General features: G+C 37.2%; 7 protein-coding genes across 9 annotated transcripts; 2 read left to right on the forward strand and 5 right to left on the reverse strand.

Annotated features, from left to right (window-relative positions):
- Positions 1–13,937: 13,937 nt before the first annotated feature.
- LOC126808890 (uncharacterized) lies at positions 13,938–21,730 on the forward strand. The gene is made up of 6 exons (XM_050533937.2): positions 13,938–14,043; positions 15,056–17,413; positions 17,761–17,960; positions 18,423–19,245; positions 20,957–21,085; positions 21,463–21,730. Exons 2-5 carry the CDS (start codon positions 15,060–15,062, stop codon positions 21,000–21,002), a joined length of 3,423 nt encoding a protein of 1,140 aa, XP_050389894.2. The 5' UTR covers positions 13,938–14,043; positions 15,056–15,059; the 3' UTR covers positions 21,003–21,085; positions 21,463–21,730.
- Positions 21,731–25,186: 3,456 nt separating this feature from the next.
- On the reverse strand, positions 25,187–56,789 carry LOC126808899 (uncharacterized). 3 transcript variants are annotated; one of them, XM_050533954.2, is made up of 15 exons: positions 56,686–56,789; positions 56,505–56,591; positions 52,360–52,547; positions 44,104–44,197; positions 43,479–43,581; positions 41,072–41,162; positions 39,302–39,586; positions 37,423–37,608; positions 35,261–35,458; positions 34,335–34,427; positions 32,076–32,183; positions 30,554–30,670; positions 29,022–29,135; positions 28,196–28,294; positions 25,187–27,292 (listed from the first exon to the last, which is right to left on the reverse strand). In XM_050533954.2, the coding sequence occupies exons 4-15, from the start codon at positions 44,180–44,182 to the stop codon at positions 27,086–27,088; spliced, it is 1,680 nt and encodes a 559-aa protein (XP_050389911.1). In that variant the 5' UTR covers positions 44,183–44,197; positions 52,360–52,547; positions 56,505–56,591; positions 56,686–56,789; the 3' UTR covers positions 25,187–27,085. The 3 variants fall into 3 exon arrangements, with proteins under 3 accessions (XP_050389911.1, XP_050389913.1, XP_050389914.1); XM_050533956.2 differs by lacking the exon at positions 52,360–52,547; XM_050533957.1 differs by lacking the exons at positions 52,360–52,547; positions 56,505–56,591 and having other exon boundaries at positions 56,686–56,765.
- Positions 56,790–58,645: 1,856 nt separating this feature from the next.
- Positions 58,646–64,619, reverse strand: LOC126808919 (protein phosphatase inhibitor 2). Its single transcript, XM_050534008.1, has one exon. It carries the CDS (start codon positions 64,454–64,456, stop codon positions 63,863–63,865), a length of 594 nt encoding a protein of 197 aa, XP_050389965.1. The 5' UTR covers positions 64,457–64,619; the 3' UTR covers positions 58,646–63,862.
- Positions 64,620–68,945: 4,326 nt separating this feature from the next.
- Positions 68,946–79,736, forward strand: LOC126808905 (tubulin alpha-1C chain). Its single transcript, XM_050533966.2, has 3 exons — positions 68,946–69,149; positions 73,709–73,931; positions 75,036–79,736. The coding sequence occupies exons 1-3, from the start codon at positions 69,147–69,149 to the stop codon at positions 76,172–76,174; spliced, it is 1,365 nt and encodes a 454-aa protein (XP_050389923.1). The 5' UTR covers positions 68,946–69,146; the 3' UTR covers positions 76,175–79,736.
- A 2,970-nt stretch (positions 79,737–82,706) lies between these two features.
- LOC126808908 (tubulin alpha-1 chain) lies at positions 82,707–87,643 on the reverse strand. Its single transcript, XM_050533971.1, has 3 exons — positions 87,526–87,643; positions 86,196–86,418; positions 82,707–84,186 (listed from the first exon to the last, which is right to left on the reverse strand). Exons 1-3 carry the CDS (start codon positions 87,526–87,528, stop codon positions 83,060–83,062), a joined length of 1,353 nt encoding a protein of 450 aa, XP_050389928.1. The 5' UTR covers positions 87,529–87,643; the 3' UTR covers positions 82,707–83,059.
- Positions 87,644–90,305: 2,662 nt separating this feature from the next.
- On the reverse strand, positions 90,306–95,891 carry LOC130010234 (tubulin alpha-1 chain-like). Its single transcript, XM_050533970.1, has 3 exons — positions 95,777–95,891; positions 92,119–92,341; positions 90,306–91,754 (listed from the first exon to the last, which is right to left on the reverse strand). Exons 1-3 carry the CDS (start codon positions 95,777–95,779, stop codon positions 90,628–90,630), a joined length of 1,353 nt encoding a protein of 450 aa, XP_050389927.1. The 5' UTR covers positions 95,780–95,891; the 3' UTR covers positions 90,306–90,627.
- A 3,135-nt stretch (positions 95,892–99,026) lies between these two features.
- On the reverse strand, positions 99,027–103,215 carry LOC126808909 (tubulin alpha-1 chain-like). The gene is made up of 3 exons (XM_050533975.1): positions 103,104–103,215; positions 102,103–102,325; positions 99,027–100,721 (listed from the first exon to the last, which is right to left on the reverse strand). The coding sequence occupies exons 1-3, from the start codon at positions 103,104–103,106 to the stop codon at positions 99,595–99,597; spliced, it is 1,353 nt and encodes a 450-aa protein (XP_050389932.1). The 5' UTR covers positions 103,107–103,215; the 3' UTR covers positions 99,027–99,594.
- Between the last annotated feature and the right edge of the window lie 311 nt (positions 103,216–103,526).

Raw genomic sequence — 103,526 nt, forward strand, 5'->3', positions numbered from 1 at the left:
TGCACTGCTGTTTTTATTAGAGGTAACCAGTGTATGTTAATAAGAGGCCAATTGCCTACACATGAACATAAACAGTTCATATAGGCGGCTTATCTGACGGCCCCATTTCACTCGCAAAGAGATACACTGTCAAAAGTGAAAATGGACGTTTTTGATTTTTGTCTTAATAATGAGTAATTGCTCCACCAATCCTCAGACATTCAGCATTTCGTCGTGGCATGCTCCTAATCAACCGTCCAATCACGATTTGAGGCAATCTGGCCCACTCCTCTTGCAGTCCCACAAAAAAAACCTTTCTTAAATAGGTTGTAGTGTGAATGAATATTGTTTAACTAAAACCAGATGTATAGTATATGAATTGTCGCTTGACAATAATATTATCATCAGTTTGTCTACATTGATTCACCGAGTGATTTATCCAAAGTTTTATTTCAGGAGAACCCACTTGAAAATGTCAAGACGATTGACTGTGGCTTGCTGCCTCCATCAAGAAGATGTTTTGAAATGAAGCTGGAAAGAGTCAACAATGTGACCATGTTATGGCAACGGGCTTCAGCGTCTTGCCCTGGTTATGTTTTGACACCTACCGATTGTGGATGGAAGGTGGTTGATGATCTCCTCCAGCCCATTTGGTTTAGCGGAGCTGCAATACCAGGCAGTATGTTCAAAAAGACAGATGCAGCGATGAGACAATCGTTGTTGGGAACGAATGTGACACTGCATCTCTTGATGATTCTGATGATGAACCCTGGACAGAAGACTCCCGATTCTGATCCAGAAGACATAAACTAGGCATTCACGGATACTAAGGGCGTCTGACGAGGATACCCCACCACTGAAAATGTCTGGGTCAATTCTAAATAAAAGTATCAAAACATGAACCATAAGAGTTTTGATAAGAAAGAAACTTACCCTGTGTCCTATATGTTCTCAGTTGTCATTGTTGTACGTTCGGGGAGGGGGTGGGGAAATTAGGGAAATCTTGCAGATGTACACCACCACTGAATATGTCTGGTAATGTTCGTAACATGATATATGAGCATGTGCTGCGCATTTTGCAACAAGTTTCGTGCCGCCAGTAAATGGACTAATTTAGCTTAGATTTGTTTCAAGGAATTTTTTTTTTTTGGGGGGGGGAGGGGCAGGGGAATTAGGGACGTCTGGTCGGGTTACCCCACCACCGAAATAGTGTGGCGGTGGTCATTCATAATACATGTGAATATATTGAACATTATGCAAGAAATTTTATGCGGTTAGTAAATGAGCTAGTCAAGCTTAAATATTGGGTTGGGGCAATTAGGGCCTCCGGCGGGGGTACCCCACCACTGAAAATGTCTGGCATCGGTGATTCGCGATACATGTGGATATGCTGAACAGTTTGCAACAACTTTCATGCGGTTAGTAAATGAGCTAGTCTAGCTAAGTTTTAGGGTGGGGCAATTGGGGACGTCTGGCGGGGGTACATCACCACTGAAAATATCTGCCATCGGTGATTCTTGATACATGTGGATATGCTGAGCATTTTGCAACAAATTTCATGTAGTTAGTAAATGAGCTAGTCAAGCTTAAATATTGGGTTGGGGCAATTAGGGGCGTCTGGCGGGGGTACCCCACCACTGAAAATGTCTGGCATCAGTGATTCGTGATACATGTGGATATGCTGAACATTTTGCAAAAAGTTTTATGCGATTAGTAAACGAGCTAGTCTAGATTAGCTTTTGGCTACCTGTTTTTTTAGTCTGGCGGACATGTCCCACCGCCTAAAATGTCTGGCAGTGGGCATTCTCAATACATTTTGATATGCTTAACATTTTGCAGCAAGTTTTACGTGGTTAAAAAAAGAGCTAGTCTAGCTTAGTTTTTGGATCCTATTTTTTGCCCCTCTTGACCACACCCACCACAACGGGCGCGGCAGACGTTCATATCCTGTGACAGTGACCCATAGGGAACCTAGTGACGCATATAGAAATTGGTTAGCTTTTCAGCTAGGTTGAACCCCCCGGGCTCCTGGTCTAAATGTAAGGGTTCCCCTAATCAACAGCACGACGATTAGGAATTTCTGCACGCGTGATGTCAAAGGTCACATGCGAACATTGAGCGCTTGATGTACAGGTTGATAAACTTTATGAAGAGTTAGACGTACACCATTTTCTGAGATAAAAATGACGGAAAAAGACGCGGGTAGTGGATAATCCGAGAATTTAATTAGGATTCAATATTTGTAATAAATAGTAAGCGATTAAAGACAACATCGTCTTATGTATGCAATGAATTTTCCTCTGACTTCCAAGAGAGGTAAGTCACGGGACGTAAACATGACCTGGTTTGATCGAATTTTTATAGCAGGACATACCTTCGCAATTATAATGTTTGAGAAGGATTTGAAGCAAAGTTATGACAAATTAATTAGTTTGAATATGTTTTTAGTCCATATATACCATTAAATCACCCAGTTTGTACGCGGGAACCCATCTTTAAGTAAATGTATCTTTTATAAGCAATATATTGTGAATACATTTGGCTTACAATATTATTTGACTAAAGCAATAGACAGAAAATACAGACGTGAAATGACAAGAATCCGTTTGTCCAGTCATTATATAAATATTGAAAGGTTATTGAGAGACGTAAACGATTATGTACATTGTGTAATTTTGAAGGCAATGAAGATGAGTACCATTTTGTTTTAATTTGTCCAATTTATAAAAATCTGAGATATAAATATATAAAAAAATATTATTCGAACCACAGTGTTTTTAAATTATTTAATCTTTGATGTGAAAGGGTTCATCAATTACTTAATTTTATTTAAACAAGTCTTTAAGGAACTCTGCATATACAACATTTGATATGTTATATAATCGCCAAGTAAAGTGTCCCTGGACACTTGATGTGAAAGGGTGCACTATAAATATGCTGTACTAATGATAATAATAATCTATATATATCCCTCTCTTTTATTCTCCCTTTCACCCCCTGTCTATCCAACTTCCTCTCTCTATCTCCGCTCCCCACCCCCTCTTAAATCTTGAGTGGATGTTATAACAATCAATATAAACCTCTCCAACTTTCCTCTTTTTGATATCAAGTATAGATTCAAAACCATGCAGGGGTGTTGCAGATTTTAACAATAAAATTCATATACATGTATATCAACAGTTTCTCTTATACTCTGTCAAAATTAAGCTTAATAGCATATTTTAACAGTTTCCAGCTTCTTTTTTTTTTCTTGGCACATTAAAGTGAAGCCTCTCTTCTCTTCCATTTTTCGCCAGTACACCGAGTCTCTAGAATCATATAATTCCTTGATCTCGTATTCTGGTTTTAAGGTTTTCCTGTTTTCTAATGGCATATGCAATACCGCCAGTTTTTGACGTTCCCGTTTCATCGCTTGAGGTAGACCCTGACGAACTTGTCCTTTCGTCAGCAGATTTCTTTTATGTTATACTGCTTTGTCCCGTTTCCTAATCTATTTCGGTTTGGTATCTCCATTTTGGAATTTAGTTGAAGATTATCTTTCAAGAAATAATTCATGGTTTCATTGATATCTTCTTCTTTTGTTGGGGGAAACCATAGAATATAAGATTATATTTACGATCATGTTTTTCAGCCAAAAACAATTTTTCATTCAACATTTGCACTTCTTTGCTGATCTGAACTCGAATTTTTTGAGCTTCTGTTTTTAGCTGATCTATATTTTCACAATTAAATTTTACACTTTTTAAATTAATTCAATATTCAAAAGGAAGATTATTATTAAACGAATTAAAACAGGATTTTTGTAGTTAATTTGCACTTTGTTACATCTTATCTGTGATATTCTTATTATTTTAAATTATCTTTTATCTGTGATATTCTTATTATTTTAAATTATCTTTTATCTGGGATACTCTTATTATTTTAAATTATCTTTTATCTGTGATACTCTTATTATTTTAAATTATCTTTTATCTGTGATATTCTTATTATTTTAAATTATCTTTTATCTGTGATATTCTTATTATTTTAAATTATCTTTTATCTGTGATATTGTTACGATTAATTGTGATTTATATTATGTGATATCCTTTTAATCATCACTTGTTTTTACTTGTTATCGCAATGATTTTAATTGACATTCGATTTACAGTATTTTACACATCATTTCATTGAACATTTTCGTTTTAATAGATCTTGCACTCCACCGGCACATGTTTGCAAAATGTCAATGCTGCCACTGCTTAAAAAATAATGTTTCTTTAAATCCGATATTACGTTTTTCAACTGTGCATTTATCGTTGTTAATCGTATTTTGACTATATGAGAAGTTTTTTTTTCTGGAACAGACCTTCTTTTTTTCAGTTTCAAACAATTTTCTTTTCAGTTCAGTGTAGTATCAACAGATATGGTGGGGAAGTAATACTAATTGGGGATGGTGGTATTTCGGGTAGCGGTCTATGTCTATTTACTAGCGGCTTTCTTCTTCATTTGTTGTCTGTTTTGGCTTGAAGGTATGCAGGAAAAGCACCAAAAACACTTGGAACGGCACTTTATCTCAGACGCACACAAGAATGGGAGGGCCTGTCAATGTCCTCTGTAGTGAAATGGTGTGAACATAGGACAGCAGATTTTTATGGCTGAATGTCTGCCCGTCTTGTAGCCTGTTAGAAATGGTTCCACTACTGATGTCTTCCGCCTTACTCCAGTCACAGTAGTGGCTCGTCCTACGGAGTTCCTTTGCGCAAGTTTTTTAGTCAAATGACTACAAAACGGTTACTGGCCTATAGCTCCCTTAATTTATACATAACCTGGCCCAAAACTGTAATGCACATAGCTTAACATATGATAAACCAATTCCCATTGAAATAAAGGTGAAGCCTTACCGCATAATTATATGATACTAGCAGGATACCCGGCTTCGCTCGGGGGGTCATAACTCCGAAACCGGAAGTAGTAGACTAACGCCACCTGGCCTATGTTACTCCCCGGTCCGAGCTACCCCTATACCCCTAATTTCAGACTCGGGGCAGACCTAGTGTAGCCGCCAACCCCGAACAGACAGACAGACAGACAGACAGACAAACGACAGTCACAAATATATATATAGATGAAACCCAACTGCTACGCGAAATTTCTCGCCTACCGAACTTATTTCAACTGGCCGGTGTCATGTCAGCTTTCACATCAAAGAAACATCGCTTTGAAAATGTAGAACGCATTACCACAATGAAAAACTGTTCGGTAACTATTTTAGTGGTCCAGTCTTCACTATTTGTGATAGAATTACTTATTTCAATACAAACTGTAATGATATGTAGGCCTATTGACAATTGTGCGTTTGAACCTGTTTGAACTTGCGTAAGGAGTCTTAAATTCTATCAATTGTAGCGTTAAACACAGTTTAACGATACATTTAATTGTAGCTTGTACTAGCCTGTACCCATTTCTCTCTCATTCTCAAGCCAAAGTCGAGTACTAAAATAGTCATCACGCTCACAGGCTTTCTTTTGTTTTGGGTCATTCAAGATGGCGGCCAGCTAACGTGACCGGCTTCAAGATTGTGACCAATAGACCGATCCAGCTAAGAAGTCACGTGACTTGAAATAGGTGTTTACTTCACGTGACGTCTTGACTAAACCGTTAAATTTCATTTAAAGTAACGTGATTGCCTTCGTGTTTATTTTTCATATTACTGCATATTCATAACTTTTATTGTTTTGATCAGTATTGATACTGTTTAAAAACTATTTCGTGTGAACAAATAACGTTTAAATTTCTTCATCTTGAGTGTAATTGGACTTCATTTATTAAACTACAACTACAAGTTATAAGTTACACTACTATTAGTACTACGTTGATCATGGAGACGCCGCCGTCGTCAACAGATCCAGGTGTACCGTTCGCATCTTCATGCTCCTGTTGTAAATGGCATGTGCGATGTTGCCAATGTATTCTAAAGAATGACCATATCATTTGGACCAAATCCCCCCAAAAATCCGGTTACGTGGGCTAACTGGTTAAAGAAGGGTGGGGGTAAAAAAAAAACGTCGGAGAAAAGAGCTACAAATTTTTCCTTGAAAGCTATGTTTACGATGTCTGCATCGGTTCTGTAAAAGATATTTAGTAATCATGTTAAAGCTAGATTTTATTGTTCAATGAAGAAAAACGAAGAGTCTCACCATTTATTTCTAACTTTAAAAGAGTCTAGTCGTTTGGAATCCGATAATGGTAAATTTGCTGAGATTTGTACCGCCCACTGCTCATGTAAAGGAGGTAGTGGTGGACACTGCAATCATGTTTTTGCCTTCTTGTACCAGTTTAACGATTTTTCCAGTCTTGGTATGAAAGATTTTCCCTTAAATAACATGTCATGTACAAGTCAACCCCAAACATGGCACATTCCAAGAGCTAAAAGCATATGCCCCTTACCTGTGATGGGAACACATTTTGCTCGTTCCACAACAGATCAGAACGAAAGAAAACGGGATCCTGTCAAATCGAAGTTGTATGATGATAGGGGGCCTGATGCAAAATGTGGATTGAAAACGGGGCACATATTTTCCCATGTAATGGATCTTAAGAATAAAGAACCCCCACCTCCATTTTCATATCTATTACTTGACCAAGAACCCACTTTTGTAGTTGATACTGTGTTTGGCTACATGCCTGTTGGATCCTGTCTATCATATCAATTGGAAGACTTTGGTAGAGAACCACCTAAATTTTTTTCCAAACAACCTGCGCCAACTGATTCCATAAATCATATTTTTTCAGCATTTCCCGACATCCCGATTCTAAGAGATAATAAAGTCTACGATCTTAACTACGATTTAGGGGTATTTCGTGTTTCAGATGTTTGCAGGGAATTTTATGCTATTAGTTTGGAAAAGAGAACAGTTTTACAAAGTGATTGTTTAGAGTGGGTTAACATAAAGTTAGATTAACTGCGTCCAATTTTGGCAAGTTATACAAGCGAATAAAAATATCTACGGAGGCATTGTTAAAGTCCATTTTTGAAGCTAAAGACTTCGGTTATGTAAAAGTCATATCACATGGCAAACGAACCGAAAGTACAGCAAAAGATATTTATGCCAAATATAATATGCAGAAGACAGGTTTTCTAATATTCGATGCAGGTTTATGTATAAGTTCAACGTATCCATATCTGGGAGCAAGCCCCGACGGAAAAATGTTCGATCCAACTGCAGCAGACCCTTATGGGCGTCTAGAAATAAAATGTCCATGTAGTAAAAGAAACGAAATTTTATAACAAGCTCTCTTAGATCCAGGATTTTATTTGCAAAACATAGGAGATGCCATCAAATTAAAGGTCGATAGCGAATACTTGAAATCTAAAAATCCTGACCTGTTAACAATTTGTTTATCACTTATTGATCCCTCAAATAATTGAGACACAAACATAATACCCCCATTAGGATCAACACCCAACAATCCTTTTAATGTCGTGTGAGATTTATACGAACTATAACTTTCACTATGCTTCTGTAAGGCACCAGGGACTTGAACTTTTAGTTCTGTGGCATCCATAATAACTAAATTATTTGGATATTGCTCTAAAAATTCACGTGAGATATGTTCAATAATTATATCGCGACGTGGCCTAAAACGAGATAATGTTATTAATGGTACCTTCCGAAAGACAAAATCTTTCGGCCAAATCTATGTGTGATAATCCCATTCGCAGTTTGAGAAGAGTGAGTAAAAATTCGTCTTGCAGCGTAAGTTTATGGGCCATGGGTCTAGTTTTGAAAAGCCCTGAGTTTGAGGGATAATCATCCATACAGTCGGCATGGGGAGATCCATACTCGTACAAACTTTCTGTATCAATGCGACTCGATTTTCCGGTTGCACTATCCCAATAGATTATATGCTTCCTGTCTAGATCAGGAACTAAAAATAAAAGAGTCTTCTTAAGAATTAAATCCAGTGAAATGAGTAAACAGTTTATATTCTTTAGTTGAAGTATTAGACTTTGATAACAGATGAGATACCGAAAACCTGTGATGATACGGTAAAGGAGCCTGCAAACAAAATTCGTCATTAAATTAAATGTTTGTGTTTTCCTTGACACAGAACGTTTGTTATGGTCACCCTCTCCCTCTGAAGCTTCACCTGTCTCATCTTCTTCCTCGACTCTCTTTCTTTTTAATTTTTCTATTGTTTTTGAATTGGGGCTAGGTTTCTCCTTCACCCATTCAAAAATTTGTGGAACCGCATCCTTCTTCAAGCGTTTCTTCTTGGCATCGGGCTCAATGAAAGCATTAGGGAAAAAATGAACACTGCATATTTTAGTGTGTTTTGTTATATTGAAGAAACGGGGATCTCTTTTTATTTTAGTGATCCAAATATTAAGTAGGGTTTTATTATTTAGAGGTAAAGAATGAAATGAAAGATCTTTTCTGTCTTCAGAATTGTTGGTATACAACTACCAGCACAACGTAAGTAGGGCATTATTATGGAGAAAGTAGTCCTGGCCTACTCAAATAAACAAAAATAATCAATTCAAATCATATTATAATACCGGTATTATTTATATTATTATATTCTCAAGCACATATCCACACACGGCAATATTTATCAAATGCCGTAGCCAATAGGTAGGCTAGATTAGTCAGTTAATAAGCCGAATTTTGTATAAAAAATTGTTATATTGCAAACAAAACATTTAACATGTATGTACTAGACCTATAAATTTAATACGCTACAAGTAGTACTAGCTAGGCTTACTCAATACGACAATAGGCCTATAATCAAATCATCGGTAAGCGATCCTTACTGTTTGTGTTATTACCGGTACGCGATCCTTGCTGAAGCACAAATGAATGTGGGTTATGTCAGGCTAGTCAATTAAAACATAGAACTAAATACACTGGAACGCCAACGAGCGTCTACTTCCGGTAAAATTTGTGGCTGTGTGACGTGCTTCGAAAAAGTGCCCAGTTTACTTCCGGTATATTGTTATTATCACGTAATTTTGTTAGCCTGATAATGTTGAAAGCAAGCGAGTGAATTGGATTAAATATTTATTCATTTGTGCCTCACTCCAAACAAATGTTGTGATCTTCGCTCATCATTTATTATTGATATAAAAAAAAATGTCATAAATAATGCAACAGGGAGAGTTGTAAAATGACGAAGAACTGGAAGCGACGACGTCGACTGGCTGCCAGCACAGTACAATTTACAAACTGCGCACTGTCTTTATAAACAGGTATGTTGAAAATTCACTAATGTCATTAGGCCTATAATTCATACAATCAAGTCATCGTTTTTTTTTTTTGAGAAAACATAAATGAATCGATTTACAAAATAATAATGTAATGACTGGTTTAAGTCGGGGACGGAATTACGTAACGTACCAAACCCTTTTGTTTACTATAGACTTATAGGCCTGTCAGGAATGTGAATGAATTTCAAAAAGTTGATTTAGTAATATTTCAGTGAGCACAACCATACTTCTAATTTTACAATATTGGGAAACTAATAAAATAAAAGTACAAAAAAAATGAATACTGGTATTTTGTTTTTAAATTTAAATTATTTGATCTAATTCAAAGAAAAATGTACAAAGGGAATTTTCCTTTTGAATATTATTTCTTTGTGAAAAAATTCACATGATAATCAAGAAGAAAAGGATATCAGATTTGTGTCATTAAAGGAGTGGATTTGTATATAAATTAAGGCCTTGTTTGAGTAAAATTAAAAGAGCTATCAAGATAATAATGCTGATTGAAGAAAGTTTTTCTTGTGCCAATTCCCATAGCATTACCTGAAATCGGTCGTACTTTCTTGGTATTGAGTCTGATTTGAATATAAACCCATCTGTAAAGGCTGACACCAACTGCCTTTTTAATTTATGCATAAATTATATTAGTATAACTAAAACTGCATTTCTCTTTATTCAACTGTAAAATTTATTTGTAATTTGTAGACACAGAAATCCCTGAAGAAACTCTATTTTATGTTCAAACATACTACTACTAATAATTAATACGTATTTTTTTTTTCAGACCAATAATACAAAAGCCATTGTATTTAATTTTATGAAGAACTTTCATTTGATGTGAACAAGGAATTTCTAACATGGAAGGACAATAAAATATAATTCCTAAATAACCACCCGCACTGAGTGTTGATTCATCCCTAAATCCTAACTTTAAAATAGTTGTTGCACTGAATGAAAAGCAGGCTGTTATGCGAGTGCCTGAAAGACTTTGAAATATATTTCTTGTGAAAAATTGGAATAGACTCAGCTATCAACTGACTGTACATTATACACTTTCAGTTACACATTCTATTTTTTGGAAATAATTTTAATAAATATAATGAATGAAATCATTGGATTATTGTGAATATTTTGAAAATGTACTAGGGATAGAGACTGTCTATCTTGTCCACTCAATGAAATTATGAATTCTCCTCAATGTGTTTAAAGTCAATTTCTATTCAATTCATAAGATATGCAGCTCTTGTGTGTACTGGTACAGGTGTATTCAGTAAACTGTAAAATTTACCCACGCCCTCCTCTATGATTACATAAAACCATTTATTGTAACTTTGACACACGGATCACAATTTACAATAGGGTGAATGAAAATATGCATAAATCTGGTAAATTTTCTCTCTGATCAAATGTGTGAAATTGTCATAAATTTATACAAATTTAAGGTTCAATGTGAATGCAACTATGGTATATTTTCTTGGGCAAATTTTCGAGATCCTAAAAACATTAGCTTCACACAGTGTCACTTCACTATAAGCATAGTTCAGAATAGTAATGTCTTTACATTTTGTGGGTCTCTATTATATTGCAAATACACATATTATAAACGTTTAAATCCACAACTTTTCATATTTCAAATTTATTATTTCCTTTTAATAAAAAAAAAATTATTTCATTCTGATCCACAGTACTTGGTGCCAATCCAAACTTAGTTTTGATATTTAATGCACTCCTTCATGCTTCCATAATACAGTATATGCAATGCTACCTGATGCACCACTGACAAAAAGGGAAAACAGGCAATTTTCTCAACGAACATCTGAATCAAAATCCAAATCTCCTTGATAGTGGGCAAACGCCTTCCTCCCTGTAAATGACAATTTATTTTAATTTTATAAATCTTCATAACATGCTCAGAGAATTCTGTCTGATTTTGACTTTTTTTTGACAGCTGATCACTGTTTTAGAAATAAGTAGGCCTATATAAAAATGAGGCCTAGTAGGCCTATATTATTTTAATTTTGCAAATCTTCACAAAATGCAATGAAATTTTCTACCTGCATATTTTGACCTTTTTTTTTGACAGTGTTTTAGAAATAGGTAGGCCTATATAAAAATGAGGCCTAGTAGGCCTATATTATTTTAATTTTGCAAATCTTCACAAAATGCAATGAAATTTTCTGCCTGCTTATCATGACTTTTTTTTGACAGTTAATCACCTTTTTTTTAGAAATATGTAGGCCTATATTACAAGGCCTAGTAGTATTTTAATTTTACAAATCTTCATAACATGCTCAGAGAATTCTGGCTGCATATTTTGACTTTTTTTGACAGCTGATCACTGTTTTAGAAATAGGTAGGCCTATATAAAAATGAGGCCTAGTAGGCCTATATTATTTTAATTTTGCAAATCTTCACAAAATGTAGTGAAATTTTCTGTCTGAATATTTTGACCTTTTTTTTGACAGTGTTTTAGAAATAGGTAGGCCTATATAAAAATGAGGCCTAGTAGGCCTATATTATTATTTTGCAAATCTTCAAAAAATGCAGTGAAATTTTCTGCCTGCTTATCATGACTTTTTTTTGACAGCTGATCACTGTTTTAGAAATAGGTAGGCCTATATAAAAATGGGGCCTAGTAGGCCTATATTATTTTAATTTTGCAAATCTTCACAAAATAGTGAAATATTCTGCCTGCTTATCATGACTTTTTTTTGACAGCTGATCACCTTTTTTTTAGAAATATGTAGGCCTATATTACAAGGCCTAGTATTTTTTTAATTTTACAAATCTTCATTAAATGCTCAGAGAATTCTGCCAGCATATTGTGACTTTTTTTTTGACAGCTTATGACTGTTTTTAGAAATAGACAGGGCATAATGAGGCCTAGTGGGTCTATATTATTTTATCTTTACAAATCTGCAAAAAATGCAGTGACATATTCTGCCTGCACATCACAATTATTATTTATTTTTTTGACAGCTGATCACCCTGTTATAGAAATATGTAGGAATATATTACAAGGCCTAGTAGTATTATTTTACATTTACAAATCTTCATAAAAATGCGCAGAGAATTCTGCCTGCATATTGTGACTTTTTTTGACAGCTGATCACTGTTTTAAGAAATAGGTACTAAGTTAGGCCTATATCACAAATTACCTACTTATCAAATCAGAACACCTTCTACGTGTGCATATCCTATTTTTTTTTCATACAGATTTTTGGCAAAATTTCTATAGGACAATCTGCTATAGTCTCCTATAGATTTTTTTTTATTGCATTTTCTGTAGGAAAATTCTAGAGTTATGCCGTATTACTCGTATAGGAATTAATACTGTAGTATTCTGTAGTTTGGCAATTGGATCACTGCAGTTTTCTGTAGGAATAGAATGGGTAATACAGAATTCTATAGACTTTTTTTTATTAATTCTTATTTTGGGAATAAATATAATTGGCCAATGATTTATTCTAAATTGATAAGCTTATTTTTTCTCTCATGAATTAATAATTGCCGCATGATTTGACACCGGCACTTGCCGAACTATACAAGCCAAAGGCTACTTTCAAATACAAATTACGAATGAAAAATGAGCATTTAACAGAATTTTATTTTGTATTTCATTGGAATATTTCCAAATTAATATTTATTTTAAGAAAGTTCAGCCAACACTTACGTCTAAAATGACATCGATAAACTGGAATTCCAAATACTCCGCCAAAGCGTCAGGCCTACCGGAAGTAAACATGGCACTTTTATCTTCGCGCATGCGAGGACGAGCATAATTCGCTCTAACGGGCTCGTTGGCGTTCCAATGTATTTAGTTCTATGATTAAAAGGATAGGCCTTAGATTATTTTTGTTTACACAAAAGGTTACGTTAGCCAGTTACGTAGTAATCGCAGAACAAACGAAGGCGACGTCATTGTTATAACGGTTACCACCCAATTCGGGTTACGTGACGTCCTTGACAACCTTAGCTGAATCGGTATAATATGACGTCTATACCAACGTCATTGATTGTGACGTCCCAAGGTCACTCGGTAAACCTCAACAGATTTCAGTAGCTAGATGTAGAGCCGGAATCTGCCGAGGTTTGCCGAGTGGTCCCAAAGTCACCCTGAAGGCAATCTCCGTGCGTACAAAAATTTGACCCTGTTTGTCGTCATATTATTACGACGTTTTCGCGCTCAGCATAACGACCAGTGGCAGATTCTATTGTAACTGGTACCAAAAATGATATTTGACGAGAGATTTATCAGATTCATAACCTTGCAAATGTGATTCACACTTTTTAGTCTTAAAAAAACCAAAAAAGGAACCCCTCGAAACTGACAAAATCAATTGAAAGTATGTGAGACCATAATTTGTTAATGAAAAAAATGAAATAAAATTCATAGCATTGGAGAATCTGACGGACGCAACTCCCGTTTTTATGCCTCCATGGTAAAGTGCAGTTGCTATCGTCACTTCGTTTCCGTCAGCTTCAATGACGATAGAAACATCTTGACTAGGCATCGTAATTCACTTCATATTTCACTTGTAAACAGTTATTGTAATAAAATATAGATTACTGTTGGAAAGTAATGTGTTCTGTGTCGATTCCTGTCGTAAATCAGAAATTAACTTGACATGACCTAGTTCTATCGTTATTCTGTCAGATCGCCAACACTAACGGTAGCAACAATCAGGTCACCTGCCACAATTTATCAGAGACTGGTCAAGCGAGACTATACTGCGCATGCGAGATCTGGGCCGCTGAAGGTCAATTTCCGGTCGGGAGATCGTGATTATTTTGGATAGTTTTCACTCAAATGCAAGGTAAGTATCTCTGTCAGAGTTTATAACGGTAGAAACACATGACGATAGCATACTATGGAATCTAATTAGATGGTTTGTAGGAATGTTCTAGAGTTGAAACTGCCGAAAGTAACGTGAAATGTGTCGACCTTGTCAACAAATAGAAATGCTTGCTCGAATGCACTGCGTCGTCTGCTTGGTGAATGCAGAAAGGTTTCTATCGTCAGCTGCCTGACGGACACTCTTGTGTCTCTCGTCATTATATGACAGACTTCTGGTTGCTATCGTCATTATCTGACAAATGTTTTGGTGCTATCGTCACTTCCCTGACCGATTCTAAATTTCTACCGTTAATTCTGACGGACCCAAAACTGTCATTGAACTCATTGTTGAGCCTACTCAGGTAGATTTGTCTTGCCCCCTTTTTTCAGGGCTATGCATATGAAGGTAGTGCTGTACTAGTAGTGGGATCCTTGCATCACAAACCAATGATGATTGATGTCTTACTTCTACAGCATTGAGGTGCGTGTCACTGCAGTTTTTGATTGGACACCAACGATGTCTTACTTCCACCGCATTAAGGTGCATGTCACTGCAGTTTCTGATTGAAAACCAATGATAATTTTTGATATCTAACTTCATTTTTTTCTCAGGGATATTGGCACGTCTAGCTCGGGCTTGTTCACGTTTATCTCGTTTTCTTTCACGGTCTTTCTTTTTCATCCACACTTGTTTTTAGACGGACCAATTTTTCCTTTCTTATTGTTTGTAATGTTTGTTTCGCTCCTTCACTGACTGTTGTTGTTGTCGAGTTAGAGCTTTCGCACATCGGCCATTCGAACCCTTCGAAGAAGACTTGTTATCTGAGTATTCTGAGTGATTCAAACTGCAATACTTTTTCTGTCGAGCCCGTCCCAGTTCCTTTTGATGGTTTTTTTTCTAGAAGTTTTTTGGCTGGTCTCTTCTTTTTAAGTTCTTGCAAGGCTGGACACAACACAAATCAGTATTAAATGAATTTGTCTTATGTTTTCAGAATCATGCCATCGCGCAGCACAGAGTGGCGGAGAAAGCTGAAACAGACAGATCCTGAAGAGTACAAGAGATATCTGGAACAACAAAAAGTCCGCAACAAAAACGCACGTGATAAACTGAAGGAAGAACTTAAAAAGAAGAGACCAGCCAAAAAACTTCTAGAAAAAAAAGAACATCAAAAGGAACTGGGACGGGCTCGACAGAAAAAGTATTGCAGTTTGAATCACACAGAATACTCAGATAACAAGTCTTCTTCGAAGGGTTCGAATGGCCGATGTGCGAAAGCTCTAACTCGACAACAACAACAGTCAGTGAAGGAGCGAAACAAACATTACAAACAAAAAGAAAGGAAAAATTGGTCCGTCCAAAAACAAGTGTGGATGAAAAAGAAAGACCGTGAAAGAAAACGAGATAAACGTGAACAAGCCCGAGCTAGACGTGCCAATTCTCAGCAATCTGCACCTAGAAATATAACCACCAGTTCAGGGTACAAGACGAAAAAAACACAGTGGAATGTGACAGCAAAAGCTAGGGCTTCTCTTCCAAATGACCCCCTTCGGTATGCTACTGTTGTGTCCAGCCTTGCAAGTAAGTGCTCTCCCCGTAAAAGGACAGCATTGAATGCGATTGGATGTACGACACCGCCAATTCCAAGAAAATACCGAAAACTGAATGTTAGATTGTTTTCGCCGCTAGCCACTGAAAAGGTCACTCCGGAAGTAAAGGGAGCTGTCAAGATCCTTGCGAGAAAACTGATAGGGATCGCAAGTAAACGTGCTATTGGTCGTGAATTCAACATTGATAGGAGGTACATCAAAAAGAAGAAGCCGAGGAAACTTGCCACTGATGTTGCTAGTATCCAGAAGTTCTACAAAAGAGAAGATATCAGCAGAGTCTTACCGATGAAACGCTATGCTACTAAAGCAGGACCAGCCTATTTGCTACAGATGTCATTGAAAGCTGCTCATTCCAAATATCAAGAGGAATTTCATGCCAAATGTAGTTATGCCAAGTTCGCTAGACTACGCCCCAAAAATGTGAAGCTTCTCACAACGAAATACAGAGAGTATTGCGTTTGCATATATTGCATCAATGTGCGTTTCAAGCTGTTAACATTGTCGAGACAAGTCAAAGAACCAGGAAAGAAGCATGCCAATGAGACTGACCTGCTCAACATCCTGCTGTGTCCTAAGCCTGATACTGCCAGATTCCACGGCATAGAATGTGTGAAAGGTGCTTGTAAGAAATGCTGCAATTTCAAGAAAACCCTGTTTTCTTATTTCAACTTTTCTCAAGCTGAATTGAGCAACCCTGTAGTCTGGAGTTCCTGGAGGAAAACTGAATGCAATGGGAAAACGAAACGCATGCTGATTAGCAAAACAGCCACCCTGGGTGATCTGATGAAGGAACTTGTAGAGGACGTTCTTTCACCCATCAAGAACAATACCTTTATTCAGCACTTGTTCACTGCGCATTGGCAATATTTCCAGTTTGCCTGCCTTAGAGACAGCCTGCCAAAGGGCTGGATCTTGCAAGTCATGGATTTTGCCAAGAACCGATCAACATTCTATGAAAACGAAATAAAAGGAGCATTCTATTCCCCATCACAGATTACTATGCATCCAGTGGTAACCTTCTACAACAGTGCTGCAGGTACTGTGCGACATTCAGTTATCGTTTTCTCAGACGATAATCAGCATGACTATCATGCTGTGGACCATTTCACAAAGGAAGTTGACCAGTTGCTCAGGGAACACATGGAATTCCAGTCAGTTGTTGTCAAGTCAATCTTTAGTGATGGCTGCGCTGCACAATACAAGAGCTCTGGACCACTCTGTGATGTCTCTCTCAAAGGTCACAAGATTGTACGAAACTACTTCGGATCAGAACATGGTAAAGCTGACGGCGACGGCGAAATAGGGCTGGTAAACAGGGCACTTGATCGGGCTATATGTGGTGTGGGGACGGTGATTAGCAGCGCATATGATGCATACAGGTGGTGCACTGAACATTTCCAGCTCAACAACACATTGTCGAAACGGAGTTTCATCTACGTTCCAAAAGGGGTCATACCACGCTCGAGAAGTGTCACTGACGTCAAGACCATTCCACAAACCAGAAAGATCCACCAAGTAAGGAACAATGTTGGCCGGCCATTCATACTTCACACAAGGGAGCTGTCCTGTTTCTGCTGTAATTGCAATACAAGTGTTGAGCTTGGGTCCTCTGCCAAGACAGCAAAATGTACAAACAAGACTGTAGTTGGCTGTTACCAGGAGAAGAAGTTGCAGTTGAAGAAGCCTACAGCTCTGGTGGATGAAGAAGAAGATGAAGAGGAACTTCAAGATATTATTGATGGGTAAGTAGTGTCACAATACACTTTCATTTAAAATGAAATTCTATAGTACTCTATTTTATTGAGACTGTTTTTTTTTAATAATTTCGGTTTTCGTTTAATTGGTTGGATGCGCTATGGCGGGTGTGGCGCGTCAGCAGGGTAAGCTTACTCTTCCTGGACACCTGTTACCACTGTTTATCATGTATTTGATGGACAGTCCATTTGCTGTCACGATTTTGCCGATAACGTTTTTTTAGGATTTCGAATTTTGTCTAACGGTTTGGAACGTTCGTACTTGGTTTTATTTATTCTAAACATGTACACATTCACAGTCATATTGTTGTTTATTATTACCCTAAATCTTTCAGTTTGCTGAATGGTGAGTTGCTGAATGATGATGGAAAGTACGATGAGGAGTCCGAGGGCGAGGGGAATGGAGAGTATTCCAATGAGTCAGAGGTGGTGGAGAATAGAGAGACCGCAGAGTCCGAGGTTGAGGATGATGGGCAGTTCAAAGATGAGTCCGACTCTCACAGTGAGGTCAATGAAATTGAAATTTCTGACTCAGGCAAGTTGGCCAATTTGCACCATCATGACCTTCATTGAGTGTTGAAATGTTATCACTTCAACACACAGCCATAAATTTACAAGTAAAGTTGTCTAGTTCACTTTGTAATTGATCTTGTGTCTTTTTACATTGTTTCTTCTCCCAACAGCCAATTATACAGCTCTTGTTCCTACATTCTTTATGTTCTTTTCTATAATCATTGATTTTACTTACCATCGTCTGATCATTGATTTTACTTACCATTGATTTTACTTACCATTTATAGATCATTGATTTTACTTACCATCTGCTGATTATTTTGTATACTTACCATTGTTTTTACTTACCGTTTGCGGATCGTTGTTTTTTAGTTATACCTTTTTATATTTCCTCATAGTTTTTTATAAAGATGCTCTTGGCGCAAAATGGCCTAGTTTACTGTGTGCCGACGTGCCATAAAACACTATTCTTTCTTTCTTTCAGTATCTGCCATAGATGTAGCCCTGATTACGCCTACACCAATAGCAGACTATTTCGCCGACCAAATACAGATGGTGGATAGAAGAACATTTTTCTCCAACCTGCAGCAACATCTAGGAACACTGGACTATGAAAACCTTCAGGACCTTGCTCCCCAACTGGTCGACATGATTGAAGCAAAGTATCCACTTCGTCCCCTTCTACCCAACTGCGACAGCTGTTCCATTGACAAGCCTTCGATCTCCCTCTACAATGGGCCGAGCACCCATGTGCCTGTCGAGATATATGGGGATGGCAACTGTTTGCCACGGAGTGCCAGCATGTTGATCTTTGGTAATCAACTGAGACATGTTGAGATACGTATCAGGATAGCTCTGGAAATGGTGTCATTTGAAAGCGTCTACTTGGATAACGAATTCCTACGCCATGGGCTTACTGACACTAGCATCGACATCCTAAAGTGGTACTCAGTTCTGTCACCATTCGTAAAGGAGACCAATGTTCCACTGCAACTCTTTCGAAAAGAGGCCAAGGACTGTATCGCCAATGGCAAATATATGGGTCCATGGAATATGCATGCCCTAGCCTCTGTCATGAAGACAAGGATTGTCTCTGTCTATCCGACTTTAGGAGGCCCCAAGATGGTTGCACTGCTAAGCAGAAGCGTTTATCCAAGAAATGATCCAACTGATGTTCAAAACTGTGCCTACATCATGTTCACCAATGTTCATGGTGATGCGAACAAGAGCTTGTGGCATCCAAACCATTTCGTGGCATGCCTTCCAATTGGGAAGGAAGCACCTGTCCTGATCAATCAAAAAACTGTGTAAGTGGATCTTCTTGGCTTGGTTTTCTTGTTGAACCTTATGTCCCCACTTGGGACTCCTAGTATGTGAGGTGCATGACAATTTCAATCAGGTATACCTGATTGAAATTGTCATGCACCTCACATACAATGAAATGGTTTATCACTGTCACTTTATGATCTTTAATCCCCTCTTTGATGTATACGATGGTGTTGTATGTAACTTGCCTAACTTAAGGTCTTACTAAGATAATATACGGGTCCTTCTGAGCTAAACTGCACCACCTATAGGAAAATTTTATTTTTTACACTGTATCAGTAATAAGTGGGCTAGAATAAGAAAACAAGTTTTGCCAGTTAAAGAGAACATGTAACAGATAGAATAAACAATTTCGGGTAGGCATGTTTAATCAAAGAAGATAAAATTAAATAAAACAAAAAAAAAAACCTACATTTTTTCGGACGTTTTTTGTGACTTAAGAATAATTATTATTATCATCAACAATATGCTGTAACAAATTAACAATGTGAACTTTCTGTCCTGGAAAAACGTAAAATTAATGTGCAATATTTTTCTAAACAAAAACACAAAAAGTCATCTAGTAAATATTTTTTAATAGAAAAAATATACATGTTAAAGGGAGAATTGTACAACGAAGCTCATTGTGTTCATGCAAATACCACAACAGTCTCAAAAGTGTGCATTACATTTTCTAAATAAATGAAATTGTGACCATGTTATTTCATTGCTGAATAATTTTTTTGAAAACAGAACATCAGAAAAAACATTACCAGCGGTAAGCAAGTTGCTGTTGAAATTTATGTTTACTGTTATTTATTCAGTTATTAAATGTATTGATACTTTTACAAAAGTTGCTGTTGAAATTTATGTTTACTGTTATTTATTCAGTTATTAAATACAGCTGAACTCTGCCATTTCGAATGTTAATTGAATTTGAAGCTATTAGAGTTAAATATTTGGTCCCAAATTAAAGACTTCATGTTTTAACTAAAATTCAGATTGTTGATACCTATTTCATATATATATTTCAAAGTTTTTATTTTTGGGGGGTGGGGAGGGGGTGTTCCAGTCCAGAATTAAAGTTTTATTCATAAAATCGCATTCCCAGTGGCTTCGAAATAGCGTTGTTCAGCTGTATAGTTTTACCTTTGTTCCATTCATTTTGAAAATGTTATATAATACTTCATCTGTTCCTATTTCAAACCATGTTGCAAATACTTCTTCTTTAAGTTAGTACTACTCATGCTATTGTTAAATTTATCTAAATACTTGATCATAATTGGAAATGCTCTTAAATAAGTTTGTTACTTTCACAAAGGTGAAAAGTTATAATCTATAGTGAGTGCACTATTAGAATTTTCAGAAATGTTCAATCTTGCAGTCAGACAATTTTAAAAAAGGCTTTTAAAAAAAAGTGAAAAAACTTTCAGTTCTGCTTTTAATAATAATATACATGTAAATTGATAATTAGAAAAGCATTGTGGCAAATGATAAAAATTGCTTTTGTCAAGCAATTTCTCCTTTTGCCACAATGTTTTTTTTAAAGTTGTCTGCTGCAAGACGCAAAAATGTTGCGTTACGGGGTAATGAGTAAAGATTGTTAAAAAGCTTTATGAGCAGACTGATCAAACTGGGCCTGCTATTGTCATTTTGTTGGGTGCATTCTGTGCTTCCAAGGGATCTTCTTCAGATTTGTTCACTTTTTTGCAGTTGGAAACAAACAACACGAATGACAAAGACGTGGTTGGGTCAGTAATGCAGGAAATGTCGTTCACCATGGGAGAGTACCTGCTATGCCAATACCAGATGAAGAAAAACACTTTGCAGTATGTTGGAGAGGTAGAATATTTGTTGCAATTTCTTAAGCTGTATCTATAGCTCTTTCAAAAACTGATTGATTCAATTATTATAATTCTCAGTTCAGGAAGTTTTAAGTTCACTTTGACTCCCAAATTTTAATGGGTGACATATTGATTTGGTCTGTTGTCTAGCTGTGCATCTGTCTGTCTGATAAACTTGTTTCGCATGCATCTGGACACCTGTTACCACTGTTTATCATGTATTTGATAGACAGTCCATTTACTGTCACGATTTTGCCGATAACGTTTTTTAGGATTTCGAATTTTGTCTAATGGTTTGGAACGTTCGTACTTGGTTTTATTTATTTTTAAATAATAGAGTTACATCACTTCTAGTTTTAAATTGTTTTTTTTTAGGTCACAGCTATTTCTGAAGAATCCCTTCCATGTGTAGAATTTCTGGAGAACACAAAAGATCCTGTCTTGAAAAAAAGGAAGCAGATACCTGAACGAGCTTTAGTGGACCATAAAAACATTATTAAAAAACTTCATGCGCCAGAAACAGTGTTTAGTGGCAGACAAGTTGTGTTGCTTTTTGAAGAACTTTTAAAAAGCTGTTAAAATAGTTCATTATATAAATGTAAACAGCATTTTTATGCACTTAAATGATGACTTTAATGATGAATATGCCTTGTCTCTTAACTCTATACCACCTGCAGACATTTTTTTCTTGAAGTTGACAACTTAAAAAGGCTTTGTAAACACATGAAAAAAAAACACGTGATCTGCACACAACTTTTACCAGGTTCAGTTGTCCGTCGGACAGGGGGGGGGGGGGAGGGGGGGGGGGGGTCAAGGGAGTATGGATTTTATGTGGACATGATGGGGGGAGGGGTGTTCAAATCACCTAGATTGTTTATATGTAATGCATTTAGTATTTTTCTACACTTTTGTAAGTTGTGCAGTGCAACTTTTTCAGTGTCTGTCAGAAATGATGATAGAAACCGCTTGTTTCTATTGTCATTTTTAATGTCCGTCAGAAATGACAGTAGAAACATAACACTGACTATCAATGCAATGTCGTTTTAGTCCAAGAATATCACAATCTCATCTCTATAACTGTCCATTAGGCCACATGTGATATTTCAATCCTTTGAAATCATAGTGATACCCATAAAACATAAAAAAGGGAGTCGTGTCCGTCAGATTATGTCCGTCAGAATGACGGTAGAAACACGGTCGAAATTCACAACATCTAAAATGCAAATAAAAACAATTCTGCAGGGGGTACTGAAATTATAATAATAGCTGAAGGATCCTGATCCCATCCACTATCAAATAGGCTTATTTAAATATCTCATATCCCGTTTTGGGCAGTTTATGATGATGGGAGTTGACTGGTACCTTTTAGAATAGAATACGCCCAGTGTCTTAAACCTGTCTCGAAACCGTGCCAGGTACGCCAACGAAAACAATTATGACGGTTGATTTAGTTTGGGTAGCCATTTATTGTTTTGATTGCATCCGCCACCCGTTTTTAGGCAATTAAAATTACAATCTGTATTACAGCGCAAAAACATTCTTTTAACCTGTGCAAGATGACCGACCTCCCAGTCCACGTGCAGTTTATGTCTGCATTTGACAAGTGCATTGCTTACATCGGACGTACCGGTACGTAATTTAATAACACAACTTGGTCCGGACATAATGATAATTGGTGCCTTTTACTCATTTTACACTTTCGAGTACTATTAATATAGTAGGCCCTACCCATTTACACGTACGGTACACTAAATAGGAAATTTGCCTTGCTAAAAAAACAGACTCAGCAGAGGGGGTTATTCAAGTTATTGTCCATGAAACCAGGATAAACCTATTTGACAAGATCAACTTCACGTTTGTCACGGGATGTAAACATGGCTACCACTAATCCAAACCGTAGCCCTAACACTTTGACCTAACCCTCTCGCCAACCAATCAGGTGCCCTAACCTTTTTTACATCTCAGCGAAAATTGAGTTGGCCTTAACAAATAAATCTAGTCATTAACCCACTTTCTGAACAATCTGAATTGAGGAAATCAATCAATCTGAATTCAGGTAATCAACCAATCTGAACTGAGGAAATCTGAATTCTGGAAATTAACCAATCTGAATTGAGGAAAAATCAGATTTGCACTACATTTTGAATATATTTTTTTGTCTTTATTATAATTCTATACATTTATTATAATTGTTATAAAAAGATTTTTTTTTTTTAAAAAATGAAAGTTGTACAAAAATTATCACAAAGAGACAGTTGACAATCTTACACATAAGATAAAAATCAAAAAATAAATATATCAAAAATATTTCCTTATATACAAACTATTAATTCAATAATTATACACCTTAAATATAACAGTGAATATCTAAATAAAAAAATCTTGTTTAGCCATACCAAAAAAAAAAAAAAAAAAATTCCATTCTGAATCTCAGACAATGCTTACCCAAAATCTTGGGTAGGTTTTTTATTTTGTCCAAGGACCACACAGGGCTAAATGACTTCTCATGAACATCACTTTTTCAAGGCAGTACATTTATCTCATCATGTAAAGGAATGTATGATTGTCCAGTATCATTTATCTACTCCAGAACGTCCTGGATTGACAGAAACTTCCTCAACTCTCAACTGTGCCATCTTAATAAAATTAGATAACAAATGAGAGAGAGAGAGGGGGGTGTTAACTCCACTCACATAAACTAGGTCATTTCGAGACTAACATATGGTTCAATTTTATTTCAATAATTTGCTTGAGCCTAGAGGTCTTTAGCAGTGGGAGGAAAATGGGGGACCCAGAAATGATCACCACAAGATTGGACAGGCGACGTCAGGTACAACCGGGGAATCGAAACCATGCCAGTTGACTCAATGACAGACATTATGATACAGTGCACACATGCTAACCGTTCAGCATCCCAACACCCCTATTGGAATAAGAAATAAGTACATGTATTTATTATTGAAATATTTCATTGTACAAATATGTTCTTTGGTTAAAGTTTCAAAACAAGAAATGAAAATAACATATCAGGTAGATGTAAATATTTGATCAATGATAAAAATATAATCCTTTGAGAATAATTAGGTCAACTATAATTTGACCCACAAAAAGTTTTCTTGGGTTCATCTGACCATTTAAACTCTAAAAGGGAGCAAACAATTCTTAAATGAATTAAATTAATAGTAAAGAGGGGTGTGGCCTGATGTCAACTTACATACAGAGGTTTGGGAGTTATAAAATACCCCTAAAACAGGGCTTGGCTGCTAAAAAATATCACCATTTTTAAAATTAAAATGAACAAAATTATATTTTTGCAATTAATATTATAATGATAAATCAATTAAAATGAACACCTAATTATTACAATTAATATTATAATTATTCTAATATGTGAAATCAAAGTTAAACTCAACAATTTAAAATAATTGGAATAAACACAATTATTTATAAATCTAAAATGATTTTGAATACAATTATCTGCAAGGATAGAATTCTATTTTTACTATTCCAGTAGTCATGAAGAATTTAGTTTCGGAGAAACTTTTATTGGCTGTTTGAGATGTGTATATTGGCTGCAAAAAAATACATTATATTAAAAATTAAGGTAACAATAATCTTAATATTTGAAATCAAAACTAACTCAATTGTTCTTTCATTCTCTACACAGAGAACTATCTACTTTAAGAAAAGATCTCTGGCCTGAATGGCTGCCATATTCTAAAATATGTATACTATTTTGGGTGACCACTAATTTGTAATAGGGTTCTAACCCCTTCCACATCTGTCATACACAGAAACACTGAATAAACCTTTTCTATTTTATTATTATATGGAGGCATTTTAAATACTTTTTAAAATTCTTTAAGTATCCTTAGTGTTTTCGACTAAAATTGTTGATTTAGGAATTAGAATGTCGTCCAGCAAGCTTCATTTCTGTTCACAAGCGGAACTAATTGTAGACAGATGGCGTAAGTTCCAATCTGATTAAAATACAGATCTATATTTCATTTTTTATTTTATTTTATACTCTCGATAGCCTCCGCTACATAAAGATCTCACCAGTAGTAGTGGAAGGTTGTGTCAGGGGTCATACGACTTTTGATTTACTATTCAGCGTTGATGTTTCTACTGGGATACCCACAGTTCGGTTTCATTGGTTAATCCTTACGGGTTATATAACAACTCTTCCAGATCCTACTACTAGTGTAGTAAAGACAAGTAAAACGAAATTTTGAACTATAAAAAATGAAACGAAATAGGATCTGTGTTTTAATCAGATTGTGTAAGGTCTGTATGTAATTATTTAGCACAATAATTGAATGAACACATTAATTATACAACAAACACAAATATACTTAATACCATTATCTTCAAGGAAGAGTTTGGAAAAGGGGAGATAACTCAGGAACTAATACAATAGGGGTACTCGATCGAACGTTCCTGAATTAAATTCTCTCAATTCCAAAAATAGTGTCAATCGAATGAAAAGTAGAATTTCGGAATACAACGCATGTGCCGAGTGCCGACTGCATAAAAAAATATCTCAACCAATCATGACTGCTGAAACATATTTCTTACTTAAAATATGTCACAATTCTACTCACACTAACTCAGCTGTCGGGGCTGGCAGAACTGTGACTGGGTTGAATTCTGTATCACTTGATTGCAATCGAGCACCCCTAATGAGTTTCATTTGAATGACTTCTACCGTTTGAATTCAGGTCTTTATGGATGATATAGTTTGTGAGAGACTCTTATTGTTTGTTCGAGGTAAGTATCCTAGCTGCTAATATATTAACATATCACAATATCTAAAATTAATTAAACACAATTACATTTTTACAATTAAAATTATAATGATCTTAGCTGCTAATATATAAACATATCACAATATCTAAAATTAATTAAACATAATTACATTTTTACAATTAAAATTATAATGATATTAGTATTTGAAATCAAAACTAACTCAATAATTAAAGCAGCACAATAATTGAATGAACACAATAAACTCAAAGATACATCTGAATGGGTTCGGAAAAGGGGGGATAACTCAGGAATGAATACATTGGGACAGAATTGCAATCAAGTGAAGTGAAATTCAGTTCTGTCATTCCTAACAACAGAGGTGGTGTGAGTAGAATCATGATGTTATTAAACACAAGGAATATGTTTCAGCTGTCATGGTTGCTTGAGCAATTTTTTATGCAATCGGTGCATTCATTGTAGCCCGTAATCCCTCTTATCATCCAACTGTCACTATTTTGGGGATTGAGAGAGAGAGAGAGATGGGGTTTAACATCCACTCGACACAAACTAGGTTATTACGGGACTAATACATGGTTCAATTTTATTTTAATAATTCGCTTGCACACGTAGGGGTCTTTAGCAGTGGGAGGAAACCGGAGGACCTAGAGAAAACCCAGGAAATTGGAAAGGCGACCCTACTCCTTGTCACATAAAACCGGGGAATCAAAACCACGCCAGTTGACTCAATGACAGACCAAGACTTTGATTTGAAGACTATTAGTTAGAACAATAACTGAATGAACACAATAATATATACAACAAACATAGATACATATTGTACTTGAGACAAATATCTGCAATGAATGGGTCTTAAAAGGGGGGATAACTCAGGAAGGAATACTGTAGCAATATTGTCGTTGCGACCATATTATGTCATTGACCAATTATTATTTTCAAATTCATAGACAAGAAGCAGAGTAATATGATGGATGAAACAATATTGTTATATTTACAAATTATTCATTCCATGTTCCTAACCTAAAATATAGTAAGTACAGTATGCTGATTTTTTTTTTGATCCCTTAATGGAGTTATAGTTTAGTAAACAATATGGTCATCATTAACATTTTTCAAGGATAAGTTGTTATTGTTTTAAATACATTCAGAGTTAAACCAACCCCTAGATGATCAGGCCAAAACAAAAGATATGTAGTTGGATAGTAGTACGTTGATTTTGATTGGACGACAATTATCTGCAAGGAATGGATTCTATTTTTTCTATTGCGTTGTTAATGGATGCTTTAGTTTCTGAGAAACTTTTATTGGTTGTTTTAAGCTGAAGCTGTAAGAGCATCTGTTTTAAAACCTCGACACATCTCAATAACATGATAGATTTCACATGGACCGCACCTTGTTTCTTCTCCATAGTTCTAGATGTTCGAATTAGTTTATGATGCTGGAAGAATAAAAATCAGAGAAAACCTATACAAAAGTGAGCAAGGAGGGAGGGAGTGTGAGAGAGAGAGAGAGAGAGAGAGAGAGAGAGAGAGTAGTGGTCATAAATTTCTGCCAATAAAACAACCATGACGTCATTTTAGTCCTTCTGCTCATATTCTAGTCTATTAATTCTATGCACAGAAGACTAAAATGACGTCACAGTTTTGTACTGATGGAACGGCAGAAGTCGCTAACGTTGAAATTTACCGATGGCAGGTAAGATTGACATTCGGGATTGTGTTATGGAAAGGATATGTTGACATAGTTGCTTGCATTATCTAAAATATTTATGAAGCTTTTCCGGTGAGCTTTAATTTCCATAGTCCAGGTTTTGATCTGTGCTGGATTTAGAGAGGCTCTTGTCCATTCACATTATGAGGTCCCCCCCCCCCTCCCAATCCCCCGGACTACCGGAAGTCTTGTTTTAGGATAGAGATAGAAACTAGACTAGCGACACAAACTAGACTAGCTCATTTTGGAAGTAACATATGGTTCAATTTTATTTCAATAATTCACTAGCGTGTAGGGGTCTTTAGCAGTGGGAGAAAAACTGAGGACCCGGAGAAAACCCACGAGGTTGGACAGGCAACTCTACTCCTTGTCACGTAGAAGCAGGGAATGAAAACTTCGTCACTTGACCCAATGACAGATTTTCCAATCGAACGGGCATGCTATTAACCATTTGGCCACCCAACACCATGTACAGTTTTAAACACATTTGAGCAATCAGAGGATGATGATGGATGTTTAAGACTACAGGGTGTGTAAGCTAGACTTGTGACTGTCAAAAATATGATATAGGTAAATCCAGCATTGGTTTTGAGGTAATAAAACTATACATCAAGTTCCATCTCTCCCTTACCTTCATTTGTGACTTGATCATTTCTTGAACTAAATCTTCATGTTGGTCATAGTCTTCACCATCCAGTCGTAAACATAATGAAACATCTTTTTCTATTCTCTATAAAAGGTTTTATGTACAAATTTATTACGTATGGCTATAACTACTTTCAGAGTGTCTTTCCCTTCCAACACACACACTAAACTAATAGTTAGGATAAAATAAAATGGCGTTTAAAAAACCCATTTTATTTTGTTCTATGGAGAACCTTATTAAAATATAAATCTTTGATAGTAGGGAGAGAAATTGTGTTTAATACCCTTCGCAATAAATGATATTATACTAGCTAATTACAATATTTATGACTAATTAACACGTTTATAACTAATTACCAATCAATATTTACTATATTTATGACTAATTACCATGGTTATGACTATTTACTATATTTATGACCATTTACTATATTTATGACTCGTTACTCTGGGTTGGCTCAGAGAGTAAGACCCTGACTAGCTGATCAGGAGGTCCTGGGTTACTTCAAGGTGTTGTCCGAGAAAGTACCTTGGGTTTTTCCGGCATGGTTTCTCCTTGTCAGTGGTGCAGACAAGGAATAGTGCAAGTGATTCAGATGGGATGGAAAACTGACCCTTGATGGCTGTAATTCGAAATTGCGAAGAGGCCGTATTGCCACTGTCTGGGGAAAATTCCCCTCATAGCACACTGCTTGGCATATACCCATTTTCATTAGCCCAGAATAGTAGAATGTTCAACAGAGTTAAACCCCATTTCATTTCATTTCATTTTATTTACTATGGGAGAAATTCAATCAAATATATGTAATTACCTCTTCTGCAACCATTAATAATTTTGGTAGAAGTTCATCTAGATGATATTTACCACACAAATTAATAGTTTCATATATCAGTTGTCTTATATACACATGGCCACTGATAATAGACTGAAATATACACAAACAACACACATCTTACATACACTGATAATAGACTGAAATATACACAAACAACACATATCTTATATACACTGAAAACAGAGGGAAATAAACACAAGCAACATGTGTATCTTATATACACTGATAATAGACTGAAATATACACAAACCTATCTTATACACACTGATAATAGACTGAAATATACACAAAGAACACCTATCTTATATACACTGATAATACACTGAAATATACACAAACAACACATATCTTATATACACTGATAATAGACTGAAATATACACTACACAATAAACAACGTGTATCTTATGTTATATTTATAGCACTGCTTTCAAGAGTTAACAGGTTTAAGTCGATTTTAAAAGCTCACTAGAGCGATGTTGTACTGTTGTTTTTATCGACTATAAATAAACACTACTTGACATGACCTGAGGTCGAGGTGTTAAACCTGTTAATGAATGAGGTGTGCTATATATGACTTGTAATATTGTCACCTGCTCAACATGCTTGTTATTATTGCACAGAAAACCCACACCACTTGTCTATATTAGTTCTACTAAATCTGGCGTAATCCAGCAAAAGTGTGCAATAACACTGAAAATGTCTAGTTATTATTGCACAGTTATTAAGCTCCAACTCCAAAATTGGGATTTTTGAAAAAATTTCATTGTAAATTATTGTAATTGGGCTAGGCAAAGCAATAAATGACTGAAGATTCTCAACTTTTCAAAGATTTCAATTTTTTTCCCCCCAGGCTTACCTAAATTTTGTTTCATCTTATATGGCCGAATTACGTACATTTGTGTTTTGCCCTATATTTAGATTTCAATGGCATTGGTCAAGTTGTTTAGCAGACGAGGACATATTTTTTAACACCGTGTTGTGTCGCTTATACTGGTTTTAGCGAGGTAAGCAAGGTGTTATTTTCTCACTAAGGTGTTCATTTACATTGTTCAGGCGTTCACAGGGACTGACACGCGACCGTTTAGCAGTAAAAAGTTGCGTAGTAAAATTTTTTTGACAAGGATTCAATAGGACGGTTCCTGAACATACAGGGCGAGTGTAATGGTTTCCCCTTGACAGTGATGCAGGGAGGAGGGCCTGACAAGGACAGCTGTCTAGTCGTTCAGATGGGATGAAAAACCGAGGTCTTGTGTATACATTGCCGTGCACGTAAAAGATCCCTTGGCAGTTGGAATTCGATATAAGAGTAGACCATAGTGCCACTGACTGGCAAAATTTCCCTCATAGCACAATGTATGGTGTATGCCCGTCTTCATTAGCCCAGTAGGAGCAGAACAGTGGGACATTAAACCACATTTCATTTCATTTCATTAACTAAAAGAGAGTTATTTTGAACAATTGTAGTTTGGCAGATGGACCTACAGAAACAGCATTGAGAATACGTACATCCTTGTTCATAATTCTTTGTATAAACTCCAGGACTTCTGGCGGTGACGTCTGACTCAGTTGTTTACCCAATCGCCGAAATCGTGACATATTCTCCATATAATAGTCACATTTACTCTGAAAAAAAAAAACATGAAAACAAAATTTAATGAAAGACCTGATTTCAGTTCATGGTGTACTTTTTCTTGGGCATTTCTACATGTTATCGCCTGGGAAAAAGTCGGACTAATGCAAAAGTAATGGTACTGTGTCCATATTACTGTTGAAAACGTGTGCTGAAACACTGCGACAACACGTACATGGAAAACTGGCTTACAAATTATTCTTTCAGTTTTTATGTGTGGGCCATAACATAAATTTTAACATGAAATTTATCACCTATTGAATGAATATTAATATCTTGTACAATCAAACTTAGCACTTTCAAAACAATATAATAGTAAATGGAATGCAAAATGGTTAATATTTTGACATACTTCAGTCAGTTTGAGACTAAGATGTGGTAATTTTCTTTTCTAAGATCTGATGTACAATGCCTAGGAAGGTGTATTTTGCCCTGGTAGTGGCGTATCAAATTCCAAATGCCAAGGGTTCTTTTAGGTTAAAACCTGTACATACACTGTAACCTGGGTATCATTTAATCTTGTGTAATTAACATTAATTTCTTTCACATTCATTCAATATCAAATCTTTGTTTAAAGTTACAATTTCATATTTTCTAAGAAAGTCAAACCATAATTATTTCTATGTCTTTTGCTCAATAGGTTGTCAACTCACTATTATACGATCATAGCTGTCATTCTCACACTTAAAACTCATTTACATCGGAAATAATAACACAATTACCTCCCTTGTTTTCTATTCTCCACCATGGAGTAGCTATCTTCAAACGTTTGAATTTGAATATGAAAATGATATTTTTGCCAATTTCTCAACTGGCAATAGTGAATTATAGGATTAATAGGATTATTCTTTAACAAGGTAGGACTGTTTATGGATACCATCTATTTAAGGGCTTTATTTTAATACATTTTAAAATATGAAATTGTAACTTTAAAAATTCCTCAAAATCACCAAAAATCATCTAATTTGTCCAGTTTAAAGTTGACCATTCAATTTTGATAATGAGTGTCCAATTTACAAGCGTTTAATTTCTCGATTACTGGTAAAATAAAACATTTGATTATTGATGTATAATGATTAATTTTTGAACAGTGGTCCAGAAATTAAATATATGTAAATTAATCAAACGCTATCTTTGTCAGTCCCGGGATCCAGGCTTGAAAAATCAAAACAGTTCCTTTTGACCCATGCATATGGTGCAATTTTATTTCAATAATTCGCTTGCGCTTAGGAATCTTTAGCAGTGGGAGGAAACAGAAGGGCCTGGAGAAAAAACATGGTTTTGGATAGGCGACCCTACTCCTTGTCACATACAAACGGGGAATCGAAACCACAGACCTTATGATCCAAAGCGGATGTATTAACCATTTGGTCACCCAAACCCCAAACTAAAACAAACCTTAATATAACATTTAAACATGTTGGACTGTGTGTTGGTTTCTGGTTTAAGTCTTTTTAACTGCTGTGTGGATGTCACATGTTCGGTCAGATAATCAGCCAGATCTTCCTGTAATACGCAAGATAAAAACATTATGCATGTGACACAATGCTCCTGTCGGGAATCGAACCCATGACTCCAGGCATGGAATCGAACCGTGAGGTTCATTTTAAGTTTTGATTGGGTTGAGTCTTGCTTGCTGACTCTGTAAAGGCCAGGGTTTGGGTTCTATTCCTTCATTTCAGATGATGTGTATAGCAGCATCGCCATCAGATCCTGAAGAGAGAGAGAGAGAGAGAGACAAGATATTTTTCAAACATCATTTTATTAGCCAGGAAACAAAGCGCAACTACAATAGCACATTACATTCATGATACAAAAGTAGAGTTATCTCCCTTAAGACAGACCATGCCCTTATTATGTTCTTGACATATTCAAGGTGGACATTACTAATTACTCTATGCCTGTCACTAACTCTGCTTCAAAGATCTCAACTACATGTACAATGTTTGCCTTCATATTTATCACCATGTACAATTTGAAGAAAGGAATAAAGATAATTTAAATCCCTACTGCTGTTTACTTCTTTCACAACTGAGTCCAGTAATGACCTAGTTTGTGTCGAGTGGACGTTAAACCCCATTTCTCACTATTTCACAAATGAAACACCGCAGGACCATGCAGAACCACGTTGGAGACATCATAAATATGCATAATGTGTATAAAAGACTTGCGGTGCTGAGCAGAAAAACAATATGGTTTCCTGCCACTTGACATACACCTATTTGATGGATTATGCATCAAAAATCTTATACTTTTGTCATAGTGTTATTGTTAACACATTCCAACACATCTAGATAATGATATTATGCTCAGAAAATGTGTTGTTACAGTCATACATTACTGCAAAAACTAACATCCACAAGTGACCGTTTCCCACGTGACCAATTGCATGGTGTACAGCGCTTTACGGCTAAATTTTCTATCACTGATCAAAGAAAGGCCTTTACATGTAACCTCTTTTGGCGTATTATTTGGATTATCGCCCTTTTATTGTGGTTTTTATTAAATTTTAACTCTTGACCATTTTGCAACTTACTGCCTTTTACACATTCATATTCCATGTGGCATAGAGCAGATCATGACTTGTACTAGTATTACACAATGTTTTCTCTTGGTTATAATCCTGATTGTTTCTTTTTCAATTTTGATTGACAGTGCAGTGGACACTTACGGCTAGTTTCTGGATCCATTCACTTAACATGATATGTACGTTTTTCAATTACATACAGGATTAACAATAATGAAGTATATAAGATTATAAAAATACCCTAGAGAGAGAAAAGATAGTTTTCAAACATACAATTTATCAACTGAAACGAATAGCAACACACTCCTTAGTCTTGATTTACAAGACTCTAATTATGAACTAACCACAGGGCTTGGCTGGAGTAGGAATGCATGACACATCGTAACACATACAGTGTGCTATGAGGGAATTTTTCCTGGACGGTGGCGCTATGTCCTACTCTAATATCGAATTCCAACTGTTAAGAGTTTTCTTAAAGGGACTATCCCTTATTTGAACAGAGTCTCAAAAATAAAAGTCTGAGTATGTATGAAATTTAAACGCCAAAATATAGAGGAATGGTGTATTGACCGTATCTCAAAATTTCAGCTCAAAATATTGAGTCGTTTGGACGTGACCGTCAAAACTGCTTATCCGGACACGTAACCCTTTTAAGGTTTCGGGTCAATTTTTTCGTTGGGAGACCTGATAATCGATTCCCATTCATTGAGAGGTCTATACAGTGAATGACCCAAATGCTGTACTTGATAATGAAAGGTAAATTTCACCTTCACATTATTTTTATACAAAAAATGTCTGTTTTTATCTAGACACCGAATAATACAGCTTGGGACACCGGTCTCCATTTCCAGATTGAGACTGACGGGTTTCAGTTATTTGAAAACTTATCACATATATTGAGTTAGTTGCTCGGCCCTTAGGTAGAGGATTTTAAGGGATTTTAAAACAAAATTAAACAGTTTTTTTCTCCAAAACATTATCGGGATTAGCCCTTTAAGTGTACATGGGACCTCAGTTTTTTGTCCTATATGTACGACTGCACTGTTAATGGGGGGGGGGGCACACCAGAAAATCGTAATAAACTTTCTGGACCAACACTGGGGTCGAGAAGTGTCAATATGGAGCATTACCTGAGCCTTGGCTAATGTTTTCATGTTACTTTTCCCATTTTGACCTCCGCCTCCTCGACTGTTATTGTTCAGTGATGATACTATCAATTCATACTGAAATTACAAATTACAATAAAAAACATTGCACATTGATATAAATTAATGTGAAAGAAATTAGTGCTAGATACACAAGAATAAATGATACCTGGGTAACAGTGCTAGGTCATTTTGGGAAAAACATACGGTTCAATTTTATTTCAATAATTCGCATGCCCGTAGGGGTCTTTAGCAGTTGTTGATATACATGTAATGACACCTATGCCAAGTTTGACATTCTACCTCAATTAGAAGGAGAGTTATTGTGTTCCAAAGTCTTGACAAATCAGACTGAAGTCTTTACTTTGCCTAAGCAGAAAATGCTCAGCATCAAACTTTGATAAGGTATTGATATAATGAAACTATAAATGAGGTTTCGCCACAATCACTTAACTTGAATCAAAAGCTGTCGAGTTCCAAAGTCTTGACCAATCAAATTGCTTATCGCTGTGCATACCCTGAACTTAGTCAAAGTATTAATATAATGTGATAAAACTACACACCAAGTTTCATCATTCTCACTTAAATTAGAACCAAAGTTATCATGTCCCAAAGTATCAACCATTCAAGTTGCTTATGTCTTCGAACTCCATCATGGCATTCACCTAGAGAATGCCTACACCAAGTTTGAACATTCTACCTCAATTAGAAAAAGAGTTATTGTGTCCAAACAAATTGTGACGGATGACAGGGGACAATTGATTATGTGATAAGTCTCAAAAGATTATACTTTGTTGAATTATAAACTTTGGTTATTTTGTGTCTAACATAATGAACACTTAAAAAATGTCCTTAGAGATCAATTTCCTGGTGCAACAAAACAAAAAAATATGTCAAATTGAGAAGTGAACCTCTGGTAAATGAACATTAATCTTTTCTTCCACACCATGAAATTTCTCGTGTAATATGAGCAACTTTGAAAGAAAATCGTTGTCTGTCGTTGTTATTTCAGTTTGCTGATATCTGGCTACCTGTTTGGTCTCCAACAGATCACGACAGGTACCACAAACTCTCAGTTGAAGACTGACTTCTGGTTCAACAGCGGGACACTGTAATACAATTAATGATCATAGAAACAAATAACCACGAGCTAGTCTCAAAATGACATGTACAAGTGTACTAAGCACTAGGAACCGATTATAACGACATCGCAACCATCTTGGAATTGTCACAATTTGTGATGTAATATCAAAAATTAAGTGCTTCAATTGATGCACAATTGTGCAAGATACAAACATGCAGAGTTGATCGTAGATGAATTAGCAGAGACTTAGTCTTTTATTTGATGAGCGTCATTCCCAAGAACAAATTGAGTAGTAGTTGGGGATCAGTTCCTGGTCCTGGCCCTTGACATCTAATGCAAAAGTATGATCTGTAAAAGTAAACCTGCGGCAGCCACACAGGATACGCCCACATTTTGCAAGGGACTGAGACTTTTGGAATATAAAGATATGTTTTAAGTTTCATCAAAATCGCATAAACATTGTGACCTCTCGAGGGTCCATAACCTTTGAATTACATGCTTATACACAATTTGCGTACAAAGAGCGGCCATTTTGTTGGAAGTTTTATTTCTCGTTTTTCTCGAAATTCCAATTCAACCTTCATTATTGTGGAATGGTAATATATCTGAACGGTTTTTAAAATCGGAAAAAAAAAAATTGTGACATCTAGAGAATCCACAAGCTAAAAATGTAATTTTTCGACCAATCAGGGGCCATAATCCAAGAAGTTACATTTGGACATGTGTGATTATCAAACCTTGATATACCTTATTTTTACACTATTTGCTTTCGAGGGGCGACCATTATGTCCGTCAATTTTTGCGAAAGTCGAATTCAGGAAGTTACGATCCGATATGCGCGAATATCGAAAGGAACCAAGGTCTTTGGGATATAAACATGGATTCCAAGTTTCATCAAATTGGATGAAAATTGTGACCTCTAGAGGGTCCACAACTTTGATATACCATATTTTACACTATTTGCGTACAAGGGACGGCCATTTTCTCCAGCAGTTTTGGTCCGAATTTCATTAAATTCAAACTCAACCATTATCAGGGTGTAACAGTGATATACTAAAACTTTTTTTTTTTAAATCGGATAAAAATTGTGACCTCTAGATGGACCTCAAGCTAAAAACACGATTTTTCGTACAATCAGGGGCCATAATCCATGAAGTTATGGTCCGATACATGCCAATATCGAAAGGAACTTAGATCTTTGGGAGATAGACCTATATTTTAAGTTTCGTCAAAATTGGATAAAAATTGTGACCTGTAGAGTGTCCACAAACAAATTGTGGATGGACGAACAGGGGCGACGACAATATATGTCCATATGAAAATGCGGGCGTATAAATATAAATAATATAAATTCTCAAATATCAACTTCTCGGGATTAGCACATTGCAATTTGCAGCTTCTATATGCCACCAACCTACTTCATCTATCACTAAATGATGACTGTATTCTTAAGATACGGTTTTCAGTTCACTTGCACCAACGTCACCTATAAGCCATGCAGTGTGCTATGAAGGGAATTTTGTCTCTCGTACTTCGTTATACCTTACACTTATTTTGACTTCCAACTTTTATGGGATCTTTAATAACATTCTGTCAAAGTCTATGATTGAATTTTTTCCTGTCAGTGGTGCTATGGCCCACTCTTATTTTGAATTCCAACTGTCAGGGCATCTTTAACGTTGTGCCAAAGGTACATGAATTTGACCCTGGAGGCAGCACTATTGCCTACTTTTATTCTGATTTCCAGTGGTTCGGATTGGACAAAAAACTGAGGTCTAGTGTACACATTGGCGTGCACGTAAAAGATCCTTGACAGTTGGAAATCGATATAAGAGTAGACTGTAGCGCTGCTGTCTGGGCAAAATTTCCATCATAGCACACTGAATGGCGTATGTCTGTCTTCATTAGCCCAGTCGGAGCATAACAGTAGGACGTTAAACCCCATTCATTTCATTTCATCCAATTTGGTTATCAAGGGAAATAACCTACCCCAACTATTTTGATGATAACTAGTTCGGGTTCAGCATACTCATCTTCATCTGGTATAAAAACCAACAAATCTTTACTTGAACATGATTTACAGACCACCACCCCACATACAGTACAACTATACTTCGACCGTAATAAATTAAAGTCACTTGAACAAGTAGCACACTTACTACTCATATTTTCTTGCTGTAAATACACAATGATAAATTATATAAACTAGTGGCCCAGGCACCTAATAAATTAAACCAAATATATAAAATAAGAGGCCCTGGGACCTAATTCAAGTAACAATTTTAATAATTTAAAAATATATTATGGGAGATTAGATGAAGAGCTGGCAGTTCTCACTATAATAGTTAAAAACTAGATAATGTAAAGTCAAATTGATCCACTCTGAACCAAGATTTTAGCAATTAAATATTTACGACCTAGCGTCAATCATCATTACTAAAGTCAGTACGATAAAAAAAACAGTCTCGATTATCCATTTCATGATTAAATCATGAATGGAAGTTGAGCAGCAAATGGGATCCTAATCCAGTAAATATCACAGGCTAGAGTTGACATTGAGATTTGATTATGGCCTGGATAAGTTAATTAATGTCTAATTAATAATTTAGATAACATTTCAGACCTAAAGAAAGACCTGCAATAGGCAGATTTAGCTCTTGCATAATGCATGTTTAAATAATGCATACCGGTGTAAATTTCATACAGATCATATAACTTTTGTCATTCGCACATTCACAAGGTTCGCAAAGTAAAACAAGGGTCATAACTCTAGAAGTAATTTACAGAAATTGCTGAAATTCAATAGACATCCGTTTCACAAATTCATATGATACATATCAATTTCATACCTATCAGATGATAACTTGCATCAATCGAGCATTAACAAGGTTAAACAAAGTCAAACAAGGGCCATAACTCTAGAAGTAATTATTGTAAATTCCTGAAATTCAATAGGCTTCGTGGTTTCACTAATCTAAATGATGCATAAAATTTCATACAGATCGGCAGATAACTTTTAAGAGCGTTCACAAGGTTCAACAAAGTGAAACAAGGGCCATAACTCTAGACATAATAAACGGAAATTGCTGAAATTCAATAAGTTTCTTCATTTCACTAATTTACATAATGCATATAAATTTCACAAAGATTGGACAATCACTGTTGGCGTTAGAGCGTTCACAAGGTTCAACAAAGTGAAACATAGGGAATAACTCTAGACGTAATAAACAGAATTTGCTGAAATTCAATCAGATTCTTCTTTTTACTAATTCAAATGACACATATAAATTTCATACAGAACGGCAGATAACTTTTGATGTTAGTGCGTTCACAAGGTTCAACAAGGGCCATAGCTCTGGAAGTTATTAACGGAAATAGCTGAAATTCAATAGGCTTTTTTGTTTCACTAATTTAAATAATGCATATAAATTTCAGAAAGATTGGATAATAACTTTTGGCGTTAGAGCGTTCACAAGTTTCAATAAAATGAAACAAGGGCCATAACTCTTGAAGTAATTAACAGAAATTGCTTAAATTCAATAGGCTTCTTCATTTTACTAATTTAAATAATCCATATAAATTTCACAAAGACGGATGATAACTTTTGGCATTAGATAGAGCATTCACAAGGTTCAACAAAGTGAAACAACAGCCATAACTCTAGATGTAATAAACGAAAATTGCTGAAATTCAATAGGATTTTTCTTTTTACTAATGTAAATGACACATATAAATTTCATACAGATCGGCAGATAACTTGTACAATATTTTGACGGGAATTTTTCCTATGATATATAATTCTTGATCTCCTGAATAGTTTGTGAAAACAGGGATTTGACCTTCTGACGCTGCAGCAACAATAACTTACTATCCATATTGACGATTTCTGCCAGTCAGGTTTTGCCACCATGCTTCTCATTTCTTGCAGTGTTCGTTTGACCTCTGACCTTGTGATGTTGTTCTTAAAACCCTGGATCAACCTCTGACATTCTGTGTCCAGGTTCAGTCGGCTTCGTCTTGATCTCGTCTGCTGACCATTGGCTAAAGCCCACCGATTATTCTGACCAGCAACTCGAAATTGTTTGAAGTCACTCAACCAGCTTCTCTGGACCCCCTCGGTAACTTTCCCCTCTTCATAGCAACAAAAACACACCTAGAATAGTAAATATTTCATTACAAAAAAGGTAGCTTGAGTGGTGCAGTCACAAAATGATTTGTATCACTATTCATAACCAGGTCAATATTTACGAAGAAAACAACAGGATAAATGAATAATTGATATTTTACTATCGAAATGTTCGTTTGTCTACTTGTGACTGACAGATCAAAATAAGGACTAAAACAATTTAAGGATGTTTGTGTACCTATGGATGATGTGTGATGTGGATAATTAAGAGTGACAGGTTTAGTTACTGAGGCCACAAAAATAACTTAAAAAAAAAAAAATCGCTAAACATCGATTCAGTGTCTCCTGATTAATACGCGAATTGTTAGAAGGTGAATAGCGATACATCCATTCAAAGATATATATCGTGCCACCACTAGTTGCCAGCCAATGAATTATACAACCACAACAGATTTAATGATTATGAAAGACCTGCAATAGGTAGTCTCGGTCACTCAGAACCTTGTAGTCTTCAATGTCAACATTTGACAAAAAAGTTCCATTGCCCATGCGAAACCAGGAGTTGTTTTTTTTTTTGTTTTTTGTGGTTGATTATCCAGTATTTTTTGCCATGTCAAGTAAGAGTTGCATCCCTTCCCGAAATAAATCCCATAATTCATGCATTATTAAAAACAAACATGAATTTTGACGACAAATTAGGATTAATTAAATGGTTGCCAGGCAACGAAACATATGTCCACAGCAGCTAAATCGTCCAGGCAGTCAACAAGAGTTGTCGCAAATTTTTACTTTTGTCAGTAATGAAACATTTATAATACACTAAAATCTGATTAAGAGTAACAACTCATTAAGTAATTATCAGAAAATCATTAGAATTTGTTTGGCCCATGCTAACGTTTAGTATACAAAACACTTAAACATGCATTATGCAAGAGCTAAATCTGGCTATTGCAGGTCTTTCTTTAGGCCTGAAATGTTATCTAAACTATTAATTAGACATTTATGAACATGAAAAGACCTTAATCAACTCTCAATGGCATCTTATGTGGCGGATTTTCATTGGATTTTATTTAGTTCTGCTGCTCAGCGCTCATTCATGATTAAATCCAAAAGTGGATAACCAAGTTTTCAGCATATCCCCTTTATATTATCTAGTTTTTAACTATTATAGTTAGAACTGGCAACTCTTAATCTCACCTTCCATAATGTATCTTTAATATCATGGATTTAGCTGTTCAAGTTATCAAAAATCATTGAAAATCAATATACTTGTTCGTCTCAAGACCGTAAACTCTGTGTATCAATCTAAAGTCTATCGAAACGATTATATATAGGCGTAAACACAGTGTATAAATATAAAATCAATCAAATGATATCTATGGTATCTAAAGAAAGCTTGTGGACGAACCCATTTTAATAGTTCCCTTGATTTCTTCGAAAGGCGTGGGACAAAAATAAAAAATTAAAAGAAGAAAAAGAGCACACTATTAGAAATACTAATTGATTAACGACCTTGTAAGATTTTCCATCTGGATCAGGATTGGCTAATTTATTTAGTTTACGTTGATATTTCACACAATTAAAACAAAACACTTCTCCACATCTACAATAAAATATATAGAATATAAACAGGTTTAATCACTTTCCCATATCTAAAAAATAAACCTGAGAAAATATATATAGACAGGCTTAATCACATTCACACAGAAAATATAAACAGGCTTAATCACTTTTACAAAGGAAATATAAACAGGCTTAATCACTTTCACACAGAAAATATAAACAGGCTTAATCACTCTCAGAGAGAAAATCAATTTCTTTATTTCTATATATCATCGGAATGACTTTACACTCAACTCTACTCATTGTTAACATGAATATTCATGACCTTTATATATATGAATAGTAATGAGTTGTGTGTGTGCACAACCATAGACTTAGTTGTTATGGTAAAGCATGCACTTGTCTTCTGTACAACCATGGGATCAGGGCTGCTGACAACCGGTATCACAGCGCCGTTTGCAATACATATTTTGTCTGTTGCTAATCAAAAATTAAAATCGACCGTTTTTGATTCACAGTAACTGCGAATCATTAATACGCCTGTCATTTTGGATATTGACACAAAGATTTATCCACATTTTGAAGACTAGAAGGCTTCCTCAACACTTTCAACATGTATTAAAATGTCAAATAAAATTTTATGAAGAAAACTGAATTCTCCGCGTGACAAGTTCTTCTCAAGCTACCCAGACACAATTCATTATACTATATAATACAGGGACATAACTCTATGAATAGGCACTATTAAACCGGAAATAGGGAATCAATTAGTACCATTCAAGCTGCGAGACATAAATCCAGCGTATTCCCCACGTATTGTAAATAAAATATAAAAAAATAAATACTGGTACATCAAAGTAAGAATTCCCGTAAAATATTATTGTTTATATCGCGTCAGTCTAGTTAATCGAATTTATTCATTAATATTCAGGTGTGTCCGATTGAACAAAAATAGTAGCACACGATACAAAGCAGACGAAATTGTTTTCTAACGAAGAAATAACAATTAAAATGAGTGGGGCTTCGGAAGCCACTGCCAAGAATTGGCTTCAGACATAAGACCTAACCAAAAGTCTACATGGCATTCACAAAATGCCACTGTAGCAGTGCTAAAGACATCTAAGAATGAAATCTCATCATTTGTTATGAATTAAAGTAATATCTAGGTGTTTTATGTTGAAACTGAAAAACTGCTTATCAATTTTTTAAATTTGCTAATCAAATTTGGCACAATTGGACTTTTTGATTAGCAGTGCTGCTAATCAACTGTGAAAAATTACCAACAGCCCTGCATGGGATAACACTATGTGTTGTAATGGTGTATGGTTGTAAGAATAAACATATCACGACTTAATATAGTGTGGTCATTTAACACTCATGACGCAGTGGGAAATTTTGCCCAGACAGCGGTGTTTTTGCCTGCTCTTCATCAAATTCCAACTTCCAAGGGTTCATTTTCATCCTACCCAGAACAACTAGATGCTGTTCCCTGCCAGGTCCTGCATCCTGCACCACTGACAAGGGAAAAAGTAGCAAGAAAATCCTGTGGATTTTTGTAGCCAGGACCAAGATCCAACCATACGCCATAATCATCGAACCACCCATAAGCTAGTTAATTAATACAGTGATTTTTTTTTCAGAAATAAAATGGGGTCAAACTTCTTACTTTCCTGCACCGTCTGATAAGACAGACTGTTATGAGGGAAATCTTGCCATGACAGCCAAGTTACGGCCTACTCTTATTTGACTACCAAGCGTGATAGCGTGATAGCACTTACTGACATGGCACATTTCACAGCAAATGGCTCTTTATAACAACAATTCAACAAAAGGGAAAATTAAACAGCTCAGAAAAAAAATCCCACATTACCGTACCATTGTTAAATACATCCCTTGTGTCACTGCCACATATAAGAAATTGAGCATCTAGGCCCACCAAGTCTTAATGACATGGGGGGGATGGGGGGTGGTGGATGGCCGAATGGTTAGCACGTGCGCGCTGCGCGCTGTATTATAAGGCCTGTCATTGAGTCAACTGGCGTGGTCTCGAATCCCTAGTTGTATGTGACAAGGCGTAGGGTCACCTGTCCAACCTCATGGGTTTTCTCCGGGTCCTCCGGTTTCCTCCCACTGCTAAAGACCCCTACGCGCAAGCGAATTATTGAAATAAAATTGAACCATGTGTTAGTCCCTAAATTACCTAGTTTGTGTCGAGTGGACATACATAAATACATAAATCTTGTGTAGCCAATAACAATGCCTATGTAGCTAGTTATCCTGGAGATTGTTATAAGTGTAGTCATGGAGACAACTTATCCCTATTAAACACTGTTATATCCAGACATTAATGAGTTACCTTCGACAGTGATGTGATCTTTCAATCAAAGAAAATGGTTTACGACAAGACCGTGTAAAACATTTTCTGGTGTCGTTACTCTTCCAATGTTTCTTTGTAATATCTGAAATAAATATTTAAACAACATTTAGCATACAGTTGTACTTAGCCCTCACTCCATAAATTCTGTCTTAAAATAAAGGGACCATGGTGGCTCAGTGAGTAAGGTTCTGACTCACTAACCAGAAGGTCCCAGACTCGATCCTGGTGTACGCCCTACTCTTATATCGAATACTGCATGGGATCTTTTACATGTACGCCAATGGGTACACAGAACCGCGGTTTTTCGTCCCATCCAAATGACTAGACAGCTATCCTTGTCAGGCCCTCCATCCTGCACCATAGTCATTTTGTATACATGGCATCCACATAAAAGAGAGTGATAAAATGCTGATGACCAGGTTAAACATTTCCTCCATAGCGTATGGCCATCTTTATTAGCTTAGTTGATCCTGAACAGAAGGACGTCAAACCCCAATTTCATGTCATATCTCTTGAACTGGGAAACCATGACACCAAAACTTGCCTTCAATTCTCTATCGAAACAAGAGACAATGACGACTGGAGTAATGAAGACTATATTTACCTTTAATTTGATCATAGTCTTCTGTAGTTAAAGCATCAATACGATGAAGATATGTTGATAATTCTCCAGCCTCAATCATGACTTAATCAAGCATCTACAAAAAACAAGCCTAGAATTAAGACCCCTGGAATGTTCCGTATTGACAGAATTGCAATCCAGTGACACGGAATTCAGTCCTGTCACAGTTCTGTCAGTGCCGACAGTGGAGGTGGTGTGAGTGGAATCGTGACATAATTAAACCATATGAATATGCTTCAGCTGTTATGGTTGGCTGAGATATTTTCTCATGCATTCTAGCCCCAAATCCCATTTTCACTCGATTGTCACTATTTTTGGGTTTGACAGAATTAAATTCCGGAACGTTCAATCGAGCATCCCCTATGTCAGGCAGAAATTCAGGCATAAAATCGAAGGTTCCTGCCAGTTCTCTGGCTTCTTTTATTGATATCATTAATACATGTCTGGCACAAAGTTAAAAATGTTAGGTACATGTACTATTTCCAGGCCTAACAATAACGATATAGACAATAGCCTACATATTCCAACCATGTCTTAAGGACATTTAGCAGTTTAAAGTGCACATTTTAAAGCTAGCACTGTAAGTTTTGTTCAGAAGATATGACTTTTTTTGTTATTTGGGTTGATAAACTACATATTAATCACCAAAGAAATACCAATTTTTTTTACCAACTGTATTCCAAACTTGGCCAAAAAGCATGGTAATAAAGGGTGCTGATGACTACAAATGTTATTATTTTCTTAGTTATGCCTGCATGGATTTCCATTAAATTTGGCATGAACAATGCTAATTATAAGTCCAAGAAACCCAATGACATTATTTGGCTATAGGCTTTTGTCTGGTATCCATGGAAACGTCCAGAAATGATAAGTTTTCTTTTAAATTCCATTAGTACATGCTAATCCCTCCCTAATATCCAAAGTAGAGGTTATAAGCGCCATTTCGACACCAAATCATTATATAATATCAACTAAAAGTATTTTAATATCTTTGTTGATTATTTACCTTCAAACGAGATTTTGTGTTATTCGGTTAATTCTTTGGATACGTCCACAATAAGTTTTAAAATACAACAATTCGGATGTAGAAAGTAAATATTTACATCAGTGCACTAGTCCATTCAAAAATGGTAGTCTTTGACCATCAAAAAGATAGGTTGCCAGGCAACAAAACATACGCCCACAGCAGCTAAGTCGTCTGGGGAGTCAACAAGGGTTGTCGCATATTTTTGTCTTTTGTCAGAAATGAAAACATTTACAACAAAATCTAATTACAAGTAACAACCCATTTGGCTTCTAGTTCTGCCCTATTCTAACATTTACCATACAGAACATTTAATATCAATTTCCATAGGCTTCTTGTCTCATGACCTTAAACACTGTATTAAATATTAAGTCAATCGGATATTAACTTTAGCCTCTAAAGCGTCCACAAGATTTTTCAAAGTGACTAAGGGCCATAACTATGGCAGTAATTATCGGAAATCGTTAAAAATTAATAGGATTCTTTGTCTCATGACCTTAAACTTAAATACTGTGTCAATCGGATATTACATGTAAATTTAGCCTTTAACATGTCCACTCGATTTTTCAAGAGGTCAAGGGCCATAACTCTGGCAGCAATTATCGGAAATCGTCTCTCATAACCTTAAACACTGTCTATAAATTTAAAGTCAATCAGATATTAACTTTAGCCTCTAGAGCGTTCACAAGCAATTATTGACGCCACACCGACAGACTGAGGCGATGACAATATACAACCACATTTCAATCTGGGCGTATAAAATTTAGCGATGTTCCAGTCGTGAAAGATGGTAGACCTGGATAATCACATCTGGAATTCCTTCTGACGTCATAAATAGATAGACGTCAATAGTCCACTATGAAACTGTTGCTGAAGGAAGCCATGATTGTTTACTGCGGATCACGCCACCGATGTGTACGATGTCATAATTTATTCAACAAGCCAACAGTGAGGCTGATGTCCCCCGCCGAAATCCCAAAATAAATAGATGACACATATTAATTAATCGCACATTTATTCTTTTCAAAAGTATCGAGCAATCTAACTACACACTAAGTTCCATCACTCTCTATCAGACAGAATCAAGATTATCTTGTCCCAAAGCATCGACCAATGAAATTGATTAGCTCTGCTTAGCTTTAGCTTGAAATGTTAATCATTGAAATCAGTCAAGACATTCACCTAATGAACATCTACATCAGGTTTAATCATTCTACCTCAATTAAAAGCAGAGTTTTTATGTTCCAAAGTCTTGACCAATCAAATTGCTTATCGCTCCTTAGCCCAGGCAGAAAATTCGCACAATCGAACTTAGTCAAGGTAATGATATAATGAATCTATATTCAGAGTTTCATCGCTCTCACTTCATTATAATCAAAGTTATCTCTGACTACCGTAAGCAGACAATATTCATCATAGAACTCCATCAAGGGATTCACCTAATGAATGCCTACACCAAGTTTGAACATTCTACCTCAATTAGGAGAGTTATTGTGTTCCAAAGTCTCGACCAATCAAATTGCTTATCGCTCTGCTTACCCTCAGCAGAAAATATTCAATATTGATGTAATAAAGCTATACACCAAGTGTCCTCACTCTCACTTAATTAGAACTAAAGTTATCGTGTCCCAAAGCATCAACCAATCAAATTGCTTATCTCTGCTTACCCTAAGCAGAAAATGATCATCTTCGAACTCCGTCAAGGTATTGACCTAATAAACACATACACCAAGTTTGGACATTCTAGCTCAATTAGAAAGAGAGTTATTGTGTCTCAAAAAGTGTGACGGACAGACAGACGGACGGACGAACCCATTTTAATAGTCCCCTGCTTTCTTCGAAAGGGGGGGCACAAAAACTGATCTAGGCCTGGGAAACCTTCTCATTTGCTATAAACAGGGTTTTTTTCCGCATACAACTCCATTTTTACACAACAAACACTACTCACACTATAAACCCCAGAATGCCTCGTTCGGCATTTTTGTCCAAACGTGGCAAAAGCATGTTAAAATTTTTGCCACGATTTTGCCATGTTGTAACAAGGTAAAAAAAATGCCCTTTTTTTCTGGAGTTCCAGGGCTTGCCACGAGACGCAAGTAATTACTCGCGCGCACGCTACGCTCGCGTAAAACCAAATTTACGAGGGTGATTAAGTACTCGCGCAAATATAAAAAATAATTTAATCAGAAATAATTGAATATCGTAATATAAAAAGCCGTAAACAATTTGTATGCCTTCATATCGATGCACTATTGCGCACGCGGCGTGTCTTTCCAGTGCCAACTGTTGTTACTAAAAATACTTTGAGACGTGTACTGCCAGGCGGTTTTTAAGCAGATGTCCTTTGCCGTGTATGGATAATCAAACATTGAGCGGATGTTGTCGTTTCTATTAATAGCAATTCTTTCGATCCCGCATCTTTTCTGCAAATTGATGGGATTGAAATTGTTTTGCCTGTTCTTTTACCTTTCTAAGCTTTACCCGAATCCCCTCAGCACGCCAACGATGGCAAAGGGAAGCCCAGTTTCTCTTGCAACGTTCTTGTCATGGGAAGACGATTTACAGATAATATTACTGCCAAGGAAATAAAAGAGTATGCATTGACATTGTCATTGTGTGTGAAATAGCTTTATTCAACGTCCGCTTCCACCGAAGTGACAAGAGCATTGCCATTAGGCACATGAAATTTAAATGGCTACTCACGCACATCATTCTGCGTGAGTAAATACATGTACTCGCCTCACTCGCGCAAGTCTATATTTGCGTGAGTAGTCATCTACTCGGCTCCAATTTGCTCATGGCAAGCCCTGAGTTCAAAAACATAGTTTTTTAAATTGCCTCGTTTTTGGAACGAGGTATTTTGTTCAGAACGAGGCTGGGTAAAAATGCCTCATTTACTAAACGTGTTTTTTTTCCAAGATAATTATTAGCGGTATTTGCTATCAGCGAATAGAACCACACAAATAATGTTCTGAAATTGTAGAACTAAATATTAGATATTTATTTGGGACATGATTTTGTTCATAGTTTTTGCTTACTATACTATACTGTAACGATAATTAAATATTACGGCAATCTGTATTTATGAGAAAATAAGATTTAATTACCCCAAATCCAAAAATAGATGACTTAATGGAAAGTGATTTTTTTTTTATAAAGAAAGATCTTCGAATTTGTAGTTTTCTAGCTTGGGCGGATTTGTGATTTGAATCCGTGTAACGAAGACAGTAAACAATTTGATTACGGTATACTATGGTAAACTTTTACAGGGTATTAAATTACATATATAGGCCCTATTTATATTAAGCTTCTCGTCACATGTCTGTATTGTGATACTGCTTGTGAACTATACATAAATCGGACATCGAATTTTCCATAACTTCAGTGGCATATGCTAGTCAAAACTCAAAGTCGGTGTTTTATACATTTTATTATAAAATTGTAATAAATACCAAAGACAAACAGTCTTTACCTGATGGGAAGATGTTAAATCTAACTTTGAATAAGAAAAATATTTTTTATTTAACCAATATTTTATTTACGGGATAATGAAACAAACCAATGGCTTATATAAATCGGTTTCCCAAAAGCAAGATACATATATACAATATAACCATGTATGTAGAGTATTAAAGTACATATATAATAAGATTACAGAAAGAATATAATCAAGAGTTAACTAACATCAGAACCCAAAAAAGGTTGATACTCTACTGCTTAGTTTATATTCATTACTCTAAAATCCGTAATGAATTTAGAATAAACTATATCGAAATACTACTTTACAGGGTTGATAAAAATCTTTTTTGGAGTTGATAGTTATTTATTGTTAAATGTCATGCTAGCTTCCCCCCCCCCCCTATAATTTGTCCACAAGTTCTCTTTTCTCCGGGTTATTGCACACAAGTAATTATGCCTTTAGATATACGATAGGGGGCGGAACCTGAAATGCCCCATAAAATTAATTTCGGGTTAAAGATGGTGGTGCCTGTCGTCTGCGAGAGGCGAAGGAGCAGAGCTTACGGTGTAGGACACCCTCCCCCCCTTAAAGACAATTTGTAAAATTTGACGGCCCCAGACACGTTTTTTCTTGCGCAAATGGTGATAATGGGATATTGGATTAAGATGGTTGTATTAACATCTTCTATTTCTATGTAACACCTCACTGGTTTGTGTGAATAAAATTAATTGTCAGACCATTTATGCCCCTATGTTTAAAATAAAAATAGATATTAGAGTAACACCCTTTTTGAATAAGTATGCCAATAATAATATATAATATAAAGAGGACGATGAGAGAAAATGTATACGTATGTATAAGATCAACGATAAATAAATTCATTAGGCCTATTTATACATTTGGAGCATGACGTGATTTTTAAATTTGTTTAATATCCAGAAGCCTTTTATGAAGGGTGTTTCACGTTTCAGTGAGTGTCCTTTTATCAAGATAAATCTAGAAATATCAGATAAATCTATACATAAAATGGTCCTGTGATGCATAGGCATACGAGCTTGATGAATTTATCTGCAGCAAACGCATTTTCCTGCTAGACCAGCCCGTGAATACAGATACTTCAATGTGGTCCAATATATAGTACCTTAGGTGACTTACCTAAATCCCAATTCCCAAACAACCAATCAATCGTCGCGGGGTATGGGGACCTCGCGCTCCCCGAGAAAAATTTTACCACAAGAAATGCGTTTTTCTGCTATTCTAGCCCATGATTTAAGCAACTTCAAAGTTTCAAATCGGTTTTCATCCGAAATCCCACTCTATGCCGACCTGAATTCCAACCATCCAATCAGACTGTTGCAGCTGCATTCACAAAAAATAATCAATGTCCAAAAAATGTTGTGCAAAGTAATGTGACTCCAGACATAATACTTTAATACATAGTCAATTCAATACAAATTTGTGGTATTCAATTCAAGTAAAATTAGTGTGTTATTAGATTTCGGGCAGTTTATTTTGCTAGGGGCTATAGCTTTAGAATGTGGTGAGGTATTCTGTGTACCAAAGTCAAACTCATCCAAGAACTTTTGATTCGGACTCAACCATAATTATAGTGTAAAGCTGATACATTTGAACGGTTTTGAAAATAAGATAAAAATGGTGACCTCTAAGGGGTTCACAAGCTAAAAACGTGATATTTCGTAGGATATATCAAACTTTGATGAAAATTTGAACCCCTGGCCCACAATCTGGGTATTACATGTTTTTAAGGGTAACAGCCATTTTGTCGGGAAGTTTCGGTCCAATTTTCACGAAATTTAAACTCAGCCGTCATTATGGTGCAGCAGTGATATATTTGAACGGTTTTGACAATCAAATACAAACTGTGAGGTCTAGAGGGTCCACAAGCTAAAAGTGTTGAGATCTTTCAGTTATAAACATACATTGTCAGTTTCATCAAAATCGTATAAAAATTGTGACCTCTAGAGTGTCCACACCCTTGGAATTATTATGCATACATGTATATTTGTCAAGTTCAGCATCGCAGGAAATCACCATCGAATTTGGAAAAGAAATAAAATTTCACTTCATTGCTCAGTAATATCATTAGCCAGAAAGCGTCTCTAGATCCCCAGGAGCTTCCGGGCCTAGGCGGCCCCGGGACACTCACCTAAAGTCCTAGGATGGTAGCCCCACCAATCAAGAATTGCTTCCGCCGGCCCTGAATGTCAAAGCGCTTGGTTAGATTAATTAAAGCATGAACAGCACATACAATATTTTCGTTAACCAGTTTATTTGTCGGATCTGGTGTCTCCATAAAGTAAGACACAAATGTTTTGTTTATCGGATGGGAGAGATTTGATAATTGTTTGCCGTTCATTAAAGATAATTTGGACAGTGTTATGGCCGCATCATCCTGAGTATTGTTTGATACATCCATTAGGAATTTGTGAAAATTAAGATTTCTGTTATTTAAAGGGACTATCCCTTATTTGAACAGAGTCTCAAAAATAAAAGTCTGAGTATGTATGAAATTTAAATGCCAATATATAGAGGAATGGTGTATTGACGTTATCTCAAAATTTCAGCTCAAAATATTGAGTCGTTTGGACATGACCGCCCAAACTGCTTATCAGGACATGAAACCCTTTTAAGATTTTGGGTCAATTTTTTCATTGGGTGACCTGATAATCGATTCCCGTTCATTGAGAGATCTATACAGTGAATGACCCAAATGCTGTACTTGATAACGAAAGGTAAATTTCACCTACACATTATTTTTATACAAAAAATGTCTGCTTTTATCTAGACACCGCATAATACAGCTTGGGACACCGGTCTCCATTTCCAGATGAAGACTGACGGGTTTCAGTTATTTGAAAACTTATCACAAATATTGAGTTACTTGCTCGGCCCTTAGGTAGAGGATTTTAAGGGATTTTACAACAAAATTAAACAGTTTTATTCTCCAAAAAATTATCAGGATTAGCCCTTTAATACGAAAATAAAACCAGTCCAAACTATAATATTATAATCAGAGAAATGTTCAAACACAGAAATAGAAAAGACAAGAATACAAACCATACCATAAATTATTATCACATTATTGATATCCATATGTCTTCATAATTAACTGTTTTAATTAAATTTTAATGTATGAATTGTGTGCTTTATTTTCCATTTAATTGATAATTGGTATGAGCCCACAAATTCATCGCTGAACGTACAAGTATATATAACTGTGCTCCAATAATGACATTTTGTGCAATGTCAAGGGGTTTCCAAAGAAACATAGTCAATGCTATAGTCAAGTTATTTTTCTGCAGTAAAGATAAAATATAAACTGGCGTATTGGAAATATGAAATTTTATGCTTTTTTGAATAATAATAATGGATTATTAGATGGTGTTTGATTAGATAAACACTAATTTCTTGTCTGCGATATAAATTGAAAACAAACACGTTTAGTAAACTAGGCATTTTTACCCAATCTCGTTCTGAACAAAATACCTTGTTTCAAAAACAAGTCAATTTAAAAAACTGTGTTTTGAAACTCCAGACAAACGTGCAACTACATCAACCAAAAATTCCTTATCTCTGCTTACCCTTAGCAGAAAATGCTCATCTTCGAACTCCATCAAGGCAGGCAGACAGACAGACAGACAGACAGACGGACAAACACATTTTAATAGTCCCCAGCTTTCTCTCGAAGGCGGGGGACAATAAAGATATGGAAATAATACATATACCGACATACCTGTTCAATTGCAAGTAGACAATACATGATTTCAATACATGGTAATTTCTATTAATATGCCTTTGGTTTATGTTAGACTTTGACGATGATTAAGTCATGAAAAATTTCATACTGTCGATGGGGATCGATGAATTTACAATTAATCCTAAAGTTCCTGAATAATGTTCTATACCCGGGTCAATTGTTATCTATAATAAAGAGTTAACACATCACTGATCCAAGTTAATCCTTTATAATTACAGTTGGTTATAGTCAATCAATTATTAATTAAATATAGCATAATTATATATACATGTACGTATATGTAATTAGTTCAGAGTTTAATTCAGTTATTTGACGATGTTATATTGATTAGTTAGTGTGGCGATAGTTATTTCGAAATGGTCTCTCACGGACGAATTCCTCTGAGCATTCCTGCCTGTACATGTACCTCCTAAGCTACAATATTAAGCTTTACACACTGGACCCTTTGTTTTGACTCGGGTGTTCAAGTTACTGATCAACCTGTAATGTGTTGTTTTAGCACGTCCACAGGTGACCATTTGAGGAAAAGTAGGTGTTCATATAAATGAACACCCCAACATACTAACCCGGTGATTGTCAAAACAGACCATGCATTTTCATGCGTGCACTGTATTATAAATAACAAGAAACACCGTGTTAGTATACATGCAGTTAAAACAATAAATAAATATTTTTCAATGTAGATTGCGAAATAGTATCATTAGCTAGAAAACGCATCCAATAGTTCCAAATACGCAAAATCTAGCGAACTGGGATAAATTTCTGTTTGGCCATGTTTTAGATAATTTGTAATCTTGTAAAATACCTTTCCTACATCATCGCACATGCTATTTTTTTCGCACATGGTTATTTTGTTCTGTGGCTGACAAATCGTGAATGTAAAACGTATTCCAGTCAATGCAGCATACCCCATTCACACCAAATAATTATTATATTTTTCATTGGCCTGTTGTGGATTTTAAAGATAGGTTGCCAGACAACAAAATATACGCCCACAGCAGTTAAGTCGTCCGGGCAGTCAATAAGAGTGTCGCATATTTTTTCTTTTGTGGGGAAGGAGAGAGAAATGGGGTTTAACGTCCACTCGACACAAAAGAGGTAATTTCGGGACTAACATGGTTCAATTTTATTTTAATAATTCGTTTGGGCGTAGGGGTCTTTAGCAGTGGGAGGAAACCGGAGGACACAGAGAAAACCCACGAGGTTGAACAGGCTACCCTACACCTTGTTACGTACTACCGGGGAATGGAAACCACGTCAGTTGACTCAATGACAGACGTTATGATACAACGCGCACGCGCTAACCATTCGGCCATCGAACCCCCCTTGTCGGCAAGGAAAACATTTACAACACATTAAAATATAAGTACGAATAACAACCCATTAACCGTGACCCCCTCTTACTTCACTATTCTACTTAGTCCAACTGTGTCCATTAGGGCGTGGATTTGTTCGAAGATTTGCAGTTTCAGATCTGGTCTCGGGAAGAGTAGGTTCTTAGTGTTGAATGGTACATGTATGTTGTTGGACTCCATTGTGCTCACTAGTTCCCTTCTCTCCTCCTTGTATACCTCGCAGTCTACCAGGACATGGTTGGTGGTACATTCTTCTCCGCACTCACAGATGATGACTTGGTGTTTGTAGTCTCGCAGCCGCTCTTTCACCCTTAGCTTCGATATAAGTCTACAAATATCTCTTCTAGGGTGATTGAGTGTTGTCTTTGTGTAGATCTTGTCATCCAGCCGGAATCTGTATGTGTCAAGTTCAACGAGATTTAATTCCCAGATTGAATTGACGTGTCTTTTGACCATACTGTAGATTTCCGTGGTGCTGTAATCTATGGTGCGGAGTGGTGCTGTGTCCTTGAGACCTTCATTGGCGAGTCGATCTGCCTCCTCGTTTCCTCTAATGTTGACATGTGATGGAATCCACACGAGTTCTACTTTGCTTCCCTTCTCTAAAACCCTCTGGTACAGCTGCCTGATTTCCAAAATAACTTCTGGTCTTGAGTCGGAGTTGTCATTTTGGATTGAAATCAGACTGCTCAGAGTGTCACTTGGAATGACGAACTTATTAGTCTTTTGATGGGAAATCCATGATATAGCGTCACGAATGGCCACAAGCTCTGCAGTGTACACCGAACAGTTATTGGGCAGTTTCCTGCTTATTCCCTGTTCCCCGTTTGGCAGGTATATTCCAAACGAGCTGGTGCCCCTTTCAGGATTGTGTGAGCCATCCGTGTACACATGGTCCCAGTCATCAGACGGCCAGTTGTCTTCCAGGTGTTCTAGAGAGAAAGCACGTGCGCAGCAGTGGGGTTATTTTTCTTGTCGGTTTTCTGTAGTAGATCTAGATTAACCGGCGGTATAGGGAGCGTCCAAGGGGCGATCACTGGGGGTCGTGTTCATTTATCACGAGCTCCCCCAGTCGCAGTTCCTTGATTGTTTCCCTGATACCCTAGCCGAAGCTTTTCTTTCTAGGATCTCTCACATATCTTGTATTTTGTAGACTGACAAAGGTTAGGGATCTTTCGCCCAGTTGCGAGATCTTAGCCCAGTACCTTGCCACTAGTTCTTTTCTTCTTAGGGATAGGGGCAACTCCCCGACTTCCTGCAGTAGTGCCTCTCTCCCAGTCCCTTGCCCTACGCCAGTCGCAATACACAGAGCTTTGTATTGGATGGTGTCAAGCTTCCTTAAGAGTAATGGCGCGCAGTTCATGAAGGACAGAGAGCCGTCGTATAATACAGATCGTATTAGAGCACGATACACCATCATTAGTGTGACGCTGTTGGCCCCCCAAGTGCTATCCGTTATTTTCCTCATTAAGTTTAGGATTTTGGTGCATCTATCTACAGTCTCGTCGATGTGCAGTTTCCAGGTCAGCCTTCGGTCAAAGATTACGCCAAGGAACTTGGTTTGGTCTTTAAACACGATGGTTTTCACGTTCATACACAGAGTCATTCTGCTTATCCCTCTATCCCTGCTTACAAGCATGCCGACTGTTTTCTTCTCCGAGACTTTGAATAACCAATCGTTTGCCCATGCCATGAATTTGTCTAAGGCCTTCTGCATTTTCTTTTGTAGTTAACAGAAGTTCCTCCCTTTCCTCCATATGGTACTGTCATCAGCAAATTTAGCTAACTCAGTTTTGGCGTCGAGGTAGGAAGATTTCTGTATGTCGTTGATCATGATATTGAAGAGAGTGGGACTGATAACCGACCCCTGAGGCGTGCCATTTTCTAATGTTTGCAAAAGTTACATATGAAATGTAACATATGTTACACCTGTTACATATGAAAATATACCATACTAATAGATCAAAGTCGTCAGTTTCATACATGTATACATAATGTGTATTAGTTAATTAAAATTGTTAGTAATCAGGCTATAGTCATTGTAGGTGTTTTGTCACTAAGGTGTTAAAATTGTGACTTTTGTCTTGAATGATATGTTCCACTATCGTCCAGGTTTGTGTATTCAATAGTGATGGGTGTTATAAATAGTCACGCTTTTACACCAGTAGTGACATCTTTTACAGCTAGTTATACACACCTGCTAATTAATGACGCCACTATGTTGTTTAGAATACTAACCACTTATATAACTTAATGACAAAAATTGTCATTACTAAAAGGCCTTGCATCAATAGTCAACGGTATCAGCTAACCAGTGACATCATCACACATATTATAATTCAAGCATTGTGTGATAATTTGTATTTGATGAAGTCTGTGACAGGTGCCTCATGTCCAGGCGTGTTCATATTGCAGCTTAATAAGGGACAGGAACACTCAGAGTACTTTGTATGTGAAAGACCATTCCAAAGGGCAAATTAGGTCGGTGTCGTGACCTGGGAAATTTGAAATTACTTCATTTGAAAATGTCCTAGGGGAAATTTCTTACCATGGCCATTATCATAAACCAAATCACTCAAAAAACAAAAAACATGTTTCATCAAACAAGGAAGAAATTATACCTGTCTTAGAAAGACTTTAAATATTTTTACTCTTTTTTTTATCAATTTTCATTTTTCCTTTACTTCCAAATAAGTTGTGGACATATTTCCCCGTATCCCGGTTGGAAAATACACTGTATGTCACTGACTATACATCTATACTTACATTATTTTGATCACTCTCACATGACAGTGGTATCATAGAAAAATATATTATATTTGTTATCACTTATCTGTTATCATCTCGACGTCACTGAAAAAAACAAACAAATTGAAACATCCAGTTTTGAAATTGAACCCCGACAAAAAAAAAACAACATATATTCCACGTCAAGACTAATACATACCTAGATTGAAAAACAAACATTATTGTGAAATGCGGATAATATCACATCAGAGCATTCCAAATATTCAAGAGAAAAAAAAATATTACTTTCAGTTTAGCTTTCAGAAACATATCTCTATCGTTGAAAATCTGTCAAAGGGAGGTAACCCACTAAAATGGTTTAGCGCAGACCACTTAATTTTTTTTCCAGCGGTGATAATAATGTAATAATTTAAATGGTTGGTCAACCAAGCAATTACAAAATATTGTGAGTCTGACTTCATATATACCAGAGATACATGATTCATCATTTTCGGGTGTTTTTATAACCAATATTTTGTTTCATTTGAAATTGAATTGAGAAACAGGCTATGCCTATATATAGAACCCTCTCCAGATCTCTTCCCAGATTTAAACTAAAATGAAATGAAATGAAATGGGGTTTAACATCCTACTGTTCTGCTTCGAACTGGGCTAATGAAGATGGGCATATGCCATACAGTGTGCTATATGAGGGAAATTTTGCCCAGACAGCGGCACTACAGCCTAGCTGCTCTTATATCTAATTCCAACTGTCAAGGGATCTTTTACATGCACGCCAATGCGTTCATGGGACCTCTGTTTTTCGTCCCACCCGAACGAGTAGACAGCTGTCCGTGTCAGGCCCTCCGCCCTGCATCACTGTTAAACTAAAACATATCAGAATTTCACTGCAGGACATTATCTACTGAACTACCAAGTGACATACCGGTATTTGAAAGATATTTCAGCTTGTGACAGGGTATAAATGTCCAACAATCTGATTAAAATACAGATCTAAATTTCGTTTTGTTATTTTATACTTTCGTTGGCCTCTACTACATGAAGATATGACCAGTTGTAGTGGAAGTTTGTGTCAGAGGTCATATGAGTGGCTTTAGACCCTATCATGTCAGACATTTAATTAACCAATGAGCGTTGATGTTTCTATGATGTCAGACATTTGATTTACCATCAGCGTTGATATTTCTAGTGGGTTACCCACAGTTCCAGGCACCTCACACCAAAATCTTGCCGTAACAGACCATTTCATTGACTAATCCCTCACATCATTCAGAATGCGGGTTATATAACAACCCTTCCAGATTCTAGTGTAGTAATGACAAGTAAAACAAATTTTTGAAATATAAAATACGAAACGAGGTAGGATCTGTGTTTTAATCAGATTGTGTAATAGATAATTCCACCAGTTGATTACATCTTCGAAACGTAGTCTCATGGTTTAATTCTGGTTATCATGGTACCGGTACATTCTCAAAATTTTAAAACAGAAAAGTCCACCTGGTCTGAGGATAGAACTAAAAACTGAGATCACCTGTACACATTGGCATGCATGTAAAAGAACCCTTGACAGTTGGAATTCAATTGCTGCCTGAAAAAAATTTCTCACATTGCACATACCAGCTTCATATTATTGAGATACTCCACTCATCAGGTGAGGGTTAGTACCATTCTGATTAAAATACAGATCTATATTTCATTTGGTTTTTTTTATACTTTTGATGACCTCCACTGGGTGATTTGATGATATATTTTGCTTCAAATTTGATTGAAATGGGGTTTAACGTCCTACTGTTCTGCTCCTATGCTGGGCTAATGAAGACGGGCATACGCCATACAGTGTGCTATGAGGGAAATTTTGCCCGGGCAGCGACACTATCGCCTACTCTTATATCGAATTCCAACTGCCAAGGTATCTTTTACGTGCATTCCAATGTATACATGAGACCTCGGATTTTTGTCTCATCTGAAGGACTAGACAGCTGTCCTTGTCAGGCCCTTCGTCCTGCATCACTGACAAGGGGGAACCATGCCGGAAAATCTGGATGAACTTTCTCGACCAATGCAGGGATCGAACACCCGACCTCCAGGCTAGCGAGCCAGCGTCTTACCCACTTAGCCACGTGATCACCTACGAATGAAGGAAAAATATCAAACAATAATAAAATTAATAAATATCCTTTTATTAAAAAATTGTACATTCCTTCACTTTACTGGTTAAAATGGCAATATTATTATTTGCTTGAAATTCAACAAAATAAAAAGCATATGGTTAATCTGTACTGCTGTAGATTCATTTGGTTTGGTTCAATTTTTCATTGGAATATTCAACTGTACAATGGATTTTATTTCATCACAGGTGATTTTAAACATGTAAGATTTTAATAACCATAATTAAGTTGTTTATTAATATGTAGGGACAAAGATGCAATTTTTATTTTCGAGTGCTCACACAGTTATGATTTCACTAGAAAACTAATAACGTTCACTTTTGAACATATGACTTTTAATAACAAAACATTATGTTATTAAAGTTACAATTTCATATTTTTAAGTTATATTTTTAAAATGTATTAAAATAAAGCCCTAAAAAGGATGGTATCTAAAACAGTCCTACCTTGTTAAAGAATAATCCTATTAATCCTATAATTCACTATTGCCAGTTGAGAAATTGGCAAAAATATCATTTACAACTTCAAATTCAAACGTTTGAAGATAGCTATTCCATGGTGGGGAATAGAAAAACAAGGGAGGAAATTGGGAGGTAATTGTGTTATTATTTCCGGTGTGAAGATTTTTAAGAGTGAGAAAGATAACCTATGATCGTATAATAGTGAGTTGACAACCTATTGAGCAAAAGACAGAAATAATTATGTTTTGACTTTCTTAGAAAATATGAAATTGTAACTTTAAATAATGAAGACATAGATCTGTTTGTTTTACAAGTATAAGTCATTTTGTCCTAAGTTAACATCGATATCGATTTTAAAGTGACATGTTAGAGACAAAAAATTGGGGAAATAACACAATTTATTACTATATTTTTGACCTTATGCCATGCATTATTCCAACTCATATTGCCTGATCGGCTTTTTCTTTAAACTAGCTGAACAACATCATATTGTGGTAGTTGATGCTGTTAAAGCGAGAATTTCATATTTTCTAAGAAAGTCCAAACATAATTATTTCTATGTCTTTTGCTCAATAGGTTATCAACTCATTATTATACGCTCATAGGTGTCATTCTCACACTTAAAACTCATTTACACAGGAAATAACAACACAATTACCTCCCTTGTTTTCCTATTGAAAACAATAATCAGCCATTTCCTCAATGTTGGAATTTGAAGTTGAAAATGATATTTTTGCCAATTTCTCAGCTGGCAATAGTGAATTATAGGATTAATAGGACTATTCTTTAACAAGGTAGGACTTTTTATGGATGCCATCCATTTTAAGGCTTTATTTTAATAAATTTTAAAAATATAACTTAAAAATTTGAAATTTCCGCTTTAAAGGAGAATACAATCTGATTAAAATACAGATCTATATTTTGTTTCATTTTTTTCTTGTTATCCTTTCGATGGCCGCTACTACACGAAGATCTGACGAGTAGTAGTGGGAGGTCACATCAGAGGTTATACAAGTTGTTTTAGACCCTATGACATCAGACATTTGATTAAACAATCAGCGTTGATGTTTATAGTGCCAAAAACTCGCCGTAACAGACAGTTTCATCGGCTAGTCCCTCACATCATCCAAAACGGGGGTTATATAAACAAAATCTTGAACTATAAAAAACAAAACGAAATAGGATCTGTGTTTTAATCAGATTGAGGAATATAGTTCTGTTCTGAACATGCATCAAATTCTTATTGTGAAATAATATGGCTCAGCTAATAATCACAGAATGTTTGAGCAGTTGACTAATGAACACAGATTACATTTTAACAACAAGAAGACATGTAAGCTTTAGGTCGGTCTAGATAGCTGATTTTAGGCTCGTCATGTGAATTAATGTCTAAGTTACATGTATGTACGATTTGAAGCCAGAAAAAACACCTGCGATAGGCTGATTTAGCGTTTACATAACGCATCTCTAAGGGATCGGACAATTCAGTTTTTTAAGGTTCTTGATCAATAGAGCTTGAACTTCATCGAGCGCCTGAATCTTGATCCTTGAGAGACTTTTTTCAAGCACCTTATAGCTGAACATTGCTCCCTATAATTTTCATATTTTATTTTATATCATTAACAAACAGTCAAAAGTTGCCACTCATGCATAGAATAAAGTCTTGGCTATATCACTGTAACCTGGGTATCATTAATCTTGTGCATTTAGCACTAATTTTTTTTACATTCATTTAATATTAAATCGTTGTTTAAAAATTGGTATAAATTGTTTAAAATCCCCCCAAATCATCTAATTTGTACATGTATCCAATTTAAAGCTGACTGATTAATTTTCATAATGAGTGTCCAATTTACAAGTATTTAATTCCCTGGCCTCAAAAATTAATCATTATAATGATTATACATCAATAAATAATTGAGTTGTTTATTTTTTAACAGTGATCGAGAAATTAAACTCTTGTAAATGGGACACTCATTATCAAAATTGAATGGTCAGCTTTAAACTGGACACAAATACAAATTAGATGATATTTTGGTGATTTTAAACGATTTTTACAAATTTTTTAAACAAAGATTTGATATTGAATGAATGTGAAAGAAATTAGTGCTAAATACACAAGATGAAATGATATCTGGGTTACAGTGTATGTATGGACTCTAAATCTTGTATTTTAAGTACCTCTATCTTATGATCGAAAGGATTCGCTATTCTTATCATGATGTACATGTAGATTTGTAACTGTCCTTTATGATACATATAACACTCCTTGTCCAAGTTCGAAGAGCGTACATGTATATTATAAGGAAAGTAATTTTTGATTTCCACAAATTAAAGATACATTAGTTAAGAGTTTAATAAAGATTTGGCCATAATTGCTATAATAATTCAAAAATAGATGATAAAAAAAGAAAATATTGAGAATTTCATTCAAATTACATCATTCTCAGCCAAGTTATCATTGTTTGTAGTTTTGACAAGATGTGTGCACAGTGGTAACCAGGGCACTGGTATAATCAGGACTTAGCCTCGCATTCCCATTTTTAAATTAAATTTTTAAATAGCAAACCATTTTAATCTACCGGTAGTTAAAATCTCGAGTATCCGATGTCTAATTAATAGTTTATATAACATTTCAGGCCTAAAGAAAGACCTACAATAAGCAGATTTAGCTCTTGCATAATGTATGTTTAAGAAGAGCTTTTTTAAGCCTAGCATAACAATAAATTTATCTATGCCAGCATGTAACCAATGGTAACAGACTGACTGTATGCCAGCATGGAATCAATGGTAACTGGCTGACTGTCAACATGTAACAAATGGTTACAGACATCACATGTATCAATTCATTAGCCATGGAATCTAGATACCAACTGTTCTCAATAAACTATAAAATACATGTAATATTGGTGCTGGGTGTTGCCAATGCAGTCATGATACGATTTGGATCACTATTTGGGTGCTATGATACGATTCGTATCACAATTCATAACTATGTTAATATTTACCAAGAAAACAACAGGATAAATGAATAATTTATATTTTTAGTCCTGCCGATGTCGAAGAAATAAAACTGTTTTATATTACGATATTGATATGGATCAAAATAAGGACCAAAACAATTTAAGAGTGTTTGTGTACCTATTGATAATTAAGAGTGACAGGTTACTTACTGAAGCGAATCGTGAGAAGGTCAATACCTATACATCAATTTAATGATATATCGTCCCAGCACCACATGTACATGTAATACTTATTAGTATGGACAATTACTAAAGAATATTCTCTTATCATTTTCAAGCAAGTAAAAACATTGAGAGAATAATATTCAAACCATGGCCCAACTGAATTGGTCATGTTCTTTCATAAAGAATGTTTTATAATTTACTGCAATCTCGATCCCAGAGATAACTCTACCATTCGTTTATTTATGGTAAAACTCACCGGTCATCAATAAGTGTGAAATCAGTTTCTTAGCTCCGCCCCCAGTGGCTACTGATTGGCAGGATTTTTTAAAAATAAAATGCTGCCAAGTTCAAAATGGCCGGTGATTTTACAAGAGATAAATGAAGGGTAAACTTATCTCTGGGATCAAGATGTAATTTATTGCTAAATTGCTACACGTACATTGTATGTCCAACTACTAAATATCTTTAAAGAAATACAATTGTTTACATCTTATATCAATTGTTCATGTGGGAACTTTTCCTAACAAAAGTTTTTACATGTGCTATAATACAATGTAACTGCTGATCATATAGGCCTAGTCCATGGGGCCTAAAGGTAACCTCTCTGGCCTTAAGCAGGTTGACTTTCATGCAAATTCCCACAGTGACCAAATACTCACAAAATGAAAGGTGCCAGTCGATAATTCAACATGCATGCCAGAGCTTATTTAAGTGTCCATCATTGAACAACAATAAAATTCACTGTCAATCAAAAACTATCCAATAAACTATCAAAAATGACAATTACGGTATCTAAACCTTAAAGATTTATACTCTACACCATGTTGGACTAGGTTTACCTATATATGACTTTCAAATATATATGTAACTCGAAACGAAATACCATTTTATCTATCGTTGCAGTGTTTTCGATACTACATGTACACATATGCTGTTGAGACACATCCTCTGTAAAGTTCCTGTTTAATGGTTTGCAGTTGCTTGTTAGCAGTGTAGATAAATGAAAATGTTGAATTTTGCCATCCACTGAAGAAAGAAGTTAACTAGTTATCAACCTTTGCGCCAAGATTTTGACTGGTCAGATGTCAAGTCGTCAGCATATCAAAGAGTAACATCTAACGTTTTGGATTAGTGCTGATAACGCAAATCACCACAACACAAACTCATGAAATATTGTTTTTAATAAACCATATTTTTCAACAGTCTAATGCTGTAGTATAGATGTATTGCAAGTCGTACATGATCATTTACCCAAACAAGAAAATTTCACGTATAAAATGGTTTTTGAAGCAGGGGCCATTACAAGTACAAGTAGGTACCGGGGTATTTGGGTTTATAGGCCTATTAACAACAGGGTACAGGCCTACACTTGGCATTCAATCGATGTCCTTTCTCGCATATAGGCCTTTATTTTCCAACATTCATAGGCAACAACTTTAAATGAATTTCGTTTATCTTTCCAACAATTATTTCACATTTTAGTTAGCACTAAGAGGAATTTTTTTCTACTAAATTTTTAAAAGCGTTTTTTTTTTTTTAAATTTCATCAGTTGCTTGCATTATTTCTCTTTGTTCTGAGATTCGGCTGGAGTATTTTTTGATTGTTCCTCCATGTTTACATTGCTGTCGTCTTCCTCATCTTCATCATCTTCCTCGGCCATTAATTTCTTGGCAAGTTGCACAGCTTGGAATTCATTATAATGAAGTTTTCTTTTTAGCTCAAATTTATGTCGCTCTTCCTGATCTTCTTCAGTCTCTTCTTCATCCTCATCATCATCATCATCTTCTTCATCATCAGCTAATCGAGGATGACATAGAACTGTAGTGTCCGTATGATCTGATAGTCTGGCTGTTAATGACGAGGGGTCAAGACTACAGGATTTACCAACACTCCCCCTTCTTTCGACTTCACCTTCGCCTTCAATCACATCATCGTCCTCAACATCACTATTCTTGCTGTAAGGCGTGGGTGGTTCATCTATTTTCATATGACCATAATCCTTGTCTGGCGGATGATGAGTTGCTAATATATTCATTTCATCCCAGGACATTTCTTTATGGGACTGAGAATGAGAACACTCGGTTCGTTGATCTAAACTGGAAGAACGTTTTAAAATACCCTTTTTTGGCCTCATTTCTTCAGAAGTAGCCATTTTTATAAGTTATACTCCTTGCAGCCGACTGCTTGAGTTGGATTCGGACAACTTCAAGTATGTACAGGATTCAGCATGTGTATACAACCAATAATTTAGTCAGAAAAACAAAAAACATTATTGTTTTCTCAGATAATTAGTTTTGAGAAACTCATTTCATTCGTTAGAGATCTACCTGAGGGAGATAACCCCATATTTCAGGTTGCAGACCATCTTATTTTCTTATGTTATTAATTCGAACAAAAAGTTTCTCGGTCATCTTTTTTTATAAACAGTATTTTATTGCCCGAAAAGGATTGGGGAACAAACTAGGTTTATATTACCTCCCCCTTTTAAAAAAAAAAACCCAATAGATTTATAAAATGTGCGAGGATAAATATCATAGGAAAATTAATATACATCCGGGATATAATCGAGAAAGAAAGAGACAGAGAAAGAAATGGGGTTTATAAAGTCCACTCGACACAAACTAGGTCATACCGGGACTATATATGGTTCAATTTTATTCCATAATTCGCTTGCGCGTAGGGGTCTTTAGCAGTCTGAGGAAATCGGAGGACCCGTGTAGCACTTTGGCCCTTGAGACAATTTTGGGTTTTTATAAAATTGTCCCTTCAATTTTGTCTATTATAAAGTCAAATCACACAGTACTAAATGAACGTGGATATATAGTTGTTCGTAAAAAACAGTGATGTTTTGGTTAAATTATAATCATTGTCAAAATAGTCATCAAATTCTAGCTGTTTATTGACCTATGGTTGATAGACAAAAAACAGGTAAATCTATCTTATTTGTGGGAAATAAAGAGTTTTATTCCTTATATGGAGTGGAAATTCACGTCAAGGTTATCGAAGACCTGCAGAAATTAGGGGGTATAAATTAGGGTGTAGAGGCGAGCTGGATTAGAGCTCACCCAGAAATTCCTACCAGCCATTACCATTGAGAACGAGGAACCTGCAAAGCCAGTACAACTTAGAAATAAAGTTGTGAAACTATTATTACAGTATTATTATTTACGATCACAAACACAACAAATAAAGAAGTCGGTAGTACTACACCCGGAGAAACCCCACGGACCCTTATACTCCTTGTCACGTACAACAGGGGAATCGAAACCACGCCAGGGGACTTTGACTCAGCGACAGACTTTATGATACAGCGCGCACGTGCTAACCATTCAGCCATCCCCCCCCCCCCCGGGATGGAATCGTTCTAGGTTGATAGAGAAATTATGATTCTGTGCTTTAAACGGCCGTAATTCACGTTAGAATCCATCGATTTTAATAATGTTTGGATCGATATATTTTTGGTACTGTAGTAAAACATCGCCTTTTTTTTTATTTTGTATGATCTGAAAGGTGTGAAAGTCTACGGGTGTCTTTTAGTTTGGGATATCGTATCTTTAGTTGATGCGACCTTTCACCCTTAAATTTGTTTGAAACAATACAAAGAGAGAGGGAGAGAGAGAGGTGTAACGCCCACTATGTCGTTTCGGGACTAACATTTAGTGAAATTTTATTTCAGTAATTCGTTTTTGCGTAGTGGTCTTTAACAGTGGGAGGAAAGCAGATGACCAGGAGAAAACCCACGAGGTTTGACATGCAATCCTACCCCTTATTTACGTAGGCCTACTAGTTGGGAATTGAAACCAATTCTCTTGACTAAGTGCCGGAACTTATGATCTAAAACGCACACATTAAACCAATCGCTGCACCACCACGAAACAATTATATGGATATGAAACTTATAATAAGCAATAAAAAAAAGAGCAACCACACACACACACTTTGCGCGGAGATTAAAATGCTACATTATGGTCTTCTACAAACGTATCGAATCTTACAAATCTCCACATTTCTCAAATACAACGTTTGAAAAATTCATTCTTTCAATTCGTTTGCTACTGAAATAACTTTTTTTAAAGGGCTAATCCCGATATTTTTTGGAGAATAAAACTACTTAATTTTGTGCTAAAATCCCTTAAAATCCTCTAGCTAAGGGCCGAGCAACTATCTCAATATTTGTGATAAGTTTTCAAACAACTTAAACCCGTCAGTCTTCATCTGGAAATGGAGATCGGTGTCCCAAGCTGTAATATGTGGTGTCTTGATAAAACCAGACTTTTATTTGATAAAAATAATGTGTAGGTGAAATTTAACTTTCGTTATCAAGTAGAGCACATGGGTCATTCACTATATAGACCTCCCAAGTAACGGGAATCGATTATCAGGTCACCCAACGAAAAAATTGACCCGAATTCTTAAAAGGGTTACGTGTCCGGATAAGCAGTTTTGACGTTCACGTCCAAACTACTCAATATTTTGAGCTGGAATTTTGAGAGACGGTAAATACACCATTCCTCTATATTTTGGCACTTAAATTTCATACGTACTCCGACTTTTATTTTTGAGACTCTGTTAGAATCAGGATAGTCCCTTTAACCGTACCCGGTAACGTTATTGACAGATAAACAATGGAAATTATTCAAGAATATTTTTAAAAAATGAAATGAAATTGGGTTTAACTTCCCACTGATCTGCTCCGACTGGGATAATGAAGACAGGCATACACCATACCGTGCGCTATAAGGGAATTTTGCATTCCCACGTGTAGCCTACACGGGACGTCGTCTTTTCGTCACATCCGAACATAGCATAGTAAACACGGAGAACGCTAGATCGGACACAGTCCTGTACATACGACTTCCTATGTATATTGTGCGTTAGGGTTAGGTTGGCCCAGGGTTAGGTTTAGTTAGGGCTAGCGTTAACTCTAACCCTGGACCTAGCCCCAATGCTTATCCAAGTCCTAACCTACAACCTTGCCCTAACCTTATTTACATATCAGCTACCATGACAAAAATTGAGCTGGCCTTAACAAATAGATTTTGCCAGTCGGTGGTTGTTTTGCGCTTTTGTTGTGGTGTTGTGTGAGTGTGAGGCAGCATTGTTGGTGTGTGTGTGCGGTGGCATTGTTCGTGGAGTGTGGCGGGTATGTGGTGCACAGCAGTATTGTTGGGACGTTATGTGGTGTGCGATGGTATTGTTGGAGCGGTATAAAGCGTGCGGCAGTATTGTGGGGGCGTTCTGTTATTATAAACTCGCCCCTAATATGGCTACTGCCTACCATCTTCAACGCTGAAGCATTATAATCCTTACCCATAATGTTATTGGAGCCACACACTAGCCTCGTTATTTCCTGTATTTATATACCACAGACTCCACCAAGTTGTAATATCGATAATTCTTTATGATGGTCAGAACATTCTGACCCCATTAGGTCACTAGACGACTCATTTTGAAATGGGTAACTGAATGAATCACATTCATTGAATATATTATCGTTGTTTGTTGGGTTTTTTAAAATAGAATTTCGGATCTCTAAATTCGCTTTTCGAATCGCAAATTAACGTCTATGATAGTTTCTTAATCCAAGAAAAGGACAGGGGGTTAACTTCTCAATACACTTGCGTCTATCATTTTGAGACTAACATATCTAACATATGGTTAATTTCTTTCTATGGTCCCATGGAAATGAAATGAAATGAGGTTTAACGTCCTATTGTTCTGCTCCGACTGGGCTAATAAAGACGAACATACGCCATACAGTGTGCTATGAGGGAAATAATTGTTCCCGGGCAGCGACACTATGACCTACTCTAATATCGAATTCCTACTGCCAAGGCATCTTTTACGTGCACCTCAATGTATACGCTGGACCTCGGTTTTTCACCCCATCCGAACGACTAAACAGCTGCCATTGTCAGGCCCTCCATCCTGCGTCATTGACAAGGGGAACCATGTCGGAAGATTCCAATGAACTTTCTCGGTCATTGCAGGTTACCCACTTAGCCACAGTGGCTCCTCCCATGGATAGGGCTGGGGTCCAGGACAGTGTCTTTCTTTTAAACATATGGGGGGGGGGCAGTGGTTAACGCATGCGCGATGCATCATATGATGAATCCAGTGGTCCCGGCTTCGATCTCGCGGTGATGGCTGAGAAAGTTCCTGGGGAATTTACAGCCTGACTGCTAATGGTGCAGTCCTGATATGAAATATTATGTCTAATCGTTTGAATGGTACGAACACCTGAAATTTCCATTGACAGATGGAATTCGACGAAGGGTATAGTGGACCTATATATGCCGGTTGTTTTAATTAGCCAGGTCGGTGCAGAAAAGCCCGAGATTAACCCCATCTTATTTCTTTTAAAGTGTTCTGATTTCATAGCAAAAAAAAAAAATCACTAATGTCAACTAAATTGACAAATTATTAAGCATGTTCAGTCGCAATAAATGAACAAATTTGTCAATGCATTTCTTGAGCAGATGACTCACATCATAAACCAGCGACACAGCTATCGCTTACAGGCTTAGAATACCAGAAACCCACATATATGTGTGTGTAGGCCTGTCACAGACTGAATACTGAATACAAAACCAGGATCGATATTTATCAACGACTGGTTGGTGTGTTAATAACATCAGCAACATGTGTGGCAGTGTGGTTCGTGTATATTGCTAGGGTTTTCAATTGGTGGATCACAGACCAACTTCCTACTCACACGACATCAATTCTCGTCCACGTGAGTGTAATTCCCGACCTGTGTTTTAAATTCGTCTTCTTTTTGGTTGTATTTTATTAGAAGAAGAAGAATCTTGTTCCAGATTACCTCAGTATCATCATAAGCCATGGTAAGCTATCTTTAATGCATAGATTATCTGACCATCGTTTGCAGTATGTATCAGGCGCCGGTTTGTACTACATGCAAATTTCTCCGATGTTATATAAGAGGATTAAGATGGGGTTCAACTGTGTCTGGGGTAGAAAAGCAAGGCGTTAACCCCCATTCCAGTTCATTTCTATAGTCCTGCATCCGTTGAACAAGCTCAATTATTAGAAAGCATTTAATGTATGACCATCTTTCTGGGCTTGTACTACTAAATGCCGGCCTGTAAACGCCTTGGATGTTACTGTATATAGGGGATTTAATTGTGTCTGGTGCAGAAAAGTAGGACGTTCAATTCCAGTCTATTTCATTTCATTCCTATAATGCGAAACATTGATTAAATGGGATATAATGTATGACCATCTTTATGTAGTAGGTTCCGGTTTGCACTAGTTGTAAATGAAATGGGATTTAACGTCCTACTGTTCTGCTCCGACTGGGCTAATGAAGACGGATGCACTAGCTGTAAATATCTCTGATGTATATAAGATGGGGTTCAACTGTGTCTGGGGTAGTCCAGCATCCGTTAAACAAACCCAATTATTAGATGACATTTAATGTATGACCATTCTCCTGGGTCAATAGTAGTTGTTGTAAATGCCTCGGATCTGACATAAGGGGATTGGGGTGGGGTTTAATTGTGTCTGGACGCTAACCTATTCCATGTCATTTCATTTTTATAATTGACGAGGTGGCATCTAACGTATGGCCACCTTTCTTGGTCAGTAGTTGCAGCCGGTTTGTACTAGATGTCTCGGATGTTATATAACGGGATTCAGGTGGGGTTTAATTCTGTCTGATAAATCTAAATCAAGAACGGAAGAATTGTCCAGGAATTATATACAGCTTATTATTCCTTGTGTTGTGTGGTGCTATAGGAAAGAGGGAGGGGTCATCATGACTTGTCTACTAGCCAGCGTATTTTGTTCAAAACATATGATCAGTCTTCGTTTGAGGAATATTTCCATAATTAAAATGCAGATGTGACGTCATCCTTTGATGTTGGCGTATCATTATTTCAAATAATGGTACAGGCAATGTGCCAAGCGTACACTATTTATACTAGTTAAAATTTTGGACCCGTGTGACGTATTTCATTGCAAAGCACGTGCGAGTGTCTGTATTTTTAGTTGTTTAATGGTCTCGAGCTTAAGACATTGCGTAATATAATTGAAACAACAACTCGTGACTACGTCACCACTGGTGTTGTTTCAATATATTACTTAATGTCTCGATCTCGATCATTAAATTACACTTAATACCCGCTATTAGGGCTGCCAATAGATAATGTTTTATTGCAATACGATCATCCGCGATACACTGTACCGATACATTTTTATTGCAATACGATCATCCGCGATACACTGTACCGATACATTTTTGCCGTATCTATATTTTCTACTTTTATTTTATTCAAACGTTAGCCAGACTCTTAAAGATTATTGTTAGCCAGACTGTTTATAAAGATTTCATAATGAATCATATTATTTAGGCTTTGCAGTAAACAATAAATCTGCAAAGACAAAACCAAGGCTTTGCAGTAAACAATAAGTCGTAAAACCAAAAAAACTTCAATATAAAACTGTGCCCTAGCTTTGTGATAAACCATGACTTTATCGAAATATTGCAATACTGCAATATATTGCATTGCAATACGATTTTGGGCCGAAATATAAAGCCCTACCCGCCAAATTGTTTCTACCTTACTATTGGAGGACGGAAAGTGTAGTCTGCTGTGGGCTAATTTCTTCCTTCTACCTGGGAGTTAATGTTCGCTGCTTCCACCCAGGGTGATATCGCAGACCTTTTTGACACATGGTTTATTTTATTTAGCTAATTCTTCGTCTAGACACGATCATTCAGTCCAAGCGTATCTGTCATGAGTGTCGTGCGTAAGCGTACCTGCGTCCACTTAATCTAAGGGACTGAAAATGTATTGCCTTTCAGACAGGTACAAAAAATACTGCAAGCGGGTGCGTTGCCAAGAATTAATTGATGGGCAAGGTGGGGTTGGGGCAGGCAATTCCATGAACTTCATCTTTCACAGCATGAAAGTTAGAGTTCTGGAAGGCCTTAGCACACTTCTGACACGAAAACCACGACTCGTTCCACCCCGGGGCCTCGGTCAAGCATTCTTTGTCTTTATTGTTAAATATATATGGTATGCACTATATATATTATATGAAAATAAATATTTTACAACTGCAGTGTGTATGACTGTAATTATTGATTAGAATTGTAATATAGGGCATGATTCACCATATTGGTATCTAAACTGTATTGGTATACTGTAATAGTATGTATTGTTCTGTACCCACGAGTGAGTAAGACGCTGGCTCGCTATCCTGGAGGTCGCGAGTTCGATCCCTTGTTTCCCCTTGCCAGTGGTGCAGTTAGGGCAGCTGTCTAGTCGTTCGGATGGGACGAGACATCGAGGTCTTGTGTACCCATTGGCGTGCATGTAAAAGATCCTTTGGCAGTTGGAAGTCGATATAAGAGTAGGCCGTAGCGCCTCATTGCACACTGTATGGCGTATGCCCGTCTTCAATAGCATTAGAAGCACAACAGTAGGCCGTAAAACCCCATTTCATTTTTATATATTATTTTTTTAGGGGTGTTGGGTGGCCGAATGGTTACCGCGTGCGTTGTATCATAAGGTCTAACATTGAGTCAAGTGGAGTGTTTTCGATTCCCCGCGTGTACGTGACAAGAAGTAGGGTCACCTCGCCTGTCCAATCATGCGTTGTTTTATATATATCTAAATTTTATAATATTGTTCTAGGGAGAAAAAATGTGTTGAAGCATCAGTAAATCAATTAATAAATGTATATATGCTTGTATTATATATAAAATGACAATTCCTATTCGTTGTATTTTTATAGCGCGGGGTGGGGAATGGGGGATACGAGGTGGTCTAACGTATTCTCGCATTACGTCCTACGATACCCCCCCCCCCTCTCTCTCTCTCTCCCTCTCTCTCATTCTCTCTCCTGTAAGCAAATACAGTCATATATTATCTGCCCTTGGATTTTTGAAGCCCAAACTGTGCAGTGACACATTTACTTACTACGTTTACAAAGTCAAAATTAATATTATTAATATCATTGAAATTTCTATTTTTCTACCATTTGTATAAAGAAAATAGGTATTTAGCATAAGCTTTGACAGCCATATTGACAAATTGTGAAGCAGGTAACACGTGCTATTGATCGACAAATGCATCATATCTTTTCCTCATTTAATGTGGTATTGTTGGAATTTCTCGCCATTATTTTCACCAGTATTGATTTTAAAATAGTTACCAGGTAACTGGTTTTAACTGAACTAGATTGATTTACAACATAACTGGCTACACAGGTGTATTCTAGTGAAATGGTGGCAGACCTTATAATTGAAAGAAATAATGACAGACCTTATGATTATAACAGAGAGAACACGTATTCGACCACTCTGTCACCTAAAATAATGACAGATCTCATAATTATAAGTGAAAGAACACGCATTCGTCCACTCGGTCACCTAAAATAATGACAAACCTCATAATTATAATTAAAAGAACCTGTATTCGTCCACTCGGCCACCTAAAATAATGGCAAACCTCATAATTATAATTGAAAGAACCTGTATTCGTCCACTCTGCCACCGAATTATAACTGAAAGAACCTGCATTCGTCCACTCTGTCACCTAAAATAATGACAAACCTCATAATTATAACTAAAAGAACACGCATTCGGCCACCTAAAATAATGGCAAACCTCATAATTATAACTAAAAGAACACGCATTCGGCCACCTAAAATAATGACAAACCTCATAATTATAATTGAAAGAACCTGCATTCGTCCACTCTGACACCGACTTCATAATTATAACTGAAAGAACACGCATTCGTCCATTAGGCCACCTAAAATAATGATAAACCTCATAGTCATAACTAAAAGAACACGTATTCGTCCACTCTGCCACCGACCTCATAATTATAACTAAAAGAACACGTATTCGTCCACTCTGCCACCGACCTCATAGTCATAACTAAAAGAACACGTATTCGTCCTCTCTGCCACCGACCTCATAATTATAACTAAAAGAATATCGCTGGCGTAAATCTAATCTTGAAATTGATCGAGACTTATATAAACAAGCAAGAAATGAAACTAACCGTCTTATCTCATAATTATAATTGAAAGAACACGCACTCGCGCACTCGGCCATGCACCTAAAACAATGGCAAATCTTACATTTGAAAGAACAGGCATTCGTTCGCTCAGCCACCTAAAATAATAACAAACCTTATAATTAAGAATATTTCTGAATGGCATATCGATGGCAATTTCGTCTAGGATACCGACCCCATCCTTGAATTTGCCCAGAACCCCTAAGATTCGACCCACTATACGTACCTTTCTAACTGTTTTCAAATTACCCCCACCCACCTCTACCTCTCTCTCTCTCTCTCTCTCTCTCTCTCAATTATTCAAATTTATGAATTCAGTGTTATTATGGGTTTTTGTTTTCATTTTGCAGCGTGAATGTATCAATATCCATGTCGGTCAGGCCGGATGTCAGATGGGCAACTCGTGTTGGGAGTTGTACTGTTTAGAACATGGCATACATGCTGATGGACAGATGCCAACGGATACGACTGTTGGCAAGGAAGACGATTCCTTTAATACGTTCTTCAGTGAAACTGGTAACGGTAAACATGTACCGAGGGCCATTTTTGTTGACTTGGAGCCAACTGTAGTAGGTAAGGAAGCCCACACCATTGATTTTCTGATAAATAATATATACTTGAATCACCTGAAAGATGTTTTGTTAAAAATTTCAAAACGTATAAATTATGAATTGAAAGCTCTTGAACAGTATAACCAAGTCTTTTTTACGAATAAATAAGAAGAAATTTCTCTTACAGGAGTTCTCAAAGGACAGAAAGTCAAATTGTTGTAGACTAAATCCATTTTACAATCTCTTGGCAATTTATCTGTCTAGAGAAAAACATCAATAATTTATTGACCCACACCGCCACGATCTCAAACTAATACTAAGATAAGCGATTTCTGATGCTAAGATGTCAATTTAGTGCATGTTTTTCGGTAAATTATATTGGAAAAGGCTTTTGGTTGTACAGTGACAAAATGGGGAAGGGTGGTGAGGTGGGGTGGGGAGGTGAGGTGTGGTCATTGATAACCATTTAAATACTTCAAACATGGATGCCTTCCACCAGATCTTAAAATATGTTGATAACGTGCCAGAGTGAAAATGAAATGAAAGAATATTTCACGCACTACTGCCTGCGCCAGCCGGGCTAATGAAGCTGAGCATACGCCATGCAGTGTACTATGAGGGAAATTTTGCCCGGACAGCAATTAATTATGGGTCTAACTCAATCTTCACCAAAATTTGACTTACTAGGTTTTCTCAGATAACAGGAGATAGTTAGCCGCTCTAGGCTACCTTCTTCCTTATTTTTGGTGTTTCCACTTGTTCGATTCTTTATTGCCGTTAAAATTATTGTCATTCCACACCCTACACTCCCATCTGACCAGCGGCCGCATTAAAAAACAGTCCAAGACAACCCCCAACATGCAGCCGAAGTAACAGCGGTGGAATTGCCTTAACATTTTTCATAGATGCCACAGGGTTCAACGCCCTCAGCTTCCTTGTCACCCCTCCTACTGCTAATGCCTACTTATTACAAAGTCCAAGACAAACCCCAACATGCAATCGAAGTAAGAGTAGTAGAATTGCCTTAATATTTGTCATAGATGGCAAAGAGTTCAACGGTCTCAGCTTCCTTGTTACCTCTACTGCTGATGCCTACTAATTACAGCGTGTTTCTATTATATTTCAGATGAAATTCGAACTGGGGTATACCGACGACTCTTTCATCCCGAGCAAATGATAACCGGTAAAGAAGATGCTGCCAACAATTACGCTCGGGGTCATTACACCGTCGGTAAAGAGGTCATCGACCTTGTTCTTGACAGAGTCAGAAAATTGGCTGATCAGTGTACTGGTCTTCAGGGTTTCCTAATCTTTCACAGTTTTGGTGGGGGAACTGGTTCTGGGTTTACGTCCCTGCTTTTGGAGAGGCTGAGCGTCGATTATGGAAAAAAATCGAAATTAGAGTTCTCCATCTACCCAGCTCCCAGGATATCAACTGCCGTTGTCGAGCCTTACAATTCTATTTTAGCCACGCATACAACTCTCGAACATTCCGACGTCGCCTTCATGGTGGACAACGAAGCCATTTACGACATCTGTCGACGCAATTTGGACATAGAGCGACCAACGTACACCAATCTAAATCGCTTGATTGGTCAGATTGTCAGCTCTATTACTGCTTCTCTCAGATTCGATGGCGCCTTAAATGTAGATCTGACCGAGTTTCAGACTAATTTGGTACCTTATCCACGTATTCATTTCCCCATGGCTTCCTACGCGCCAATTATTTCTGTCGAGAAAGCCCACCACGAGCAGCATTCAATAGCAGACCTCACTAATGCATGCTTTGAACCCCATAACCAGATGGTAAAATGCGATCCAACTCGTGGAAAATACATGGCTTGTTGCCTTCTTTATCGAGGTGATGTTGTTCCCAAGGACATCAATGCGGCCATTGCTGCCATCAAGACCAAAAAGTCTATCCAGTTTGTGGACTGGTGTCCAACTGGTTTCAAAGTCGGTATCAACTACCAGCCACCAACTGTTGTACCAGGCGGTGATGTTGCTAAATTAACTAGAGCAGTCTGTATGTTGAGTAACAACACGGCTGTCGTCGAGGCCTGGGCTCGTTTAGATCATAAATTTGACCTGATGTATGCTAAGAGAGCTTTCGTCCACTGGTATGTTGGTGAAGGCATGGAAGAGGGTGAATTCTCTGAAGCTAGAGAAGATTTAGCTGCCCTGGAGAAGGACTACGAGGAAGTTGCTGTCGAGGGTTTTGATGATGACGAAAATGACAAAGATGGCGAAGGAAAAGACTTTTAAACAGTGGCTGATGTTTTTATGGAGACCATTGTAAGGTGCTGTGTATTCTCTTTTTTTCACGTAATGATAGGATTGGAAACTATACGCGATCTCCTAAAAATGACTGTGGTTTTAATAGTTGTGATTTAAAGGAGAATTTACTCCACATGAATACAACAGATATAAATAAAGGACAGTGTTATCAGCCAAGGGACAGATTTTTAATCTTTTGTTAATGGATATAATTGTTCGACTGTTGAAATATTTGAGATTGAAGGGAGATAACCAACTCGGTTTATGACTATAAATTGAAACTTTTTAACAGTATCACAAAGTTGCTGATCGACTTCCATATTATGACATATATTCCAAGAGTCTTAGACCGTTCCGTTCGGACCCGTTGAATTTACACCCGGGGCGTATCTGTTCGGTATGCCGATTACACGTTTCTCTTCCCGACGGCCCGGCATACTGGGAATTATAACTCAGATTTAAAATACCATATGGATGTCTTTATTGGAATATACAGGAGAGCAAATTGATTTCCGGAATTATTAAAAGCCTGGGACCATTGTCTGTTTTTCCTGTGGAGTAAATTTTCCTCAAATACATTTCAGATCGTTTAATGAATATTCCTTCCTTAAAATCGTACACTTTGTCTTTCCATTGTTGCCATAGCGATATCATATGTGATATTATTGCCGCCAAAAGTATTGCTTTTACTCCAGTATTTAGAAATGCTGCCTTGTCTGTTTATATTTGTTACCTGGGCCCTTATTCACCAACACTTAAACTAAAATATTTTAAGAAATCAGTCTTTTCATTTGCTGAGAGTATAAATTTCTGCTAGGATTTTAACCTCCAATGAATGAAAAGGTCACAACCTTAAAATATCTCTGAAAAGTTTTAATGAATGAGATCTCTGTACTTTAATTACTTCTATTTGCTCACCTCGCGCTGTCTTCCTAGCTTTCAAAAGACCGTAATGCGATTTTTACCATTTTTTTTTTCAAGAATTGCCCCGGTCGTAATAATATATAGTTTTTAAAATGATTTTTAGAATTTATTTCAATATTTTTTCACCAATGTAGCAAATGAGTTCTTTGAAACGCATTCAGTATTAATACTGAGTGTCGTTTCTATTTTGTAGATTTTCCTAATATATAATTTTAATTCACTTTATTTTGTTTTCATTTAGTTAACACATTAGCTCGTTGGGAGGCATTTAGGAAGTGAATTCTATTGTAGAGTTCCAGAGGCAAGAAATGTATATACCCCCTACTGGCTATTAGATGACAGTCTACATTATTGGTATTAGTCAATAAGAAGACTTGTTCAAATAATAGTTTTATTTATTAATATTTTCAACTTATTAACTTTATTAATTGAATTCAAATTTTTGTTAACTGATACCGATAACTATAATAAGTTAGAGCAATTTAGTGTTTTGATAGAGCAATAAACTATAACACATATATTTATAGGTGAACAATTACTAACTTATATAGTCGGCGTTTGTTAGAATTTGTTCTCAATGTTTTCAAGCAAGTTCAGTAAAATATGTGAACGACATAGTATATCATGATGTAAGAAAAACCTGATCCAAGATTTCAATACAGGAATAAAATTAGAAGTCATTCATTCGTCACCCTAATAACTAGTACAACATACAGGTAAATAAAATTTACATATCAGGCCCTAACTGTAATGGTTATAACCCCTTAACCCCCCCCCCCCCCCCCGCCCTCTCTCTCATTTATAATGGTAAAGATGTAACCTTATTTAGTATATAACACGCATTTACACAAGATATAGTACATATATTTTAGGCAACGTCATATAAGATTATGTAACCTTATTTAGTATATAACACGCATTTCCTCAAGATATAATACATTAGTAGGCTTCATTGAAACGACAACGTCATATAAGATTATGTAATAATGCAATGTTATATTGATGTGATATTTATCAAACTAAATTAATTGTGACATTTGAACAATGCTAGGACCGACTGTAGAATAATTTAACCAACATGTATACACCTGCCATAACAATATTTTTAGTGGTGTGCAAAGATTTGGTGATGCCTTTGTCCAAATGCTGGATTGTATACGCCCCCCAAGACGCACGTATATACCCTAGTACTGAGAAATGGGCGAAAGAGAGACATTTTAAATATGTGAAGACAGATGAAATAAACCTTTTGTTTAAATTAAGTAAGACAACGCGTACAGCGATAATTTCAAATTTTATAAAAGATCATTTTAATTTCGCTCATTGATTGAATTTGCCCTCTGCTCCCCTATTGGCACGCCCAGATAGAGAGAGAGAGAGAGAGAGAGAGAGAGAGAGAGAGAGATGGTGCTTAAAGTCCACTCGACACAAACCAGGTCATTTTGGGACAAATGGTTCAATTCTATTTCAATAATTAGCTTGCGCATAGGGGTCTTTAGCAGTGGCAGGAAACTGGAGTACCCGGAGAAAACCCACGAGGTTGGACAGACGACCCTACTTCTTGTCACGTACAAGGGGGAATGGAAACCACGCCAGTTGACTCAATGACAGACCGTATGGTACAGCGAGCACGCGTTAACCATTCTTGCCACCCAACAATAAATCAGAGAAACCACGCATTCTTCTTCTAGAATGTCACACCAATTTGGTTTTTTTTTCTGCTCTTAAGAGTTCTTGATAAATAAATGGTCACTTGAATCACGTAAAAGATATTTTGTTCAAATTTCAAAAATTCGAAATGTAGGATTTTGAACAGCAAGAATGAGTACTTTTCGTTTTAAAACAAGTCTTTTTCCCGACGAAATAACCGTCTTCATTAACCCAGTCGGGGTAGAACAGTAGGAGGTTAAACTCCATTTCATTTCCCGACGAAATAAGAGCAGAAAAACAAACTGATGTGGTCTAGGTATGTGTTATAGTATATTCGGCCATAATTAGTTGCGTATTTTGTTTATATTCTTTTTTTCCAAACACTGTACTTTAAGACTTTGTGTGCTATGCAAAGATAGGAATAGGCGTAATTAGTTTTTTTAAAAGGTTGCACGTTTATTTTTGGAACAGGGGCTGGACCCGAGTTTCCAAGGCCTTCTCAGACTTAGGCCTAATAATCTACCCAATTTTCAATCACTGTTCATGAGAAATTTGTTTGATCCAAAAACACGAAACTTTGCACATAATTATTTGTCTTTGGCGTATTTGATAGGCCTACGTTTAAAAAACAAAAGTTTTATAAAGGGCGTTAAAATAAGGCGAACAATTTTGAATAAATTCTTAACTTAAGTCTGAGAATGCTTTGTGAACTCGAGGTCTGGGCCACAAGCGCTACCCATCTTGGACTGCGATTTTTGATATGAGGTCATAAATTTCAAGATGGCTTCGATGACGTCATATTCAGTTCCCGGTCCATAGTGAGGTGGTACTTTTTATTTCATTATTTTATCATTTTAAAGGTGATTTTACCATCTAAAATATAATGAATTCTTCCACGATTGTGTGTAAATACCTCGGCAGGTCTTCATATTTTATTAACATTTATACTGTATATAAATAAACATATATTACTTTCGTTTTATTTGTTTTTATTAAGGAGTTACAGTGGCTCAGTGGATACGACACTGGCTCAGTAACCAGGACGCCTCGGGTTCGATAGTTTTGGGGGATTTTTAAGCGTGGTTACCCCTTTTCAGTGGTGTAACACGAAGGGTCTTGCACGGAACAGCGTCTAGTCGTTCTTATAGGTAAAAAACGAGGTAGCGTGAACGTAAAAGATCCCATGTCAATAGGAATTCGAATCCTGTCACCCCCTCTCCTCCCCAACAACACACACATACACCGCATTGTACACTCAACCATAGGAATGAAAATTACAATATGTTAGTCCCAAAACGACTGACCAGAAGTTAAACCCACCCCCTTATGTTCCAGACGTCAGTGGTGCAGTACAAAGGCATCTATTCATACGGATGGGACAAAAAAAATTAGGTGACTTGTACAATTTGGTGTGCACATAAAAGAACCCTTGACAGTTGGAATGTAATTGCTGACCGGTGAAAAGTTCCCTTATAGCACACTGCATGGCGTATGCCCATCTTCATCATTCAGGTCGGTGCAGAAAAGTAGGGGGTTAACAAAAATATTCATTTATTGTTTGCTAGACTTTAACTTTTTCCGAAATGGAACAACATGTTGTGCATATTGTTAAACACACCCGTAAGATTGGCCATACAAGTCATGAGATACAAAAAATGGAAGTAGGATACTAGTAAACATTTAACTATCCGCGCTACATTTCAACGCTTAACTCAGTTATCATTCCGCCTCAAAATCACAAATATTCACTAAATCTGGTGGAAATGTGGGGAAAATTGAGAGAAAGGCTATAAAGTTAAGGAACTTTTGTTTGGTGGTTTGTCCGAATTAATGATAGTTCGTCTATGTACGCGGTTAAGAATCGATGGAGAGTGTATGAATTTACTATTTACAATTCATAGCCGCGAGAATAAAGATGTAAACAAACACGAATTGACAGAGAGAGGGGGGGGGGGGTACCGTCGACTCGACACAAACTAGGTCATTTCGGGCCTAACATATGGTTCACCTTTAATTCAATAATTCAATAGGGTCTTAAGCAGTGGGAGAAAACCGGAGGACCCGGAGAAAACCCACGAGGATGGACAGTTCACCCTACTCCTTGTCACGTACAACCAGGGAATCGAAACCCCGCCAGTTGACTCAATGACAGACCTTATTATTCGGCACACACATCCTAACCATTCGGCCATCCAAGCCCCCAAACGTATTAGGATACTCGCGTACGAAACTGACATCAAAGCCTTTAGAGTAACAAATAAATGTCCAGATTTTCAAACCCATTCAATATTTTTATCAGAGTATTGTGATGTGTTGTTCTCTTTGTGGTTATAAAGATCAAGAATATCGGAATGTTTATACAATGTTTTAGACCAAGCAATGTATTTAATGGGGAGTGGATTATTAGTCTGATACCAGAAGAGACGCTTTATAACTAGACTTACTTCCCTTGGATTGCTCTACAATACTTGTCCAGCTCCTACCTTTTCCCAAAGCTTCACTAGGCTGGACATTCTCTACCACAAACGGGGGGACAGCTCCAGAAAAACCGGACGTGATCAACATGTTGCTTTTGACAAGACGATTTTAAAGTTCCTAAAACCTACAGCCCCAACCCCACCCCGACTACCCCAAAACCGACCACCCAAAACCGACCGAAATACGTCAATGGTTTCTGTAATGTATTATACTAGTTCCTTAAAGCACCACAGCTATTTACGAGACTGGCGGTTTGGGACGGGATAAGGCGTCGAGCGGTCCGAATGCTTAACTTCTTCTCCCTCGACCACACCAAACCGCCCGTGATTAATTTCGACATTGCAGGACCATATACTAGGGTACAACAGCTAACCACGTGACTTTCAAGACGTCCATACTAAAACGAGATATTGATTAACCCTTTCACTGCGTATACCCGGTAGTACCGGGTATTATAAAATGTCGGTAAAATGCCCGTACCCGGTATTACCGTGTACTCAGTAAAGCCCTCGCTAAAATTAGTACCGTAACTGCAAGTGCCATCTATTGTATTTTCTATACACTAGAACATATTTCCACGTGTTTCAAAGCGGCAAACCGTAAAATGGTGGAGTGCATTGTGACAACGTAGACGATGCACTCTCGACGAAGTCGTGAATGACGTCTTGCTGACCAACATGTGGACAATTTCGAGGCGGGTGATACACATAATTCGTTTCCAGTTACTTGATAATGATAGTAGTCAGGACAGTGATTGGTATTATGAAGTGTGTGATTTGTTGCGCGACGTTCCGCCCATGGCTAGCTATGTCTCCCGTGCATGATGAACAAGCCCAATGTGAACACGCTAGCCCTGTGTCTGCAGTAGATTCTGACAATAATTCTGATGTTTATAATAATGCTGGCCTGCTGGATCGTAAAATACGTAGGTAATTCCTGATTCCCGAACGTGTAGATCTATTGACTGACTATATTGATAATGATATAGGACTTGGGGATGAAAGTGAAAGTGAAAGTAAAATCAAGGTATTGCAATCCGCACGTGGTCATGGCAGCGGGAGACGTGATGCGCGTGTTCGCGGCGGCATTGCTCATGGCTGCTATTGATATTTTTGTTCATTTTATATATCTTTATCAAAATCCAGTAAAAAAAACAATATCTTTTAAGTATTTCATGGAGAAAAATTCGTTTTCGTGTTAGCTTTAGTGTGAAATGAGAAATCCAAAATGGCCGCCATGACGTCACGTGACTACATTATTATGCAAATTTCCAAAATTCTATTTTTTCCTCTTAGCCCAACCTCATGCCCATCCCAACAGACAAAAAGATTTTTCATAAAAGCTTCCATAAGTACTGCTTGGCATTCAGTTCCAACCTCCCTTTTTTCCTCAAAAAAGGGTCTAGCACAGGCAGTGGATTTACGTCTAGCATTGAAAGGGTTAACAAATTAGATTTTATTGAGTGCATTTTCTGATAGGCTATTTAGATTATGAACATGAGTACATGTATATATTACGGAGAAGGTTCTCTGTTCCCTTTCGTCCCGGAAATAAATAAAAATATCACTTTTTAACTGGCGTCTTTATGTAGTATCACCAGAAAAACTTTGGGTAAATACAATGCTAGAAGATACATATATTTTATAATTAACTCTGATCTAAAAAAAGAAGTTTGAATTGAATGGAATCTGGAGCCGAATCGTATATATGATTAAGTATATATCAACTTAATTTTGTCTTAAAACAGCAGGTTGAAATCAATGGACGCAATTATAAGCCCTGGAGTCGCATTGCGTAAGACTATCCGAAACGATTCATAGTTCAATATTCATCTTCTCCTTCTCCTTCATCATCGCCCCCTTCCGCTCCAACTTCTTCATAATCCTTTTCCAGAGCAGCCAAATCCTCTCTGGCTTCAGAGAATTCTCCTTCTTCCATACCTTCACCAACATACCAGTGGACGAAAGCTCTCTTAGCATACATCAGATCAAATTTATGATCTAGACGAGCCCAGGCTTCAGCAATGGCTGTGGTGTTGCTCAACATGCAAACTGCTCTCTGAACCTTGGCTAAATCACCTCCTGGTACAACAGTTGGTGGTTGGTAGTTGATACCCACTTTAAAACCTGTTGGACACCAGTCCACAAACTGGATGGTTCTTTTGGTTTTAATAGTAGCAATGGCAGCATTGACATCTTTAGGCACAACGTCTCCGCGATACAACATGCAACAAGCCATGTACTTTCCATGACGAGGATCACACTTGACCATCGAGTTTGCTGGTTCGAAACAAGCGTTGGTTATTTCTGCAACGGTGATTTGTTCATGGTAAGCTTTCTCAGCAGACACAATAGGTGCATACGTAGCAAGTGGGAAATGTATCCGAGGATAAGGCACCAAGTTGGTCTGGAATTCAGTTAAATCAACATTCAGGGCGCCATCAAATCGGAGAGAAGCTGTGATAGAACTTACAACCTGCGAGATGATTCTGTTGAGGTTGGTGTAAGTTGGTCTACCAATGTCAAGGTTACGTCGACAAATGTCGTAAATAGCTTCGTTGTCAACCATGAAAGCGACATCTGAATGTTCCAGCGTTGTATGGGTGGTGAGAATAGCGTTGTATGGTTCAACCACGGCAGTGGATATCTGGGGAGCTGGGTAAATGGCGAATTCGAGTTTAGATTTCTTGCCATAATCTACACTTAATCTCTCAAGGAGCAGGGATGTAAAACCAGACCCGGTTCCTCCACCGAAGCTATGGAAGATAAGGAAACCTTGAAGACCAGTGCAACTATCAGCTAATCTTCTGATTTTGTCAAGGACCAAATCAACGATTTCTTTACCGACCGTGTAGTGACCTCGAGCGTAATTATTGGCGGCATCTTCTTTACCAGTGATGAGTTGTTCAGGGTGGAACAGTTGACGGTATGTACCAGTTCGTACTTCATCTGAAGTGAAATAGAAAAGTTCATGTTAAAACAGACCTTCATCTCATAAACTAAGGGCTTAAATTAAAACATATAGTACAATAAATCCATATGATTTTTCTACTAAAGGGATATAAGAATTGATATAAATAGACGAACTAATTGCCAATATTTATAATTAATGAAGTGTATATTTTGCTAAACAAATTTCAATAGAGAATTGAGACATTTTGGGAATTTGATCACGGTGCTAACCGAAAAAATGCATCGGGATTTTCTAGTCTGTTTTTTTATTTTTTTATAAATAATATTATTCAGAATCTGAGGGGATTGGGGCACAAGCAAAGGTTATATATAGCAGTTCACAAATAGATGATAAAAAAGAAAACATTGAAAATTTCAGTCAAATTACTCTATTCTGAAAATTATCACTGTTGGAAGTTTGGACTAGAAATAGGCATCAATTGTCTCCGCACGGTCTCCGAGATCATTTGATTGACAGACGATAACTCCACCCACATTCTCATTGCCTACGATACCCTCGATTGTCAGTCCTGCCATCGACAGTCTCCGGTAGTGACGTCAGTGATTAACGGTAAATGTTAGCTTGGTCAGCCATTTAATGATCTAATTATTAAATGGACGACTGTTTAAATCCAAGTTGTATCCAAGCCTTGGTCTACAGAGTTGATTTTGGGCTTGTTGTATAAATAAAGGCCTATAACATTTGAAGCCTAACGAAAGACTTGCAATAGTCATATTTAGCTTTTAACTAATGTATCTTTAAAGAACTAATGAATAAAATCTTTAAAGAACTAATGAATAAAAAGGGGCCGATGGAACTAACTTCCATAAGTTTCAGCTCCACCTGTATAACGCCCCCGATAAAATGATCATACTCTTTTTTATGTCTAACGTTTTCGCTTTAATTACGCCCTCGCAACAAAGGATATTGTACATCTTCAATAACATAGATAGTAGAATCATATTCAGTCCGGAAATAAAATGGAGTTTAACACGCTACTGTTCTGTAACAACCGGTTTAACGACTATAATTTTCTCCGAACAGTGAAATTTCCGCCGACCCTTCTATCAAACGTTCTTTGTGCACGCGAACCGATGGACGCTTTTTTCTTGCAAGGCCATCTGTCCTGACAAGGGACAACCAAGATGAAACGTCCCAAGGAAATTTCTCGGCTAACACTGGTTTCGATTCCGGGGCCTCCTGGGTGAGCTGTTTCACACATGCTTGTTTAGTTATTACTTGTTGAAATAATACGTGATACGTGATTTAGCATCTCGAGAACATTTTGACAATACCATGTAGGCGAGATTTGCCCGAACATTGACATATGTGTCTACTTTTCACCAACTTCCATCTGTCAAGGGTTCGGTTATATGCAATTATTATATTCACGCGTGGACCATTTCATTCCCAACGCGTACCTGACAAGCGTGCATCGGGTTTCAAAATCGTAAGGTTCTTCGCGGCCCACGACGAAATTCGAATCCGGGCCCCGAGTTCACAAAACATTCTCAGACTTAAGTTAAGAATTTACTCAAAATTGCTCGCCTTATATTTACTAAAATATAGCACTTTATAAAACTTTTGTTGTTTTAATGTATCAAATACATCACTAAGAAACTATGTGCAAAGTTTTGTTTCTGGATGAAAGATATTCCTTATAAACAGTAATTAAAAATTGAGTAAATTCTCAACTTAAGTCTGAGAATGCTCTGTGAACTTGGGGCCCGGATATTCTAGTTTCCGTTAGGCTCCGTCAGTTTCCGCTAGACTCCGACAGTTTCCGCTAGGCTCCGCCAGTGTCCACTAGACCCCGCCAGTGGCCGCTAGGCTACGATATTTTCCGCTAGGCTCCGTCAGTGTCCACTAGGCTCCGTCAGTTTCCGCTAAGCTCTGTCAGTTTCCACTAGACTCCGCCAGTGTCCGCTAGGCTACGACATTTTCCACTATGCTACGGCATTTTCCGCTAGTCTACGTCAGTGTTATAAATGTATTATTTACTTACCAACAACACTAGGTTCCAGATCTACAAAGATAGCTCTAGGTACATGTTTACCAGCTCCTGTTTCACTGAAGAAAGTATTGAAGGAATCGTCTCCACCTCCAATAGTTTTATCTGATGGCATCTGACCATCAGGCTGGATACCATGTTCTAAACAGTACAACTCCCAACATGCATTGCCCATCTGACATCCGGCCTGACCGACATGGATAGAAATACACTCACGCTGAAAACAAAATGTAAAAATGGCGTTGAACGTAATTCACCAGTGATTCACGACAAGTTCATTTAATCTCTAAGAATAGGACGCATTTTAGGAAAAGCAGTTCTAGGAAGAAATAATGGCTGAAAAACCTTTTTTGTAGATATGTGAACTCAAGGTGCACCCGAAATTGTAATCATAATATCTTTGACAGAGCAAAAAGTGGACAATATAAAGGACTAAGCCAATAACAACTTTTATAATTTACGAAATGACTTTCGGACCGTCCGTACAACTGATTAAAATGGAATGACAAATGAAATGAAATAGTGTTTAACAACCCACTGTTCAGATTCGACAGCGCAAATGAAGATTGGCATACGCCATACAGGCTACTATGAGGGAATGTTTTGCCCTGACAACGGCGTAATGGTCTACTCTTACATCGAATTCAAACTGCCAAGGGATCATTTACGTGCACGCTAATATTTACACCGGATCACGGTATTTCGTCCCACCCGAAGGATTTGACATCGTCCCTTATCAGGCCATATTTCCCACAGCACTGACAGCACTGACAAGGGGGGGGGGACCATGCCGGAAAATACCATTGAACTTCCTCGGCCAAAGCAGGGTTTGAACACGACCTCTAGGTTAGCGAGGTTCCAGGTGTGAAATAAAGAACAATTTGCCCGGAAAGTGCTACCGTTTACTCTTCATCGAATTTCAACCGTCAACGTTTACGCCAACGTGTACATCAACGTGTGCGCCATCATGTAAGCCAACGTGTACATCAGCGTATACGCCAACGCGTACATCAACCTGTACGTCAACGTATACATCAACGTGTACGCCATCATGTAAGCCAACGTGTACATCAACGTGTACGCCAACGTGTACATCGATGTGTACATCAACGTATACTCCGACGTGTACATGGGACGCTGCTCCTTACCAAACCCTTCGTCCTGAACCACTGACAAGGGAAAACTACGCCTAATTTTGGCGGCAGCCCCCTTCCCACTGAGCCCATATGCTCTCACAAGAATGTGTCTAAATATTCTCTTATAACTACAGGTAAATATGAATATATAATCTTAATAATAGAATGAATTAAAAATCTCGTCTTACCATGATAAAAATATAAAATATTCGGCTAAATCACAACAGTTTACGATAAACAAAATCGTTTGGAGATGATGTCGATATGATGACCAACAAGATCTCTGTGTGATGCCGTGTCGCGTGGCATCTGTATTTATCACCTGCATATACAATAAACGGTTGTCATGGTTATTACTGATTGATTTTTTAAAAATAATATATGTCAGGTGACAGGACATGCTTCGTTGGATTTTCTCTTTACGTTAATTGAACCAACAAACACATTTTGTGTTTCCATTAAACTATCAGTCGTCATTGATCGAGTTAACGTTGCCTTGGTCTTTATAGTCGTATTATTAGGCTTTCACATTTTGTTTTGGTTCAAATATTATAACTGTTGTGTGAAATACATAGGCTTTGAGGTCGACCAGTTTGAAGCCCGACCCATGATTACCCGGATTTAGATAATTCAATAAACTGATGAAACCCGCCAGACGCGCATCTCGTATCTAGTCTTCCATTGTCTAAGTGATTGGTGCAGTTAACCCAACCTAACAACGCACGGCATCTTCATCCCGCCATCATTGTGTTGTTAGATACAGTGTACAAACCAGAATCATCAATAGATATGTGATCAATAAATATGAACTATAATATTTAAGGTTAAATGAACGTTACTGCGTTGATTTCCCTTTTTCATTAAATTTGATGTTACTCAAGTTACAGTTTGAATTAAATCAAGTTAACCCCCAGTAAGATTTAGGGGCAACATTCTGTAATCTTTCCAGCAGAATGGGTTTATTTTAAGCGGTATGTCTCTTTAATTACATTTGTCTGAATTTAGCAAACAGCAAAATGCCCTGTAACACAGCAACGCCTTAAACAAAACAACAGATCTGTAAAAGGTCTTGTAACACCGCAACGCCATAAACAAATGAAATGGGGTATAACGTCCCACTTTTATGTACTGACAGGGCTAATGAAGACGGAACAATCTTGTACCACATTTCACGACGTCGCGTATTTTTATTTTTAATTTTACATACTATTCCTTCCGAATCATTAAATTGAGTATATATGTTAAAGTCTCTTAGCGTAAAAAAGTAGAATGAATAGGAATTGTCATTTTATAGTATAATACAAGCAAAAGAGAGATGGTTTAACGTCCACTCGACCGACACAAACTAGGTCATTTCGGGACTAACATATTGTTTAATTGTATATCATTAATTCGCTTGTATGTAGGGGTCTTTAGCAGTGGGCGGAAACCGGAGGACACAGAGAAAACCCATTAGGTTGGACAGGCGACCCTTTACGTAGCAGCAGTGAATCGAAACCACGCCACTTGATTCAATGAACGACCGTATGATGCAACACACACGCGTTAGCCATTCGACCACCCCCCACCCCCACCCCCCGACCCCCCGATTTGAGTGATAAAGGAATCCCTTGTAAAGTAGAATATTGTTATACACAGGAATTATGTAGGAGCTAAATCTGTCTATTGCAGGTCTCTGGGCCTTAAATGTTATATAAACTATTAATTAGACATTTATTAACATGCCAAGACCATAATCAACTCTCGATTTCTTCAGATGGCTAGGATTTTAAGATTATTAGAACAGTTCGGTCATTTAATGATTTGATTTCAAAATGGAGAAACGAGGCTAAGACTCGAATGGCCTGTACAATGGTTACGATCAATGCACACATCTTGTCAAAACTACAAACATTGATAAATTCACTCAAAATAAAGTAATTTGAATGAAATTTTCAATATATTCAATTTGCATTATCTATTTTTGAAATATTATAGCGAGAACGGCCTGCTGTTTATCTAAATCTTACATAATGCCCCTTTAATTAATGTTGAATCTCTAATAGGAATTAGCTTAAATATTTCTCAATTCCGTTCATTACTTACAAAGACGTGAATACCCTTATGTACCAACTTATAGGAGGTATCTCTCCCCCCCCCCCCCCGGTTTATTTGCTTACAATATATAGACAATGATTATAGTTGATGGTGTTAACGTTCTAGTTGCGCCAAAGATATACTTGGTGTCATGCCAGATACCCCGGACCTGGCCCTATTCGGGGCACCCACTTTAGGAGCGTCAGATGGGAGGGACATAAATAAACAGAGCATAGAGCATGGAGCATGGCCTCTCCCTTAGATAAACAGAGCATCGACCATGGTCTCTCCCTTAGATAAACAGAACATGGACTATGGTCTCTCCCATAGATGGAACAGAGCATAAACTATGTTCCCTCTCTTATATGAAACAGAGCACGAACCATAGCCCCGCCTTTCCATGAAACAGGGCATGAACCAGTCTGTCTCACTAAGATGAAACATCGCATGAACGTCCAACTATTCTCCGTTGGATGAAACAGAGCGTGGACCATGGCCCCTCCGTTTGATGAAACAGAGGTTGACCCCTGCTGTCCACCTTGAATGAAACAGCATCGATCATGCCCTCCCCCTTTTAGATGAAATTGAGCTTGAACCGTGGTCCCTCTGATAGATAAAACAGGACACGAACCAATGTCCCTCCCTTGGACGAGTTAGAGCATGAACCATGCTGTCTGCCTTTGATGAAACAGATCCCGGGCCATTGTGCCTCTTCCATTTAAAACACAGCTTTAACCGCGATTAAACAGTTTTTAACACAAGAATTTACTAATTTTGAGACAAGATAAGGTTTCGAGTAGTCCACTATTCAAATGTTTTGTACTCATTTGATGCCCCCCCCCCCTCCCGTACTGAGCCTCCGGTCTATTTCATGAAAGTACTGACACAGAAATTTATTTTGATATATTTATTATATTTCGTAAAATATGTTGAACATATGATGGACGGATAGTGATAAGGGCTTGACTATTGAATTTGGGTTAAATTACCATGCATTTTAACACTTTAAATTATGTAGGCGAATGAAATGAAATGGAGTTTAACGTCCTACTGTTCTGCTCCGACTTGTGGGCAAATGAATTTAGGGAATGAATCTGGAATATAATTTGTAACTGGTTTCATCTGTGTGAGAGATATTACAGCCATGAGTTCTGCATTCGGTTTGGTCCAAATATGGTAATTAACATAGCCAACTAATAGTAAGCATACACATTTTAATATTCATCTTCTTCTTCTCCAGCATCGTCACCTCCGTCAACCCCAACTTCCTCATAATCTTTCTCCAAGGCAGCTAAATCTTCTCTAGCTTCAGAGAATTCACCTTCTTCCATACCTTCACCAACATACCAGTGGACGAAAGCTCTCTTAGCATACATCAGATCAAATTTATGATCTAGACGAGCCCAGGCTTCAGCAATGGCTGTGGTGTTGCTCAACATGCAAACTGCTCTCTGAACCTTGGCTAAATCACCTCCTGGTACAACAGTTGGTGGTTGGTAGTTGATACCCACTTTAAAACCTGTTGGACACCAGTCCACAAACTGGATGGTTCTCTTAGTTTTAATGGTAGCAATGGCAGCATTAACATCTTTAGGTACAACGTCCCCACGGTACAACATACAACAAGCCATGTACTTTCCATGGCGAGGATCGCATTTTACCATGGAGTTCGCTGGTTCGAAACAAGCATTTGTAAGTTCAGCAACAGTTAGTTGTTCATGATAAGCCTTCTCAGCAGATATGGTAGGCGCATACGTAGCAAGTGGGAAATGTATCCGAGGATAAGGCACCAAGTTGGTCTGGAATTCAGTTAAATCAACATTCAGGGCGCCATCAAATCGAAGAGAAGCCGTGATAGAACTAACAACCTGTGCGATGATTCGGTTGAGGTTGGTGTAAGTTGGTCTACCAATGTCAAGGTTACGTCGACAAATGTCGTAAATAGCTTCGTTGTCAACCATGAAAGCTACATCTGAATGTTCCAGCGTTGTATGGGTGGTGAGAATAGCGTTGTATGGTTCAACCACGGCAGTGGATATCTGGGGAGCTGGGTAAATGGCGAATTCGAGTTTAGATTTCTTGCCATAATCTACACTTAATCTCTCAAGGAGCAGGGATGTAAAACCAGAACCGGTTCCTCCACCGAAGCTATGGAAGATGAGGAAACCTTGAAGACCAGTGCAACTATCAGCTAATCTTCTGATTTTGTCAAGGACCAAATCAACGATTTCTTTACCGACAGTGTAGTGACCTCGAGCGTAGTTGTTGGCTGCATCTTCTTTGCCAGTGATGAGTTGTTCAGGGTGGAACAGTTGACGGTATGTACCAGTTCGTACTTCATCTGAAACAACATAGAAATATGATTACTTTCATTTGTGTTCAGCGATCGTTGGAATATTGAATTGGATGGCCGGTCAAGTTACCCATCCACCCGCCCAATTGATGGATGTACGTTTGATCAATAACACCAGGCCCCGGCTTCACAGATTATTCTCAGACTAGCCGATGTTTCTTCCAAGGCCCCTGTCATGCAAAACACCATACATTAATTTACTAAGCATGTACATCCTATCAGGGATTCGTTATATAGCATCTTGAATGTTAAGATAAAAGCTGACAACATATCCAGAAACATATCTTACAAATTTCAAAGCTTCGCAACGATATAGACACTTTTCTGAAAGAAAGGTACAGAATTTACTTACCAACAACACTAGGTTCCAGATCTACAAAGATAGCTCTAGGTACATGTTTACCAGCTCCTGTTTCACTGAAGAAAGTATTGAAGGAATCGTCTCCACCTCCAATAGTTTTATCCGATGGCATCTGACCATCAGGCTGGATACCATGTTCTAAACAGTACAACTCCCAACATGCATTGCCCATCTGACAACCGGCCTGGCCCACATGGATAGAGAGACACTCACGCTGAAAACAAAATATCAAAATGGCGCTTAGCTGGAATAGCATTTGTATACTAAGATTAACATTTGTATACTAAAATTAACATTTGTATACTGTACTACATTTGTATACTGTACTACATTTGTATACTGTACTACATTTGTATACTGTACTATATTTGTATACTGTACTACATGTATACTAAAATTAACATTTGTATACTGTACTATATTTGTATACTAAAATTAACATTTGTATACTAAAATCAACGTGTATACTAAAATTAACATTTGTATACTAAAAATAATATTTGTATCTTAATATCTGTATTTATTTTGCAAATCAAACATTTGACATATCAGATTTGTATATTGTGTCTTTGCTTAATTTGATTGTATTTTAATATAATGATAAATGTTTTTTAGAAAATCAAAGAATTGCATTTACATTTCACTCGAAACATACAACGAACAACAAATCTCGAACAACAAATTTCCCATTACAAATCTCCATATACTAATCTTGCAAAACTAATATCAAAATATATTTCTCCAAATTCATCTAACCTGAACATTATGGGCGCTAGTGGTAAGCTGTGGAACGGCTCGACCTACCGATAAAACAGTAGCTGCGCTATACCGTTCTTTGATAATATACATTCTACCTTGTAAATTAATGCTTATATAATAATTATTAAACACTTTATACAATTATAATTTTAATTAATTTACATGTACTTATAATGTTGTAAATGAATTCCTAACGGAGATGAAATATAACTAAAATCGTTTCAGTTTGATAGAAAGATGTTTCATAATCGTTCATGCCGAGTAAATATTTCTTTTTGTTTTTGTGATTTGAGTGTGTTATTTTGAAATAATTTCATTAGCATATTATACTAAAATATTACAGATGGATAGAAAGACGTGTATCGATATTATCTTAATAAATGTTGCATTGGATAAAATCACCCTGACGAAATATTGCCTACTTCTTTTTTTTTCTAACACCATTTATTCATCAAATGCTTTACATGTTTTAAAATATAAAAAGATACAACATTCAATTATGTAATCTGAAAACCAATTGGGGCTTATATAAATTCATCCCCTCTAAGATACGATTTTAAAAATTATTATAATTATGAGTTAATCTATTACAAGGAGGGGGGGGGGTGGATGGCCGAATGGTTAGCACGTGCGTGCTGTATCACAAAGCCTGTCATTGAGTCAACTGGCGTGGTTTCGAATCCCCGGTTGTACGTGGTAAGGAGCAAGGGCGCCTGTCCAACCTCGTGGGTTTTCTCTGGGTCCTCCGGTTTCATCCCACTGCTAAAGACCCCTACGCGCAAGCGAATTATTGAAATAAAATTAAACCATATGTTAGTCCCGAAATGACCTAGTTTGTGTCGAGTGGACGTTAAACCCCATTTCTCTCTCTCTCTCTCTCTCTCTCTCTCTCTCTCTCTCTCTCTCTCTCTCTCTCTCTCTCTCTCTATTACAAGGAAACATATTAAGACGAGTATATTGTTTAATAATTCTTATAATTATCCATTTATATGAAATGTTAAATTACAAGGGGCACTCTAATTATCAAAGATCTGAAAACAAGTCAGGCCTTATATAAATTATTTCTATCAATCTGATATCTCCCCTACGAAATTATTTACAAAATGTTAAGTACATTGTTTACAATTATAATTATATAAAGAGTATAATAAGTATTATATAAGCATTAATTTACAAGGTAGAATGTATATTATCAAAGAACCGTATAGCGCGGCTACTTTTTTATCGGTAGGTAGAGCCATTCCACAGCCCACTACTAGTGTCCTCTGTAAGATGAATTTGGATAAATGTTTTTTGACATTGGTTTTACAAGATCGGTATAAGGAGATTTGTATTTTGAAATTTGTTGTTCGAATTTTGCTTTTCGTTGTATGTTTCTGATAAAAGGTGTATGTACTTTTTTTGATTTTCTAAAAGCACTTTTATTATTATATTAAAATACAATTAAATTAAAAAAAGATACAGTATACAAATCTGATGCGACAAATATTTGATTTGTAAAGGAAATGTTCATTTTGAGATACAAATGTTCATTTTGAGATACAAATGTTCATTTTGAGATACAAATGTTCATTTTGAGATACAAATGTTAATCTTAGTATACAAATGTCGAAATATGACAACGGAACAAAAAAAATACGAATTAAAGGACTATGAATTAAGAAAACTGAATAAAGAGCTGTTTGGTTTTCCATAGTGCCTTTCCAAGCCGCATGTCCTGTACCCCTGGCAAGGGGAAACCACACTGAACCCGGAAGGTGAGCGAGTATCTTACCCAGAGGGCCGCAATGGTCCCCACAAGAATATGTCAAATATTCTGTTTTAACTACACGTAAATATGAATATATAATCTTAATAGATTTGAATTTAAAAGGCATATAGTGTCTTACAGACAAAAAGACGCAATTCCTTGCCAAGCCCTCCATTTCGCACCACTGACAAAAGGAAACCACGCTGAAATTACGAGGCGAGCGCACTTTCCACTGGGAAATATTCTCTTATAAATGTGTGGGAGAGAGTGGATAGAATGTCCCTTTAATAACACCTGTTTTCTTACTCATAGCTATTAATATTAACCCTTTCCAGCATGTGAGAGAGGGAGAGAGGGTGTCAGTTGAGTTGATAGGAGTAGGCCGGTAAACACACAGTAAACAACATCGCTGTTCAGTCGTATAGGTTGGCGGAATAAAGTCTCTTCAACAACAAGTAAAAGATGTTGTGGTAGGTTCCCACTATCGTGCGATGCGTTACAGTAGGATATTCCCTATTGAGTCCACGATCTGCTGTGTGAAGATACGTTCGGATACTCTTCGTTACCGTTAACATGATTGCTAACCTCAATGATCACCACGATTACTCCATGATTAAATGAACTGAAATGAAATGGGGTTTAACATCCTACTGTTCTGTTCCGACTGGGTTAATGAAGACGGGCATACACCATACCATGTGCTATGAGGGATATTTTTCCCCGGTAGCGGCACTATGGCCTAGTTACTTTTATATCGAATTCCAACTGCCAAGGGATATTTTACGTGCAGGCCAATGTATACACGGGACCTCAGTTTTTCGTTCCATGATTAAAAGCTAGCATAAGTTATTATTTTCGTGGCCATCTTTCCAACCTCGTGGGTTTACTCCGGGTCCTCCGGTTTCCTCCCACTGCTAAAGAACCCTAAGCGCAAGCGAATTATTGAAATAAAATTAAAAACCATGTTAGTCCCGAAATGACCTAGTCTGTGTCGAGTGGACGTTAAACTCCATTTCTCTCTCTCTCTCTCTCTCTCTCTCTCTCTCTCTCTCTCTCGTGGCCATGTCTTTTGGAACGGTCACAAATATAAACATAATATTATTAATATATTTCAAATTAAATAAGTAGATAGTGTCTTACCATGATCAAAATATAAAATATTCGGTTAAATCACAACAGTTTACGATAAACAAAATCGTTTAGAGATGATGTCGATATGATGACCAACAAGATCTCTGTGTGATGCAGTGTCGCGTGGCATCTGTATTTATCACCTGCATATACAATAAACGGTTGTCATGGTTATTATTGATTGATTTTTTAAAAATAATATATGTCAGGTGACAGGACATGCTTCGTTGAATTTTCTCTTTACTTTATTTGAACCAATAAACATATTTTGTGTTGCCTTTAAGCTATCAGGCGTCATTGAAAACATTTTGTGCATTCCATTATCAAAATGGAAACAGTTCGGAGATAAAAGTCTTAGTACTGATGTACCAAAACTGCAGAAAAATTTATCTGACTGCAATTAAAAACTTACTTGTTGAAACAATCTTATGTTGACTAAATTTTTGAACAGGCATGTATATAGTTTATTGCTCTTAAAAGTGCGGTGAGCATGCTTATGGATGGATTTGGCGCTTAAGAAGTGGACATTTATTATTATTATTATTATTATTATTATTATTATCGAAAGTGTGAACAATTCTGGGATGCTTTTAACTTTATTGAATATCATTAAGACAGGTTGGACAGGCGACCCTATTCCTTGTCCGCTTGTACGTGACAAGGAATAGTGTCGTCTGTCCAACCTCGCGGGTTTTCCCCGTGCCCCCACCCACGCTCTTAAAGACCCGTACGCACAGGTAAATCATCCAAATAAAATTGAACAACGAGTTAGTCACGAAATGACCTAGGTTGTCTCGAGTGGACGTTAAACCACTCTCTCTCTCTCTCCCTCTCTCCTCCTCTCAATTAGGCTTTCACATTTTTTTTTATAATAATTTAACCGCTTCGCCCACCTGTTGGACTGTTTATATTGCGGGAATTACTTTAGTGCGTAAGTTAACCCTTGTGGGTGCACGGTGTGAGAATCACATAGCGGGTATCAGGGGTCCATATGGACCCCAGTTATAATTCAAACTTTTTACGTACAGATATATTTGAATTAAAAGACAGCAGTTTGGGTTTTTTGCATTCATATTTGACATCTGAAAAACAACTAAATTGTTATCCAAAGACATTTTAGTAACATATGGAAAAGATTCAATAATTCTCACAAAATTGTTACTATGTGTACTATGTGATAAAGAGGTTAAATGGGAATTCACGCTTGATACAAAAACCATTGAATATTTGGAATTCATCACTTTATTATTGGTATTTGTAATATGCAGATGCTAAAAGAGAGAATACTCTGGCATAAGCAATATGGTATCAGACAGCAAACACATTAGTAAATTCCCTACTGTGAGTTATCAGCTAGGGGTCCGATTAGACCCCATGTTCCCGTCAAACGTTGGGCCTGATTTGCAAGTGACATAACTCTGCTGGTGGGAAGCAGATGAATACCGATCTCTTCGCTACGTGTAAAATATATAGGAGACAAAGTCACTAAATTTCAGAAAGCAGTGCCCAGTAGTCATTACAAAACACCATAAAACATGTGCATGGGGTTCACGGAGATCCCCACGTGCACCGACAAGGGTTAAGGGATATTATCACCACCGTGTAAACTCTTTGGAGTCGATCAGTTAGAGCTCGATAATTGAAATGTTACCGTTATGGGTGTCCAGTATATACTTGGCATAGGACGTAGCTGTTAACAAATACTCTATATACTTGGTAAGGGACGTAAATGAAATGAAATGAAATGAAATGGGGTTTAACGTCCTACTGTTCTGCTCCTAACCTGGGCTAATGAAGACGGGCATACGCCATACAGTGTGCTATGAGGGAAATTTTGCCCGGACAGCGGCACTACGGCCTACTCTTATATCGAATTCCAACTGCCAAGGGATCTTTTACGTGCACGCCAATTGGTAAGGGACGTAGCTGTTAACAAATACCGTATGATCCAGTTACAGATGGACCTTTATCATCCAGTTATGACAGGCCATGGTATACTTCGCATAAGTCGTAGCTTTAATTTTCAAATTCCCTGACTCATTATCTCCGTAGACCGCCCTAGTTACGGCCTTTCGTTGTCTATTTACATAAGCGTTTAGTGTAGTTATTTAATCCAACCTAGTAACGCACGGCATCTCCATCCCGACACCACCGTGTGTATTGTTACCATAGAAACCAGAATCATATATAGATATGTGATCAATAAATACAAATTTTAATATTTAAACATACATTATCCAAGAGCTAAATCTACCTATTGAAAGTCTTTTTGGGGCTTCAGATGTTATAGAAAATATTAATTAGACCTTTATTTACACGACAAGTACAAAGTAGACCCACGGATGGCTTGGATACAGTTTGGATTTAAACAGTCGTCCATTTGAAATTAAATCAATAAATTGATTTTACACAATCTTAAGAGAACAATTAACATATTGAAAACTTCATACCACCAGTAAGATAGTGGCAAGATTTTGTAATTCGAGATTCGGGATTCGGCAATAACGCAGGTAAATGCGAGAGAGGACTGCCCGGTGCATAATTCCTTTCCAAGCACACTGTATGGCGTATGCCCGTCTTCATTAGCCCAGTCAGAACAGAACAGTAGGACGTTAAAATCCATTTCATTTCCAAAATGATAAACCGAATTTTCATCGTCTGTCATTGGGTCAAATGGCTGGGTTTCGATTCCCAGCTTAGGATCGCCGGTACAACCACAGCTACAGAACCATACACGAACGCGAATTTTCATCGTGTCATTGAGTCAAATGGCTGGGTTTCGATTCCTAGCTTAGGATCGCCGGTACAACCACTGCTACAGAACCTTACACGAACGCAAATTATTGAAATACAGCTCAACAGTATGACCTAAACGGTGTCGGGTGGACTTTAATACCCACCCCTTTCTCTGATTTTAATGTATCAAATGGTTGGGATATCATCGCTTTAATCCAACTAGCCCCTCACCCCTTCTCCGCCCCTAACCCCCAACGCGACGATGCAACGATGAGACAGAGCATGAACCATGGTGTCCTCCGCCCCGTTAAACACATAGCATGGACCATAGTGGCTTGGTGACTTACACCATAGCACGAAACTTTCCCTGCTTTGATATATAGCGTGCACCATGGTGGCTTCGTGACTTGCAGCATAGCACGAATCTTGCTCCCCTTTAATACATAGCATGGAACATGGCGGTTGGTGACTTGCAACAGAACCTTTCGTGTTCATGAAGACACAGAAATTTTTCACACACAAATTTTATTGACACATAAATTTTATTGTTATCTTTATTTCGTAACATATGCAGAAAATGGAAGTCTACGTTAAGATGGAAAGATGGTGATAAAGGCTTGTCGAGTGAATTTGTATTACAGTTTGTCACTGGTTTCACCTGTGAGAGAGATATTACATAATGATGCAGCTCATAGTTCGGTAAGAAGTTCATTGGTGCAGCGAGAACACATATCATCATGCATTTTACATTTTAGATAATGTATTTGGATTTCGATTATAATTTGTCACTGGTTTGATCTGTGGGAGAGATATTACAGATTTATGAAACTAATAGTTATGTATTCATTTTGGTATAGAAGTCCAAATATGGCAATCATATTGCCATTTGAAATGTTATATTAACAAAGATCTTTTATTCTACTGTTAGTTGTTTTTTTTGTGTTCAAACACTATTATTACATCAGCAGTTACACTGGTTTAACCGGGACACAAAGTTAAAAACCTTACAGGTGCTCCTTAACTACATCTTAAGAAATATGGACGGAACGAAGAGGATTTAAGGATTTAACAATCATTACACCTAAGACACTTTAATATTCATCTTCTTCTTCCCCAGCATCGTCACCTCCGTCAACCCCAACTTCCTCATAATCTTTCTCAAGGGCAGCTAAATCTTCTCTAGCTTCAGAGAATTCACCTTCTTCCATACCTTCACCAACATACCAGTGGACAAAGGCTCTCTTTGCATACATTAGATCAAATTTATGATCTAGACGAGCCCAGGCTTCAGCGATTGCTGTGGTGTTGCTCAACATGCAAACTGCTCTCTGAACCTTGGCTAAATCACCTCCTGGTACAACTGTTGGTGGTTGGTAGTTGATACCTACTTTAAAACCTGTTGGACACCAGTCCACAAACTGGATAGTTCTCTTGGTTTTAATTGCAGCAATGGAAGCATTAACATCTTTAGGTACAACGTCCCCACGGTACAACATACAACAAGCCATGTACTTTCCATGACGAGGATCGCATTTGACCATCTGATTTGCAGGTTCAAAACAAGCGTTGGTTATTTCTGCAACGGTCAGTTGCTCATGATAAGCCTTTTCAGCAGATATTACTGGTGCGTAGGTAGCAAGGGGGAAGTGGATCCGAGGATATGGTACTAAATTGGTCTGAAATTCAGTTAAGTCAACATTCAGCGCGCCATCAAATCTGAGAGAAGCAGTAATAGAGCTGACAATCTGGCCAATCAAACGATTGAGATTTGTGTAGGTGGGTCGCCCAATATCTAAATTACGACGACAGATGTCGTAAATAGCTTCGTTATCCACCATGAAAGCGACATCTGTATGTTCCAGTGTCGTATGTGTGGTGAGAATAGCGTTGTATGGTTCAACCACGGCAGTGGATATCTGGGGAGCTGGGTAAATGGCGAATTCGAGTTTAGATTTCTTGCCATAATCTACACTTAATCTCTCCAAAAGTAGGGATGTTAAACCCGAACCGGTTCCTCCACCGAAGCTATGGAAGATGAGGAAACCTTGAAGGCCAGTACAATTATCAGCCATTTTCCTTACTCTGTCCAGGACCAAATCAATGATTTCTTTACCGACGGTGTAATGACCTCGAGCGTAATTATTGGCGGCATCTTCTTTACCAGTGATGAGTTGCTCTGGATGGAACAGTTGACGATATGTACCAGTTCGTACCTCATCTAAAATAAAATCAAATCAGTAAGATTGCTGTTATTTTTTTTTCAGAGAATGATTGGCATCTTGAATTTGTTTGAGTGACCAAGTCACCTCCCACTGATGGTTGTAAATTTGATCAGAGACTCATTAGCATATTAATTTGGTTTGGGCGGCTCATTCCCGTGGGTTATAGCGATGGAATAGGGATTAACGTCATACGTGTATGCCCCAACCGAAGTTAATGAAGGCGGGGATACACCAGTGTATTGTGAGGGAAATTAAGCCCAGAAAGCCGCGCCATGTCCATCTTCTATTTCGAATGGGGCTTTTACTTACACGCTAACGTGTACCCGGGACCTTAGTTTGTCGTCGCATCCGAACATCTAAACGCTGTTCCCTGACAGGCGCTTTACGGACAACACGGGGGTTGCACCCAAGGCAACGCCTTAATCACTAAGGCACTGCCGAATCCGCGATACTTGGCTGAAACTCACCATCTATGGATAATAATATTCCTCTAATTTTGGGGCTAATCAAGGCGAAAATTTTTTATTCCGTATGGGTCCCAATGATCTCTGGACATGCTAAATGCGCAATAGCACCCCACTAATCTGGACACAGGAAATATATAAATAATTATGGTTAATCATTATCGGGACTAACATATGGTTCAATTTTATTTCAATATTTTGCTTGTGCGTAGGGGTCTTAGCAGTGGGAGAAAACCCACGCGGTTGGATAGGCGACCTACAAGCGGGGAATCGAGTCCACGCCACTTGACTCAATGACAGATGTTTTGATGCAAAGCGCACGCGTTAATAATTCGACATGACGATCAACTGTACATATCCTTGGGAATGGGGTGACATAGGCTTAACCTGTTTCTGGGGAGACATATAACCAATCTGTTCTTGAGTACAGCCTAACATAGACCGCCTAACCTTTGCCGTGGAGGGGCAACATAACTGTACGTGGGAGTGGGGGAGGTCTTGCCTATACCTACCCTGTTTCTGGGTAAAGGAAGATATTAACCTAAACAGTCCCAAGTCATTTCCAAAAGACCTAATATGTTCCATAGGAGGGCGCCATAGGCCTAACCGGTTTTTGGAAAGAGCGGCTTAGGCCTAACTGGATCCTGGCTAGGGGTGACATAGTCCAGGCAATCCTAAACTTACAAATGTAAAATAAAAAAAGACTTTGTTAGTGATACTAAATGAAATGTGGTATTATGGCACGTCAGCTCCAACCGGGATATATTGCGCCAAAAGTTAGTGATACAAGCTCTACTATCAAGACAAAAAGTTACCACGTATGGGCCTGGCGTCCTTAAATGATTGCAAAGTGTTTTCATAACGTCACAGACATGTAGAGAATTTACTGAAAGAAAGACAGAAATATACTTACCAACAACATTTGGTTCCAGGTCTACAAAGATGGCTCTGGGTACATGTTTACCAGCTCCTGTTTCACTGAAGAAAGTATTGAAGGAATCGTCACCATAGCCGATTGTAGTGTCTGATGGCATCTGACCATCAGGCTGGATACCATGTTCTAAACAGTACAACTCCCAACATGCATTGCCCATCTGACATCCGGCCTGGCCCACATGGATAGAGAGACACTCACGCTGAAAAGATGGTAATAAATAGTAAAGTACAAGTAGCTGGGGCGTGTTCAGGAATTTTAGCAGCGGAGGGACCGGGAAGGAACAGCATACAGTTTGGCGAGAGGTCTTGGGTATAACTCTGAAACAATATCTCTGCTCATTTAGGTGCAAACATGTATTGGATTAGCATTGCACGTTTGTTATTCGATGAGTGTAACAGAAACAAGATATTCTCTGCATGAAAAGCGAGGGGTCAGTATGGGTCAGTATCCCCTGTAGACGACCAACCCCCTCGCTGAACACGCTCCTGAGTAGCTGATCGGGCGTTGTGCGGGTAGAGCCCCGAACCGGGCGTATTATAACTCCGATGTAGACCCCCCCACCCCATTCGAGCTGTCATTATGCCCCAAATGTCAACATCGGGGCAGCCCCAGTGTAGCCACCAACCCCAAACAGGGAAACAGACATGTATATTAAAATTCTAAAGGTATTTACGATTACACGTGATGATGCCAGGGTTGGACACGAAAAGGTATCATTGAGTCATATTAAATGTTAAAATTACTTTGGATTATACCTTTTTTTATTAAACAGGGTACACATAAGTTCCTTCCATCTGGAGAAGAGAGAGAGAGAGAGAGAGAGAGAGAGAGAGAGAGAGAGACCCTTCGTCATGTACAAGCCAGGAATCGAAACCACGTCACTTGACTCAATGACAGACCTTATGATCTAACGCACGCGCGTTAAATCATTCGGCCAGCCAACCCCCTTTAAGCTATAAGTAGTAATAGTAACTTACCATTTTGAAGATAATACAAATATCTATGTCAACTCAAACAATTTCAAATTGAAATTTGGGAGATGTTGTTGATGTGATGATCAACGAGATCTATGTGTGGTGCCGCGTCGCGTGTCACATGTGCTTACAACACAAACAGTCAGGTTGTCATGGTTTTGCCTTATTGATTTTTGTCAAGTACCTTTACCATGAAAGGGCACGCTTCGCTAGTTTTTATGTTTACTTATAAACGAATCAATTTTGTATCTTTATGTTTCATTGTTCCTGTGTTTGATGAAGCATCACTCTTCAATCGGCCAACTTAACAACACGCCTCATCCTTGCCTGTGATGATTGCGCGTGTTGCTACCTTAGAAACCAAAGAGAAATAAAGTTTTATTTGCAATCAATAAGTATGAACTTTGAGATTATTTGAGATTAATA

This window comes from Patella vulgata, chromosome 1 (assembly GCF_932274485.2).
Source record: "Patella vulgata chromosome 1, xgPatVulg1.2, whole genome shotgun sequence".
NCBI classification, from domain to species: Eukaryota; Metazoa; Mollusca; class Gastropoda; family Patellidae; genus Patella; species Patella vulgata.

What these genes read in the sequence shown, in the direction of transcription:
- LOC126808909 (XM_050533975.1), bottom strand. An exon ending in CCTGGAACCAAATGTTGTTG is followed by an intron (nt 100,722 to 102,102) that starts GTAAGTATATTT and finishes ATTTTATTTTAG; the next exon opens with ATGAGGTACGAACTGGTACA.
- LOC126808908 (XM_050533971.1), bottom strand. An exon ending in TCTGGAACCTAGTGTTGTTG is followed by an intron (nt 84,187 to 86,195) that starts GTAAGTAAATAA and finishes ATTTCACTTCAG; the next exon opens with ATGAAGTACGAACTGGTACA.
- LOC126808899 (XM_050533956.2), bottom strand. Translation starts at nt 44,182, where the DNA reads ATGATTGAGGCTGGAGAATTATCAACATATCTTCATCGTATTGATGCT. An exon ending in AAAGAATTATGAACAAGGAT is followed by an intron (nt 29,136 to 30,553) that starts GTACGTATTCTC and finishes TGTATATTTCAG; the next exon opens with TCTATTATCAGTGGCCATGT. An exon ending in TATTAATGGTTGCAGAAGAG is followed by an intron (nt 28,295 to 29,021) that starts GTAATTACATAT and finishes AACCTTTTATAG; the next exon opens with AGAATAGAAAAAGATGTTTC.
- LOC126808905 (XM_050533966.2), top strand. An exon ending in CTTGGAGCCAACTGTAGTAG is followed by an intron (nt 73,932 to 75,035) that starts GTAAGGAAGCCC and finishes ATTATATTTCAG; the next exon opens with ATGAAATTCGAACTGGGGTA.
- LOC126808890 (XM_050533937.2), top strand. Translation starts at nt 15,060, where the DNA reads ATGCCATCGCGCAGCACAGAGTGGCGGAGAAAGCTGAAACAGACAGAT. An exon ending in CTTCAAGATATTATTGATGG is followed by an intron (nt 17,414 to 17,760) that starts GTAAGTAGTGTC and finishes TAAATCTTTCAG; the next exon opens with TTTGCTGAATGGTGAGTTGC. An exon ending in AATTGAAATTTCTGACTCAG is followed by an intron (nt 17,961 to 18,422) that starts GCAAGTTGGCCA and finishes TCTTTCTTTCAG; the next exon opens with TATCTGCCATAGATGTAGCC.
- LOC126808919 (XM_050534008.1), bottom strand. Translation starts at nt 64,456, where the DNA reads ATGGCTACTTCTGAAGAAATGAGGCCAAAAAAGGGTATTTTAAAACGT.
- LOC130010234 (XM_050533970.1), bottom strand. An exon ending in TCTGGAACCTAGTGTTGTTG is followed by an intron (nt 91,755 to 92,118) that starts GTAAGTAAATTC and finishes ATGTTGTTTCAG; the next exon opens with ATGAAGTACGAACTGGTACA.